The sequence below is a fragment of the Mizuhopecten yessoensis genome, unplaced genomic scaffold, assembly GCF_002113885.1.
Source record: "Mizuhopecten yessoensis strain PY_sf001 unplaced genomic scaffold, ASM211388v2 scaffold716025, whole genome shotgun sequence".
In the NCBI taxonomy this organism is placed as follows: domain Eukaryota; kingdom Metazoa; phylum Mollusca; class Bivalvia; order Pectinida; family Pectinidae; genus Mizuhopecten; species Mizuhopecten yessoensis.
The window spans coordinates 1-111,725 of record NW_018479910.1 but is presented as its reverse complement, the minus strand read 5'-3'; the positions used below and the strand labels follow the sequence as shown (position 1 = coordinate 111,725).

The following is a 111,725-nucleotide window of genomic DNA, read 5'->3' as shown; positions in this document are numbered from 1 at the left end:
ACTGGATAGTGACTTGATGAGGTATTTGAGGAGTGACTTTGTGAGCTATTAACTGAGAGACTAGGTGAGTATAATTGAGATAGGCTACATGAGTGACTCCGTGAGTGACTTGACATGAACATGGTACCCACGTGTTACCTCCCCGTAATGTTTATGTTTTTCTTTACTCCCAGAATGCCAAGCGCTAATCGAGGGAACAAGACTTCCTGTTGACAAACTTGACATTTTTCCTATTACGTTACCGTAACGTGTAATACCAATCCGATTAGCTGACTACCACTTGTATGAATATCACTTCAAGTCTATAATGTTTCACGGCGATTATCTACCCTTCTTATATTCATTACAGTAATCACCACCAGGTGGCGTAATCATGTTTATCTACGAAAATCACGTCATCTTTACACCTGGCACATATAATAGAATGTTCGAGTAAGTTGTTGTGAGCGACTTTGATGTTGTGTTTGTTTGTAGGGTGTTAAGTCAGTGCCCTGTATTATGTTATTCTGTCTCGCCACCTATAATAATTCCCCTCAGATCCTCTAACCTATTATCGCCCATTCCTAAGTCCCTATTACCACAAAACAGACACCTTCACACAAAAATGATGAGTTTTAACGATAATTTCGACGTTCGCGCCGATCCGTTATCTCATTGTTAGTGCTAACAACTGCAGGCGATTCCGTGATAAAACTGAATTTTTCAGTCATGAGTGCAAAGAAATTAGAAAAACGGACTCTCGTATCGACACGCGGATTAAAACGGCGACCATTACTACACAACGTGGCTCTCGCGAGAGCTGTTTTGTCCCTGACTAAGCCTACATATCGCTCGTGTTTCCCTAACGAAGACTTTATCGCTCTGAGCAAGGCTTCCTTTCTATATTAACTCTGAATTCTTGCAATATTAAGATAATACTGTATAAATAACCAAAGAAATGAATCCCTTTGGATATCGTTTAAAAACTGCGACCTGTCACTTGGTGTCCAATGGTGGCATTATAACAAGGTTTTACTGGTGAAAAATGGAGGCAGTATTACAAGGTTTTACTGACAAATGTATTAATGGTGGCAGTATAACAAGGTTTAACTGTTAATGGTGGCAGTATAACAAGGTTTTACTGACAAATGTATTAATGGTAGCAGTATAACAAGGTTTTACTGTATAATGGTGACATTATAACGAGGTTTTACTGACAATGGTGGCAGTATAACAAGGTTTTACTGTATAATGGTGGCAGTATAACAAGGTTTAACTGTTAATGGTGGAAGTATAACAAGGTTTTACCGTATAATGGTGACATTATAACGAGGTTTTACTGACTATGGTGGCAGTATAACAAGGTTTTACTGTATAATGGTGGCAGTATAACAATGTTTTACTAACAATGTTGGCAGTATAACAAGGTTTTACTGACAATAGTAGGTGTTTAACAAGGTTTTACTGACAATGGTGGCAGTATAAAAAGGTTTTACTGTATAATGGTGACAGTATAACAAGGTGTTACTGACAAATGGTGGCAGAATGACGATTTTTCTGTACATGAAATGTATGATACATCGTCATAGACGACAAATTGTATCGATCAGATGGTATTCCATACGGAGCATTAAACTAATTTATCAAACTGAGATAATAGTCGATGACGTGTTAGCGTAGCTTTTTTCATGGTTTTACTACTAACGTAATAGATACATTTTTGGAGCGCGCGGTTCGAAACAAACATACAACGATGTTATACAACGATGTTGGCATTTATTGAGGAAAAAGCTGTGAGCATTATACATGTTACACAGCTTGTTTATATTGTTTTGCTAAATATAAATTACTCAATAGTAAGACTTTCAGCCATATACATTCATGTTTTGCTAAAAATAAAACGTATCATATAGGTGTTTCTTTTCTTTTTCAGTCTCGCGATTGACCTGTGACCTCGTTATCGATTATAGGTTCTGAATAATGTTGATTTATTGAATCAGATTCTCAAGAGATTACCAATCAGAGTTACACGTGTAGTAATACATCTTGTTTGCACCTCAAAACGTACTTCCGGTAATAGCATTGTGTTTCCGGTTGAGGATTGCGCGGACTGATACAATTTCGTGTGATACACGTCGGGTTGTTGCTCGTGATCAAATATTCATAAAAGAATTCCACCAATATGTGCAAGGCTTCCAACGGCGTATTGACTGTTCGTGGCTATTTACTTAAAGAAACTAACGGGAATCAATACATCGCGAAAACCCACTTCCGTTTTCTTTTAGGCTGACTTCCTGTGTGGGGATTATTACGCCGTTCGTCGACAGTTGCCATGCGTGCGCTGATGACTGATGTCCTGTTTACTGCCATCGGGAGCGTCGATATAACTATAATGGCTGCGTGTTAAAGCAAAGAAGCGTTGCCGAGCTTTCAGTCTACCGGAAGTAAAGCCAGTTGGCATTTTAAGACTGCTCCGAACCAAGCTACGACGTTTCCATGGCTACATCGAAACGGATTTTTCGCAGACAATTGGTGAATTGTGTGCAGTGATTCGGTTGGCTGTGTCAGAATTAATCATTATAATCATTCATTGTATGCCTCATCAATTCCTTCGTTTTGTTATTATTGAATATGACATGCGGTATATCACAGTAAAGAACCATCTAGTCGCTGTAAAATTACTCGACCAGTGGCAATTCCTCTATTACGCAATCTTGGAACTCTTTACTAGTTACATGATGTACTTGTAGTTCCGGGTTTGACTCCTGGCGGAGGTACTCGAAAAATGTAAAAACAGTTTAGTAGGGGACGCCACAATGTGTCTTTCGATATCACATATAGCATGTACCAATATCTAGAAAATACTTTCACATGTAGAAATATCTTAATTGAACGACCACTACGCGTGCCACGCTCGGTTAAATGTTGACTAGCATACGCGGCAATCGGACTATATCAAAAAAATAAAGTTGATAGGGATTTTTTTTTTATCTTTTCAGCTAAATTATTCTGAGCAATATAATATACAATATACATATGAAGTAACAGTATCATTCTCAACAAAATTTTGAAATATTCACTTCTGCTTCGAATTAATAATAGAAGCAAGAAAAAATATTTTCACGAAAGAAAAAATTCGTGATAGATGTCACGATAATCTTAACATCAGAAGTAAATGATCAGTGTGATGTTCTTTGACACAAAACAAATAATAACTCTCACAGACATGCATTTTGGTTGTATTTTCTTTAATCCGAACTCTCTTCTTCCTGGTTTGACGATTTTTTTGCACAATAAAATCGATGAACAGCGGGTTTGTTTGCGCAGCATGGCGATTCTAAGCAGAGGATCTGTTTAGGTAACCGTTATGTAAACAGCTCACAGGTACATGTTGTGTATTATGCACTATATGCATGCATGGACACCCCATTATCTGTACATGTATGTGCCACAGGCCGACTCCATCGTAATTTATAAAGTTTGATAGCAATAACATTGTTATCATGATTTTAAAGGGACGCCGGTTTAGCAAACTGTAAAGTTTTTGTTCCTTTTTCTCGATTTTAAAGGGACGTCGGTAAAAAAAAATATATCAAATATTTCACTGATTTATTAGGTTAACGGGAATCGTAATGTCAAAATATATTTTTCTCTTTATCATGGAATATTTGCCAAATTCCTTTTCTATAGAAGTGTTTTATATAAATCACATCTACATGTACATTTAGCAAAAGCCTCGATACTCCAGGGTGGACACCCACTGACGCTCTCTGCAAAGATCGAAATTGACCGTAACCCCTAAAGTATCGAGGATGGTCTAGCGATTTATTTTACAAATAAACAGTTGTTTGAAATGTGTGTATTTTAAAAAAAATGAACTTGATAAAAAAACACTTACAATTTTCGAACTCGGGACCTACGGTATACGTTATTCCTCCTACACTTTACCAATACTGCTGCCTAGGAATGCGAACCATCAAAATAAAAAGACAAATACATCGACAATTATTTACATTCCGTTTGCCTGGACCCATTGACGAAAATTACACTTATTTTGTATAACACAGGCGACCACTGGCTCATCACCATTGTGTATTGACACAATGTCGGGTTTGCCTACCCTACCGTCCGGCGTGAAGCTGCTCGTAGTGTGTATTACGTCATTCATAGAATATGTCCAAGAACCTAATACAAGACTTCATAAATTTTGAAAAAAATAAATTCAATTCCTGAAGTGAGGTGACTCTAAGACATGAAAACTAGTTTTTGTAAGAATTCAAATCATGCATATGGCACCCTACTTCGCGATTGTACATATACTTTAAATTTCTACTTGTGGTCATTAAGGCCAAACAAACACCGACTACCAGTCTGATCAGTGTAACAAGGCCAAACAAACACCGACTACCAGTCTGATCAGTGTAACAAGGCCAAACAAACACCGACTATCAGTCATGATCAGTGTAACCCACTCGGTAATCCTAATGTGATCGAATCATAAATGGTACAACGACAGTGATCTCGCTGTCTGTTAAAAAGAAAACGTTTCCCGTCAATAACTTAGCATGTGTCTTGAACCCCAGAAGGCATGCTGCACTCCTTTGTTGCTAAAGTCCCTTTTATTTGACATCGTCATGGTCTAACGAGGGAGCAGACGCCCATCCAGTCAGTAAAGCCAGAGACCTGACGTTTCTGAACAACGTGAGCCCGACCCTTACATATTCCCTGAACAACGTGAGCGATTCCCTAACTGCTATAAAGGCACACAGATTTCAGGATTATTTGTAAAATTTGAGAGCCACGTGAGAATGTTACGTTTTTCACGTGTACCTTTGATCTTTTCACCAATCAGCATGATCGCTTTGATCTACCTGAAAGGAGAAACGCCCCGTCATTAGCAGATGATTGGAACATGTACAATGTAAAATGTTACTTGCAGTTACATGTAAAACATCAAAGACAAAAGACATTGTCAAAAATAATTATCGTACCTGTTGCGAGGACACAACACCCTGAACAAACCAATATGACAGTCCGCAAAACAGAGGTTTTCAGACTCCACAGTTTAAAAGGATCGAGTAGGAACTAGCTGAGGAGTCAGTTTATATCTAACTCTACTGCATCAGAAACCGTATGTAACGTATTTTGCGGTACAGTGCGATATAAAACGGCTGATATTAGGCGTTGCCAGGCTGTGTGATATTTAACAGCTTGCTATAAAACGGTGTCCGGTATGGTGATATAAAACAGCCTTACATTAAGCGTGGTCCGTTATTGTGATATAAAACAGCCTGATATTAAGCGTGGTCCGTTATTGTGATATAAAACAGCCTGATATTAAGCGTGGTTCGTTATTGTGATATATAACGGCCTGATATTAAGCGTGGTCCGTTATTGTGTTATATAACAGACTCACATTTAGTGTTTTCCGGTATTGTGATATAAAACAGCCTGACATTTAGTGTTGTCCGGTATTTTAATATATAACAGCCTGACATTTAGGGTTGTCCGGTATTGTAATATATAACAGCCTGACATTTCGTGTTGTCCGGTATTGTGATATATAACAGCCTGATATTAAGCGTGGTTCGTTATTGTGATATATAACAGCCTGATATTAAGCGTGGTCCGTTATTGTGACATATAACAGCCTGACATTTAGTGTTGTCCGGTATTGTGATATATAACAGCCTGATATTAAGCGTGGTCCGGTATTATGATATAAAACAGCCTGACATTTAGTGTTGTCCGGTATTGTGATATATAACAGCCTGACATTTAGTGTTGTCCGCTATTGTGATATATACATGTAACAGCCTGACATTTAGTGTTGTCCGCTATTGTGATATATAACAGCCTGACATTTAGTGTTGTCCGGTATTGTGATATAAAACAGCCTGATATTTAGCGTGGTCCGTTATTGTGATAAAAAACAGCCTTACATTAGGCGTTGCCTTGCAGTGTGATATTAAACAGTTTGATATGAAACATTGTCCGACATTGACATATATAGCAGACAACAATTATGTTTCGCCTGACAATTTATCTAACAGCCTAAATCAAACGTTGGTTGGCAGAATGATATAAAACGAATGTTGCCCTGTAGTGTGATATAAAACAGTCTGATATTAAGCGTTCCGTGACAGTGTGATATAAAACAGCCTGCTCGTAAGTGGTGTTTTGTGGACTGATGTAAGTAGTCTGATATAAAAAGTCGGTGTATATTGTAGATCGTTTTCTTGAAAATCATCTCCGTTGTATTTTATTCGTTATATCTATATGACGCTTCAAACCACTTGACAAGAAAAAATCCAGACATATTTATTGTCGGGACATTTAAGATTTTTGGCAATAAGGAAGAAGGATAAGTAATACTTATCGGTAATTTATGGGACTTTACTATCGGACAGCATGTTTTGTTTGACGTGGTCTGTCAGATAACGTTACGTCACTACTACCATGAAACATGGCTTGTCGAATGAGGCTTTTCCTCCGTCTGTCACAATTTAAATGATATTTATAACTTTTGAGAAAGATCAAAATCTAAAAAATAATTTATCTTTCTTGTATCTTTCTTTTTATTCTCTCGAAGTAAGTTTCTTTGTTTCGTTTCTAATCTATCTTTCCCCTTACTATGCTTACGAATATTGGTTATTTTAGTTATGGCTTAGTGGTACGTGCGCCCGTCATTACTGCGATGGTTTGTTGGTTTAATAATCCACAGTGAAGCAACATGAAAACATAGAAAAGTATTTTCAAGTAATTCTGTAATTTAAAAAAGTAACAAAGTCATTAAACGGTTCTAATACGTCGATTCTTCCTTTCTCTCGACGCGAGTTTGAAGACTCTGAACATTTATAACGTCGAATGAATCTCCTGAATCCGGAACTAAACTGGCCGGATTTATAGTTAATATTACCACTGTGAAAATCCACATCAAGGAACATAACTAAAGTAACAAGTCATCAAAGCTTGTTTTGAAACATACATGTAATAACGTAGCAGGTTCTGTTATACAAACCTGTTCACCTGTATAATTTCAATATTTCTATGTTAGATGAAAAAGGATTAAATTTAACAGTAGAATATCACAGGGACCTAAGAATTTGTTACAGTTGTATTCGGACCTAAACTAAGGTGTGTTTTTTTACTCGTTTTATGGGTTTAGATCGACCTTTTGTGAAAATGCCATCCCCAATACATGATCACCGGGGGTGTCATTTTTACCAAAAACCGATCTAAACCAATAAAACATGTAAAATGACTCTGAACACCATAGTTCATGTCCAAATATAGCTGTTACAAATTCTCAGGTCCCTGTGTAGAATATTACTGTCCTTACGAAGTAAATCTAGCGTTGAAAGTTTGAACTGGATAAAAAGTTACATTGCTTTTCCGTTGTTTATTCATTGAGGACCTGCGTGATCACGAAAATCTAAAATCTATTTGCTCAAAAAGACGACATCAGTTAAAATTTATTTCCTATAATTTATGACTAATACTGTCAATAGTATTCTGCCTCACGCGCAGCACTGTTGTACATATATACAGTATATTTTGTACGTATATTGCGTCATACTATAATAAAGATGTTTCTATATATAGCACGTACCTGTTACCTATACCTGTATTTTATACCTGCTGTATGCATGTACGTACCTGACGCATACTTCCTACCAGGTAACGCACACGTCTGCAATAGAAGTCGGTAGATCGATACGTGCTCCAGCGGGTGCAATATTTTTAGTCTGATCTTATGTCTGGAGGACGGAGGGACAGTGAGAAAGGTCAATAAATAGGTGAGTAAAACAGGCCAGGGGAAAACTAACTTTTCATATATTTCTTGTTTCAGTTCAAAACCATCAGTATGGTGCACGTGTATGCGAGATAGAAGTATACGTACTTATATGTACACATACTTGACAACTCTCCCTATTTTGTAAGGCAGACTCCCGATTTTGGGCCCTTAAATTGAGAATTTTCAACCTGTGAATTTGCTAAACTATTTCTATTGTCTAAGATCTGATAATTTAATCTGAATAAACAACTCAAAAGATGCCATTGAAAGTGATATATTCGCCCCTAGGGGGTATATAGACACAGTTATTTATGTTTTTAATTTAGAGAATGTATAATCTCCCCCATGGAAATTTCAAAACGTTGTCAAGTATTTGTACAACTAAATGTTAACAAAGCTAAAACGAAAGGTTTTAACGGAATGGCCATCTATAGGACACGTTTGGCCAGATACAGAGCTCATATTGAATGGTTCTTTGTGATCATGTGATGGCGGTGCATATATATGTGGGGAGGGGTTAAGGGTGAGCAGATTAGTGAGAGGAATAGGGGTAGAGGGGAGGGAACTACAATATACATGTAGAAACAACGAGGTTTAAGGAGAAAAGGTAGGGGTGGAAATTGTCGTCATAATTAAATTCAGCTGATTGCATATTACACTAAAGTAATATTTAATGAGTGGAACAGCGTATCACTTCAATACAAACAAACAAACATGTACACAACATATAAATACATGTAAATGTATACATGTATGTACAGTTGAACATTAGCACGTTACGTTACAAGCCTGACTTCCACTTTTCAAAAGATTTAATGAGGAGGCTAATATCGCGCAAAAGTTGAAGTTAATTTTATACTGAAAACATTTGTAGATTTTGAATGTCAATAAATGCTACATTTAAAAGGACACTTTCAAAAAATATCTTATGTCATAGTTATATGACGTATACAACCAATTTGGTGTATGCTTCGTCTACAGCTGTGCTACACTTCCTACAAGGACGGAGTTACCGGTAATCGTTTCAGCTGAACCGGTTTCTCTAGAATGGGTTATTTATTCTCATTCAAATTTACCTATATTACATTTCTTTTACTGCATAACTACCTTTGTTATCGATATCTCCCAATAGTAACCAGTCATCTGTAATAAATCTTACACACGGGATGAGGGGGTCCTTTCTCCTTCACAGTAAGCCTCACAGAAGTCGTATTACCGAGATTTCGGTAATAATGTACATTGTATATATCTATCTATCACACAGAGAATTTATTTGTTAGCTTACTCCAATAGCATCCCAAAATGTATCGACTTAAATGAAACAAAGAACTACCATTATTCAAATTTTAATAGTTAACTAGTTTACTTATATATGTACATGTCTTTCTCTGCCATTACGTGTAATTTTAACGATATATTTTAAAACATATTTGCAGAGTTGTAAAACTTTAGTCTAAAAAGAAAGCTAACCATACCGGATAAAAATAGCTTTGAGTAATACATCGACGGTACATGTACTTACTATAGCAGACTTTTAAATCTCTATACAATATCGTATATATACCTGACACACGCCTGTATACAGGTAGGAGTATCACACTGGATGTGTATCGAACACCCAATAGACTGTTTTAAAGTGTTCTGTCAGCTTTCCCATAAATACATGTAACTCAAATGTTGGAACGGTACTATATATTTTTTTTTCAAATTTAAGAATCAACCATATTTGTTGTTGATATATGCATATCAATGCTGTCCTTCATAAAATTCTTGTAAGTTTTGAATATTTAGATCGTGTTTTTATCCTAGTGAAATCAGAGTATTTTTTCTCTCAAGCTGACAACACGTGGTATGGTTGGCGGTGGTTAGGTTACTCGTTAGTGAGAAATTACCAAAAGGAATGTTTTTAAATTTAAAGTTCCCTTTGAATTATAACACAAAAAAACATTTCAATGATTGTAGGTTTTCAACTTTAACAAGTCCGAACAAATACCCGCGATTAAAAATATATAAGTAAAGTTATTACGTACGTACTCATAGCAACTATCAAAACATTTAAATTACAAATAAAAACAGGAAAAATAATCTTTTGAAATATCTTTTTAATTTAATTGGGATCGTGATGATTGAGGGGACGTTATGATTCAACTTTCAACTTGGAAAATATTGGTTTTTGTTAAAACAATTATTGCACATACACAGGTAGTTAATGTCTAATACACACCAGGTGTACAGCATATCTTGTCCCGGAGAAGAAGATCAGCCGAGAAACAAATCATCAGTAATGCTTTATCAATTATGACAGTAGCCGATGAAGATCGTAGTAATGTCAAACGCATGTGTTACACGCTCACTGATTGGATAACGGAAAATCACATGACGCTGCATGTTAGTTCCATATAGCACAACACACGAATACACACACGCTACAGTCGACAGTAGAGGTAATGCTATGTACACAACACTAACGGTAACTGGAATGTAATTCATATTCTTTTCTAATCCTCGACTTAAGACAGTCAGACAGTTGGAATATGTGCTTATAGGATTATCAATTTCTAATTTCAGTGAGGGGTATATAGTTTTCACGCTGGCAGTGTGTACATTGTGTATGCTGGCTAGCGTTACAATACAACACACATGCTCTAGATAGACGGGTCGTCTTTTACTCGCCTCATCAACCTAACGGCCATACGGGAAAAGAACGTGTGTGATTTCACGCCGGTTGTTGATTTCCTCCAGAGAGAAACAAACACCACTGCTTAATTTCTTCAATCTTAATGCACGATAACGAAACCATGTCTGACTCCGACCGCGATTTAGAGTCAAACGAAAATCTGTTGAATGGGAAAAAGCCAAATAATTTAAATTTGGCGAGATCTTCTGGTGAAAAATGTTACCCAGATATAAGGATTCTTCAAGATGAATGTGCTCGTCTTAAGAAATATCTATATGGATTATTTATCGTCGTGGCCGCTGGAACTTTGATTTTGATTATTATAATGGCAGTGCTATTCGTTAAGCTTAGCCATGATGTAGCGCATCACACTCATCAGCCGAAGGTTGGGGAAACCATATCCAAAATTCTGGAGCGGGAGGAGTTGTGTATTCCCTGTGATAATGTCCGACTTGGACCCTCCGTGGAGGAGGATCGCATGTTGAACGAGTTTACACGGAAACATGAACCGGAAGGGGAGCAGTGTTGTGTCGAAACACCGAAGGAATTACTCGCCATGCTGGAACTGGTAAGTTGTCAAAAAGTACCTCGAAATCAGTTAGAACATATTTACATAGAAAAGTATTCATCGAAATCAGTTTAGATATATTTACATAGAAAAGAATTCATCGAAATCAGTTGTATTCATCGAAATCAGTTAAAATAAATTTACATAGAAAAGTATTCATCGAAATCAGTTAAAATATATTTACATAGAAAAGTATTCATTGTTGTTTGAATACACACATATATTCAAGAACGATATGTATTCATTTCCAGTGGTCAGAATATAAACAGTATGTAGTTTCTGTGATAAAAAAATCTACATATTTCAGTTAATTTGTGAAAATCACGAAGTAGTATTGAACATCTCTACAAAACACATGGTATTTTTGACACAGGAACGACACATTCTGTTTTTAATTAACAATCCTTCTAAATAAAACTCATTCAGGTATTGAGTTACAAAGATGCATGCCAGGTTTCTGTACTTCAGTCAACACAGGAGAATTTAATCGCTCTGTGTATTCTCGAGTGCAAGACGGGCTAATTATGTAGAGACCATCCCATGCTCGTAAACCTTACTCCAGGGTCGGGCATCTAACATATAAATCCTGACCCCCACTTAATGCCCGTGCTCTTTCCCATAGCGTATAACCTTCACCACACGGGCTTGGAAGAGAAACAAAATAATACCCCTATAATGTAACCTCACCACAGGGCTGGGTGGGTTTTACCTCCCCCCATCAGCCCGGATATTGGTCGCCGAGATCAAATTAAGATTTCGTCTGGACGCTGTTTTAAAACCCCTTCCCCCGGGTAAGGGAGATGGGGGGTAAACTTGGCACTCCCAAACCACGCTAAGAATAATTTACTCCAGTGTGTAAGGGGGAGTTGTAGTCCCCTTTCTATTAGCACTGACTCAGTATGGCCTGTTCCTGACCCTTTATCGATGGTCAATAAAGAAAAAATGACCTCTTTGAGGGTCGACGAGGTAACCACTAAAAGTGAGCACACTAAAGTAATTAAATGTACTACAAAGCCGAAAGGAAACGGCGATATTGTATCCGTTCCCCTTACTTATCAGAAATACATCTTCCCCTCCTTCTGCTATACCTTGGGGTCAGGGAAGTGAGTGGTAGAAAAAAAAGAACCCACCTATATGGATATGTATAAAACTTACTCCGTGTTGGAGAAAGATGCAGGAATCTAGATGTTTTTAGGATTTATAATATACCTAGGGTCGGGGATAGATTTCGGAAAAAAACCAAAGGTTTCCCTTATAGTTACTCTCGGGTCGGGGAGATCACAACAGGTGTAAAACCGACCCCTTTCTGAAACCATTACTTTATAGGATTTACACCCACAAGGCCTCGAAAGATCATTGTAAACACTTTTTGATATTTCAGCATTACGAAAGAAGTAAAACATGTGCCCTATTTTACAGTGTTAATGCAGTTAACTAATGAGAAGATTATTTTACATAAAAAGTCACCTAATTCTCACAGCAAAGACTTCCATGTTAGAATTATCAATGGGTATAGATTATATTTCTACTTGATAGCCACGCCACTCAATTCAACGACTTTATAACGACCGCGATTTTCATGTGTATTCATGAATATTGAATTTACAGGGTAACTAAGAATGAAACAGATTGGCCAAGTCTTTGATTTCTGTATATGAATAGCGCGATCGATTTATCAGGTACGTTTCATTCCAACAATACGCACTCAGCATTCAGTTGTAGCAAAAATAGATTTCTACGGTTGTCAATAAGATCTCCGATTGGGATATCCCAGGTGGCGAGTTGTGATTTCATTTCAGGTTTTGCATATAATGTACATTTCTAGCCGTAATCGTCACATTGCGTCGAGAATAATCAATTTCATAATTCATGCGGTTTAAAAGTTTAAAAAGTACAACACGCCAGCATTTTATCACTACGGTCATGGACTGATCGAGTAACACAAGAATTTACATACGAATGAAAAGATTATATGTAAATTCGTATTTCTGTGTATTGACTTCTGCCGAACTGGTACGGTGTAAACATTCACCTCTGGTTAACGACATCAAGTCCTCACCTCAGTTTATACACACGTATATATATATATACCTATATTGTTGTGTCTATTGACGAAATACGCATTTACATTGTCGAGTTGAGTCATATTAGTAATTTAAGGTTACATTAAAAACGAACTTTACCATCCTCCATTAATGAACACAATTTCATAAAGAAATACTCTGTTTTAAATTGAAGGAGTTCTTTTTGTATCGATATATGACAGTCTGCACTGAAAATCTGACAAAAAATATCGCAAAGCATATCGTTTTGATAAACAAAAATCAGTACAAGTTCATATTTTTGTGTATTTGAAACGTGACTGAATTGCTCTCATCATAAAAGTACAAAATCATTCTAGACCCAGCAACAGTTAAAAGGTCATAACAGAAATAAAGGCGTCATTTTATTTGATTTAAAAGTCCATGACAAGTTCTGATAAAAAAAAACAACACCAACATACGTCCATGTATTTACCCTACAGCACAGTCATTGTTCTGTAAAAAAACGAGAGATTTTGTACAATCTCCCGGCTGTGAATCCTATCGTGTTTTTTCCGACTACCATCTTATTGTGTGACCCCTGGCTAATTCAAGTGCATGGCTGTCTAAAGGTTGTGATTGTGATACACATAACTGTATACGGCATGCCTACTTGCGTGCCGGTGAATCTGCCCTGGTACTCATCAAGATCTAGTAGATACCGTTCGTAGCACGTACCGGTACTGACAAGTACCGTGCCGAAGGAATAAGTATTGTACTGTACAGTTGTACTCGTACATGTAAGGTACACACACGCGCGCGCTCACTCGCATGCCTATATGACCGTTACACACTATCGAATACACGCGACCATGCTCAGAAAATACAAACACGTTTTTATCTTCTCCATATTCCTCTGATGTATCGACCGAGTATTGATTATTTAATACAAAAATCTTTAGGAAATGTAACGGATGAAATCAAGAAAGGATAACATTATTACGTGTCAGACTCCGGCTAATAATTCCCCGGGAACCTTTCCCTCATCAGTTCATCAAAAACCCAAACTAGTCAATCCCCTAAACCCACATTACCAAACGACTAATATATTGTACGCCACTACGATGTATTAGTGGGGAAGGATCGCTGGTGTGAGACAGGGAGACAAAGCATGAATATAAACGTTGATAATTGATTCTTCTTCACGAGCCGCCATTTACCAGGGGAGTCCATGTAAAGAGCGTTGTCTTTTCATCAGCCACTGATCAAAATCCTACGTGTTATCTGAAATGATGTATAAATATGTCTCTGGAGCTTTACAGCCGAGATAGCTTCTTCATTATCGTGCCAGAGTGTTAGTCCCCTGCAGCCGTTGTATGCGCCCAGAGGCAGAAGGGCTTGCAGAGATAAACTTTCCCTCGGGTTCACAAAAACCAACATCACGAGAACGCTCCGGAGTTGTGTATTTTTGGATTCAAAGGAACCATCTGCTGTTCTACGATGACAGACGGCAATAAAGATATGGGCATATATAATCAATGTGCATGTCAGATAAGCTAAATGTATATTTTATTTTGGATAATATTTTTATCGAGATTTGAGTACTATTTTTATGCAATACATAACATAAAAGATGTTTAACACCGATAGAGCTCGAACGCAATAAAATAAAACCAAGATACCTTTACAATTAAAATATTATACTGACTTAACAGTAAAAAGCAGGAACTGTAAATAGTAAAAAAATAAACTCGAACGGACAGTCGGTTATACAGTTAAAAAAAAGGTTGTATTTACACTCAAACTTGCAACATTCGGACGTGTGTTTTCTGGAAACTGTTTACTAACTTTTAAATGAGAACGATCCTTGACTTGTTTATTTCATCTCCGCGCGTGCAGCTTGAGTCGGTATCAACAGATCAGACGATTTCATCACTTATCGCTATTGGAGCAATTACTGAATTCCCGCGCTAAATTCGATGAGATATAGTATCAGTCTGCTCATCGACGCTTACCCTACATTCCACACCTGCATCGGAATTGTATTTCCATCCCCCTTTCGATTTCCTAGGAAATGGATTTTTTTCCAGATCAAGGAAATAATGTCTGTTTCGTGCTCCCTTGTGAAATCTAATTCCAGTTTTATCTGAATAACTTCGAAGGGAAATGCAATCGAATCGAGTTTCGTGAAATCTTATAAGTAAAATTAATCGCAATTTTGTTTCAACTGAAGTGCTCGTTTTTTTCCCGTTTTATGTTCCTTTAGAGAATTCAAGTTTCGTTGACAATTCCGAAATCTAATTATTTGAAATTACCCATGAGGATAACTTATTCGATTTCGACAAATTGAAAACAATATGCCATAGGCCATTCGAGTGTGTCTGTTTAAATTTCATCGTTGAAAATTGACAAGGGAAATTGAATCATTTGTTTCCCGTTATATGTCAATACATCCACGATACCCACGGGTTACGCTCTGTGTACAGAGAGCGAAAGTGAGCGTAACCCCTGGATATCTTGGATGTCGATGATAATGTGTTTCGGATATTTTTTTTCATGTCTAGATAAACGCACGTTATTGCCGCTGACTTTGTTTACGTCTGTACACACAAGGTAAACAGCTGTCTGTGGTAACACAGGGATAAGTATTAGACGATATGCCCGGGAGAGGAAGATATATACGTGATTTATAGCCCGGGGGTAATACACTATATACACGTGTGGACATCTACGCTGATTTCCACCTGTTGAAACATATATCATAAGCACCGGAAATCATAACATACCGTGTCTATAATATAGATATAAACATTAATGCTGGTTTGGGGTTTTGTGTGTCTATTTTGAAAAGAAAAGAAGAAAGACTAACATTTAAAATAATTTCAATATCTTAAATATCAACAGTCATTCTAAATGGGGAGTTTCGGGTCTTAGCCCTTCATCAGGGATTGTATAGTTGTAACCCTTACATTTATGCCGCACCCATATTAATAATTATCTTAATTTAATTATGATTAATACACTTATTTAAAACTAGTATTTAAAAGTGGCGTTATAGAGTTACTGTCAGAAAGAATTGATACCGTTTATAAATAGCGTGTTTGAGAATACGGTGTAATAATGCCGATGTGTACGTCACTTTTAGTATAGGGGCNGTGTATTGTGGAGGATGGGGTTACAGTTCTGTGATTTTAAACTCAACATCCACCATTCGACACTCTAGTCACCGATCCAATCCCTCATTGAGAAGTTTCTCATTAAAACGGACCAAGTTTTATTGTACCGTGAAATATGTGTTGACTTCCTCGTGGGGGAATGAATCACACAAACAATTAATCGGACAGACTTTTTAACCCATAAAGTGTCCATAACTTGGCCCTCGTCCAACGTAAGGTATTTTACACAGGAAATACAGCACATGACGTCACGGAGTACAATTTTAATCATAAAGCTGTACACATTGATTGCTTTCATCAATTATATATATTTTATATCAAAATGAAGATTTTTTTTGTCTGGTGAAAACCAGCGTGCTTAACGATACCTCACAGATCGTTTACACGGTCACGAACTTTCAAGTTCCCCACTTTATTCATCAAGTCTAAACTATGATACACTTCCACCTCTCGGCGCTCGCGAACATCTCGTGTTCCTAGTTTTCAAGTACTCGCGTTCTCCAAACGTTCGTTTTATAATATAATGTGTCAAGTCTCGCGATCTCAAGGATGTCGAAAAGAAGGCATGTATACATGTACGTGTACGTCCTACAATGGATACACAATTACCGGCGACCAGTTAAAGTACACAGTCCATAGACAAAGGGGTCCAACGGGGTCCATAGACAATGGGGTCCCATAGACAGGAGTCCATAGACAATGGGGAGGAAAATTGTATGGTATCGTTCGTTATAAAGTCTACACAGAAACTGATTTGTGATTAGGACGAGCTCAATCGACCGATAGACGAATGACCCGATCCGGTCAGTTAAAGTGAGCATTTAAATACGTATCGGACGTGCTGATTTGTTTGTGTTAACTTATAAGTTCAGTAAAGACAAAAAAAGAAAACCATCCTACGCCCGACTACATAATTTTTTTTTTAATAAAATGTTGTAAAAATATACTACAAGCACCATCTTTTGATACTGTACATGTATCATGCATACTGTTTTGTGTACTTGACATCCATTTTGTCTTAACACATGCGTATTATTGTACTCTGAAACCTATTGTTGTACATTAATTGTTGTATCTGAGGAAACCAATAGACTTGTTTCACAAACTTGTAATAAAACCCCAATAACTCTCTTCTAAAGATTAATAGTGACAACAGTCTACATCTATATATACAAAAATAAGTTATGTCTAACGAGCCGAGAAAAATAAATCCGAGCACACGATATCGTAGAAATATGACCGTCGTCGGCACGGGAAAATTCAATATCAAAAAAGGCCCTACGTGCACCATCGTAGTGAAAATATGGACAATACACGGAGATATTGTTTTGATAATAACGGGCCCATTGTACTAATACACACCCAACCCAATTTAAAGTTCTTTGGCCAAATCGGAGTCATAATGAAATCATTCAGGCTTTTGTCATGGAACTGTTATTGTAAATTATAAGAAAAGCTGAAATTTACTGAACCGCTAGCTTTATATTATTACATACTGGCGACAAACCTTAAATCTAAATAGACGTACACTTAAATGTTACTCAGAGCTTAAACAGGTAAATAAACACAGGTAGCCACGAAATGTATTCACCAAGATACATTTACCTACACCTACAGAGCTATATATTATATGTTTTCAACTTGAAACATGTTCAAGCACATTACAGTACTATTCAATACCAAACAGGATTTATTTGCGAATTCTATCGCGTCCACCGTCTTTTTATTTACGATCAGCTATTCAGTCATATCCGGTCTTTGTGAACTTTAAAGGTTCGGGTGTGTGTGTGATATTAAATTCGAATCGGCTTGTGTTTATAAAATGTGTGAGAATTTTAGAGGCAAATATCAAATTTCTTCACTGAGTAAAACAATCTGTCGCCGGCTTTAGTTATTGAAATCTAAATACAGCCTACTCTAGTTTTGTGCATTATTAAACTGGTATCTGATATTACACGTAGTAGAAAGGATTTGTAGAATTTTTTATTGGTAGATATCAATTTCTGTTTTCAGTTTCTGAAAGAAAACAAAAAAATAGGTGCCATTTTAAGGAATGGTTTAAAAAACTAGATATTAATAATCATATGATTAGCAAATAGTTCAGACGTAATAGTTTTAAGATCATCTCAATGTTTTTGTGGGTATGGAATGCCGTACCGGCCTAATAATGTCAAACTTCTATATGTTTCCCATTACTCACCGTTCGATTTGGTGCCGATTTGACGAAGACAAACGATACAATGGTCGGACTTCAGCAACGCAACAACATGGGAGATTGAGTAATTGATAAATATACATGTACACCAGTGTGTATATACCTACAGATATTATTTAACTGGAGGACTGGACAAAAGAATGCACCTGGCTCACCTAGTAGGCATTTTTATACATACACCTATATGTAACAATTTATATGTAGAGTATCTTGGTACAGTATACATGAGGGCTATGTACGATACAGTAAATATACGATACAATGCATATCGCGATATATCGACACAGAGGAAGGACTCATGTTCAAGTATAAATTCAATCTCTTTATTACCTTGAGTCTTTCGACCCATCGGTTTTAAAAGTGAGATATTTACAATAGTTACAGACAATACCATACACGTTTACGAATTGTGTAAATTATGTTTGATTACAAATAAATATAGTCTTGTTCAAAGTAGTCTCAAGACGTTTATGGAAATATTTACATTTCGTTTAATGATACTGTTCATAACCTCGCCTCCTAAATATTGTGATTTGCAATGTCTTCTGAGATATTTTGTAAACATGTATTGCATGTAAGCGGTATATTTGGTTATAGTTCTCTCATGATTTCTGTATGTATGCGGTATATTTTATAAAATTTGATTGTCCTCCTGTCATGATTTCTGTATGTATGCGGTATATTTTATAAAATTTGATTGTCCTCCTGTCATGATTTCTGTATGTAACCGGTTTATTTTATAATATTTGGTTGTCCTCCTCTCATGATTTTTGTGTATAAGCGGTATATTTCATAATATTTGGTTGTCCTCCTCTCACGATTTTTGTGTATAAGCGGTATATTTCATAATATTTGGTTGTCCTCCTCTCACGATTTTTGTGTATAAGCGGTATATTTCATAATATTTGGTTGTCCTCCTCTCACGATTTTTGTGTATAAGCGGTATATTTCATAATATTTGGTTGTCCTCCTCTCACGATTTTTGTGTATAAGCGGTATATTTCATAATATTTGGTTGTCCTCCTCTCACGATTTTTGTGTATAAGCGGTATATTTCATAATATTTGGTTGTCCTCCTCTCACGATTTTTGTGTATAAGCGGTATATTTCATAATATTTGGTTGTCCTCCTCTCACGATTTTTGTGTATAAGCGGTATATTTCATAATATTTGGTTGTCCTCCTCTCACGATTTTGTATGTTCAGAAATAATTCTAAGAAGTGGAGTCAGGATGTTGGACAATTTCCAAAACTGATCAATCGCTTTTCTCGAAATTTCGAGGATGATCCATTTCCACAAAATTCTGCAGTTAAAAATTGACAAAAATAAATACAAATAGATTCTCTTCAGCAAAGTAGTCGTTTTCTTAGCTAAATTCACAAATTATTGGAAATAATCATCCGAATTGACGGCGACAAGTGAAGTCTTAGGATGCATTTTATAAAGTCTCTTTGATACTTGCGAGGCTGAGATACATCAATACTGGACAATGTTTAATAGACATGATTTGTTTATTGTGACTTCGTTCCCCGACATAATGGGCGGCAGGCATTAAGGCCTAAGTCGGACAGACCGCTAAGCTGACCATTGACGTGTCGCTAATAGATTTATATTTAAGGGCTTTGGCTGACCGTTGAGATGTGTGCTGACCACACAAACAGACTCGATGTGTATTGTTGACGGATGATGGGTTACAGTCGTGTATCTTACCACCAGACTATTTATATTTCACTCACTTGTGGAACCACACCACCAGACCAGGCTGCTTTGTTTGTATCTTGTACAAAAGGCCCGAACAAATAACTAGTAACAGATATTGCCGTTGTACGCGTGTTTCGCGCCACCATCACTAGACTATATCTGTAATCCTTCGGTGTGACTGATTGAAGGGCGAAATAAATCGTTTTCCTGAAGCGGTCACATACCCCGAGGGCGAAGCCCGAGGGAAACACGCATGCCGAGGAAAAACAAAACGTATATCACCCTATAACCAGTACCAGCATGATCAACCGTTAATTATACCGAGATAAAATTAAATCACAAACACATTTTGATTATTTGTCATGTTTTAATGACCAAGAATCAACATATTTGTTTATCTAAATATGTTCACTGCATTCACACTGATATTCGTGCATCCTTTGGAAAAAGATTCATTGCGTGTTACACAGGCGGCGTCGGTCTCATAAACACCCTTCGCTCTTTGGTAGATTTATCACTCATTTCTTCTTTGATCATAATACCAATTAAGGTGATCCTTTTGATCTTCCTGAAAGATGAAAGGTTCCGTTTTGACCTGCTCATTTAAATTTGATTGTTTTCACTAACAAAAGTAACCAATAACAACAAAATTCACCAATAACAGCAACAGGAAGTGATAGTGGTACCAGTGGTTTGAGTGTACAGTACTTAACGCACAAGTACGTGACTTTCCGTGATTTCAGTAACCTTTTGAAATGTTGAATTAAAAAAAAGCAGGAGATAAAACAAACGTGATGTATGTAAACTTCGCTCATATCACAGGCTTTTATCGCCTTTGTGTCGTTCTTTTCGAACGCACACGACCTACTAAAAATAAGATTAACGATTAGCGTCCTTCATGAAGCATATACATGTGATAAAAATGTCTTAAAAACTGTCGAGCGTTACATTTCTTGTATGGCAAATCACTTTACGAGAAAAGATATGGACACTATAGTTCACATAGTTATTTAAATGGTACATTGTACTCCTACCTGTGAAATAAACTGCACGTCGGCGAGAAAAATAATTCGCACAGGGGCGAGAGATAATAAAATAGAGAAATTGTGAGCGAGATAAAATTTCAAACACATAAAGAAAACTGCAGAGGGTCAAGTATTGAAATAACAAGAGGGCGAGTTACAGTGAAATAAATACACAGGAGCGAGTGATAATGTTAAAATAATTTAGTGAATTAGATATCCATGTAGTAAAAGATAATGGGAAAATGAGCGGTTAGTGGGGGTTCTCAATTTCTTAAAGCACTCCTTAATCAATTTAGATAATATTTATTTTTATACTTGTTTACTTGGCTCAGCTTCGTAAAAAGGACCTCGATTTCGAAGATTCTGATATTTAAAATAGAAATCCCCTGGACGGGATTGGCAGTGTTGCTGTAGGACTTACAGAAGCTGCACGTTGGCACTTCCTCTGGTGTTGCACCCACTTAGCCGGCTGCAAGATACCGTTTTATGTGCTCCGCGTCTCAATTCCACCATCTGTTTTTTCTTGACACCTACTGAGGATACTCTGGCGCTTGTTTTGGCGTATGTCTTTTTGTACGTGTTGATGAGCCGTAAATACAAGTTTCATGCGTTTTATTTATGATATTTTTCTGAAAACTTAAAATCAGCCTCTGTCTGGACGATGTGCTAGCATGTCCCCAGCGTTGTCCAGCCACGAACGTGTATATTCAGCGCGTGGTGACCTTATCAGGTTTACAAACAATCTGACTGGTCACTCGCCAGATCGAATGTCCTTTGTGGACCAAATGACCATCATTGTGTATATTATCTACAGCTTGTCAACAGTCTGTAATTATTTGACAAATACTACTTCCAGTCTGATAAGTTTATAATGAGGGAACGACTTTGTAAATTCCCCACTATTGGAATTCCGGAAGCCTCCCCTTTGGTGGTGTCAGTTATATTCAAACGTGTTAAGTACCCGTACTGATAATACGTATGTACGCTGTATCCTATTTCAATCACAGACGACTTTATACAGATATCCAACATTTGTGAGTCGGCGACACACGACAAAGGCTTCGGAACCCCTTCTTAAGCACAGAATACAAGTGGAAATGGATAGTGTTATGCACAAAACTACAGAGGGTTTATCGATAGCAAGTGGTTAATTTCAAAACTTATGTTAGTTTCATTTACAAAGTTGCCTTATTCCACCAGACCCAGTATTGGCGAGTTACAGGATTACTTAACTCATTCACCCCTGAAATTTCATAATGAACTATTTAAACCTTTTAATTGGAAGAGTTAAAATGTGTATTGAGGGGTTAATATAGCTAAAAATATATACTTTACTGTGGCATTGACGGGATTAAAACTTGCATACAAATGTTTAGGAGAACGAGGAACCAAAATGTATAAACTCACTCTAGAACGAAATCTTCATACCCTTACTTCATTAAGATTTACTCGCATTACATAACATAGTTGAATAATTAATTATCATAAATTTGTAACAATGTATTTAATCAATTACGTCGTAATTCAGTTGTTACCCGTTTGCCAAACATGCAGGATCCCATCTTAAAACAATTAGTAAAACAGATTTGCGAGAACATTATAAATTCAGCGCTGTTAATGTTGTTAATATGTAGTGTTTGTTATAATTGAAAATTTGGAGTTTAGCGATGTGAACAAAAAATTGTTTGGTAATATTCAAAGACGCTTCTAACGATGGAACTCAAGTGAGCAGCAACGGAACGTAACGGAGTAACAGCGGAATGTGAACGAAGTAGCGATGTGGACCAATTGAGTAATACGTTCTCTTTTGAAATGCTGTGACGACAAGTAAATATAATCTGTACTAAACGATCGGCCTCCCAGCATTCTCAAAGTTTACGGATATTTTGGTTGACGCACGATATGTATTATTTCCACAGAGTATAGTGTATTCAAATTGACTTTGACAATTTCCCAAGACACATCTGGTAGCCTTACAACTAGTCAATTTCTGTTAGAAAAAAACATAAAATACATATCAGGAGAGCTAAACATTTAGGGATTTCAAAATCTGATTGATCACTGGGCACATTTGTGTGTTAAAATTGGAAACTGTCATTTCTGAAATACCTCGTCATCAAGAACGAGAAAAAGGGTAGTTTTCTTGTTGAAAATATCATATCTTACGTCTGCAACCAGAAACTCTGCAGAAGGCGAACCAAAGTCTTAAGCCTCAAACTCCATATACCAAAAACTACAGTGAGGTTAATGTTTATAACAAACATCTACAAAAAGCAACTCTTAACTCCTACAGCCGCAAAAAATCTACAAAAAGCAACTCTTAACTCCTACAGCCGCAAACAATCTACAAAAAGTAACCCTAACTCCTACAGCTTCAAACGAACATAACGTCTAAAGCATAACACTACAGCCGCAACAATCTACAAAAGGTGATCCTGACGCTTCCAACAAAAACGTAAAGAAAATGAACCCAACATGTTACATTAACATCTTCAAAAAATCTACAGAGAGCGAAAGTAGCGTCCACAGCCGTAACAATCGATATCGCCATACGACATGATCTAGTACGGACCCTGGTCGGAACACTGTAAGCATGCTTAGCTAGGATTTATATCTCTCTACAGGAATTCCCCATACGGGCTTCTCCTTGTAATCCAGTAAAGGGTAGGATGCATTTATCGGATAAGCAGAAAATGGCCTGTTGTGCTTTCCTAGTTGGAACACATACACGCCATCGACCCCCATGCCTGTATGTATAAATATGAATATTTAAAAATGAAGTTCAGCTCATACTGAAGTCCCTCATGTAACTGAGATTTAACGATGTTACACTGAGAAATGGGGGTGTGGAATCGAGGAAATGAGTCGGTGATAAGACTGAGGACGATGATATGATGGTCATTCTCGATCTTTTAAACGCAACAGTTTATATCATAGTTAATGACATATTTAAAGCCATCATTTTCTAATTGCCACCAATGATGTCGTGTATTATATTATCAGATGGGTGTGTAGTGATGATGTGTATGTACAATTATTAAGTACTGCACGAGACATACGCCCTTGCGTCCGCGTTGTCCCATGTATTTGTCATGTAGTCAAGTAACCAAAAAATAACCCTACCAACAAAACAAATTGCCACTATCTATTAATTTAACAATGGTGGATAACTATACTAAAACGAAGTAAACATTTTGTTTTTTTCCACCCTCTGTTGGATCAACAAAAACCCAGAAATGAGATTTGGTCAATTTTGAAGTGGAACACTTTAAATACTCAGGTGTAATATCGAGGATTGGGTTTGACAAGAACAAATACATTGCAATATGGATTTACTAAAAAATTGCATCGGATTCATTGAACCGAAAAAATATGGAACCATCAATGGCTTAAACATCTTCAAGTAGTATGTGCTTGTTTTTGTTGCCCTTCAAAGTTAGAATAAAAACCTCAGTACCAGTACTGGCTGATGTCATAATTATTTTTGTTTTATAACTGATTACAGTATGGTATCTGTATCTCATTTTTAAACGTGACCATGATTACAGTATGGTATCTGTATCTCATTTTTAAACGTGACCAGTGTTGCCTTCGCAACACAAATGACAAGCACACTTCATTTTGACCTAAGCATGTAAGCAACACTGATTTTAAGAAAACAAAATCTAGTTACAGTTGTACCATATTTCAATATGTTTATCAATTCGTCATAAACTACCATATCTATTGAGGTTAAATGATAGTATTTTCAATCTTCCAACGAGTTGGTCCTGTGATCGAACAATTCATGTTCAAGACGCGCTAACAGTTACGGGGACCGTTTTGTATGACATTTACGTACATTTAGGTGACAAACCTGTTAATTAGAAGTTTTGACTCTTAACAAAGGATTTGTTTCTGTCATCATGTACTCGTACACTTGTGAATGTGTTTTTGAAAATAAGTTACCATAAATTATTTTTCGCGTTAGGGCACGAGGAGGCTTATTCACGGATTCAATATTTTGCTAATAATTATTCCATATATATGTATTTACTATCAATATTGAAATAACATCATGTCAATCACGAATAAACCTTACAGGCATAAAACTCGAAACAAAATGTACGCGAAAATAAAGCGATTTACAGTACGTTTATATGATATAAATACCAGCGATATGACAATCGATCGACCAGTGTCACAGGTAAAATACACGAATCTCTGTCAACATTTATTAAAACAAAACTTTCCAATAAAACTGTATTTCAGAAATATCAATAAACAGCAGTTGAAAATAATCAGAGTAGCGTGGTTCGTACTTTTACACGTGTATTGTTGTAAGACAAGATCGTTAAAGTGGGGATCGTTAACCGGTAGTGTTACAGCTATCGTCAATTAGCCGAACTCTTGCCAGGTGGAACCAATATAAATCAACTTTTAACACAAAAACGATGATAGGCCTGCGCACGCATTCGCAGGCCGTTGATGTACCGCAGATGTAAGATGTGTTTTTAGGATCGCTTAAATTTGCGGAACGAACCTTTGACCCGTGTATGAAATGAACCGAAAATTCTTGGTGTGTCTTCATTCCGAATTCGTTTACAAGTCGAAAGTTACGTTTAGAAATTTCGTTTGTGTTAAATTTTGTCTGGGCAGTTCTTAAAAACCCCATTGCGGCACAATTTCTGTGGTGAAATGTGTTTTTTTATTAAAGATGCAAGTTAATTGAGCCTTCACATGGCCGTTCTGCGTTTATAAGTTTGACTGACACGTATTTGCGTGTTTGGCTAGGGATGCGCAGGCGGTTAAATTCTGCACTGATTATATGAGACGTGTGTGTGTTTTGTTGGTGAAACAACTGATTATATATTATTATACAGAAACCATTTATTGCCCAAGCTCAGTTTAATTAAATTTGAGTTTAAAAGCAAGGATGGGTTGGATATGAACACAAATCGCACACATGTGATTAGATTTTATTCCAAACTGGATAAAGTTCGATTTTTTTTTTCGCATGTTTATATTTAGATCGGAAGAACCGGTCTGCTTTTATCCTAAAAATGGCTAAAAGTAAGCGTTTTTGGACTGTTACCGGGATTTTCAATGACACTTTTTTGACAAGTCTAGCATAATTAAAAGAAAAATGAAGGACTTAAGAGAGATATAACGTCACAATGAAATTTTCCCCAGAATTTCAGGGGTTATACGCTATTACGATCAATAAATCACCCCTGTAATTTTAAGGATATGCATTAAAATTCGATCAGATGAGTTTTGTACCACTATTAATAAGAACATTTATCGTTTACTCGAGATGGCGATTTAAAGAACGCCCGACGACCATATTGCACCCAAGCTCGCATCAAAATATATTTAACAAACAATTATTTTCCTCCTGTAAAATACAAAGACAAAGTAATTTAATAGATGGTCATCAGTTTTGACCTTGTACACGCTAGCTGCATGCCGGTTTCTGTGAGCAGCATCCCACCGAAGTGTTATGTGGTGATGTAGGATGGCTGTGAAACGACGTCTGGCACTCGAAGCGTGCAGCAACACATGCGAGTTGAGCTAGGCATCCCTGTTAGATCATCGGGTCGCGAGATTTGTCCGTAATGAGGGGTTTTGAATACCATAATAGCACATGGCTCAGTGACAAAACAACTGACATTTATCAACGACCCCTCGTTTGTGGAAAATTGGCCCCTGTCTGACAAATCTGTTGTAATTATCTCCAATACGGGAAACTCTGGCGACAGTCGATGTGTGTGAAAGGCAAAAAGTGTTTCGAGGCTAACGAGCGATGTTAAAACAGTCGTGAAGAATGTCGAGATAAAACGAATCATGACGTGTAATGAACGAACATGGGTTCGACGTGTAATGAACGAACGTCATGTTATTCAGGTAATTTGCATACACTAATTATCTCATTTGCATATAGCATTGGCTCCAAAAACACGCGATTATATACAATTGAATGAATCGGAAAATGTTTTAACCATTTTACCAAGAATAAAAATAATGTACAGCAGCATATTTCCGCTGGAATGATATTTTCGCGATTTTGCGGGTAAATAACGTGATTTCGAAAATATGATCCGCAGAATAATATGGCAAGTGTAAAAATGAGCCGCGATAATAAACTTCATACATGGAACCGTAATATCGTCATGAAACGGCAAGTATGTGGTTGTGACGATCTAGTTACATCAAGAGTAATACAAAATGTTTGAAAATAGGTTATATCACACATATAATTGTGTTGTTGATTTGTTTAACAGCATCCACTTACTTATGTTTGCCCAATATGCTGTAATGAAGCGTATTCATTCGACTATTCGACACCTACTATGCCAGGTGTTCCGTTTCTATGCCAAAATACCCCGAATCAGGAAATCATAATATGTATAAATTTATTTCTCTAATTTTTGGTCGAAATAGCAAACATTTAAGACCGCGTAAATAACCAATTATACAGTGGTACACCTCGAGCTCATATGGAGCTTATCAGAAACAAAACGATCCATTGGAAACTTACGCAAATATTTCCAATAATAGATAAAGATAAGCCAGTGATTCTGAATTAAAGTACAGAGATACATTTATCTAGGTCACATACTAATGTGGTATTTTGTGATGGGTGATTAGCGTGCGGTGGCAATGTTTTCCAAGTCATCTCCAGGTTGTACTAGAGAACAGTTTTCGTTAGGTTGTTTTCTATCAAAGGTGCAATGCATAGCCTTTCATTCCCCAAAGACGTGTTTTTTCTTCAGTGTTACACTTTTTTTACAAAATAATTTACATCACTAGGTTTAATTAAGTTTAGCGCCTCCAGCGCGCGCAAAAGATTAACATACAATGTTCGATCATACGGATACTCTCGGGATTCATCAGGTGAATACTTTACCAGATACACTCGCGTTAATATACACCATCCGTTCGGAAGTCTGCGTTCTAGTGCAATCGCCCTCGGATCATGATAAATACCAAATTATGTTTTAACGGCTTTATCCGCAAAGGAACGTTTAAGCACAGTCACGCGAAAACGATTCTCCTTTTTCTCGTATACCAATAATGGTTCATGTTCTGGAGTCTATAATATAAAAACTAAAGACAGCACGGGTTTGTGTCTGGACGTGACAGCCTAGCATTATGCTGTCTCAGATGATTCATTAACTATAAAAACACAAAATTACACCAATAGCTTATGGTCATATTTCCTGGCGGACTATGGCGCCTTCAGACAAGTAAAAATACTTCTTTGACGGAAAATTCAATATTGAGCAATATTTCACATTTTCATCTCAGCCCATGCTAAACGTTCTATCCAGGAAGGATGGGAAATCCCGCAGCGAGAACCATATCTCAGAGCTATAAACATAACTCGAAAAAACGGCGTTCAGGCCTTCCATCATCTCAGTCGAATGTTCGCCAATAACCACTAGCGTGTTCAAACAGCCTCGAGTTGGTGGGTTGACACGCAGGTAATTACTCGCGAGGCGAAGTATTGCTGCTGGTTTTGGGGCCATATTTAAATGCATTCTTTTACTACTCTGCGAATAAACGTAAATATCACAAACGGGATCGGTACTATTTTATGACCTTGGAACGTCAGAAACTTTGTTTAGATGTAAGGAGGTGAGTAGACAAGATGGACCCCGTCTGTGTTGTGTGAATGGTTAATGGTTTAAAGAGTGAAATGGTTTGGGAGAAAAACGATTGAGAGATAAATCGTTTGGAAGAGAAAATGGTTTGGGAGAAAAACCACTGAGAGAGAAATGGTTTGGGAGAGAAAATGGTTTGGGATGGAAATTATTTGAAGGGAGAACAGGTATGGAAGAGAAATGGTTTGGTAGACAAATGGTTTGTAGGAAAATAGGTTGGAAGAATAAAAAAAATGGTTTGGGAGAGAAAATGGTTTTGGATGGATGTTATTTGAACAGAGAACAGGTTTGGAAGATAAATGGTTTAGGAGAGAGATGTTTGGTGGAGAAATCATTTAGGAGAAGAAAAAAACATCAAGAGAGAAATAGGTAGGGAGAGAGATGTAAGTGGAGAGAAAACAAGTATTTGCGGGGAAAATTGTTGAAGAAGGAGTATAGAGGTTGGGAAAATCAGTTTGCTTTTTAACTGACAGTTTTACCTATTATTTACACACTGGTGTTGATCCCACCCCTCCTACACCACCACCAACACACAACCACATGTGCAACCTGCAACTGGAACCAATTGCCCTTCCCCAATCTACATTCCATTGCCGCGATAAGAAACGACTGGAGTAAGTAATCTTTGTAATTAAACAACGACACAGTAGTTTAGACCAACCCATACGATATTATCACTTCTCCAACGACGACCACAGGTTTTGAACCATTTCTTGAGTTTTACCAATAAAACACAATAAACGCATTCATTTTGTAACGCACCGGCGTAGTCCAAAGCCTGTTACACAGATAGGTTTAAATACGTCTTGCAACCAAACTGCTGACATTAATATCCATGCGCTTTGAAATTGTGGAAGATGTTTCGCTAGTTCTTTCAAGTGATTTTATTTTAAGAGTCCTTATGTAAATATTAATGGCTAAAATATAAACAAACTTTACACAATCGTCGTTGTACTGATATTATAGGAACATCGTAACCATCAATCGTCGTAAGCCATCCTTTGAGATAAACCTGACGATTGACAATTTCTATGTTGACCTGGATGAGAATTGTACGTAAGAAATTACCAATACCATATATTGATACATTTACTCTCTGCACACACATGAACTACCCAAGGTAAATATTGACACAATTGAGTAGCTTGTAACTAAACCAGACACGTTTCAAATCGTCAGATACAAAATCAATATCCTAGTTTTCAAAAGAGAACTGATAATTCTCGAACGAAGACGACACATACACAGCAGGTACTCGGAACGATACACATGAGTACATCGGTGCACGTCAGATGTTTATGTCACCACCTGTGGAGAAACTGATTACACAGAATCAATTTCTTCGATTGCGGCATTGTTCCAGCACGTGGAATTGATAACTCCCGCGTCACGGCAGGTTCTGTCATTGACTAGAAGGCTGGGTTGATTAGATAGGTTGTAGTTCACGGCAAAGAGAATAGAGGAAGAAAGGAGAAGAGAAAGGGAGGGGGAGAGGAATGGGAGGGGAGGCTGATTTCTAATTAAATGAGAAATCGGATATGGCAGAGACGACAATTAAACGATTTCACGACAGGAAATAATTAGTTTGATGTGAATTGTATGTCTTAAAAGTCTGAAATAAAAAATACAATTCTCACTAATTAGTCTGAATAGGTTTAAAAGGGTAGAGGTATAAAAGGGTAGGTCTAAAAGGGTAGAGGTCTTAAAGGGTAGATGACTTGTCTGTGATAATATTGTACATAATCTAATCTGAATAGGTCTAAAAGGGTAGATGACTTGGCTGTGCTAATATTGTACATAATCTAGTCGGAATAGGTCTAAAAGGGTAGATGACTTGGCTCTGCTAATATTGTACATACGTTAAGCCAGCTCCAGAAAGCTTGCGCACAAATGAAATTTCTCCGAGTCGTTTTTAGAGCAACTTAAATCTCTGTTTCTGTGCTTTTGTTTTGTTTTAAGGAACCATTTTGCTGATATTTTCTGTTATAATCCGTAAATGGAACAGATATTATAGGTGTAGTGTTATAAATGACCATAATGGGTCTGTTTTAATTGCAATGAGATGATCATTGGTGCCATTAAGTAAAAGTAGAGAATACGGCAGATTTACATGTATCTTCATACAGCCATATAGAAAGTGCTTGGATAACCAAATCCTGTCTGGTAACGCTAGTACATATACATGTATAATCTTTACCGACCCATCGGAGCATTACGCGAATGATAAATCTCTTTATACGATGCGACTTGTCCTTTTGAGGAGCCACAATAAAGTCAATTATTATCGTTTCCGTATCAGCTCAAATTAGTTGTGTGTACAAATACCGAAAACAAGTCGGTGTCCGCGTTAGCGCCCTAAACTGTCTCCCGGGTAATTAAAGGCACTAGGTCAGATGCCCCGAAGGATCTCGGGAAATAGTACCTCCCGCGGAGGAATACAATGACAATTGGTGGACCCATTTGTTGAGATTTCATTGTTTGTTAGCATCCTGTTTTTCTAACGAGTGACAGGCGTTACATGTGTTACATTTCACCTGGTCGTGTCCAATTAGACTTACCTGTTCATGAGGGGTCAGGAGTTCAGGTTAAACCGCAGACAGTTGGGTTCAAGTCTCGCGTGGTTTTATCTGCTGCCCGCCATTGTGCTAATGAATTCGGCACATCTTCTCTTTTATTATTTGTTTGGTATCTATTGGACTTGATTGACACGTTGTGAGTCCGAGAGGTCAGCTAATCAATTTCATTGTAGGCAATCGGAACTCCCAGCTAGCTAATGTACAGGGTCAAAAGACCACACTTTCTCTCATATGTCTAACGTGACAGCAGGAGTGAATGGAAAGCAGACGGAACCATACTATAAATTTATTTACTATTCTTATATAAAAATCAATATCATACATATACACATACAATATCATTTGTTTATATTATATATATATAGGATCTTACATGAGTTTCCATTTCATATGAGATTTATGAAACGAGTCTTCAGAATTTTTCAATTTAGCGAGCCTCTGGCGAGCTAAAATGAAACATTCGTGATGAGTTCATTAATTTTATATGAAATGAAAACAATCAAGATTTGTGGCATTTATCCGTGTACAACGACAATTTTCATGCAACCTTGGGCCGATAGGTCATATTCCATGGGTTAGTTAATACGCAAAAAAGTATGACATGGGTATATTCACAGGCTAGCCCTAAATCTTTTGAAAACCGTAACAAACCTAAGATCTCACCAATTGCTTCCTGTTGTTTATATCATGTTCATTGTTGTAATCCCGGTTTTGAAAACAAAAAGAATACATGTATGTTGGTACGGTTTTCTTTTAAGTTGTGGTTTTTAAATAACTGATATGTTAACATTTCGCTAAAAAATACGAACCTTTTTTTTGTAATTCAATACTTATGCCTAAATCATTCTGGATTCAAACTTGTATAAAAAAAACCCGGTAAATTTGAGAATCCCTTGTGTCATCTAATAACATAGTACAGAGAATTAATAATTTTTGTGGTAGGGTGATATAAAAGTTTGTTTACCAGGAGCATATATATTCCTCAAGAGCAAAGCCAGCGTAGAATGTGGCTGTTAAAAATAAACAAACAGTCATATCACCCTACCACCAGGGTATGTTTTGTTTATTATACCCAACAAACATCAATCACAGACAAATACATTATGACTCATTATCATGTTTTTATAACTTAAAATAAACAAGTAAACGTAATTTCAACAATATAGTCTTACAGTTTTGAATGAGAGGACGTCTGCCATTGCAGATGAAATTATGGGCGAAAACTCTCTTCCGAATTGAAAAACAAATCGCTTCCGGGAAACAGGATGTTTTGTCAACTTTGAGCAAACGGTACTGTGAGACACAATGATCTGTCCCCAGTTCATTTGATGTGTCAGATCAATACAATGTCAATGAGTAGCTCTAAGTGTTAGTAACAAGTGTTACCTTATGTTTCAAACGTGTCCCTTATATTTGCATACATAGCGAGATCAGAAATAATATTTTTTATTACATTACAATTATTTCACAAGGAAACCCATGTAAGTTTGTATTCTGTTGAATGTATTCATAAATCGCTCATAGGGTGTAAGCCGACAAGTTTTATTTTCCCATTAGGAATTTCCGCCATGTGGCTAACATCAACAATTCTCCATGAGTCCTGTTTTCTTTTGTTAAAAAGAAATGTGCGTTCCGCCACGAAGCTCAATTAGGTGGACGTAGGGACAGTGGCTGATACAACGTTACTTACAAACTAACCTAAGTTTATATAAAATCATGTTTAAAAAGAGGAGGCAACACTGCTACACTAATTATACTGTTCGAACAAGAAACCAGCAGACTAAAGTGACCAACCATATTCAAGATATTTTCATAAATTGTATATTTATTGACTTCGCTTTAAAGTATTTTTTTAGACAACATGAGTTTTGAAATGGTGGTATCTATGTATCGTTTTAGGTTTCGTGACTATTTGGTGAGTTTGGCGAACTATTTTTGTTATGATATGTTTGAGCTGTGATTGTCTATCAGACGTTATGTAATTAGGACCGGCGCGTGCTGCGAAACGCTGCCATGCCGTCCAAAGTAGCCCTCGGTTCGATCCAAACGGACACATTTTTAGGTATAATTTGTGTTAATTCTCCCATAAAGACCACCCAATAGTTGATTTTCATCACCAGGGTGCATTACTGAGATAAACACAGTCATCGTTCCTACCAGCTAACGGTCAAGCTAGCACGCGAGCACGAGTAACGACTGTCCATGTATGACCAGAGTCTGGTTCAGACGCTGTACGCTACGGCCGACTGTCAACCGTTTAGCCCTGAATAAAGACGCCGTGATTTCGCTCTGAAGCAGAATCGATTTTATTGATGCAGCCGTAACAGACTCTTTCTATTCGGAAGCTTAATATAAAGGCCAGGCATCGATTCTAGGATTTGGCGAAATGCTCACAAATGAGCACCAAGTATAGGCCTAATGAAACTAGAGCGAGTTCCAACAATTAGCTTAGCAAATCCATGTATATAAAGCGATCTCCACGGAATCAAGGGGATGCTTCAGAGAGCTCTTTTGGTTCATCAAATGGCTTTACGGACATAAAAGAAACGGATAAATCAAGAGAGCAAATGTTGAAAGCACATAAAGGCACTGTGATAACTATTGGAGTCTCATTTGCGTTTATATGGAAGACGCAACGGTTTTTAAACCCTTTGAAATAAAAATAAACCATATTTGAAATAACAGTGGGTCGCGGGTTGACGTGAGTAAATTACATTTTGCTGTTTGTTGCATTTAATAGTTTAGTCGATGGCTGGTGTTGACAGTGAGACTTAAACTGGAGCGATCCCGAAGCCCTCGTGACCTCATTATAGCGTGTTTTAGCGGTGCTTCAACTAGCTATTGGGGATTTTAATTGAATTAAGTACCGTTACTCAACAGGGGAAACTGAACACAACAACGGTATTAAAACAGAGGCTAGGGAGGAGAAAAACCCTCTCACGCACAGCGGCGCCTCTCCCTCCCGCTATTTCTGCCAGTGTATACGCCCTTTGCAATGACAGCGATGCATTTTTATATTACCACCCTTGCTGTACCCTATTTTAACTGAATATGAATGATGCTTATTCAGGTCCTAATTTGAGTTTTGGTCTTTGAAAAACATTTTAATGCAAGAGTACGTTTGGTATTCCCGATTGTTTGTTAAACAAGATGATTGGGGTTTAACTTTGTCCTTCAGCCCACACACAAAATCTCACAGACATTCTCAAATCAAACCGCATCACTGCAGCATTTTACATATACCTGAATGTACATGCATTTTGCAAGACCACACACTTGTGTTTTTCTAACGAATCAGAAAGCACTCATTTATTGCGCGGACGTATAAAGTACGCGCACTCGTGAATATATACGTCCGCGCAATAAATGAGTGCTTTCTGATTCGTTAGAAAAACACAAGTGTGTGGTCCTGCTTTTATCACATACCTTCTGTATTTGGTAGAGATCGATACAAAGATTTTATAAACTTTGATATTTTTTGCAAATACCGGGAACTTTTCAGTTTGCTATGACAAGGGGATTCCCATAAAAAGTAGTTCTGGCTAGTAGGTAATACAACATTCCGTATTGCACTGTGCAATACAGAACGTTGTATTTCATAGTCTGAAAATTGCTTGTATTACTATAACAAGATTCAACAGGTATGTGATAAAATGTAGTATATTCTGTAATTCTTCAGTATGGATGATAATTGTTGTAATAATGGCGAACGCTGCTGTGCTAATCTAAACATTCACGGACATTTTTGTTTGTATTTTTCAGTTTGTGGAAAAGAGAATACGAGAGGAGGTGGCGGAAGGTAAGCATAACACTGAATTGACAATAGAACATTCTCGTCTCACCAGCGCGTTATAGAGTAAGATTGTGGTTTTAAGGAACTAGACATCACTGTTGATGCTCTTTGTGTCCGCATATGTTGTACAGGCTTTGCAGTTCTTGAACGAGAGTAAGCTTTAATCTAGCCAAACGCAACAGATTATTAACTTACGTTATACAGGGACGAATCAAAACAATTCATATCTGTACACAGTTCGGTAAGCCAAAAAGTATAAAAACCAGGTACATCTCTGAGAGAGTATGATAGTACAGTAACATCCGCCAAATTCCAGGATTCCACACCAGATACACATTCGATCAAAGACAGTTAGAATAGGGGATATTATGTTACATTTTAAGTACCAACTTGTTGAATGGATAGGAATAGCTATAATTTAGGCTAACTTGTCATTCTTGGAAAGGACGCTTCGATCAACCAACCGCTTTCGTTACCGTTGTGCCATAAAGCGGAAGGACTACAAGTATCTGGATATGTTACCAGCTGTTCAGGTGGGGGGCAATCTCAGTTTTGACGATGCTGATAAAAGAGTCAGTTTTAAATACATACAGTATCATAATTGAATTGTTCAATGTGACGATTCGATGATATAGCGAACAAAATCCTCTACAGAAGAGCAGAATAAACACCTTCTGTAGAACTAGCTCTTTCGGTACCTATTAGAGGGGAGAACCATCTTACGTCGCTTGTTAATGTATAACAAGAGGGATTGTGCCATTTGCCAAAACATCTCGGTAGAACTCTGAACTAATAATATGTAGTCCAGGGATCGACTCACTTGTAATGTGACCCCAGTTTCTTCGGGCCATTGTTTAGACAATGGTACTGCAAGTATGACCTTTTCCTTGCGTTAACAAGCATGATTTTATTCCTCGAGATTCGAATCTCCATGGAGGTTGGGTATATGTATGTCACCCTGATAGACTATCTAGTCACGTGTTACGTGTAGTGGTTTATACGTTCGGTGACCTACTATAGTAGTAAAAAACAAGCTAATCAAAGGACAATATACCGAACTATATCCCCTGAAGGTTAACATCGACCCGAGGGTCCAAAACAGTGAAGATTAAACGTACCAGTTGTTGTACTGTATGTCCTGGCAGTTAACTTCAACACGAACAGGTCTATAACTATAATATAGATATACCAAAGATCTACCCATATATCTCAAATACATCAGCGTGCTACATAAACAAGCCAGAATTTGTCTTGATATGACAAAACACGTCTTGAGGATAAGCAGAGAACGGGCGTTGTGGCGTTGGCGCGTGTATTGTTAAGCACCATCGTGAGAGATCAGATAAAGCGCAGTCAGGACCCAGATGATTGCACAATGGGGTCTCGTCTTGGCGTGTTTTTTCGAGCTGTAAAACGCAATACATGACTGATTTGTCAGGATGGAAGCATGTAATAATATTAGCTGTGAGAGGTGTAGATAACAGACGCCCGCTTTGCCCCGTAAGAGATAATCATAATCCCGGGCGTTTTGTTCGAACAGCGGTGTACGCTAAACTTACAACATAAATTCTAACACCCATGGATATATTTACATGTGCTAGGTTTTGGATTTTTACATTTCCGTCTTGTTTTTGCGAAATATTACATAATTTACGACAATTTAATGTAGATTTTACCATCATGCTGTCTGTTATTTCTCTTACGTCATTCCTGATGCCTGTTGTGTCATTATGATTGAGGATTTAAGTGTGTCCGATATGGTTTGTCTTACGTTTGTTTCCGATCATGTTGTCAGAATGAGTAAAGCAAATAAAAAATAAACAAATATATTTATGTAAAAAGTAATGACGCATCATAACATTATACGATTCTGTCAAATAATGAAGTTTGAATCGCGGATGAATATTCTGCAGATGATATTTACTCGTTTCTTATAGTTCTGTAATAAACAGATTTTATAGACCTGCTATGTAAAATGAACACAACTACAGCCAATATCAGGACAAAAAACGCTTGATTAAATTCATCCACGTCAAAGTATAGTTCATTGCACGCTCGCGTTTCATGGGAAAAAACTAGAAAACAATCACTATTGTAGCTTGTGATATATCGCAGATCTCGGAATATTCGCTAAAAGATATTAAACTGTCTTAAATGATGACGATTATACCGGAAACGTTTTTGCAATTTTATTTCATATTTTGCATATTCGGAAGTGCAAGCTTAAATTAATGGTGTATCTGGCATCACGCCAAGAGGGACATAGAAATGAAGTTGACTTGTGGCGGAGCGATACATTGTGATCCGTGAAGAGAATTTATGGCAGGGTTGTGGCAGTTTAAGCCGTTCTTTGTAATAGTTACCAATAGCTAACGCCATGTCTAAGTGTAGCGGATATTTGCGTGAAGTTTGACACCGTCAATTTTCATTTAGTTACATATTAATGCATTTATTTCCCGAAATTCAATACCCTACTGTCACGAAACTGGTTTGGTAATGTTGATTAAAATTCCTCATTTAAGTGGCACTGGGTGGTTTAGCGCTCGTTCTATTGGGATCGAGTGTTTGTATGAAATGTACATGCCCCTTGTAACACACATCATTACGTTTCTGAGTGACTTCAAAGTTAACATTACACTATAAATGCTGTCGTCCAGTTCTTCGGTACCGGCGATCATTTTGCTCCGTAAGTGAATTAGAATGTTTAGAAAAGTTCGAAATAACCAAGCTTCTAATAGCAATAATGCCCACATATTACATTCTTCGGGTTCTCAATGACTAAATGAAAAAACTCTTTTCTGCGCTTCTTTGTATTCCTGTTCACAAAAAAAATCAAACATGGGTTTCTACGCGCTTACACATCCTCTTAATTCTCCGTTGAACTCATTGAATGTCGAGGATGCTTTGACACTGCAAAAAGATGTACACAATTTATTTATGTATACTTTTAGATACGGTTTAGATCCGACGTAACATGCCCAGAGATCAGGGTTCGAATCTACATACTTGCACACAGCGGTTCCAATAGTGTTAGATTGTAGAACTGACGGCCAACCAGAGTCCAATACTTTAACTGACGGCCGAACAGGGTCTGATTCTAGAACTGGCGGTCTTAAAGGGCCCGGTTCTAGATCACACGGCCAACAAGGGTCCAGTTCTAGAATACACGGCCGACTAGAGTCCAATACTAGAACTGACGGCCAACCAGAGTCCAATGCTATAACTGACGGCCGAACAGGGCCCGGTTCTAGATCACACGACCAACAAGGGTCCAGTTCTAGAATAGACGGCCGACTGGAGTCCAATACTAGAACTGACGGCCAACAAGGGTCCGGTCCTAGTACTGACAGTCGACAAGTGTCTGGTTCTAGACTTGACAAACGACCAGAGTCTGGTTATAGAACTGACGGTCGACAAGGACCATGATCTAAAACTAATGGTCGACCAGAGTCTGGTTATAGAACTGACGGTCGACAAGAGTCTGGTTCTAATCTTGACAAACGACCAGGGTCTGGTTATAGAACTGACGGCCGACCGGAGTCTGGTTCTAGTCTTGACAAACGACCAGGGTCTGGTTATAGAACTGACGGTCGACAAGAGTCTGGTTCTAGACTCGACAAACGACCAGGGTCCGGTCCTAGAACTGACGGCCGACCAGAGTCTGGTTCATCAACGCTTCAGAACTGACCGATCGAAACGTCTTAACGAATGTTTCATTGCAATGTTGCTTTTGTTTAAAACCTGTACATGACCGGAACCTATCATCAGAAACGTCCTGTATCTTAGTTTCGATCCGCTGCAGGAATGTTTGGGTTGAGTAGAGTTAGACGCGTTACACGTGTCTGATAATGAGAACTGTGCTGTATAATTATTTACACAAGAACCGTGCTTTACTTATCAAAACAAAGATTCTGACGATCCTCCAACAGAACAAAAACAAACAAAATGTAACTCAGAAATAGAACAGTAGCCTTGTGTTACATATCGATAGAGAATGTTTAACGTATAGTCTCACTTTTGTCTTCTATCACGCCGACTGTCTTCCTTTCACGTGCCTTTCTGCTCACGTGCTTCAAACAACAATGTGTGTTTCAAAGCACCATGTGTGTGAAACAATTCAGAACACACGTGCACAATACACAACACGTGTTTCAATTCAAAACACACACTTGTATCAATAAGCAACGTACGTGAAACAAATCACAACATACGTGCAGCAATTAATAAAAACATGTGTACAACACGTGCGCTAATTCAGAACACACACGTGCCGATACACATCACAAGTATAACAATACACACCACACATGTACCAATATATACATAACACGCATACCACTTCTACGTGTATCGATACGCGTGGAACACATTATTGAAAGTCTTAATCCACAAGATGTAAATCCAATTTCAAGACAAACATGTGCTTAGATTAAAACACCTCACACGTGTTTCTTTACAAAATTATAACAAAATACATGTACTGCACATAGAACACAACACATATGTATTAATACTAAGCACACGTGTAACCAACCTCCAAACACGTGTTACAATTAGACAAAACATACACAAGTATTTAATTAGCGTCCTCACTGACTATCGCTTTTGGAATCATTTTGTTCAATAGACAGAGTGAAAAGTGCCGAACAACAATACGGCCTGAGCCATTTTGACAGAATTTATGCCACTATGACAGATGAAAAATGGTAGTGAGTAAGATCAGAAGAGTAAAAAGAAGGCAATTAAAACAAAGAGATTGTAATTGATAACAAAGGAGATGACCAGGACGCACTTGGTGGTAGGAACTCAAAGGGAATAGAGTGTGTGGAAATGTCTATGTGAAGGGTCGGAGGACAATGGTGTGTGGATGTAAGGTCCATTTAGTATAATGCATTGATAAGTTTAATCGTGGTCCTTACACAGGGAAATGGTTATCAAAAGACCTCTAAAAGAGAAATGTAGCCCCGCCTCCTAGGGATGGAATTAGCCACTAGAATTAGAAGATTTAGTTAAGTAGAAGTAGTGTTAGATTGTCTTTATAATGGGTAGAGATCTAAGGTTGAGAGAGTAGAAGGAGAGAGCTGAAGGAGACAGTCCAAGGACAGAATCCGAGATAGACAGAGATAGAATTAGGTTGAGAGAGATATTGGGAAGGGAGATTGAAGAGAACTAAATGAGAAAGAATGGAGTTGGAAACAGAAGGGAATGGATTGAGCAATTAAGTTTCCATGTATAAGATATGAAGTTGGACTTAAATAAAGGAAGTGGAACTGACATAATGTGTCATCATTTGTAACTTAAATTCCCAAGTTACCTAGGGTCCCGGGTGTTAACAAGTCGGACCGGTGATACTACCAAAACACCAGTAAAGTCTACGTATAACCTGCTAGGGTTGTTGTTTATGTGGTGGGGTCAGAGGACGCTTATACTTATGAGTTACCTTGTTCTTTAGAAATAATTCATTCCTCGAAAACCTTATATCCTACCAGCAGCAAATGCAATTTTAAAATTTCTTTCCTACAAAATACCGCTACCGTTTCGGCTACCTAAATGCAGCGTTTTGTTGACATTCGAACAGACGGCCCGGATGAATATTGCATTAGAAGTCGGCTCCTTCATCTAGGTTTTATGAGGCCATTTTAGGATGGGAGGGCCGTCTTTAAATAACAGCATGTCGTAAACTGGCCCGCGGTAACCAGCAGCGGACAAAGGCCTCCAGCCGTTTTCATCATCCGAAATGTTACAGACGTGGCAGAATTGACTTTCTACCACCTAAATGTTACCCAGTCTTTTATATTCTTAATTTACCAAACTTTGTAATGAAAAGCTTAAATGACCAAACGGGTTTGTCAGTTGCAGGTGTATATATATCGGTCGACAAATATGGACAATAAGGTAAAGGCAAGACTTAAAGATTATAATTAATAATAGTTAATGATAATAATAATAATAATTCGCGGTTTTTATATACCGCTTTATCACAACCTAGTTTGTATGTCGTCTCAAACCGGTTCACTAATTATTATCCGTGGTTGTAGGGCCTTTGCAATCTACCAATATCTTTCTCAACTCCCTGGGGAGCATACATCCGTGCTGCCATTTCGGCGCTCAAAGCTAGCATTCAACATTTCTAGCACTACCCAACCACGTACTCATTTACAGCTGTGTAGACTGGAACAAGCGGAGTAAAGTATCTTGCTAAAGGATACAACACAGTGCCATGACGTGACTCGAAACCGCAACCCTTTGGTCACGAGCCCGGCGTCCTACCACTAGACTACCGTGCCTTATAAAGGACTGTTTTCACGGTCTCCACTTGTAAAACTAGCATAATTGTAATATAATTGTCAGTTCTTCGTAAACGAAAGCATACATTTAATGACAGTAAAGCAAAAAAGGGTTGCTTTCTGAAATGAGTGGCATTGTCCCGAGGGCGAATCCGAGGGAAATACGATTAATTTTGGGAACACACTGCATGTTACATCTCAAACTACCAGAGCAATGGGTTTTGCTTAATTCACCAAAAAGAAACAAAAGTCGATGAGAAAATCAACCATTCACCACATTGCTAGTATTTCTGGGGAAAAATAACAGCGTTTCAGATTTCTTCAAAGAGAGAAAATGCTATACTGTAATAACACGATGTGAGACTCCGCACGGCTGACGCTTTGTCGAGAGATATGATGTTGTGTAATGTGTTTAAACGAATCATACAGATTGTCATATAGAAAAGAATATATACTTTTTACATCTCTCCAGTCTTAATGTTTTGAATTTTTTTAATACGTAGTACGTGTACGGCAAATACCTGTTGTAGGAATACGTAGTACGTGTAGGGCAAATACCTGTTGTAGGAATACGTAGTACGTGTACGGCAAATACCTATTGTAGGAATACGTAGTACGTGTACGGCAAATACCTGTTGTAGGAATACGTAGTACGTGTACGGCAAATACCTATTGTAGGAATACGTAGTACGTGTACGGCAAATACCTGTTGTAGGAATACGTAGTACGTGTACGGCAAATACCTATTGTAGGAATACGTAGTACGTGTACGGCAAATACCTATTGTAGGAATACGTAGTACGTGTACGGCAAATACCTATTGTAGGAATACGTAGTACGTGTACGGCAAATACCTATTGTAGGAATACGTAGTACGTGTACGGCAAATACCTATTGTAGGAATACGTAGTACGTGTACGGCAAATACCTATTGTAGGAATACGTAGTACGTGTACGGCAAATACCTATTGTAGGAATACGTAGTACGTGTACGGCAAATACCTATTGTAGGAATACGTAGTACGTGTACGGCAAATACCTATTGTAGGAATACGTAGTACGTGTACGGCAAATACCTATTGTAGGAATACGTAGTACGTGTACGGCAAATACCTATTGTAGGAATACGTAGTACGTGTACGGCAAATACCTATTGTAGGAATACGTAGTACGTGTACGGCAAATACCTATTGTAGGAATACGTAGTACGTGTACGGCAAATACCTATTGTAGGAATACGTAGTACGTGTACGGCAAATACCTATTGTAGGAATACGTAGTACGTGTACGGCAAATACCTATTGTAGGAATACGTAGTACGTGTACGGCAAATACCTATTGTAGGAATACGTAGTACGTGTACGGCAAATACCTATTGTAGGAATACGTAGTACGTGTACGGCAAATACCTATTGTAGGAATACGTAGTACGTGTACGGCAAATACCTATTGTAGGAATACGTAGTACGTGTACGGCAAATACCTATTGTAGGAATACGTAGTACGTGTACGGCAAATACCTATTGTAGGAATACGTAGTACGTGTACGGCAAATACCTATTGTAGGAATACGTAGTACGTGTACGGCAAATACCTATTGTAGGAATACGTAGTACGTGTACGGCAAATACCTATTGTAGGAATACGTAGTACGTGTACGGCAAATACCTATTGTAGGAATACGTAGTACGTGTACGGCAAATACCTATTGTAGGAATACGTAGTACGTGTACGGCAAATACCTATTGTAGGAATACGTAGTACGTGTACGGCAAATACCTATTGTAGGAATACGTAGTACGTGTACGGCAAATACCTATTGTAGGAATACGTAGTACGTGTACGGCAAATACCTATTGTAGGAATACGTAGTACGTGTACGGCAAATACCTATTGTAGGAATACGTAGTACGTGTACGGCAAATACCTATTGTAGGAATACGTAGTACGTGTACGGCAAATACCTATTGTAGGAATACGTAGTACGTGTACGGCAAATACCTATTGTAGGAATACGTAGTACGTGTACGGCAAATACCTATTGTAGGAATACGTAGTGAATACGTAGTACGTGTACGGCAAATACATATTGTAGGAATACGTAGTGCGTGTACGGCAAATACCTATTGTAGGAATACGTAGTATGTGTACGGCACATACCTATTGTAGGAATACGTAGTGAATACGTAGTACGTGTACGGCAAATACCCATTGTAGGAATACGTAGTGCGTGTACGGCAATACCTATTGTAGGAATACGTAGTACGTGTACGGCAAATACCTATTGTAGGAATACGTAGTGAATACGTGTTGCAGGAACAAGTAGAACGGGAAATGGGATTGTCGTTATGTTGAGGAAGTTACAAAGTACGTGTTCATCGTGTACTGTGTCGGGAACAAATCATGCCTGCACTACACGAAGCCGAACAATTGTTTTACAGATATATTGAAAGTGGTTGATGCGTTTGGAGAGCGATCAAATTAAACCATTCAACTAAATCATGCGTCTCCTCGTATAGACACAGACCACTCTCGCGAGTGTAAACAATCAGGTTGTTTACACAATGCTGCCGGAATCCTGTCAAGACCGAAGCAATTATTTGTAGCTTGGATGTTGTACACACGTTCTCTCAATCAGTAAATATGCTCGGCAAACACACCATTGTCCGCATCAATGTACAATATGGCGACACCACCACTTCCGGTACATTTCCGTTTTGAAGATTTCGTCGAAAGAATTATTGGAAAGCATTACTAAATTGCCTATTTCTATCATGTGACAGAAATAGGCAATTTAAGAACGCCAAAAGTAAGAATATTAGTTAATATGCTTTAAAAAACAACTCGAATATGACGTAAGTAATAATCAAATGTCAGAAACCCGACGTTCATTCATCCCTACAATATGGTTTTCAAACACATATCGCCCTTTAAAAAACGTCAAATAGGAAAATAGATTACCACTAACATTACTGTGTTTACAGTATCCTCCCCATGTAAATACAAACACCCTAAACAAATCCAACATTTTGATTACGTTTGCCGGTTTGAGAGACACCGATGTTTTAAACAAACCTCGACAGATCGATAAACATTACTTGTGAATGATAAGCAGTCTGTCTCTGAGCACTTGACTGCCGTAATGAGTTTTTTTGGGAGGTTGTCCAGACGCTGCCCCGGGCTAGTTTTTCCCCCCGACCAGATAGAAGTGTACTTCACTTTCAAATTAACTATAAGTCATCCCTGACACCATGTAGGAGTGCTTGCTAATTGTGAAAAGTGACGGGAGATGGTTCAGATTTGTTCATCTGTGTGATAGACAGTTTACTGAAAGGGTAACACTGAAATGTATTACTCGCCTAAATATGTTTACTGAAAGGGTAACACTGAAATGTATTACCCGCCTAAATATGTTTACTGAAAGGGTAACACTAAAATGTATTACTCGCCTAAATATGTTTACTGAAAGGGTAACACTGAAATGTATTACCCGCCTAAATATGTAAATGGTAACCCAGGTCGTGTTCATATAACATTCATGACGTAGTACAGAAGTATACATAACTAGAAATTAACCATATTTCTAAACATTTTCTTCAGGTTGGTAAGTATGGATAAGGAAAAAAATAATAATGGCGTTTCGATGACTAGTACGATATGTATACTGTCACCTTCATCAGACAAATGACCAGTGGAGCGTATGCACACAAAGGTGTAATATGTGTACGAGTTGTCCACAAAATCGATGTCGATTTTTGCGATTTCGGTAGCTGAATTGATTCATTCGGTACATATATAACATGTTTTGTACAAACGCTTACAGCGTAGCCGAAATAGACATCGATTTGGTGGAGAACTCGTACACATTTACACCTTTGTGTAGATACGCTTCACTGTTCATTTGTCTGACGAAGGTGACAATGTACATATCGATCAAGTTATCAAAACGTCACGTAGAAAACTGTATTGGTTGTGTAAAAATAACTTTTCATCATAGAAGTTAACCAAGATACACGTACCATGAGGTAGCGCGATTCTCTACAGTTTTAACCTTATCGTTAAACAAGGCGTCGCGAGAAAAACTGGTTTACATTATTGAACGTATTGCATATAGTTTGATAAGAAACAGAATCTTCAACATTTTAAATATATAACACGGTACATTGATTGATGGGAAACATAAACTACATCAAAGATGATATGAACATATTGTTGTTTATGAAATAATCTGGAAATGAAGAAGTTCCAACTGATGTACGTGCACAAACGTATCTGACCTTTCACGGTTCACTAAATGAGGCTTTGGTGTACAGCTATATGCCTGCGCGCGTTTCAAGGTTACATAGCTGGGACACATTTACGGGCACACTTTGCTGCAAGGTTTACGTAAATCTTTATTAAACGTATTGATGCATACATTTTGTTAAGAATTCGAAAAAAGTCCCGATTGAATTCAGAAAAAAATCGATTCCTTGTGCCGTATTCAGTGAGACTTTACGTCAAAGAAGAAGCCCCACAGTACTAAACACTATAGAAGTTATTACTTATTCATAAACTTATCTTTTTCAATATTGATTTTGCGGTAGTAATGCATCTAAAGTTTATGACTTTCCATTTTAATCAATGTCCCTCGACAGGGAAGGACTTATATATTGCAATACCTATCCCAGTATGGGGATTACTGCTGGGCTCGTTAGGCGGATGACGGGGAGGGGCGGGGGCTGAAATTAAAGTTATGTATGCTTGAATTAAAAGTACAAGTTCATTACGTTCAAGCGCGATATATAAACAATGTTGCTTAATTTAACAGACAGTATACCTACAGAGCTGAATGATAATAAATTATTAATCATAATTAAAACTACAGACCGATGCACGCGGCATTTCTTGTTAATAATTTAAAGCGTTATTTTCACGGACATTTTAACATCGTCCCTGTGGTAGGCATCACAACAACGCGGGTACTGCTGTGTTTGTATACAGCTAATACTACCGGGGATTCATCAAACATAAACGTGATTGGTTAGTACCAGACAAATTCTACCCGATTTTAACATGAACCATACAAAACGTGTTGGGTTTGTATTAGATAAATAGTACCGGTTTTTCATCAAACAAATAGTGTTTGGTTTATATCAAACAAATAACGATGGAATACTAACAGTTTATATCAAACAAATACGTTTGTATCAAACAAATATAAAACAAATATTGCTGGCGTTAATAAAACAAATTATGCCGACAAATATTGCTGATTTTAAGCGATCATTCGTCACGGTAGGAACCATATAAAAATACTGCTTTTCTAAATGTAATTGTTATGGTGCTCTACCTTAGAACTAAAGGAAACCTTTTGATCGAATACAAATTTAATTAATGAACTGACAAATTTAGCAAATTATTTTGATCTTTGTACATAAAACTAGCAAATGTTACCGAGGATTTTGTTCCTATCCTTGTACATGCAGTCTTAAATAGACTCTCAAATCGTATCAACATTTCTAAACAGTGTTGTACTGGGCGTTCTGATTATCAGAATGTTTGACGTGTGTGTAAGTGATTTCGTGATGTATGTTATGTAAAGTCGAGACGTACAAGGATCACAGACAAAGCGTGTCGGGTGACAAGTGAATCTGAAGTCCATTGAAATGTTGCCTGTTTTGATTTATAGATATGGTGTTGACCCGAATGTCAGTGGAATTCGCTTACGAAATTAAAATCTGGCGTTTTATTGTGAAATGTGTTTGTATGAAGACAAAACTCCTTCAGGATTTTATTTCCAACTTCTATCAGTCGCGCAGCGGGTTCCTTCATTGCACCGCCCGGTAGAGGGAGTGACGTCAACTTTGCTGACCCGCCATCTTTGTAATCAAGCTTACACACTTAACCCGTTAAAATGAATGATGAGAAGTTCTCCAGTTAACAACTGTTGAGCTAGATTAGACAAAAATATTGAAAGAAAAGAGGCCCTATGATATCAGTCTCGTATTTCGTTTGAAATTCAATGTACTGGTATTTCGTAATTTCGAGTTACTCAAATGTCAGATGCTCCATTGGTGTTCCTGTGGTTTTTCGTTTACAGAATTCGCTAAGTCACTTTGCCACGAAGACATTGTACATGCCTGAAGATCGCATGTTTACAGAATCATGATCGCAATCGCCACTTACAAGATACGCATCGAACCAACCACGTGCCCGGCTTCTATTAAAAGTACAAAGTTGCAATGGAGGCAATCTTCATAGGAGATGCTACGTTTACTTATATCCGGTTTGACACGTGATTACAAAAATAGTAATTTGATTATCACAAAATATGGTGTTTGATTTATTGTGAAGATTTTATTTTGTTGGCATGCTCAAGATTCAAAGTAAGACTGTTTATAAGGATAATTTAGCTGAGACAGCATTATAATTCACGTGTTGGTTCCTTGTGATGTTGTAGTTTAGTAGTATTGTACTGTGCTGAAATTGTCATGGCATTTCGTGAAGCCAGAATGATTGAATAGGTGACATATAGTATTTCATTGAACTAGAACCTTATATTATACCTACGTACATGTACAATGTAGCTAGACAGAAAAAAGTATACAAATAAGGTATTTCAGGAAAGGTTTTACTTTTTTCTTTCTTCATATTAACAGTTAGTTCACTTTGGTATATTTTTGTAACAGAAACACGTATCTTATGTCTTTTCTTTGCATTAGGAGGGTAGCGCCACGTTGTTTCTTATTAAATTCCTGTTCTTGCGTTTTCGGTCTCTTAGTCATTGGGCATGGCAAGGAAATACAGGTTCCAGAAAATCAAATTAAATCGAATTATGTACACACGTATGTCCTGTAGGACGAAGCCGGTCCTTGCGTGAGGTTGGACAATTTATTTACGAACCAGACTTAAACGAACAGACATACACGTTTCCTTAGTACCGTAGGGAAACACTCGGCATGCGAACATATATACCAAATGTCGTGTTTCGATTCATAAATGTAGGTCGGCCGCCACTGTATTTTCTTATTTTTGCTTTTGACGTATCGTTGTTTACACGATATGGAGTCAATGTTTATGTTTATTCATGAGAAAACATAAAGGTGTTGTATTTTACTTTAAAAAAGTACATGTTGAAAACTTCAAGGGCAAACACAGTGAAAACAGTGAGGGCATACACAAAATGAACATTGAGGCAGGCATACAATGTGAAAACTGTGGGCATACAATGTGAAAACTAGGGCATACAATGTGAAAACTAAGGGCATGTAAAATGAAAATGGGGGCATATTATGTGATAACTGAGGGCATACAGAGTGAAAACTGAGACAAACAGTGAAAACTGAGGCAAACAGTGAAAACTGATGTAGCACAATGTGAAAACTAAGGGCATGTCATGTAAAATCAGAGGCATACAATGTGAAAGTTTGGGGCATACACAGTGAAAACTGAGGCATACACCGTGAAAACTGAGACATACGCCGTGAAAAGCGAGACATACACTGTGAAAACTAAGGGCATGCATAGTTAAAACGGAGGCCAAATACAATGATAGCCACGAGGACATACATGTACATCTATACAAAGTGAAGTCTGTGGGGCTTTAAGCAGTTTATACTGCGTAAAATTGTCAATTTCATGATACATGTTAAAATATGCATTCAGAAGACGGTAGTGGGCAGGTTAGTCATAAATATGAAGCGTCTTATCTACTTTAGATAAACGTCGACGTCGCGGGTGTTGTCATCAATAATTCATTAACGATTCAAAATTCCCTCGGAAACCGGAACATCAAACGAACGGGTATATCTGGTAAGGTATGCTTCGATGCCCGATCGTGTGTACAACTGTTGTCATTACGGGGCTGATCACTGGTTATGGGATCGCATTCAGTGTCTCTATCCATTACCCTAAAACGAAACAGTGTTTGAAAAGAGATTCATTCAAAATTCCACATGTTAGTGAACTGCTCTCCGTAAATGGGGATTACCATTTTGGGAAAACGTTGAATATAAAAAGGAAATGGCAAGGCAATACAAATTATTTCTAAATATGTAAGTGTACGTTTATTAATAAGACCCGGATTTGAGGTAATGAGAAACCCCAATTGCCATCCCTCTAAACTCCACTGAACACTCATCCACGATTTTATATTGTTTGTTATCCATGTCGTGAACTCGGATGACCTCACTCATCATACGGAACATCTCTGTTGTTTACATAGGGCGTATGGTGTAGACACGTAATTAAATAGCCGTTCATCGTGTGGTCGGATAACAATAAACATAATCAAATAACAGTCTATCATTTAACAGCGCTCGACAAAACACAAGACATCGACCTATCCTCGTCTGAGTGGATTTGTGTTCACCAATTATATGTAATTAGCCCAGGTTTAGTTAACCCGCCATCTGCCATGAACCACTCCGAATGTGGTTTACACGACGTCGCAATCACTGTTGTGCTTGTCAGAATTGATTTACGATTCTGGAACACAAATGTTGACTTTAATTTTCTGGTGATGTTTTTCATCATAATTGATGTTGATACAAGTGTGTTGTAATCAGAAATAACTTTCAGTTTTCCGGACTTTTCGATCGAGAATGGTTTTTAAATTTTTAAATTGTCTGTACATCACGTGACTTCGTCGATTGTTTATTTTGCCAATGATGTAGTAGATATAGGTTTCAGTAGATTATACATAGACAATAGAGCCGTGTACTTAGAACAATTGAGTCGAAGCCAGGCTTTCGGACAATCATATGTATGTCCTGAATTTACTGGACAGTTCCTGATCAGTTTGGACAGTGCGCTCGCTATGTCAAAGGTCATGGTGGCGTTTACGGAACCGAGCAGGTTACCGGTTTGTGGTCAGAGAGTTGGTCCCGCAATTTCGGAAATAGACAACGCCAGACAGTAATTTGGCTGTGAGCTATAAAGATACCCTGTAATGATACTAAAACTATACGGTAGTTTAACTTGTCTGTGCGAGGATGATAATTACTGCTATGGAATGTTATCAATAAAAAATTCAGAATGACAAGAACCAATTTTCTGGCGTACACCACAGCCTCATTCTTGTATAAGACAGACTGTAGTACATGTACGTACATTGTATAAGCCAGACTGTAGTACATGTACGTACATTGTATAAGCCAGACTGTAGTACATGTACGTACATTGTCTAAGCCAGACTGTAGTACATGTACGTACATTGTCTAAGCCAGACTGTAGTACATGTACGTACATTGTATAAGCCAGACTGTAGTACATGTACGTACATTGTATAAGCCAGACTGTAGTACATGTACGTACATTGTATAAGCCAGACTGTAGTACATGTACGTACATTGTATAAGCCAGACTGTAGTACATGTACGTACATTGTATAAGCCAGACTGTAGTACATGTACGTACATTGTATAAGCCAGACTGTAGTACATGTACGTACATTGTATAAGCCAGACTGTAGTACATGTACGTACATTGTATAAGCCAGACTGTAGTACATGTACGTACATTGTATAAGCCAGACTGTAGTACATGTACGTACATTGTATAAGCCAGACTGTAGTACATGTACGTACATTGTATAAGCCAGACTGTAGTACATGTACGTACATTGTATAAGCCAGACTGTAGTACATGTACGTACATTGTATAAGCCAGACTGTAGTACATGTACGTACATTGTATAAGCCAGACTGTAGTACATGTACGTACATTGTATAAGCCAGACTGTAGTACATGTACGTACATTGTATAAGCCAGACTGTAGTACATGTACGTACATTGTATAAGCCAGACTGTAGTACATGTACGTACATTGTATAAGCCAGACTGTAGTACATGTACGTACATTGTATAAGCCAGACTGTAGTACATGTACGTACATTGTATAAGCCAGACTGTAGTACATGTACGTACATTGTCTAAGCCAGTACGTACATTGTCTAAGCCAGACTGTAGTACATGTACGTACATTGTCTAAGTCAGTACGTACATTGTCTAAGCCAGACTGTAGTACATGTACGTACTTGTTCGATTCCCCGATCGGACGTGAAAAGGTTGGGGTCACCTGCCCGATCACGTGTGTTTTTTCTGGGATACTCCGGTTTCCTCCCACACTTAGACATCTACACGCTAACATCCGGGTCAACAAGAGTAATTAATATCAGTTGAAATAGCTTGTTTCATAATTGTTGTAAAATAAATAAAGTTTATATATATCCCCTTTCTCACTTTTCTACTCTAGGACCTCGTTTTCGTATGACCCTAGACGTTGTAAGGACGTTAAACCACAAACAAACTACTGCTGTTGTCGTACACGGACCCGCTCGTATTTGAATTTGAATTTTTGGTGAACCATCTATTCCTTTATCTATATTTGTTATATTCTAAGGAATCTCCCTTTGTTTGTCTTTTTCATTAGTTATAGCATAACGTCAAAAGGTGCTACATGTATCCTTTCTTAACATAGACTCTGAAAATTTCCCCCTGTATAGACTTTTCAGTAAAAATGTATGGAGTCCGTACATTGTAAAATGTATGGAACTATAACTGATTATTTATCGAGCAATATCAGTTACGCAAATCACAGCGGTGATCTACAATGTATATAATGGCAAATATACAGTAGTGAGACAGGAGCATGCAGAGAACCTGAATTGTCTCTCCTTACGACCCGATAAGGAAGTACTTCCCCGAGACTCAATTAATATTTTCTAAATCGAAAAAATCCGTTTGACGTCCGGAAAAGGTTGGAGGTTAAAATACATTGTGCGCTTTCTACCCTAGCCCATGCTTCAAAACCGAGAAAAACCATTAGCTCGTCGCCATGTCGACTAACCACGCGCTGAAATGGTCCGACATTTTTACGTCGGTAATGGAATGATGGTCCCTCGCGTCGTCTGCTGTTGGCTGGGTGTTCCAATACCAAAAATCTCTTTCGATATAAATGATGATGAATATTAGGTGCCATTTAGAAATGGTAAAATCTGGCGGTGAATGAATCGTGGACTCGTCATGGGGACTTGAGAGGGCGGAGAAATCAAAATTGCAGACTGTTATCTTTTATATTTTCTTGGAAATACACAAATGCGTTTTATCCACATCTGTTAGCTTACCGCCAAATCGTCTGCTAGACATTTTCATCTTTCGACGACGTAGAACCATCTCCAGAGAACACTTCTTAATGGACGCCGCTTGACCACCGTATATATTTTAGTGTTTAACCGTTTCCATCGTGAAATTTGATATCTATATAGATCTGTATATATTCATTTTGCAAGCACTTCCGGTCGAGGATTAGACTTGGTAACGTTCTATGTCTGAAACTAATTGGTATGTTGGTATTTTTAATGGTTGTTTAGCTGTCATATTTGTCTGTTTGAATCTCCCATCTTTATTATATTCAGCCTCCCGTTGCCTACATTTAATTAAATCAGACTATCCACGTACTTGCCTTTAAATGATAGATAAGGATTAAGCAATGTCTTTCCTGTTGTCTTTTTTTTATTATACCTTGTCAATTAATATTCTATCTGCGGTTCCCGGGTCGAACTTGCACTGGTGACCCGTTCCTACTGCATCCACCAATGATCAATTACTCATACTCCGGATGACGTGTAACGTTTCTTCAAACTTAATTAATCCTCTACGGGGTGTTTCGGTTTTTGCAGTCACGTAATTAACTGCAATCAAGTTAAAAGTGGGTTGCAGTGACTACCTGCCTTAGAAGTTTAAGTATCACAAAACTATGGGGTCGGACATCTCTGTTTAATTCTAGTCTGTTTCTCCACTTTAACACGTGACTACACTTCCGGTACAGGAGAATTTCGGTGAAATTTGTCTCGGAAGTCTACCTGTCGCAGCGGTTGGTATAGATCAAGGTGTCTATGAGAAACACCCGTAATGAAATATGATATGCAGCTGTGATTCACTGAAAATAAAATTAGTTTCAGACGTAGGTTCAAACGTGAACAAGGGAAGCACTAGAAAAACCTTACATCACAAGAGTTGCTAACACATGAAACACAATGGAGTGTGAAATGCGCATCGGGGAGATTCGTGGTCAGTTCGTACATTTTTACCTCGAGTAAATTCCAAATTTCATTGATTTTCATTAAATGAAAATGAATAAATATATGCATGTAGCTAATTTACTAGAATTCTCTGGATTACCGATATTTCGCATGATTGTGTTTTTCGTGGTATTCCTCGTAAAGAATCAATCGCGAAATCAAATATTTCCTGCGAACGATTTTCATACTTTAGGTTATATTCCAGGCCTTGCGACTGAGTTCAGAAATAACATTTACGAAAATAGACATGTGCTAGGTAGGTACAATAAATCAGGTTCCTGTTTTGTTTATACATGCAATCCTATGTAGACATCGGAACATAACTGTTGTTATATTTGTTTATCGCAGTTTAGAGGTATGTTTTATACCAGAGGTCAAAACGAAACAGGTGAACACAAGATGTTCCTCTTGTTTCCTGTTAAACCACTTCCACATCTTGCCCCAGAAAGTACAATCCCCATTGAACGTAATCCTGACGTCATCGTGTTTGTTTTCCCGTTTTTTTTCCTGGTATTGGCATGAAGTTCTATTACAGAGCGTTGATCGCAATTCTGTTTACATCATTAGCCATGTGTAATATTATATAATGATATTATTTCTGTGGTTTTTTCGTCTCTCGCTGTGCCAGGAAATCCATTAAGAATTAATCACTATCCCACACAACCTCTTTCCGTAGCACCACTCAAAAACACAATGCTTTACACGTTGTCATGTCCAATTGGTAGAGCTAGCTGAAAGGTTTTACTGGTGATTCTATTTACAGCAACAAATACTTCAGTTACATCTTACTACCTACATTGTACATAAGTGTTTGTATCTTTTAATTATTCTTTATATGATAACTAAATTGTACATAAGTGTTTGAATCTTTATATAATACCTACATTGTTTTGGTTCATTCGTTGGCCACATGTTGTAAAAGGGAGAGTTTTCAGTATCCATGGTATTACCAGGTATTGTTATTGTTACCAGGTATTGTTATTACCAGGCATTGTTATTGCTATTACAAGATATTGTTATTACCAGATATTATTATTACCAGATATTATTATTACCAGATATTGTTATTACCAGGTATTGTTATTGTTACCAGGTATTGTTATTGTTACCAGGTATTGTTATTGTTACCAGGTATTGTTATTGTTACCAGGTATTGTTATTACCAGATATTATTATTACCAGGTATTGTTATTGTTACCAGGTATTGTTATTGTTACCAGGTATTGTTATTGTTACCAGGTATTGTTATTACCAGGTATACATAAGTGTTTGTATCTTTATATAATTCCTACATTGTTTTTGTTCATTCGTTTGCCACATGTTGTAAAAGGGAGAGTTTTCAGTATCCATGGTATTACCAGGTATTGTTATTGTTACCAGGTATTGTTATTGTTACCAGGTATTGTTATTACCAGGCATTGTTATTGCTATTACAAGATATTGTTATTACCAGGTATTGTTATTACCAGATATTGCTATTACCAGATAGTGTTATTGCTATTACCAAATATTGTTATTCCCAGATATTGTTATTGCTGTTACCAGATATTGTTATTGATATTACCAGATATTGTTTGTATCTTTATATAATTCCTACATTGTTTTTGTTCATTTGTTGGCCACATGTTGTAAAAGAGAGAGTTGTCAGTATCCGTGGTATTACCAGGTATTGTTATTGTTACCAGGTATTGTTATGATTACCACGTATTGTTATTATTACCTACATAAGTGTTTGTATCTTTATAAAATACCTACATTGTTTTTGTTCATTCGTTTGCCACATGTTGTAAAAGAGAGAGTTGTCAGTATGCATGGTATTACCAGGTATTGTTATTGTTACCAGGTATTGTTATTACCAGGCATTGTTATTGCTATTACCAAATATTGTTATTACCAGATATTGCTTTTGCTATTACCAGATATTGCTATTACCAGATCTTGCTATTGCTATTACCAAATATCGTTATTACCAGATATTGCTATTACCAGATCTTGCTATTGCTATTACCAAATATTGTTATTACCAGATATTATTATTACCAGGTATTGTTATTATTACCACGTATTGTTATTATTGCCACGTATTGTTATTATTGCCACGTATTGTTATTATTGCCACGTATTGTTATTATTGCCACGTATTGTTATTATTACCATGTATTGTTATTATTACCAGGGATTGTTATTATTACCAGGTATTGTTATTGTTACCAGGTATTGTTATTGTTACCAGGTATTGTTATTACCAGGCATTGTTATTGCTATTACTGATAACTACATTGTACATAAGTGTTTGTATCTTTATATAATACCTACATTGTTTTTGTTCATTCGTTGGCCACATGTTGTAAAAGAGAGAGTTGTCAGTATCCATGGTATTACCAGGTATTGTTATTATTACCAGGTATTGTTATTATTACCACGTATTGTTATTATTACCACGTATTGTTATTATTACCAGGTATTGTTATTGTTACCAGGTATTGTTATTGTTACCAGGTATTGTTATTACCAGATATTGTTATTACCACGTATTGTTATTACCAGATATTGTTATTACCAGATATTGTTATTACCAGGTATTGTTATTACCAGGTATTGTTATTGCTATTACCAGATAGTGTTATTACAGATATTGTTATTACCAGGTATTGTTATTATTACCAGGTATTGTTATTATTACCAGGTATTGTTATTACCAGATATTGTTATTACAGATATTGTTATTATTACCACGTATTGGTATTACCAGATATTGTTATTACAGATATTGTTATTATTACCAGGTATTGTTATTATTACCAGGTATTGTTATTACCAGGTATTGTATAACTACATTGTACATAAGTGTTTGTATCTTTATATAATACCTACATTGTTTTTGTTCATTCGTTGGCCACATGTTGTAAAAGAGAGAGTTGTCAGTATCCATGGTATTACCAGGTATTGTTATTATTCCCAGGTATTGTTATTATTACCTGGTAATAATAACAATATCTGGAATAACAATATCTGGTAATAGAAAAAGCAATATCTGGTTATAACAATATCTGGTAATAGCAAAAGCAATAGCTGGTAATAACAATATCTGGTTATTGCTATAACCAGATATTGTTATTACCAGATATTATTATTGCTATTACCAGATATTGTTATTACCTGATATTGTTATTGCTATAACCAGAAATTGTTATTGCTATTACTAAATATTGTTATTACCTGATATTGTTATTGCTATAACCAGATATTGGTATTGCTATAACCAGATATTGCTATTCCTATTACCAAATATTGTTATTTCCAGATATTGCTATTGCTATTACCAGAGATTGTTATTGCTATAACCAGATATTGCTATTCCTATTACCAAATATTGTTATTACTAGATATTGCTTTTTCTATTACCTAATCTTGTTATTACCAGATATTGCTATTGCTATAACTAGATATTGTTATTGCTATTACCAGATATATTATTCTTTATATGATACCTACATTGTACATAAGTGTTTGTATCTTTATATAATACCTACATTGTTTTTGTTCATTCGTTGGCCACATGTTGTAAAAGAGAGAGTTGTCAGTATCCATGGTATTACCAGGTATTGTTATTATTCCCAGGTATTGTTATTATTACCTGGTAATAATAACAATACCAGGTATTGTTATTATTACCAGTTATTGTTATTACCAGATATTGGTATTGCTATAACCAGATATTGATATTTTTATTACCAAATATTGTTATTACTAGATATTGCTTTTGCTATTAACAGATATTGTTATTACCAGATATTGGTATTGCTATAACCAGATATTGCTATTCCTATTACCAAATATTGTTATTACTAGATATTGCTTTTTCTATTACCAGATATTGTTATTGATATTACCAGAGATTGTTATTGCTATTACCAAATATCGTTATTCCCAGATATAATTAGTACTATTACCAGATATTGTTATTGATATTACCAGGTATTGTTATAACCAGATATTGTTATTACCTGATATTGCTTTTGCTATTACCAGAGATTGTTATTGCTATAACCAGATATTTCTATTGCTATTACCAAATATTTTTATTACCCGATATTGCTTTTGCTATTACCAGGTATTGTTATTATTACCAGGAATTGTTATTATTACCAGGTATTGGTATTACCAGATGTTGTTATTATTACCAGGTCTTGTTATTACCAGGTATTGTTATTGCTAGTACCAGATAGTGTTATTACAGATATTGTTATTACCAGGTATTGCTTTTGCTATTACCAGAGATTGTTATTGCTATAACCAGATATTGTTATTGCTATTTGTTATTACCAGGTATTGTTATTATTACCAGTTATTGTTATTACCAGATATTGTTATTGCTATAACCAGATATTGCTATTACCAGATATTGCTATTGCTATTACCAGATATTGTTATTGCTATTACCAAATATTGTTATTACCAGATATTGCTTTTGCTATTACCAGATATTGTTATTACCAGATATTATTATTACCAGATATTGTTATTGCTATTACCAGATATTATTATTACCAGATATTGTTATTGCTATTACAAGATATTGTTATTACCAGATATTGTTATTACCAGATATTGTTATTGCTATTACCAGATATTGCTATTGCTATAACTAGATATTGTTATTGCTATTACCAGATATTGTTATTGCTATTACCAGATATTGTATACCAGATATTGTTATTGCTATTACCAGATATTGTTATTACCAGATATTGTTATTACTATTACAAGATATTGCTATTACCAGATATTGTTATTGTTATTACCAGATATTGTTCTATTACCAGATATTGTTATTACCAGATGATATTGTTATTCAAACCATACACGGTCAGACAATCACTACCAATCAAGTTCAAGTGTTGTTTTATGTCGTTTGTCATTGATGTGGTACAACATGCTGACGTCACATTTTGATTGCTACGTGAATGGTGACGTCGCCATGCTGTTCTCATCTATTGCCCCAGCGGATGCAGTTAAATCACCTCCAATTCAAAGAGTTCCACTGATCGCGATCAATGTATCAAGAATTAATGAAAGTCTCGGTATTCGTGTCTGTAAAATCTCATCGTCCCACAGTATTTTTTTTATGTATAAATTACGACAATATAGTTGGAATATTATAAACACTTCTTGGTTGTACCAAAGAAACCGAGGAGTACCGTGGTTAAACGCCAAAAGTCCCACTTTCGGACATCCTCAAATTCCATGAGTTCGTTCTCAATATTCATACAAATGTAAATATATCTTTTTTGCACAGAAGGCATGTGAATCAAGAGGAAAAACTCCCGTATCTCGAGGATAACATTTTAATTTCCTGTAGAATCAACGAGAATTAAATATTTTATAGAACACTTGTATTTATTACGTCATCTGAGTGTTTTGATTTACGTTTGGTGCAAATTACCAGATTCACAGTTGAGAATTAATGAGTGGGTTTTATAATGGTTATTCAGCGTCGTTTAGTCTGTTGCTTTGTGTTGAATTAAAACACGTTCATTTTTAATTCGAGATGGCGTTCGTCTCGGTCAATACTGATTTTTCCAGGAGCGATAATAATCTAATATCGCCCCCTCATGAACGTTTATTATTCTACTATATCGAGTGCATTTACTTTCTCATCAACAGTGCCAAACCTGTCTCTTGTTAAACAATCAACGTAAAATAGACACTTCAAAATGTTCAACAGAGAAAACTTGTCACTAGTAGCCAACAAACGTTTCGTTGATCAGAAAAATGATTACTGAGACAGACACTGTGCATACTTTTGCGGGCACATGTGACATTTTGTCATGTTACCAAGGGATGCACACTCCCTCTTTATCCTTGTACATATTAAGTCAGTAATGAGAATTGTTCACATATTTTTCAGCCAATTAGAGTGTTTTTTTTAAACTAAACTTCACTTTATATGAAATTTGTTACAAAGTCTGATGATCGTCGACTAAACACTTAATAACAAGTAGACAAAATTAAGAATTGTTTTTGCATTTCACACAAACATTAAATGTGTGCGTTCGAAGATGAACCCGTATTATTTTGTATGGAATGGAAAACACAACGTTGACGAAACTTCCGTTATTTTTTTGTAGCAGCTCGCGTTAAAAACTCCTTTGGCTCACTCTGAATATCAAGAAACCGTAATGGCGGTTATTTAACGATCCTTATGTTCCGCTCTTTAGCCGACTAATGATAGTTTTTAGTTAATTACTGAAATCGATTCAGACCCCCCTTAATGACATCGTTACGTCTCTTTAATCGATTCCTTCACCTGTAAAAATGAATAACATGCAACCTTTCCCATAGTCAGATATCAAAGACGCCTACTCCCTTTGATCTCGCCGCTCGAAGACAGAATATCGGTAATTATGCACATGCGCGACCGTTACTAGTTTAAACGATGTATTTCCTATTAAAACGGAATTCTTGATGGTGGCTGGATACATATTAAACCGTTTCGTGCATACGTTTGAATAAAATCGATAAATTGTTAGAAAAGAACGCCACATACGCAAGGTATGGATTTTTTATCCGACATTAAATGAGACTTTGGCTGTAGAACGAATGGCTATCGTGTGGCACGGCCGAATAACATGGCTATATCCTGTTTGTTTGTTGATCGCGGGCCGTGTAAAGTGTCTATTAGGGTGGCATCGTCTGGGTGGCAGACACGCGTTTATTTTAAAGCAAACTCGGTCAGCCAAAATTCCCCTTTGAAAATCCAATATCCCCTAAAATTTGATTGTCAATGAAACCCGTAATATGAAGACGTTAATCCGAAAGTGGATTGTATGGAGACTTCCAATTAATCCGGAAAATTTAGAATACAATTTGCTGGTGTCGACATTGCGCAGATTACATCGTACTACTGTAGTGTACTGACAGTGTTGAGGCCTATTTGTTCTGCATCTTAACATTTATTTGAGAACATGAAATTCGGTTTCTGCCCATTGTTGTGACCGGGTTCCTTTAGAACTGTAAAGTAAATGTCACTTTTGTACCGCCGAACTGCTTCATTAGTTGTGTATAATAAACTACACAAGTCTCTGATACGAATGATACAACAGGCAAGACCAAACAGCGGTAATGAAACACTTCCTTCGCTGATTAAATAGAAGGAGAGGAAATTCGGTTGTCCCTGTCAAATCGGGATAATTAGTGTATGTTATACACAATGGAATGGCGGGTATTCCTTCAGAGACCCCATAACCAAGTTATAGCTTCACGTGACACCATGCCAACGGTCACAGCGCACGCGCAGTAAAGACTACTTTGATCATCAAACACTAAGAAAGATAACACAGTCTAATGTTGTGTTTTCGTGTTGATAATGAAGGTTCTTCCTTTTTATAAAGTTAACGATGTGTGCGAGGCTCGGATAGACTTTGTTTATATCTACGGCCAGGAGAACCATTATTTATTAGACGTTTTGCCAACAATCAATTAAAACGAAGGCCCAAGTAACCGATAACGTTGGATTCATTGTGCAAGTGCTTTTGGTCGGTATTAGCACATGCCCACTACATGACATTTCCACAAGATATGGAGGTATATGTTGCACGTGAATTGCCTGGTTTGAAACATACATCGTTACGTGACGCCAAGCGCATGCGTAGATGATCTCCTGGAAAACGTTTCTGTTGGAAAATGATAAGGAATCTTCCGCTTTATGTAGGCTTTCTTGTGTGTTTTATCATCTTTGTTACACGTTTATGTCGACTCTGGGGCAATTGTCTGGTAGAAAACAAGCAATGCCTGCATGTTCCGATAAGAAGGTTTTCTGCCAGTATATAGCATGGCAGTTTATGGCATTTTGATGTCGGCACTTTATTGAATTTTGAACCGCCTCATTGAATTTTATGTAAAAATAACAAGATCGTTAAACGAAGAATTCTTCATCCGCGGTTTTATGAGTGTATTTAATCCACTTCCGGTCTGCGATTGTGTCCATAGCAACTGATACAAGTACTTTGCTTGATTATTTTGTCTTCAAAATTATGTAAGGGTTCGTGGAAACTGATGACTGTTGTCAATTTCTTTGTACAATTCCAACTTGACAGCATTGCAAAAGACTACCTCTAGTGTCATCGTCTAGAAGTTACGCTTTCTCCCGGTCTCTGCACAGAACGTAAGGGAGCGTTACCCCAGGAATTTAGTAGATGCACTAGAATATACTTACACAAAAAAAAGAGATCTGAAGCGCGTGGCCTTAACTAGATACAGTGACATAATATGTGCGCTGTATGTCAGTGGCCGATAAGGCCGATAAACAACAATTTAGGGACAAATTATGCCAATTTCGGTCGATTACCAGTCGTGCAACAATACTTCAGCAAATCGTCCCCCATTCAATCTTTTTGTGAAAAATCTTAATCTCGTAAACAATTTCTACATTGCTGTTGGGTCGCCTTTGTTTTTTCGTGATTGTTTGCTAGGCAATACAAGGCATATTGTTTGTAAAAAAGTTGGCTCTGCGGGAACTCCGGCTTTCCTCCACCACCGAATCCTGGCACGTCCTTAAAAACCCAAACAAGCAAACACAAACGGCTCTGCACCTTTTCAGAAGCAATGTCTAGGTACTTTTACGGAACCATCTGTATGTTACTGGATGTGTGGCTTTATCAATATAACAAAGGTGTGAAATGACTGTTTTATCTTTGTTCTCGCTTTCATACTTATACATGTATATCACCTGTCTGACATACCTTGATGTTCATATCGTTCTCGTCTTTGTCATTACAGGTAGCATCAACCTGCCCAAGACTGACGGACAGAGCGGTATGGAGCAGACTCCGGCCGCTCACCTGATGGGGTCAGTCAACCGGCTTGACCAATCACCAGGTTCGTATTGTAATTTCCAGTTTCACGCCATTGTACTTGCAACCAACATTGATAACGTATTTAACAGTTTTCCCCAAAAAAAACATTAAGTCGTATTTAAAACACATTTAATGTAATTGTATATACATGTATAATAGATTGTGTGAGCTTCACATATTAAATTCTTAATTTAATCAACAACTGACAGAAAATGAATAACAGAAAAACTGTTCATGATATTTTGGAGGAAATAACGAATGTTCATGTTAAGAATCTTAACAATGTTATGTGCCCCACCTCGATATCAGGAATTGGTCCGGGGGATCTGGGGGTGTTGGTGCGGGAGTTAGTTAGATGACATTTATTATTACATTTGTTCAATTTACATAAATACTTCTTACCATGGAATTAAAATAGTCACGTGAAAAAGACAAGAGACACAAGAATACATATAAAACAAGACATAATGTACACAAAGACACAAAACAATTTTCATCAGAAACGAGACGCAAAAGCGTCGAGAAAAAAAATAACACATTAAGACTAGAAACAAGAAATGTGAAGAGGCTAGAAATGTGAAGGGGCAAGAAATATGAAGAGGCTAGAAATGAGGCTTAGAAACGTGTGAGGGCAAGAAATGTGAAGAGGCTAGAAATGTGAAGGGGCAAGAAATGTGAAGAGGCTAGAAATGTGAAGAGGCAAGAAATGTGAAAACTATAGACAGAAAATGTGAAAAACCCCGAAAGAAATATAAAGACGTGAGAAACAAATCGAAACGAGTTATAAAACAGACATGAAAACCAAAAAGAAATAAACATAATTAAAAAATCCTGTGAAAACTGTCTAGCACCGAACATAACCAGGACCGGTATTCTCATTTAGGATTAGAAGCGTTTTGTGCGCTGTAGTGCCCGTTATGATATGTCCCTCGAAAACCCAGGACAACACACGAGTCATTAGCAATTAAATATTATATACAAGGGTCGGAATAAAAAGAAATTTCGTAATAAGTAGACTACCCAGAACTAATATAGTTTACAGTGGAAGGGAGGTAACTACTGTATGATTTGGAAAACGATACCGCAGACTAATGATCCCAGTAGGACTTTATATAAATAATTATGATTTTGTATCGATACAACAGAATCCCTCTCAGCAGGAGTAAGCAATAATTATATAGATTATACTAACACCTGGAGAGACAGAGTCTTTTCATATTATGCGCACAGGGTTCGAGGCTATATAGAAAACATGTTCCGTAAAGACGGAAAATGGTTTTCTTTCCACTTTTATTTTTCCACTTAATCGTTGTGGTACCGACGACATTGCTACATTCTCTGAGTAACGTATCTAAAATTACCAGCAACCGAAATTAAATTGTCTAAATGGTATTTCTTTAGTGTTACCAGCGAGATTTAAAATGTGTCCCATTGAAATCACGCAAGAATATCACATCGATATATCAAACTGCTCAGTGCCCTAAAACGCACTGCGCGCTAACATTCGGGCCAACAGGAGTGATTAATAACTTGTTTCCTAATTGTTGTAAAATAAATATGTCAAATTCAACAGGTTGGTGTATCTGGTTGTTATTTTTTTTTATTCGATTTTGAATTGGGGTTATTGCAATTTAATAACGTAAAAATAAGATTATTTTCACTTTTTACGCTACACTATTATCCACAATCAGTGGGGGGCCGCGTTTGTCGAATTATTATGGCGTCCGACCGTCTACGATCACTAACCCTCCACCACTGGGTCACGGGTCCGAGACTGACGTGGAGCAGTCGCAAAGTACTGGCCGCAGGTCGGTGGTTTTTCTCCGAGTTTTTCTATTTTTATCCACCACCAAAAGCCAGCACGTCCTTAAATGACCATAGATGTAAATAAAAATTAAAACACAAACCAACAAAGCAAATAGTTAGAGTATGAGACCTGACCAAATATCTTGTGAGTTTCATTCTCTGACTTATCTTTTCAATCTCTGTTCTTCTTTACAGTACCAGCGACACAGTTTCCCATCTCTTCCTGGATCCATGACGCTGATCTTGCCTTTACCACAAACGAGGTTCGATACCGCCATGGGAGATTAGTAGTGCCCTCTACCGGGCTGTATTACGTGTACAGCCAAGTCTCGTTCCTGGAACTCTTCGACGACGGGAATTTCCGAGACCAGGGATCACCTAACAGTCTGTCGCACTATATCTATCGATACAACATCATCTACCCCCACGGCGGGGAGGAGAAGCTTATTCAGAACTCTATCACCAAGTGTATCGGACAGAACAAACAGTTCGGAGAGTTCACCAGTTATCTGGGAGCTTTGTTCCATCTGAGGAAAAGTGATGAAATCTACGTGAAAGTCTCGAACATAACTCTGATAGTACGGGAACCAAAATTAAATTATTTCGGCCTTTTTAAAGTTTCTGGATCATCTTGATTTGCTTAAAATTGACTTTTCGTTTTGAAAGTTTAATTTTTCCCTCGAGGAATATTCATCATCTTCAGCTACAAAGAAACAAAAATATGCTTCAAAATATTTAGTTCGCGATACCGTGAAGGAACAGGAATATACACCAGTGAACAGCAGTAGAACAAAATTTACGATTCCATTCGACTTTATTTATATTTAAGTTATTTTGAGAATTATAACTACGGGAGCTTCACTTCACCTTTGAGCTTGTCGGTGTAACACACTGGCCGAGCTGTGACGATTTAAAAATGATCATTAAAATCCATGTTTCCTCAGTACAAGTCCCTTTCTATGCTTTACGTTGGATTACTGACGTCACAAGTCCCGTACGTAACGTTGCTGTAATACCTTTCTTCGTGGATGATGGATAATGAGGTCACATTGTAATGTATTTTACATCAGAAATTAGCTTTATACAATGAAGGGAAAATTCGGATATACAAAAACGCTGACCTCTGTCATTAGGGTCGAAATATATGTCTCGCGTGTTCTACATTCATTGTAAACATTGGTTTCCGGACTGTCGTGCATCTCATCAAAACCCTTATGTTCAGCTGACAGTTTGGTTCCTTGTTCGGATGACGTCATCCTTAATACGTACAGATACTTACTCTGGAGTTATTATATCAGTGCTAATAGAACGGCCAGAAAACTGAGAGATTTATAAATGTGTTTGAATGGATATCTGACTTTTACAGCAGTTGCCAATTTGTTACATTACATAACATTGTTTAAACTTACCATAATTACGCCTATAGATTAAGTATACATGTATATGTGTCTAAATGATTACTTCATCTCGTATTACTCCATTGGTACGCTGCTTTTGATCTTTTATTCACTATTATAACAGACCTTCATTTTCTCCATTTATTTTGAAAACAAATGGGTGACATATACATGCTTAATCTTCATTAAAACTCATACATGCGTGTTTTTGATTGGATTGCTTGCCTTTAACCATATACAATGTACCCATGATTCCATTAAACATAAAAAATAACGTGATCTCGTGACGTCATTGACGAATGTTATAACGCGACCAGCTCAGATGATTTTTTATATTTCGTTTGTGTTTTCAGTTTGTTAACAGACAGGAAATGTCAGCAATCATAAAACGTGGCTTTTTATTGTGAAAAGGGATCTTTGAGAAAAAAATCACATCGCAATCCCCAATGTCACATAGTTCATTCACATACTGTATAGTGCTTAAAACTGGCGAGCTACAATGTGCACCATTTTCGAGGGGATTAAGTTCCGGTCTGTCTCATGAATATTTATGATCTGATGTTAAATAGAAATAATTCCTGGTGCTTAGAAATCCCGTATTTTAATGAAAATGCGAATAAAAAAAGCCTAAACGACACGGAATTTAAGCACTGTACTGTAAATATAGATTAATAACAAAATGGGTTGGAGTTGATGGATTTTGTTTTGTATTATATGTTGTTCATGGAAAGAAATTGTCTAAACAGTAGATACATGTGCATATTCAAATGCAATCATCAAAAATAATGTGTTCCTTTAACGTTGTATATGAAAACTAACAATCTTCCCTCCCTAGAATAGCTAGCTAAATTAATCATTTGCGTTTGTTTTTATAACTGATTGTTCTGCATGTCAAATCGTCCGGGTTTAATTCATCCGGAACAAACATTCCATTTTGCTGCTTAGTATACGACATTTACTTCCGGTATTTCGTGTTAGACTCATTTAAATGCAATCGGGAACCTCGGTCCTTTCCGTAAACGAGAAAATATTTTAGAAAAGTATTTTCTCGTTTACGGAAAGTATCGACGGTTCCCGATTGATTTAAATGATGTCTGATTGTTTTGATAGAAATGATTATGATGTTTATTTTGAAATATTGTGTGAATCGATGTACTAACATGCTATGTGAAGTTATTAGGAGATTAGGAACTAGTTGGCGTTACTAATTAGCCATCTCACTGATAGTCTCGTTCAACCAGACTCTTGTTGTCTGCACAAGCTTCAAGTGATCAAGCGTCTGGTTGAACGAGACTATGTCACTGAAAGCTTAACGGTCAAATTCAATAAGAGGTGAAACAATTTATGTAATAGGTTTGCGAAGTAAAAAATGGCAATGTTAAGCGCTTGACTGTCATTATACTAGACATAGCTACTCCGTGGTAGAAAGAGTGAAATTTGTTCTGATAATACATATTGTACAATTTAATTTCTAACGTAACAAATATTTAATTTTAATAGCTTGGGTCTCATAATGCACATCATGTAAATGTGTTGATATGGAAATGTTCATATTTCTGTTTTGATGTTCCGATAATGAGTTTATCTTATTAAAAATCCTTATTTCATTCTAAGGTTTAAGTATATTAGCTGCGTGTGAGAAACACTGAAATGCGCTTAAGCATTGTTTTAATATTAGTGGTATACTTTATATATTTGAAACTTTAATCCTTTGTCCAAATGTTGAAATTAACTGTACCGAGCACACAGCTAAATTTTCTACAGTAGTCTAAACCGAATTCTGTATGATCCAGTATAATTATGCAGTCTGTAAAATCCTGGCTTCTTTCAGTTTTTATAGATATCCTTTCCAAAAGGTTTTTCAAGATTGCCAACTCGTCAAAAATATTTTGGGAATAGTAATTTTGACTCAGAAAGTTGAAAAATTACAATAATATATTTATATATATCACTCCTATCTGGCAATTCAAATTAGTACACGGTCAAAATTTAAAAGGGAGATAACTCTAATATTAAAGTCGCACGTTATAATGTGAAAAATATAGGGTATAGCTTTAAACTTGTTCTGTATGAAACAGGGTCCATTATAAACAGGTGAGATTTTACACACTTTTGTAACTGAAATGCTTCATTTTATAAACATCTTTGTCGAAGATCATATTTTGAATTAATCTCGATGCAGCAAAGCTCGTACCGAGTGTACGATGTTTTCGTTACAATGTGTGAATTATGTTGACTTAATCTGATGTTTATATTCTGATGTTTATATTTTGGTTTCTATGATTTCATTTTTCTCCACATACATGTTTTTTTCACTGTCCATGTTACACACATTTCTTTACTAGATAGCACTGCTATTTGATAATAAAAAAATGGTAAATGATTGGCGAGACGCTCCAGAGCGATTCCAAAGCACATACCCTGTATCAACAGCACTGGTACCGTCATCACTGTGTCCCGGTACGCCGACCATGGCACAGTAATTAGGAAGGAATTACCGCCATACTTTATCTATTAGCCAGAACAAAAAATGCGGAGACGTAATTTGAAGTAAGACCGGGTTCTTCTTTTGTTAAAGGAATCTCGAATAGCAAATACTTATAAATAGATCGAAAATAAAAATCAAATCAATCATGCTATTCCTAAAAATAATTGACTTTTTATGCGTTGACAGCTGAAATTAGTTGAGAAATCCTTACAATGAGATTTTTCCGAGATGGATATGAACGTTCGTTGTTAAGTTCTGTTCCTCGCGATCGGTGGGCGCAGTATAATTAGCATCCCTGTACTTTAGGCTACCGTGTTAACGTGTCGGTAGCTGATTAATGTTGGCGGCTAAGACAAATGTAACAATCTATTTTGCACACTCTGTGACTTGTTAACGTGAGAAAAGTATGTACAAATTGTTTTTTCGCTTCCTAGCTGTGAAATACAATCTTACCAAACATATTTCCCACAACATGATGTTTAGACTGTTGACTCGTTTGTCAGTGCGATGCCATTATGATAAAAGTATAACAGTACCATACCAGTTTGATAACAGCACGATACCATACCAGTTTGATAACAGTATGATAACAGTACGATATCAAGTACGATGTCAGTATGATAACAGTATGATACCAGTATGATAACAGTACAATACAAGTATGATACTAGTTTGATAATAATTTGAGACCAATATGATACAAGTTTGATACATAGTACGATACCAGTATGACACCAATTTGATAACAGTATAATACAAGTATGATAACAGTACTATACCAGTATAATAGAGTTTGATAACAGTACGATACCAGTATGATATAATTATAACAACTGTGTATGGTATTACTCTAACCTATTCCTATCCATTATACTTCTATTCCCATTTTGTGTCAGAGTTCACTTACGTGTGTCATTTTATTTTCTGTGACTTCACAGGCTACAGAAGTCAATAATAGCATTGCTACATTTTGTGTTCTTAAGTTTCTAAATGCCGAAATGCGTTTTTCTTTATTTAACCGTTTGTATACTGTAAACAGAAAATTGTGTTCTTCAAAGTTTTTCCGTTTTGATTATTTGATGACATATTTTAGAAATTTTCGTAACGATTTGATTTTTTTAATATAGATAATTTGCATATTACTACACATCTCATGAATATTCATTCAGAGACATCGATATGTAAATTTGATAGAAGGGACGGGCGTTTCCCTCTTGATAACATAATTCATATATTTGACTTTTAAAGTCGCCAATCGTAACTACAAATCCCCGTTTTGAAATACATGTGATATTTTTGTAATAAAAATTGTGATATTTTGAAAAATAAAACAATTGATTTAATGGCTTTCGTTTTGATTGTATTGTTTATCCGTTTTCAACCAAAACACACATTTTATACGACTGTCAAATATGACGGTAGTATTATGGTATGGCGTTGTCCGTCCGTCCGTTCGTCCGGTGTAAACTTTGTTTGTCCGGCAATCTCTTCCTACATTTTTCGACCGACCAATTTGAAACTTGGTATACATTATAATCATGATATGGAGTTGTTTCTCCCTTAAAAGAATTGTGATTCGACAATTTTTCCTAAAGTAATTACTTTGTTCATTTTTGTCCGAAGATTTTCTCCTGCATTTTTTATAGCATATCAGCTAACTAATCTTAGAATGATGCAGATCTTATTTCAATGTAAGTGTATATAACACGATATGGCATTGAGCGGGCGTATTTTGTTCCGCCCTAGAACGGCTATTTTATTTTATCGTATTTTGTAGAATATTGAGATCGATGGTCCAGGGTTCGATTCCCGTCGTAACTTTGGAGAAGCAAATATTTAGGTGACGTAAGGGTTACCCCGGAAGATCGTTTGCATAGACCATACTAGACTGGATTTCCTGGACTCTCACCTATCTTGGGTTGGTGTGAGCTTCGGAATGCCCTCTTGTTTCCAGTGGAAATATTGATAAGCTGATACATCTGTGTTGATTTATAAGCAATAAATATGGTAAACGTATTGAAGTCAGCTTGAACATATCTTATTCCAAAATCAATAGGTTGTTAAAATACCCTGTCAACTAATAAGTCCCTGATCTCATCTTTTATTATTTCTTTATTTCCTCCAATTTGAAGAGTTACAAGAACGTTTATACAAGTGAATACATGGTCAATTCATAATTAGATATACTTATGTACAAAAATAACATGAAACATAAATTATCAAGATATTGATCTTCTGTGATCAAATATAAGCACATTCTGAATAGGGTAATTGATTCTCAGATACATTACATTTTTATCGATGATACAAATTCATCATTTAATCAACAGAAATAGCACAAATTAATACAAAATTGTCATAATCTAATTTACATAACTTGTAATGGAATATATCTCCAAGTAGTATGTGAATTAAATTTTAGTCCGACATGGAGTGCAAGTAAGCAAGAAGTTCTATATCAAACACAGTATTTATAAGGCACCAACGGTCGTCTCTAAGTGTGTTTTTTTATATAATGAAGGACAATGTGAAGTAATGTCAGTGTGTAAAATACCACAAAAATGACACAATACAATTACATTGGTGATTCTTATTTCTACGCACAACCTTACTACATTATTTATCCTATTCAAGAGCCCAGGAACTTCAAAGCTAATTTCCATAAAGTATGTGGACAAATTGTATCATGAATTTGCACAAATCTTGTAAAATCAGAATCGCTAATAATTCTACCATGCATCATCAGTTCTTCCCGATGCAAGGTAAAAGGTAGCAGACATGCCAAGCGCCAGTTTTTAAACAAGCAACCGGCACGATGTAGAATTATGTTCCATGGGCGTTAAAAAAGAGTGTTATGTAAAAGAAACCAATCAAAGGTGAACTGGTTAGGACCTATCGGAAGAAAAAGATACTTTTTTTCGCGAAATACCAGGCGCCATTTTGGAAAGGAACATTCCCATTTGCGATAATGTGTAATAGAATAAGAACGATGATAAGTAATAGAAAGCGATCCCATCGAAATGCCAAAAACGCTATGAAAGAAGAACATTGGGCAAAATTAAGACATTTACGTAACATGTGTGCTAATGATATTCGCCCGTCAAAAATCATTTTTTAACAAAATATGTAATAACCTCCATAAAAGTAATGAACCAAGTGCTAGAGATTGGTAGAAAACTGTAAATCGTTTTATGTGTAATTCTGATACAAAGCTCAATATTCCTCCCATACATCACAACAATCATTTATTTATTGATGACAGGCCTAAGGCCAATGTTTTTAATAACTGTTTTTGTTTACAGTCAAGTATTGATGATCTCGGTATCGAAGTTCCCGATCTTCAACCGAATCATGCTTTTAAGGAACGAGTACATTTCCTCTGGAGAACATTCATCCGCGATGCAAAATTGATTATTTGACAGAATCGTATAATGTTGTGATGTGTCACTGTTATTTACATTAACATATTTGTTAACTGTGACAACGTGTTAATTCTGTACTTGCTTTACTCATCTGACAACATAATCGGAACCAAACTAATACACCGCATATTGGACACACTTAAATCCTCAATCCTAATGACACAACAGGCATCAGGAATGGCGTAAGAGAAATAGCAGACAGCATGGTGGTATACTCTACATTAAACTGTCGTAAATTATGCAATATTCGCCAAAACAAGACATTATAACACATATGCAAAGCATAATATAGCTAACACATCGCTGAGAGGCACTGGATAACTCGTCAATCGGTTTCGGCGATGTAACGATACTGTCTGAATCTGACAATATACGGGGAATTTCATCAGTCCAGAATCGTATCCGGTCTCCCAATAAATCTGTTCCGGTAGTGATGTCCGTGTCTAGGTTAATAAATCGTCTTGTGTTTTCGTCAAATTCAGGCCAGTCTGGAACTGGAAGTCCAATGTTTGGGTTCCTAAAACAGAACAAATAGAAGGGGCAAATAAAATAAATTAGAATATAGAACAGTTACAATTCTCAAAAAAAAATTTATTTTCTTGAAGATTGAAAAATAGAACGGTCAGAGTTGACAACTTAAAGCTTTGATCTGATTTTTTTAAATAGCATTGTGTCTTTACGGTAACAGTAATGATATTGAATTACGTGTGATTTGAAAAGTTATAAAAATTGAGGACGATTATTAAAGAATATAGTATAATTTTATCAAAAGAAAACCAGCATGATCACTTTTTACTAAAACAAAAACTATAAAACCTACCCGTAATGTGCAAAGTTTGTCCAGTAAGACATTATTTCCGTTGAAAGGTGTTTGTCGTCACCTTGGAGATAACCCCAGTTATCAAAAAGAAATTTGATCTCGGCAAAATGACCCGCTCCTTGGAACCATTTGGGGGGAACTCCAATTATAGGATCGACTACTGGTTGATTCGAAAAGAAATATTGGAAAGTGTTGGCTTTTGAATTTCCTCCTCTGTCATGCGCCAGCAGGGATTCAAACATGGGGATATAAAATAAAATATCACCCACAAGATTTACCAGACGTCGCCCTTGTTCTTCTTCGTTCGTGGAAATGTATTTGTCATATATAGGTTGTAGAATTCTCGTATCGTTGTTGTAGTATACCTCGGTCACGACTTGGGCGAACAACTTTAGAACCCAGCTTGGAATTCCATCCGAAATATTGACAGCAGGGGCAGAAAGACTTGGAAACAGCTGAAAAAGCAATAGATGTACAGATGCTTCAGCTGAATTACAACCGGAAATGACGTCAAGTGATTGGTAGAATGCAAACTGTTCCGATGATTGATTTTGAAGTAGGGAGAGTGGATGACTTGAAATCAATTCCCCGTCTATAACAGGTGATAAAGCCAATTCTAATACATTTCCTAGAGAAGTAATCGACCCATATATTACGTCCGCTCCACTTTGCAAAACTGACGAGTCGATTCCACGTAAACAAGAAATCAGTGACGTGGTATTATCAGTGTTTTCACATGTTAAATGGCTTCCCAATGCTCGTGATTTCGTGAGAGGATCCTTCGTGACGGATCCTAAGGAACTTAACGAGCCACTTTGCATAATAACTCGATGAAAAAGACCCTTGTTTTCTGGAATCATAGCCAAGTGTGAAATGCTGAATGCACCAGCCGATTCACCAAACAACGTTATTGACTCTGGATTTCCACCGAAATATTTGATGTTGGATTTAATCCATTTCAGAGCTTCGATCTGATCCCAGAGTCCGTAGTTGCCTAGTGCGCTGGAATCACTCGTACTGAGGAATCCAAACACACCTAGTCTGTAGTTTAAAGTCACCACAATGACGTCACCATGAATTGCTAGTGACGTTCCATCGTACGTCATCCCTGAACCACTTGTGTAACCCCCGCCATGAATCCAAACCATCACCGACTTGTTTGCTGTCATTGGCATTTCATGCGGAACATAAACGTTCAAAAAGAGACAATCTTCTGATATATCTAGATTGGGAAAATACGTGTCCGCGCCCGGCTCCATCGTTTGGATACAAGAGGGTCCGAAACGTGTAGCATCAAGCGTGTCAGTCCAATTTGAAATAGAAACAGGTTTTGCAAACCTTAAAGGACCTGTTGGTGGCTTAGCAAACGGAATCTTTCGGAATTGGTTGATAGTTGCACCTTTCACAATTTGTACAAATCCCTTGATTGGTCCCATTGCTGTGTCAATCACCATTTCGGTTTCTGACATGATACGGGGTATTTCATCAGTCCAGAATCGTATCCGGTCTCCCAATAAATCAGATCCGGTAGTGATGTCCGTGTCTAGGTTAATAAATCGTCTTGTGTTTTCGTCAAATTCAGGCCAGTCCAAGACTGGAAGTCCAATGTTTGGGTTCCTGTAAAGAAATTTTTATCATTTTAACAGGTATGATGTTTCCACTTTATTAAAATGTGTTAAACTGTTATTTGGATGATGTATAATCATATTGACAGTGATTTAGACGTTCGTCATCTTTTACAAAAAAAACCTGTAAATATATCGTATGCTATATTGCAAGGTTATGGTGGCATATTTCTGAAATCGACTTTCGACTTTAGAGTTACCTATGTCAACATATCTTTTTAAAGTTGTCGACATAATCTGAGAAGAAGTCGACATTATCTATTAAAATGTCGCAATAACCTTTTAATTATGTTGACATATTTTGAACTTTTCCGACATACATTTGACAAGATAATTATCACGTCAGTAAGTACCTCGGCCTTTCATTGTGTTAAGTTTCTGATTTGACATCGATTTACCACCTAATTATGCCAAACAAAGAGAGAAGTTAACCCATCATTTCCCAAAAAAATCAGCCCGATTTTTTGGCATATTTCTGACATCGAGGTGCCGACCTACGACTTAATGATGTGTTATATGGTGGCATATTTCTGACATCGAGTTGCCGACTTACAACTTAATGATGTGGTATATGGTGACATATTTCTGACATCGAGTTGCCGACTTACAACTTAATGATGTGGTATATGATGGCATATATCTGCCATCAAGTTGCCGACCTACGACTTAATGATGAGGTATATGGTGGCATATTTCTGCCATCGAGTTGCCGACCAATGACTTATTGATGTGTTATATGGTGGCATATTTCTGAAATCGACTTTCGACTTTAGAGTTACCTATGTCAACATATCTTTTTAAAGTTGTCGACATAATCTGAGAAGAAGTCGACATTATCTATTAAAATGTCGCAATAACCTTTTAATTATGTCGACATATTTTGAACTTTTCCGACATACATTTGACAAGATAATTATCACGTCAGTAAGTACCTCGGCCTTTCATTGTGTTAAGTTTCTGATTTGACATCGATTTACCACCTGATTATGCCAAACAAAGCGAGAAGTTAACCCATCATTTCCCAAAAAAATCAGCCCGATTTTTTGGCATATTTCTGACATCGAGGTGCCGTCCTACGACTTAATGATGAGGTATATGGTGGCATATTTCTGTCATCGAGTTCCTGACTTACAACTAAATGATGTGGTCTATGGCGCCATATTTCTGACATCGAGGTGCCGTCCTACGACTTAATGATGTGGAATATGATGGCATATATCTGCCATCAAGTTGTCAACCTACGACTTAATGATGTGGGATATGGGGGCATATTTCTGCCATCGAGTTGCCGACCCAGGACTTATTGAAGTGTTATATGGATGGTGGCATATTTCTGACACCGAGTTGCCGACTTCCAACTTAATGATGTGGTCTATAGCGACATATTTCTGACATCGAGTTACCGACCAACGAATTAATGATGTGGTCTATGGTGACATATATCTGCCATCAAGTTGTCAACCTACGACTTAATGATGTGGAATATGGGGGCATATTTCTGCCATCGAGTTGCCGACCCTCAAGTTGCCAACCTACGACTTAATGATGTGGAATATGGGGGCATATTTCTGCCATCGAGTTGCCGACCCACGACTTATTGAAGTGTTATATGGATGGTGGCATATTTCTGGCATCGAGTTGCCGACATACAACTTAATGATGTGGTATATGATGGCATATATCTGCCATCAAGTTGCCAACCTACGACTTAATGATGTGGTATATGGTGGCATATTTCTGACATCGAGTTGCCGACTTACAACTTAATGATGTGGTATATGATGGCATAAATCTGCCATCAAGTTGCCGACCTACGACTTAATGATGTGGTATATGGTGGCATATTTCTGAAATCGAGTTGCCGACTTAAAACTTAATGATGTGGTATATTGTGACATATTTCTGATATCGAGTTGCCGACATACAACTTAATGATGGGGTATATGATGGCATAGTTCTGCCATCAAGTTGCCGACCTCCGACTTAATGATGTGTTGTATGGTGGCATATTTCTTACATCGAGTTGCCGAGGTACAACTTAATGATGAGGTATATGATGGCATATTTCTGCCATCGAGTTGCCGACCCAGGACTTATTGAAGTGTTATATGACATATTTCTGACATAGAGTTGCCGACTTACAACTAAATGATGTGGTATATTGTGACATATTTCTGATATCGAGTTGCCGACTTCCAACTTAATGATGTGTTGTATGGTGGCATATTTCTTACATCGAGTTGCCGAGGTACAACTTAATGATGGGGTATATGGTGACATATATCTGCCATCGAGATGCCGACTTACAACTAAATGATGTGGTATATGGGGACATATTTCTGATATCGAGTTGCCGACTTAGAACTTAATGATATGGGCTGTGGGGACATATTTCTGATATCGAGTTGCCGACTTAGAACTTAATGATATGGGCTGTGGGGACATATTTCTGATATCGAGTTGCCGACTTACAACCTAATGATGTGGTCTATGGGGACATATTTCTGATATCGAGTTGCCGACTTAAAACTTAATGATGTGGGCTATGGTGACATATTCCTGACATCGAGTTGCTGACTTACAACTTAATGATGTGGTATATGATGGCATATTTCTGCCATCAAGTTGCCGACCTACGACTTAATGATGTGTTATATGGTGGCATATTTCTGAAATCGACTTTCGACATTAGAGTTACCTATGTCAACATATCTTTTTAAAGTTGTCGACATAATCTGAGAAGAAGTCGACATTATCTCTGAATATGTTGCAATAACCTTTTAATTATGTCGACATATTTTGTACTTTACCGACATACATTTGACAAGATAATTATCACGTCAGTAAATATTTCGGCCTTTCATTGTGTTAATGTTCTGATTTGACATCGATTTACCACCTAATTATGCCAAACAAAGCGAGAAGTTAACCTATCATTTTCCAAAAAATCAGCCCGATTTTTTGGCATATTTCTGACATCGAGGTGCCGACCTACGAATTAATGATGTGGTATATGGTGACATATTTCTGACATCGAGTGACCGACCAACGAATTAATGATGTGGTATATGGTGGCATATATCTGACATCGAGTTGCCGACCAATGAATTAATGATGTGGTATATGGTGACATACTTCTGACATCGAGTTGCCGACCAACGAATTAATGATGTGGTATATGGTGGCATATATCTGACATCGAGTTGCCGACCAACGAATTAATGATGTGGGATAAGGCGACATATTTCTGACATCGAGTTGCCGACCAACGAATTAATGATGTGGTCTATGGTGACATACTTCTGACATCGATGTGCCGAGGAACGACTTAATGATGTGTTATATGGTGGCATATTTCTGACATCGAGTTGTTGCCGATTTACAACTTAATGATGTGGTATATGGCGACATACTTCTGACATCAAGTTGCCGACCAACGAATTAATGATGTGGTATATGGTGACATATTTCTGACATCGAGTTGCCGATTTACAACTTAATGATGTGGTATATGGTGACATACTTCTGACATCAAGTTGCCGACCAACGAATTAATGATGTGGTATATGGTGGCATATTTCTTACATCGAGTTGCCGACTTACAACTTAATGATGTGGTATATGGTGGCATATTTCTGCCATCGAGTTGCCGACCCAGGACTTATTGAAGTGTTATATGGTGGCATATTTCTGACATCGAGTTGCCGACTTACAACTTTATGAGGTGGTATACGGTGACATATTTCTGACATCGAGTTACCGACCTACAACTTAATGATGTGTTATGTGGTAGCATATTTATGACATCAAGTTGTCCACATACGACTTAATATCTTAATATATTTGCTGTATGGTGGCATATTTGCATACGATCTGCCGATTCACGACAATGATGCAAAATCAGTAATAAGCCAACATCGTTGAAGTGTAAAATGGTCTGTTTTTTACGAGAATGGCTAAAGTATCACATCCTTCGTAAAAGAGATTGACTGACTGGTATCTACTCTTTAGACATCCAGTTGTTTACTACCCTTCGGCGTTTTACTTGTTCTTGGAACAGTTGTGACATCATCGGTGTTTACCAGAAGTATGCATGTCCCTCTATAACATGACTTACAAATCTTAAGCCCGGTCGAATCAGTAGAGAATCCGTATTCTGAATACGACGTATTTAATTGTTTTCAATTGGTTACATGAACAGTATGAATGTCAAATGGAAACGATAAATCCAAAACTTAGAGATCGCAAACAATTAGCATGCTTCGTGAAATTTGTTTATTATATTTGGCACTCATGCTGACTAAGAACATCAGCCAAAGTTGATTTAAAGACTGATCGTGCAACAAGGATTTATTCACTTTATAAATACCGTTCTTTAGGATATTTATAATGAGGTTTTAAGTTAGTATATATTTAACACTTGGAGGGAATGAGCTCAATTCAAACTCACCAAACCATCATGAAGGACATAAATATGTCATTACAACATCCAGCTTTTGGCACACGTTCTGCCTATTTAGTTGTTTAGCACCAATTACTGACCACTGTGAGCTACTTATTTTCATATTTAGTTGTTAAGCACCAATTACTGACCCCTGTGAGCTACTTATTTTCATATTTAGTAAAACTTGAATACAACAAATAATGCCGAAATACGAAATATGTGGTCTGTATTGCTACCTGTATAAAAATTCCTGAGGACGCGTCATAACAGTGCACGTTTGGTGCGCACACTAGCGTAACATAGCTTTGGGGAAATAGGCATAGCAACCCGCGATATCTCTTTGTACACCCCCCCCCCCTTTTTTTTAAAGATAAGTGAAAAGTTGAAAATCAAAGATATCTGAGATACCATTTATCTCTTCCCTGAATTAAATACATGTAAGTATACCCCTAAAGCTGATGCCTACATGTACGTTATTCATTGTGTAGATAAACAACCTGTATAAAAACAATTCTAATTCTAATTATGTACATATATTTACATATGCCCCTCCCATTCTTCATTAACTCTATAGAAAGTCAGCCTGCAGTTACTGGACAGTAACTGCAGTCTGCATTATCTGGTCACATGTCCTAACGGACGTCATTCTATTTATCTGTCACCCAGATTGCATTCATATTGTCTTTATGACAGACGTTCAATCCTAAAGGGAACAGTAACATAACCATATTGCACATCGTTGACTACAACCCGCGGCCTGTCGCATTCTGCACGTGTTTTGAAACTAAAGCGTCTTAAAGACGAATACTAAGAGTTCATAATAACGCAACCGTGTGTGGGTTCGGTTCTAGGCACGTTAAAGTTGTGTTTGATTGATGAGAATATGTTAAGTGACATGTCTTTTATTTTGGATACATAGCTTCCGAGAATGTGTCATAAGTAACAACCAGCTTCGCGGTGTTTCAAAGAATTCATCTGAGTGCGTTTGATGTTTGATATCGGTTGCTGATCAAGGTGCGCGGTGATTTTTGATATCGGTTGCCGATCAGGGTCAGTGGTGCATTGAGTCGCAAGACGGTCAGTTGTAGAATGATACAATGTAACTGATTTGAAATGTAATGCACTTTTTATACCCAGCGAGACCTATACTCCTTACAAAGTAGGTACAGACTAAAATGTCGGTGCTTCCTTAGAAACGATTACTAGAGGAGATAGTCTTCGAGAAATATATCAAAACTGTTTGTTTTAGATCTTGCATTGTCCGCTGAAACACCAGTATAACAGTTATAAAGACGGTGTTAGTAAATGTAACAGTAAGATAGATAATGTTATGTTCATATAACGGATATATATATGGTAAAGGATTAGTGAAACAGATATATAAATAATGTAAGACCAGCTTAACTGATATATCAATAATGTAAGATAAAAAAACAGATATATAAATAATGTAAGGTCAAACAACAGATATATAAATAATGTAAGATCAAACAACAGATATATAGATAATGTAAGATCAAACAACAGATATATAAATAATGTAAGATCAAACAACAGATATATAAATAATGTAAGATCAAAAACATATATATATAAATAATGTAAGGTCAAACAACAGATATATAAATAATGTAAGATCAAACAACAGATATATAAATAATGTAAGATCAAAAACATAGATATATAAATAATGTAAGGTCAAACAACAGATATATAAATAATGTAAGATCAAACAACAGATATATAAATAATGTAAGATCAAAAACATATATAGATAAATAATGTAAGGTCAAACAACAGATATATAAATAATGTAAGATCAAACAACAGATATATAGATAATGTAAGATCAAACAACAGATATATCAATAATGTAAGCTCAAAAACATATATATAATGTTAGATCAAACACAGATATATAAATAATGTAAGCTCAAAAACATATATAGATAAATAATGTAAGGTCAAACAACAGATGTTTAGATAATGTAAGATATACATATATGTAAGATCAAACAACAGATATATAAATAATATCTGATCAGCTCAACTGATATATCAGTAATGTAAGATCAAACAACAGATATATAAATAATATCAGATCAAACAACAGATATATAGATAATGTAAGACCAAACAACAGATATATAGATAATGTTAGATCAAACAACAGATATAAAGGTAATGTAAGATCAAACAACCGATATATAAATGATGTAAGATCAAACAACAGATATATAAACACTGTCAGATCAGCTTAACTGATATATCAATAATTTAAAATCAGCTTAACTGATATATGATATAAACTTTATTTATTTTACAACAATTATGAAACAAGTTAATATAACTCACATTAATCACTCTTGTTGGCCTGAATGTTAGCGGGGAGAGTGTGCGTGTGTGTTTGTGTGAGAAGAAACCGAGGTACTCGGAGAAAACCCACGTGGTCGGGCAGGTGACACCATACCTTTCCACGTCCGATCGGGGTATCGAACCCCGGCCGCCTTGGTGAAAGGCAAGTGCACTATCCACTGCACCACCCGGCAATATAATTTAGACGGATATATAGAATGTGTAAGATCAATTTAAGGGATATAGCTATGATGAAAGTGTAAGATCGAATTAATGGATAAATTGATAATGTTAGATAAATTTAACAGACGTTTGTGCACAACGTTAAATCAATTTAGCAACTTAAGCGATAATGTAAAAATCAATATTTGCGCAAAAGATGCAAACGATAAAATAACTTGGCGACTAAAGGATGAACGATATACGATAGCAAGTGTCGTTGTTGAAAGTTTAAAATAGGCTGAAAAATAAAATAACGCTTTCGCTTTTTAAACCAATATAAACTTCATTAAAAATATATTACATGTAGCATCATTTTGATTGATATACAGGTTTGTGTATGCGTACATTTTTTCAATTAAGATATTGTTTTTTTTTCTTTTCTTGAACAACCTTTTTCAATTAAAACAAAATAGTATTTGACACAAGTCGGGCACCGATCCGAAACACAGGTAAACACAGCCGCCCGATTCATCTACCTGGACGTTTGCTCGTGGCCCAGGGCACATGTACCTGATTCTAGTACCCTGTACCCTGTTACCCGGTCCTATTTATACTATCACCTACACATGTAATAATTTCTGTGTCCGGCACTGGCCAGGCAAAATTCCCAGTCTTTTATCCAAGTGTCATTTACCAGATCTGTTACAAAGGAGTTAGACCGCATTCGTTACACTTTTTAGTGTCTGTAATATTTTGTTACACGACATTGTAAAACTGCGCAAAATATAATATGAAAGCATACAACTACAGTTATCGCCAATGCACGTGCGTACGAGTCTTCTAGATTCGTTGTTCGTTGTACAGTATCAAAACTGTTTACATCTTATACTATAAACGTTATTTAACATAAATTATCAAATCTTTCACTTACCCATGTTTTGCAAAATTTGTCCAGTATGACGCCATTTGTGTTGAAAGAACGTTGTCAGGACCGTACATATCATACCCAGAATTAAAAAGGTATGGAAGTTCAGCGCCGTGTCCTGCTCCAACGAACCATTTCGGCGGAACACCGATCAAAACATCAACCAGGGAGGTCTTTGAGAAGAAATATTGAAATGTATTTGCTTTGGAATTTCCGCCTCTGTCATGAACTAACAGTGATTCCAACATGGGCACATTAAATCTCGAGTCACTAAAAAAATTCACAAGAAGTCGCCCTTGTTCTTCTATATCTGTCGAGATGTATTTGTTATAGATATGTGGCAGAATTCTAGTGTCATTGTTGAAATAAACTTCGGTCGCCGCCTCAGCCAACAGTTTGAGAACCCAGCTTGGAACTCCTTCAGATACATTAACAGGCGGCAAGGACAGACTCGGAAACAACGGAAAGAAGCCCAGAAATAAAGATCCTTCGGCTGAGGTGCAACCACAAATGACGTCAAGCGACTGGTAAAATTTGAACTGTTCGGAAGATCGATTTTGAAGAAGAGAGAAAGGATGGCTTGTTGTCATTTCTCCGTCGATGACCGGGGCATATGACATTGCATATCCAAAATATTTCCCAATTAACGGAAAAGACTGTGAATTTGAGACGCTATTCAAAACGGACGCCTCTTTTCCACGCAAACAGGAGACAAGCGATTCGGTACTTTGAATATCACTACATTGCAACAGGCCTCCCAAAGCTCGTGCGAGTTTCACAGAATCATTTGTTATAGGTCTATTCGAACTCAATGAACCACTCTGCATAATAACTCGATGGAAAAGTCCTTCGTTTTCTGGGAATATGGCTAAATGGGAAATACTGAGAGCACCAGCTGATTCACCAAACAATGTGATTGACTCTGGATTTCCACCAAAGTACTTGATGTTGGTTTTAATCCATTTCAGAGCTTCGATCTGATCCCAAAGTCCGTAGTTGCCTCTCGCGCTTGAATCTCCTGTACTGAAGAATCCAAACACACCTAGTCTGTAGTTCAGCGTCACCACGATGACGTCACCTTGGAGTGATAGGAATGATCCGTCGTACGACATCCCTGTACCAAATCTGAAAACCCCACCATGAATCCAAATCATCACCGATTTATTTGCTGTCGTCGAAATCTCATTTGGAACAAAAACATTCAGAAAGAGGCAGTCCTCCGACACAGGAAAGAAATCAGAACCCCGTTCCATTGCTTGAATGCATGCTGGTCCGTACTTCGTAGCGTTAAGCGTGTTATTCCACGGAGGTATCTTCATGGGTTTTCTAAACCGGAAGAGACCGATAGGTGGTTTGGCGTAAGGTATCTTTCTGAATTGATAAACGTCTCCATTCTGTGACGGAACAATAACGCCTTCCATAGCTCCACTTTCTGTGGAAACAAGCGTCCCGGATACATTATCAATACCTAACGCAACCAAACTAAACACAAACGTTAAACAAACCCGCTTAACGTACCCCATGTTCTGTGAATAGGCTAGACGAGACGGTTAAAATCGTTTGAAATGTAAAATTTCACAATTCGTCGCTTTGGCAGGTCAAATTTTGTTCGTGTGTAGCTTTTACACCACGACCACTCAGCATGTCCTCTGTACACACATACCTGTGCCCATACTGTCGGTATACTGTTCAGTTTGTTAAGTTTCAACACGTTCTCTTTACATTGTGAGAGTTTTATTGAGGGTATTTAAATGCAATCGAGCGGAGAAAGTTTAAATTTAGAATACACGTCTCCATTCTGTGACGGAACAATAACGCCTTCCATAGCTCCACTTTCTGTGGAAACAAGCGTCCCAGATACATTATCAATACCTAACGCAACCAAACTAAACACAAACGTTACACAAACCCGCTTAACGCACCCCATGTTCTGTGAATATGCTAGACAGGACGGTTAAAATCACTCCCCAAAAGCAAAATAAGTAGCATTGCGATCACGGAGGAAAAAGATAGTCAAAACTATTTTGGCAAATTGAAAGCAAACAAAGCTACTGGTCTTAACAACAAACATCCCGAATTCCTAAAGGAGACTGCAGACCAATTAAAGGGCCCTTTAAAATACATGTTTGAATCCTGGAAACAAACAAATGTCACATCAATTTTTAAAAAAGGGGAACAAGAAAGATACAGGAAACTATAGACCCATAAGCATAACCTCAATTGTGGGTAAACTGCTCCAGCGATTATGAGAGACGAAATAGTGGAACACATGGACAACAACAACCTTTTCACCATGAAGCAACACGGTTTTAGAAGTTGCAAGTCTTGCACCACGCAACTATTAAAATCTTTTGACGACTGGATAGAAGCTATTTACTAAAACAAGCAAGTGGATGTCATTTATTTGGATAACAAAAAAGCCTTTGACAAAGTACCCCATACTATTACAAAAAGTAAGCGGCGGATGGGCATCAACGGGGACATATTGGGTTAGATTAAAGACTTCTTGAATGATATGGAGCAAAAGTTGTTATCAACGGATGTGAATCAAGCACATGTCAAGTCATAAGTGGAGTCCCCCAGAGTAGTGTGCTGGGGTCAGTCTTTTTTCTCCTCTACGCAACCTGACCAAAATGTTTGCAGTAAATACAAAGATATATCGTGCAATGGATCCAGGAGAACAGGGGCAATATCTAAAAGATGATCTACATCGTTTAAACAACTTGACGAGAACGTGAATGATGGAGGTAAACGCTGATAAGTGTAAGCATCTAAAATTACATCAAGGAAATATGATACTTCATACAACATCATCAAACAGGGGGAAGTACACAAACTATAATCTGTTAATAGTGAAAGGGATGTAGGTATGACTATAGACACATAACCCTACATTGTGTATAAGTCTCTTGTAAGACTATATCTAGATACCTCTGTTGTAGTCTGGGCACCCATGCTTAAAAAGGATAAAAGATCCATTGAAAGTCACTAAACTGGTCCCTGGTATCAAAGACCTTTCCTATCCTGAAAGACTTAAGGCTCTTGGATTACCCACTATGGAGTACAGGAGGTAATACATGGTGAAAGCTTTCACGTTAATAAATACGATAGAAAACATCAAAGATGACTTTGTAAAAATAAAGAAATAAAGAATAAAAACAAGAACAACTAGAAACTAGAAAATAAGGTGTAGAAGTAATCTGCGTGGCCACTCGTTCAAGTCAAGAATTGTAAATAACCGGAATGACCTATCTGATCAAGTGGTAAATGCCCCATCCCTGTTTCTTTTATGACCAGGTTAAACAAACACTGGGAAAATCACCCCAATAAGTTTGAATCAAGCTTCTACTTGTTAGCTGGGGAAATACATAGAGGCTTCCCTAATTCCAATTTAAAGGTAAAGTCAACGCCTATGGAGATTTAACATGAGCGTTTGCCCCAGCTTGGAATTTTAAAACAAGATAAATCAAAAAAGGTATGGGTATAGGGAGCTTATATCAGGAACAGTTAGTTTCAGAATTCATTCTATGACAAATGGGATCTCATTGACTAACACCTGTGTGAGTACTAAAGGTGCGGTATTACAAATCCTCCTAGAGCATTTACATGGCACAATTACTATAGAATTATATCATCATCGTGTGCAATGTTTGACATAATCCAACTGCTATTTTGATACCGAATATTACACTATTTCAAGAAAGAATTGCTCTTTTTTATTAAAGATTTAAGCAAAAAAGTATATTAAATTTCATTACTAATGAAAAAAATCTCCATTTTGACACGTTTATTTACATGGTTTCTAAAACGACTCTATTTTTCATACCTGCTTAAAATTTGGCTACCAATACTATCTTTCAACTTTAGGAATTTCGAAAAAAAAGACAACCGGTAAATTTGTCATATAACACTTTTGATCCAAAAAAAGATAACATATTTTTCTTTTCTCTTTTCCGTTAACTTGTGTTTCTTCTTAAACAAAGGTCCTTTGGTCTTGATATTTGGCAAGTAGGTTGTGCATGTTAATGGATTTAAGTTTTGTAAACGTTGATGACCTTGACGTTCGTTCAAAGTCACACAAGTCAAATTTGCTAAAATAAATTATGTGTATAGGGAGCAGACAAGGATATCTTTCCTTGATTTATTTGTTTAGAGTTAGCGTTTTGAAATGATGTAATAGTTCTTCATATTTTGTTTAATGAAAATGCAATAGGCAAAATAAAATAATAACTAGAACTGCAAGCCAACGGTTAACTAATTACGCCCGCTCCTATATAATCCAGAACCGTAAGCTGAAGGCTAACTAAGACAAAGCACTGCAAAACAATACACAATCTCCCAGCAGTAGTTATTTAAGCATATAGGTAAGTGACATACTTCCTGTACTCCTCCCCTTATTAAAACGTTATTGCATACCAAATCTGGTTAGCCCAGATGAAACCGTTTTGCTTTAATCGTCCAAGTAGTTAATGCAGAGTTGTCAAGGCAAAAAGTTTTAATAAAGGGTCATAACTCCTTTAAATGGTTAAATGAAAACATACTTCCCTGATGCACAACATCAGGGGTGTAATGACCATATCTGTAGAGTTTAATTGAAATTGGCCAAGTGGTTTATGAAGCAGACAAAGGTTTATTTCAACAAAGGGCCATATCTTCTTTTAAAAGGGTCGGAATGAAAACACACTACTAGGATGCACAATACCAGGGGGCAGTTACCATATCTGTAAACCTCTCTTGAAATTTGCCCCATAGTTTTGGAGGAGTCAATGTCAAATGCTGTATATTACATTATTATTATTAATCCGTAAAATAAGGGCCAGATTGACAAACAAATACCTGGACATATATGAAAATTCGTTGAAATTGACTCCTTAATTTTGGAGGACATGTCCGGACAGGGATTTCTTAACAAAGGGCCATAACTTTGTATGAACAACTTCAGGTGGTATTCTGATTCCAGTATACCCCCCCCCCCCCTAACTTCGTTGCGGAGAAATAATTAAATGTATAATAGATTTACTATTCAGATTATTTTATTGTTTTTACAAATTTGCATATATCTATCTATAACACAATCTCAACCTTAAGAAGTTCTCTAGAGGAAACATTACTTTTGCAGAAAACATATTTACGAGTTATTTCTGATGCACATTACTTTAATAATTGCGTAATATAATAAGGTGTTCGGTATGATACGAAAACAGACAAAGTATCGGTATTTACCATAACAAATATTGATAATCAAATCTCAATGCTTTATTCGCCTGGGCCAAACTACAAGCTAATATGCCAAATCTCACACTGTCACAAATTCTTAACCAGAAATTACTTGGCAATATTAACATACAGTTTAACAGAAAACCCCTTACTTTACTGTCTTTTGCAAAAAGTGGAATATACAAAATTAAGGACATATGGAACAGTACACATAATACATTCATAGATAGTATTTCATTGTTAATTAAACTGACCCACAAACAACACGGGATAGCTAAATTCACTAAAATAAAAAAAGCAATCCCTCAGAGATTTCTCTTAATAATTAAACACCAAATACAAACAGCCAAAAAATCAAAACAGATTTAATCAAACGAGGATTTAAGTTTAGGATATTTAAAAGATAGTACATTTTCCACAACAAAACTCAGGCAATTGAAAGAGTACACATTCCAAAGAATATTGACACCAAATGCAAAACCTAAATCAGAAGAAAAATGGGAAATTCATTTTCAAAAAGGAATTTGAAAGAAGAGTTCCAATAGAAATGCTTACACAGAATTATATACACAGAACAAAACTCCAACAAATAAACCGGTCTAATGGTAAGTGTCATTTGTATTTTATCCCTGTGACTTTACAAAATAATTGATACATCTGACCCTGTAGATGTCTTACGTACAATTATCAACACATTAATAATCAGAATCAAATGGACAATATGGAAAGAACGTAACATAATTAAGTATCAGCAAAAAACCACAGATCGTTTATTCAGCATTTTAGATAATCAAGAACACACTACATAATACTTTCCAAATGCAGACTAGCAGCAGCAAAAATAAATCTGATACATTACAAGCGTAAAATTAGTGTCAAAATGGTGCAGTGAAAACGAAATGTGTGTAAACACAGAAAAAACAAAAGTCATGCTTGTTACTACTTCACAAAAAAAAAGTAAATTAACAGAAGAATTGTCTGTTGTTGTTAACAATGTAAACATTGAAAATGCAAAATGTGAAAAACTTTTGGGATTGTCCATAGATGATTGTCTCTCTTGGAACATTCAGTTTACAAATGTCTGTTAAAAGATATCATGTCAAATTTTTCAGATGAAAAAGTTGAGACCCTTTTAAAGCCAGTCATCTGGTATGACTTCTTTTAATAGCTTTGTTAACCCACATCTGAATTATTGCTCAACTGTTTGGGGTAACAGTTCAAAAAATAATATTGTAAAATTAGAACGCCTACAAAAGAGAGCATCAAGAATTATTCTAAAATGTGATTTTTCCACACCTTACTGTGATATGTTCAAAAACTAAATTGGTTACCTTTTCACAAAAGAATCTTATACAATCAAGTAGATTTTATGTACAAGATACTTAATAATTTAGCTCCACAAAATTTGAATGATTTTACGTATATGTTCAGGGTTCAGGGTAGAACTACAAGATCATCATCTACCAATGTGTTTTACTTGCCATGTCATGAGACAAACATTTTTAGAAAATCGTTTAGATATCAGGGACCTCTTGCATGGAATCTTTTACCAAGTCATATTAGAAATTGTTCTTCATTTTTGGAATTTAAGAGATCTGCAAAGCAATTTTACTTGAAATGATTTATGATTTCCTCCCTTGTCCTGTATTTTATACATGTATATTTCTTAAAGCTGTAAATATTGTACATTTTATCATACATTGTATCTTGATCATATGTAAGATGAGCTTCATGCTCAATATGTTATCAAGAATAAATAAAGCCTTTATTTAATTATTATTTATTAATAGGAAACTCTTTGAGGAACATCCCATGTGTACATTTTATTTTAAGTATCTACGTAGCACTAATAAACGCAAAAGACACATTCATAACGCCAAGTAATACTAATCGACCACGATTGTGTATAGATGCGATGATGAGCGAAATGATGATGCTGCTACTGCTACTGCTGCTGCTGCTGATGATGATGATGCAAATAATTTATAAGAGAGTATTAATTAATGAAAATAAATATACATGTCGGAAAAAGAGAGAGGTGTGAATGATCGTATTTATGTAATTTAATAACATCGACTTGGTCCATACATCGGTCTTCACTCTTGACCCGTCCCTGTACCTTTAAGGTTCCCGGCCGGTCTAAGCTCCTTAAATACCTGAAACCACACAACAGGCGAACCAAACAAAAACCTCTGAGTAAGGGGGGTGGGGGGGGGGCACAAGTGTATACACTGGCTGCCACAGCTCGAATGACACTACACCTGTACACCTTGTACAGCTCACCTGAAACCTCAGGTAAATCACGTGGTACGCGGGCCACTCCGGCCACTGTGTATTACCATACTACGCCCCGCCCCTTTACACACGACCACACACACACACATCTGTGTGTCGCAACAACCATCAGTGATATCTCGTAACATTGATAAATATAAACATATGGATGTCAGGACCACAAACAGTTTTTATATGTATATTTCTTGTCACTTTATGGAATAAAATAGTCAGAACAACGCCACAGAGGTCAGACACGTGGGCGCTTATCTGCACACCTTTAGACGAAAATATACATGATATAGTTTTGAAGATTGCATAAAAATATACTTGTCTTCCAGGCGTGTTGCTGTACTCAAATGTACTTAATTAACTTGATGGATTTCAATACCAAATCGTTACAGGTATTTTTGACAATTTTGTAATTCTTGCTAATGCTGCTCAACAATAAACTGTGTTTGTGAATGTACTCTTAAGTACTTTTTATTTCTATTATACCACTGAATCTATTTAGAAAACAAATTGAGTAAAATAATAAGTGAGTATCAACATTCCACTGAGGTTATAAAACACCACAAAATAACATCACAGAACTTTTAGATATCATGTTTCCGGGACAGGGCATCATTTACAGTCAAGCTACTCGCCTGTTTTCTTCCTAGTTTAGATTGGGAAAACACGTAAACTAATTGAAGGGGCAATCTGCGCAGAGTGTAGTTACACTAATAAGATAAAATTATTTAAATTGATATAACAAATTGTTAAAATTCAATAATTCTGACTTAAAACAAAATTAGATTCAATTTTGTCTACATATGTACATGAACAGAGCAATGAAATAATAGGCACTCAATATCATTGACGCACCCTTATCGGTGTGGGCGTCTATTGTATACGAACGTCGAGTTTATTACAGAAATCACGCAACAAAAACAGTGTGAGTTAGTATCAATTGAATTCTCATGGATTTCAAAACAATAGAAAACGCTCCGTAAGCTATTTTATAGTGACAATGCAATACGTCTCATTTCATTTTTCTTATATCTTATTTTGGAAAATATAGAGCACTTTTGTGGAAGAAAACAGGCATTATTGATGTAAAAATAATAGAATTTATCAAAGCCTGTGTGATGTAAAAAAAAATACTATAAACTCGAGGGTAAGACTTTTAGAGGTTCAGAACGAGGTTCTTATGAGTGAGTAAGATTTTTAGAGGTTCAGAACGAGGCTCTTTTGAGTGCTAATCCTCAAAATAATTCCTGTTGTTTGATGTTTCTTTATATCTCTTTATCACACAGGAGTGATTGATTATTTTGATATCTTGCACTTCCCTACCCTAATGGTTATATATGCAAAAAATAAATACCTTTTGAACAAATCATTTGGCTCGAAAATATATATAAAAAAAATGAAATAGATATGGAAGTAAACAACAACAAGTCGCAAACCTTATACACAGTGGAATATTATACCGTGGTATATACGTGTTATCGAAAAATCTTATCTTTTACATGACCCATATTAAACTAAAGTACAAATGTGGTTTCAAATTTTATAATTTGAAAGGAACGCTCGGTGTATAATCCTACAGTTTTAAGTTCCATATCTTCCAATACTGAGCTAGACCGTGATGTGAGTATCATACATATATGTGTCATGGTGTGCTGTGTAGACTATGATACACACGCAAATGTTAGGACCACGCGCAGCTTAGTATATGGGTACCTTAACTGCACTTATTATGATACATATAAAATGTATATAAGGTGACAACATACCGTTTGTATAACTACCTGTTTTCTAAATCTGACACACAACAAAACAAAAACAAAAACACAATCGGGGCTTCTACCTATACATCAACTCCCGGAAAAAAATCGATTGTCCTTTATTTTTGAACAATTATACACATATTTCATGGCCGGTTTTCATGAAACCGTTCTCATGTTATAACTCATGTACTTTGCAACAGCTCAATTCCTTGTTCTGATAATAAATGAATAAAATAAATAATACAATGTAAAAGAAATATATAAAAAAATTGGCCTTTGATCATGTTTGGCATTTGACATGCTGAAAAAGCCCTTTACCGGTTCTGATATTACATAAAAATGATTTTGTAGACAGAATATACATATATGGCAATTTTTTATAGAAGTGTAAAATATAGGCTACCATTGTAAGTTGACAATGTTGGTTATATTTTAAATTTTGTGAAAATATTGCATGTTGTTCTAATTAAAAGTATCACTCGGCTTACTTCATGTATATCAATATGCCATACTTAGTATCAAAATAACAATAATTTTATACAATGTACACTATCATAATTCATTTTCAAAATACCCTTTGCCTGTGATATTTATCTGTCATTTTGTTAGGATACCCCCGTCACTCAACCTGGTGTTATGCAAGGAGGTCCACTACGGTTATCAGTAGTTATTATGAATAATCATTTATGCAGTTATTGATCATTTTTATGTATCTACATATGGCAAAAGAATAAAAGAAATTAAAGTGGGGGCCAAATGTTGACCCCACCTTTAGCATTTTTAACCCATGAAACCTTTTAATATCTATACTTTCAAGCATAGTTCATTGACAGGTCTAAAACTAATTAATCTCAATGTGAGTATACTTAGTAAATTGTAGAATAACCTCTTTTTCGGAGACTTGTGATTTATACAGGCCTGTAAGTCCTCTTTTTATAACTGAATACCCATATTTTAAATGAAATTAGGATGCAACATGTTTAACACCTACTGCACATGTACATAAATTTCACTAGTAATGAGAAATAATGTCTACTCTAATGCCTCAGAATGCAACCGGAAGTGGAGTGGATTTTATCGAGAAGCACCTTAAGAGGCGACCAGACGCTTACAACGGTGTCAACTGCAATGAACCAATGAACCAATAACATAAATAATCATAATGAAAAAGATTACATAAATAGTCATGGTTAAATCTACATAGATATTCGTGGTTAAATCTATAGAAATATTCGTGGTAACGATTACACAAATAGCCACGGTACAGATGCATGTTTAACCATGTTTGCTATTGTATAAATAGATATAGTAATGATTGCATAAATAACCAGCATGCTGTTGTATACAACTGTCGGAGCTTTGGCGTAAATCGGAAGTACGCATGTCCCTTTGCACTTAACATGCGTACATGAACCTCCGGTTGAACCCGGAGAAAAAAGGTTTTTCTAAAAATATGTAATTACCTTCATATCGGAAGTGTTTGTTTAAATGCCCCCATCCCGCCATACTACGTGACCGCCAAACCACGTGACTTTTTTCTCCGGAATACTACGCATTAAACTCAAGGTTGACGACGACTAGACCCGCAGTACAACATTTGTACTTAGAACGAGTTTGAGTTCAGCAAACAAACACAATTCACATCTTCACTTACATCTTTTTACCATCAGTGTCATTTTACATGTACAATTATCTAAATTACCATGTAGATTTTAAAATACTTAAGTAATTTGAATATTTTAAGACATATCGCTATAAGGGAAAACGAGTCTTGACACACAAACAGCGAGTAATTGTCAATCAAAGTATCGTCGGTTTGAGTTCGTTGAATGCGGAGACTGAAATAATTTATCAAAAAATCTAATAAAACAAACAAACCTTCATGTCTTCATTATCGTGCTGATCATATGTAGATAGGAAACAAAACGATATTATTAAAATTGTTAAAAAAATAAATTACACAAAACTGTTCAGTAAACAACTCATGAAGTTAATCAATATTTGAACATTTTCGGTACGGATATTCATTTATATCGAGGTCACGCCCTGCGGGGCACACCTTGAGAAGTGTAATATCGAGGACAACCTTGGGTTCCTGGAGAGGAACCAATGTTAACTTCAGATCTAGCCATCCTTTAATTAGGTCATCCCTGTACATAGTGAGCTCAACGAAACGTTAACAGACATTCTGTCCGCAATATTTTCAGAACTAATTACATTGCACATCAGAAACATATTGAAAACGATGATAAGTGCAGAGGTATCGCGTTATACATATATAATTTAATTTTGCCTAGCTCCCCCATAATAATTTGTTTGGTATATATCGTATATACCTAAAAAGAAAAACAACTGATGACGGAACTACGTTTTACACTTCAGAATGTGACTTTGAGATTATTTTTGGTAAATAAAAACATTTAAAAAATATTTGAAGAATGTTGTTAGCTGTTTTTTTTTAAAATTTACAACAAAGTTACTATGTATTAGGACCAAAACATTTACAATCTTGCTGAGATTAATTGTTTCCGAGAGTACCAAGCTGCATTACTGTCGTCTGCAACATGACTTTCAACATAAGTGAACCTGTCGATATTCTAGATTTAAATGCAGAAAACGTACTTATCGTTATTTTCTGACTCAGGCTCCCTAAGGATCATCTACGTCAGACTCTTCGGATTTTACGCGCCTTCCGGTGATGTCAATATTGGCCTTAAAATCCTCGTATATAATGTCTTGACCCTCCATATGTCTGTCAAAGCGATTTTTAAACAGGTTCATATTTTCCGCACATACAATTTTGTCTGGTAGGCTATTCCATAGACTTACTGAGCGTGCTGTGAAAGAGTTTTTCCGTAAGTCATATTTGGATCTTTGTGGATAAAGTTTTTGTGAATTTCCTCTTGTCGTTTCTCTTGCCGAAATGTCTTTCCAGAATTTTAGGTCCAGACAAGCTACACTGTCATATTTCCCACTGGTCATCTTGTATAGTTCTATCATATCGCCTCGGATCCTTCTGTAGCTTAGAGTTGGTAGCTTTACTTTCTTTAGTCTCTAGGGCATGTTAGATTTGACATTCCTGGTAATTGCTTTGTGGCTCTCCTCTGTATTCCCTCAATTAACTCCACATGTTTTATTTTGTACGGTGCCCAAACTGAGCTGGCAAAGTCTAGGTGTGTTCTAACGAGGGATTTATATAGCGGTACAAACGTTTCTGGGTCCACGTGTCTAAAAATTTCTTCACTTTTTCTGCAATATGCTTCTCAAAGTTCAATTCTCTGTCAACGATTACCCCAATGTCTTTTTCCTCATTTGCCCTTTCTGATATGTTGTGTCCTAGTTTGTGACGGTGTGCATCTTCCCTTGTGCATGTGTTTACACTTTTGTGGATGAAAACGAAGTAGCCACTTCTGAAAGTCCATGTAGACACAGTCGACCCCCGCTCCTTGATCGATCGCTTCCGTCCATTCGTCTAGAACTTTAATAAGTTGACGAGAGGTTGATCTTCCTGCCATGAGCCCATATTGCCTTGTGGTGAATAGATTGTTTAATGTCATATGTTTTATGATGTGGTCTCTTACCAATCTTTCCATAGTTTTACCAACTATTGATGTTAAGCTCACTGGTCTGTAGTTCCCGGCTAGTGCTTTGTTGCCTTTCTTGAATATGGCGCTTATCCTAGCCTTCTTCCAGTCACACGGCACCTTACACGAATCCACTGATTGCTTATCTATCAGGGAGATTGGTTTAGCCAAATTAACTGCCAACTGTTGGAGGAAGTTTGGGTGTAGGTTAACTAGTCCCGGTGATTTATCCACTTTCAGGTTTTTTAAGACCTTTTCTACCGCCACTAATGTTATTTCGATTGTCACATGATGTTTTCTCTGATTTATCGTTGAATGGGTCCACACACAAGTCCCCTATTCCCTGTCTGGTATTACTCTTTCCGTTGATGTATTGCCATACTTTCTTAGGGTTGCTCTTTGATTCTCTCGATAAGTTCTTTTCGAATTGTTTCCGTGCTTTCTTGGTAAGTTTACTTACTTTATTCCTCACTTAATTCTTTCCTCACTTCTTCTGATTTGGTTCTCAGAAACTTCCTGGCTAATGCATTTTTTTCCTTCTGATCTCCATAACTATTTCCTTATCTACTGGAATTTCCCTCTTCCGTTTGTTTGTCCCTTTCATGGAAAAAATGTGCACATGTTTCTCTTCAGGTTCAAGGAGTTTGTTGTGTAGTTTGTCCCGGTTAGCATTTATGTCCTTAGCCGGATTTAAGTCACTTTCCCAGTCAGTTCCATCTAGTTCATTCATTATAGCCTTAAAGTTTACTTTCCTATAGCAAAACCGTTTCTTTTGAGTGGTCTGTAGATTTGCCTGGCACACAAAGTTAAAAGTAATGATGCAGTGGTCACTTTTACCTAGTGGGCTCTGGTATTCTATGTCACTGATATAATTCTCATTGTTGGTCAGTAGCAGATCTAGTATGTTTGGGTTGTCTGACCCACTCCATCTCGTAGGTTTTGTAGTTGCCTGGAAGAAGTAGTTGTCCTGTATGCACTCAAGCAGGTTGTAGTCTCCCATTATTAGTAGATGTGTTGTGTTCATGGAAGTTGCTTCTGATGTTAGTTTGTTCAAATTGTCATTGTTCTCCTGTGTTCCACTTTCTGACCTGTAGATTAGGCCCAACAAAAGTTCGTCGTTCCCTTCCCGTTTCGCAAAAAAAAAGGACAAATTTGTTAATTGAAGTCGTGAATTACAGTAATTTTCAACATTACGGAGGTTATAGGTGTGTGTTTTCTGAAATTGTAAGGGGAAGTAAAGAGGTGAGATGGTTAGGTGTAAGATTTTTATGGATTTTGTAAAACAGTTGTAATTTCCGCCGAGTTCTACGTTCAGATAAGTTTCTAGACCAGTTTCAAAATACTATGATTCTCTACTTGAGTAAGATGGTAACCCGGTGATAATCATTACAGCCTCAAGCTGAAGTTTTTCTAATTTGTCTGCATCACCGAGAGTGCACCCATCCCATACCTCACAACAGTATTCTAATAGAGGAAGAATGTACGATCTATAAATTTTGATTAAAGTTCTTCTACTCAAATTAAATTTCAAAAAACGCTTAACTGTTTCGATACCTTTATACAAAAAAAAATCAATATGGGTACTCCACTTACAATTTTCATCCAAAATTACTCCAAGGTGCCTATGATTGTCAACAAAATCAACACTAACGTTATTAAATTTTAAATCGATAAAACACTCAAGTTCAAAGTTAGAGATCAGTAAAGCTTTCGTTTTTGCAGGGTTGAATTTAACCAGCCAAATTTCAGTCCAATTTTGATTTTTTTCCAAATCATTATTTATCTCAGTTTCGATAATCTGGGGAGATGCATCAGAACATAATAAAGACGTATTGTCAGCAAATAATTTAGACAAGCTTTCAAGATTATCATATATAATTAATATATATAATAAATAGTAAAGGGCCTAGTACTGAGCCTTGAGGTACTCCAGCATTAGTAGTTTTAATAGAAGACTGATCATTACTATTAAAAACTTGCTGTCGTCTATTACTTACATAAATACTTAACCAGGCTAATAACTTTCCCGATATACCATAACTAGCTAGTTTCACTTTCAGTCCCTCGTGCCACACACGATCGAATGCTTTAGATATATCACAAAAAACTAAACAGGTAGGATGTATTTTTTTTCTATATTTTCACATAAAGTGTGATAAATTTCTATCATTTGATGAACAGTAGAGTGACCAGGTTGAAATCCAGATTGGAATTTATATATTAATAAATTATCTACCAAATAGTTGTTTACATATTTTATAATCAATCGTTCAAAAACTTTACCAACAGTGCTAAGTAATGATATTGGTCTATAATTAGCAGCTTCATGTTTATCCCCCTTTTTAAATAAAGGCATCACTACAGCTTGTTTCCACTGGTTTGGAAAGATACCGGTATCCAAAGAAGATCTAAATATAAGGGATAGAGGGAGAGCTACTGAACTTGTTGTATTTTTCAACATATTGTAGCTAATGGTGTCGCTACCCACAGCTTTATTAATATTTAAAGATTCTAAAATGTCTATAATGTCATTCATGTGGAACGGTATGTCAGATAAAGTTGAGTCTGTCCGAAGTTCTACTGTCGGTACGTCAATGTTAGTATCATCGATTGTCGAGATGGAAACAAAGTAACCATTTAGAATATTAGCTTTGGTAACGTTTGCCATTTCTAATTTTCCGGTTTTGTTTCTGAGGGGAGGTATACTATTGGAATTATCTGAAGTTTTTATTAATCTGCGGACAATTTTCCAATTCGTTCATATAACTGGGAGCGCTCCACCACACAGAAAAAGAATATGAGCGAAACCCTGTCTTCTATCAGTGTGACCAACGTTAACACACACGCGGTAGGCCTAATGGCGGCTCCATGCTCGTCGATTGCAGTCGGTGATGAACACAAACACAACCCGATCTTCAACGTCTCACGGCCTCAACAGGCTATTCCAAGCTCGGGCAATATCATGGCTACATCCAACACTATGTCTTCAGGTTATATTTCCAACTCATCCTTCCAAAACTGTGTCTTCCAGTTCGGCAAATAGACTGACGCCATGTCGCGGCCATTATCTCGACCAAATTTGTTGTTGTGAAATGCTGACTTTTGATTGGTTAACGGGGTCGGCGCAAAAATACAACGCAGCTTTTTTTTAGCGCAATTGTTTAGTTTACGTAAAAATTAAATAAATCTTTAACTGTGCATTTACAACGTGTTTGTCTTCTTTGTTGCTTTGACTAGCCTCACTTTGTTTAAACCAACGATTTTTCTGTATAGCTGCTGGTCGTATGTGTAGTTCGCGAGTTTTGGCTCGGTAAGGTTTGGCTCGGTTTGGTTTGGTAAGGTTTGGTTTGGTTAAAATTTGTTTAACGTCCTATTTACAGCGAAGGCCATTTAAGGACGTGCCTACATGTGTGTAGTGTATGCGTACTGCGTATGTGTATGCAGGAGACAGGGTATGCTGGTGTGCTTGCCTCCTTGTGATAGCGCGGATCTGATGCCGACTTTATAGTGCTATCTCACTGAAATCCCATATCGAAGGCACTAAGCACAGCATTCCGCCCGGTCACTTACTGACAACGGGTGAACCAGTTGTTACAATTTCCTTCAATGCTGAAGTTAAGCAGGGAATAACAACTACCATTTTTAAGGACTTCGGTATGTCCCGGGCTGGGGACAGATCCCATTCGGTAAGGATTTGATGCGCGGGTGCGCATGTACATGTACCTATCGTTGTAACTGCCATATATCTTTTCATCCTCCTTTCATGTTGAATATCTGGAAAAATAAATAATGTGTAATACAAAGTATACAATTAATATAAAAACATGGAATATTGAGATTTTTAATCTATATGTAAGCAGTATGAATTGAGTGCTTTTGTACACAACCATAACATACATATTGTTCTATTACAAGAAACTCACGTGTCTAATTTAACTTTTGGTGTGAGGATCGAACGGTTTTGAAAATGTAAAGCAATTTGGAATTTTGGCGCTCTAAATAGTAGAGGTGCAGCTGTGTTGTTGTTTTTACCGATATGGATATTCAAAAATTTGATTTAGACAGAGATGGTAGAGTCATGTTTGTTGATTTTAAATATTTCGATTGTGAGTACAGAATAATCAACGCATATTCTCAAAACAATGATGTGAAAATATAATAGCCGATTTTTCCTGCAGGAGACCAATTATTTTCACTGGCGATTTTAATTGTGTTGAAAATACTTCTCTTGATAAGGTTGGCGGTAATCCGCAGAGGGATTCGGCGATAGTAGATTGTTACGAAATATTTGGCACGATTTTAAATTATTTGATACTTTTCAGTTCCCTTCCCTTATCACTGTCTCTACTACTTGGCACGGTAATGGTGTATCGTGTAGACTAGATCGTTGTTATATTTTTTTTTTATTTTGAAAGAGAATGTTTTACAGAAAACTTTTTTCCATCTGGTGATTCAGACCACGTTTTTATGTTTCCAACGATTAGATTGTTACAGAAGCTAAGTTTTGTCTTTCTTATTGGAAATTTAACAAAAGTGTGTTAGAAGATAGAGCTTTTCAGATTTCTTTCAGAAAAAGATTGGCTTGATTTCGTTGATGACCAACCTGTTTTGTTAGATAATTGGGATGGTTGCAAGTCTGTCGTCCAATGTGTTACTGTTCAGTATTGCAAGAAAAAAAGGTTAAGTTAAGCGAAAATTTCCCTTTATGCGGATGATAGCCCTGGTATTTACTGCATTTATTCTTCTATTCAAAAACTGTTTTACTGATGTAATTTGTACGCCAGAGCGTCGGAGGCTAAATTGAATATTTGTATAGTTTGGTGACATGGTTCCACACTCGTGTTATTTTCAGTTGTACTGAGAGTTTTTGCTTGTACAGTAGCGCCATATTAAACAATATTGTACTTTTGCCAATTTTCATAATGATTCTGTTCTTGTCGCAGCATTTGTTATGCCATTTATCTGTAACCGTTAAATTATTTTATTTTTGTAAATAATTACATGTCAAATTGTCCTTTTTGTTGTAGGGTAAAGGCACTTAACGGGTGCTACTTGCGTCATTGGGGTGTACACTGTGAGGGCAAATAATCATATGTAGGATATTTACCTTACTGTGGATACTCGGTGACTGCCCCTTGCACTTTGGCACATCAGCAATATACTTGGTGTATAACCGTTGTATGGCGTTTCTACAATGTCTGTGTTATATGTGTTGTGTAAATAAAATTTTATGAAGCAAAAAAACAAACAAACCGGGTTGTCACGTGAACAAAGTTAACATAAAATAATTCCTGATCTCCGACCCTTTACATCGTGTGGTAGAATACAAGTAGTTCGCTGCTTAGCCGTGGAGTTGTAATCCCTTCAGCAGACCATATATAAATAACGTGATATTTGAACATATATAAAAGTTACAGAGTACCAGCATAATGTGTTATATCTTCGACAGGGAAGAGATGCAGTGTGTTGGATATATTTTCTGACCCCATCTAGCATGCACAAACAGTATAGCAATGAATTAAATTCAACACAATTTTAATACAAAAGAGGTAAAACAAATCCACAGTAAATTATATTTTTGCGCTGAAACGAGCATCTCTGTCAAGGAGATTCGATCCCCGCACATCGAAGAGCAAACAATCTAGAGTATAGTAACAAAATAATTGTACAAGACCAGCATGCACCATCGAGTATGGCCCCTCTTTCCTTCAATGCATAATTAAAATAGATTATCAAAACGTTTTCAAATAAGATAACCACATTAAAATATCGCTCACATACTTGTACAGTATATATTTGGTATTTTGAAGAAGACCCTTTGTAAAATATGTAGAGAACATGATAAAATAGTGTTTAGTTTATATATTTGGAAATGTACGTGCACGGAATAGACCTCAATTGAGTGTAACCTGGTTATAAGTTACAAGGTTTTTAATGTACGATAATGTTCTAAATATTACATGACGCTATGCAATCAAAACTAAAAAAATCATCAAAAATCACATATTATGTTTAATTAGCTTGTTAGACAAATCATACCAAAAAAACGAACACACGGACATATGATTTTTTTTGCATAATCTACTTACTATACCATCAACTTCTTTTTCAAAAAATGCTTAAAAGAAAAAAAATTAATACAGGATATTTTTGACTTCTCAGAGTAGCAGTCATCTCATCCTCGATACTAGAGGTATCGCTCACTTCATCCTCGATACACCAGGGGTTAAACTCACATCATCCTCGATACTAGAGGTATCGCTCACTTCATCCTCGATAATCTAGGGGTTACGCTCACATCATCCTCGATACTAGAGGTATCGCTCACTTCATCCTCGATACTAGAGGTATCTCTCACTTCATCCTCGATACTCTAGGGGTTACGCTCACTTCATCCTCGATATTAGAGGTATCGTTCACTTCATCCTCGATACTCCAGGGGTTACGCTCACATCATCCTCGATACTCTAGGTGTTACGCTCACTTCATCCTCGATACTAGAGGTATCGCTCACTTCATCCTCGATACTCTAGGGGTTACTCTCACCCCATCCTCGATACTCCAGGGGTTACGCTCACTTCATCCTCGATACTCTAGGGGTTACTCTCACCCCATCCTCGATACTCCAGGGGTTACGCTCACTTCATCCTCGTTAATCCAGGGGTTAACTGACTGCATCTATTTATAGCGACAACCTATATACGAGGGGGTACCGATCGATGATGTCATAGGGGATTCTCATGTATTTGGGTTTTCCCCGATTGCATCACGTTTAGAAATATCGAAACCGGTTTCAACCGGATCGGTGATGTTCTCGAATCTTGTATAACATTTTTAGCCCACCATCATGATGGTGGGCTATTTAAATCACCCTGCGTCCGTGGTCCGTGGTCCGTCCGTCGTCCGTCGTCCGTCCGTAAACAATTCTTGTTATCGCTATTTCTCAAGAAGTACCAGAGGGATCTTTCTCAAATTTTATATGCAGGTTCCCCTTGGTCCTAAGCTGTGCAGGGCAACGTTTGAGACTGATCGGATAAACAACTTGGCCGACAGGCAGCCATCTTGGATTTTAATATTGAAAGTTTGTTATCGCTATTTCTCAAGAAGTACCAGAGGGATCTTTCTCGATTTTTATATGTAGGTTCCCCTTGGTCCTGAGCTGTGCAGGGCAATTTTTGAGACTGATTGGATAAACAACGTGGCCGACAGGCAGCCATCTTGGATTTTGATAGTGAAAATTTGTTATCGCTATTTCTCGGGAAGTATCAGAGGGATCTTTCTCAAATTTTATATGAAGGTTCCCCTTGGTCCTTAGCTGTGCAGGGCAACTTTTGAGACTGATCAGATAAACAATATGGCCGACAGGCAGCCATCTTGGATTTTGATAGTGAAAGTTTNTCCCTCGTTGTGTATGTTATATTTTGAGACTGATCATAAAAACAAAATGGATTAAAAGAAGAACTAAACAGATCTTTCTCATATTGCAATGATCGATTCTATTTCTTTCACATTAAGTACTGTACTAGTAAATATGTGAAATGACAAACTCACTTTGAAGGTTGGCTTTCATACACATCAGTATTAAGTTTAGATCAAAAGTTACCTCAAGGTGCATTTACTGTTTACATGTCTCGATCAAACAGATTAGAGGAAAAAGGAGAAAAGATCGAACTGACAAAGAACTAATGAAGATGGTACAAAGGTGGGCGCCAAGATCCCTCTGGTATCTCTTGTATTGTCTCTATTAATAAAACAGACACGGATCAGTGAGCCACCCCACGTCCATTCATACAACGAACGGATAGCTCTCGCTATCTGTTTATGTCTGACTGCGTCGTATAAAAACCATACAGACTAGGTCACACACTTGTATGTTAACCGAACATTTTCCACGCATACAGAACTGAACTGTAATAAAGCATTTCCAATAACGTATAGCCTACGTTCTTTATGCGTATGTCAATAGTACTCTCACTGTTTGTGTGAATCAATCCCATATGTACATACGCTACAAACGGACAGACATTTTTTAAAACAAATATCGTGTTGTATACATTACAGCTTACAAAATTTCTCTTATGAGTTGTAATAGTTTACCGTTTTACTATCCCAGTATGTTTCCCTATCACGACGATAAATACATCGTGTGTGTCACCATTGCAAATGGCAGAGGTATATGTATACAAACATCTATATGTGTATCGTATGCCGTTCGATCTAAATCTAACCTCCCTGTGTTTATAACATTGAACCTTACGGCTCATCAGTTCAAAATAAACATATCTACCAGGATAAACAATACAATCACTCACACCCACATCGACACCCACCCACAAATACACATTTCGCATATTCATTAATAGTTGTTGGTCCTACTATTCCCTGGACTTGTAGGCCACAGCTATATGTTTAGAGAAGTGACATGTGTCCTACTATCCCCTCGACTTGTAGGCCAAAACTATGTGTTTAGAGAAGTGACATGGGCCCTACTATCCCATGGACTTGTAGGCCACAGCTATATGTTTAGAGAAGTGACATGGGTCCTACTATCCCCTCGACTTGTAAGCCACAGCTATATGTTTAGAGAAGTGCCATGGGTCCTTCCATCCCCTGGACTTGTAGGCCACAGCTATGTGTTTAGAGAAGTGACATGGGCCCTACTATCCCCTCGACTTGTAGGCCACAGTTATATGTTTAGAGAAGTGACATGGGCCCTACTATCCCCTCGACTTGTAGGCCACAGCTATATGTTTAGAGAAGTGACATGGTCCGACTATCCCCTGGACTTGTAGGCCACAGCTATGTGTGTAGAGAAGTGACATGGGTCCTACTATCCCCTCGACTTGTAAGCCACGGCTATATGTTTAGAGAAGTGACATGGGTCCTACTCTCCCCTCGACTTGTAGGCCACAGCTATGTGTTTAGAGAAGTGACATGGGTCCTACTATCCCCTCGACTTGTAAGCCACAGCTATATGTTTAGAGAAGTGACATGTACCCTGTAGGCCACAGTTATATGTTTAGAGAAGTGACATGGGCCTACTATCCCCCGGACTTGTAGGCCACAGCTATGTGTTTAGAGAAGTGACATGGGCCCTACTATCCCCTGCACTTGCAGGCCACAGCTATATGTTTAGAGAAGTGACATGGTCCTACTATCCCCTGGACTTGTAGGCCACAGCTATATGTTTAGAGAAGTGACATGGGTCCTACTATCCCCTGGACGTGTAGGCCACAGCTATATGTTTAGAGAAGTGACATGGGTCTTACTATTTCCTGGACTTGTGGGCCACAGCTATATGTTTAGAGAAGTGACATGGTCCTACTATCCCCTGGACTTGTAGGCCACAGCTATATGTTTAGAGATGTGTCATGGTCCTACTATCCCCTGGACTTGTAGGCCACAGCTATGTGTTTAGAGAAGTGGTATGGTCCTACTATCCCCTGGACTTCTAGGCCACAGCTATATGTTTAGAGAAGTGACATGGGTCTTACTATTCCCTGGACTTGTGTGCCACAGCTATATGTTTAGAGAAGTGACATGGTCCCACTATCCCCTGGACTTGTAGGCCACAGCTATGTGTTTAGAGATGTGACATGTTCCCTACTATCCCCTGGTCTTGTAGGCCACAGCTATATTTTCAGAGAAGTGACATGGGCCCTACTATCCCCTGGACTTGTAGGCCACAGCTATATGTTAAGACAAGTGACATGGGCCCTACTATCCCCTGGACTTGTAGGCCACCACAGCTTTATGTTGACATGTGTCCTACTATCCCCTGGACTTGTGGACCACAGCTATATGTTTAGAGAAGTGACATGGTCCTACTATCCCCTGGACTTGTAGACCACAGCTATGTGTTTAGAGATGTGACATGTGCCTTACTATCCCCTACACTTGTAGGCCACAGCTATATGTTTAGAGAAGTGACATGGGTCCTACTATCCCCTGGACTTGTAGGCCACAGCTATGTGTTTAGAGAAGTGACATGGGCCCTACTATCCCCTGGACTTGTAGGTCACCACAGCTATATCTTTAGAGAAGTGACATGGTCCTACTATCCCCTGGACTTGTAGGCCACAGCTATATGTTTAGAGAAGTGACATGGGCCCTACTATCCCCTGGACTTGTAGGCCACAGCTATATGTTTAGAGAACTGACATGGGCCCTACTATCCCATGGACTTGTAGGCCACCACAGCTATATGTTTAGAGAAGTGACATGGTCCTACTATCCCCTGGACTTGTAGGCCACAGCTATGTGTTTAGAGATGTGACATGTACCCTACTATCCCCTGAACTTGTAGGCCACAGCTATATGTTTAGAGAAGTGACATAGTCCTACTATCCCCTTGACTTGTAGGCCACAGCTATATGTTTAGAGAAGTGACATGGGTCCTACTATCCCCTGTACTTGTAGGCCACAGCTATATGTTTAGAGAAGTGACATAGTCCTACTATCCCCTTGACTTGTAGGCCACAGCTATATGGTTAGAGAAGTGACATGGGTCCTACTATCCCCTGGACTTGTAGGCCACAGCTATGTGTTTAGAGAAGTGACATGTACCCTACTATCCTCTGGACTTGTAGGCCACCACAGCTGTATGTTTAGAGAAGTGACATGGTCCTACTATCCCATGGACTTGTAGGCCACAGCTATATGTTTAGAGAAGTGACATGTACCCTACTATTCCCTGGACTTGTAGGCCACAGCTATATGTTTAGAGAAGTGATATGGGCCCTACTATACCCTGGACTTGTAGGTCACAGCTATATGTTTAGAGAAGTGACATGGTCCTACTATCCCCTGGACTTGTAGGCCACAGCTATGTGTTTAGAGAAGTCACGTGGTCCTACTTTCCCCTGGACTTGTAGGTCACAGCTATATGTTTAGAGAAGTGACATGGTCCTACTATCCCATGGACTTGTAGGTCACAGCTATATGTCTAGAGAAGTGATATGGGCCCTACTATCCCCTGGACTTATAGGCCACAGCTATATGTTTAGAGAAGTGACATGGTGCTACTATCCCCTGGACTTGTAGGCCAGAGCTATGTGTTTAGAGAAGTAACATGGTCCTACTATCCCTGGACTTTTAGGTCCCAGCTATATGTTTAGAGAAGTGACATTGTCCTACTATCCCCTGGACTTGTAGTCCACCACAGCTATATGTTGACATGGGTCCAACTATCCCTGGACTTGTAGGCCACAGCTAAGTGTTTAGAGAAGTGACATGGGTCCTACTAACCCCTGGACTTGTAGGCCACAGGTATGTGTTTAGAGAAGTGACATGGGTCCTTCTATCCCTGGACTTGTAGGCCAAAGCTAAGTGCTTAGAGAAGTGACATGGTCCTACTCTTCCCTGGACTTGTAGGCCACAGCTATGTGTATAGAGAAGTGACATGGTCCTACTATCCCTGGGCCTGTAGGCCACAGCTATATTTTTAGAGAAGTGACATTGTCCTACTATCCCTGGACTTGTAGGCCAAAGCTAAGTGCTTAGAGAAGTGACATGGTCCTCCTATCCCCTGGACTTGTAGGCCACCACAGCTATATCTTTAGAGAAGTGACATGGTCCTACTTAGAGAAGTGACATGGGTCTTACTATTCCCTGGACTTGTGTGCCACAGCTATATGTTTAGAGAAGTTACATGGTCCTACTATCTCCTGGACTTGTAGGCCTGGACTTGTGTGCCACTGCTATATGTTTAGAGAAGTGACATGGGTCCTTCTATCCCTGGACTTGTAGGCCACAGCTATGTGTGTAGAGAAGTGACATGGTCCTACTATCTCCTGGACTTGTAGGCCACAGCTATATGTTGACATGGGTCCTCCTATCCCTGGACTTGTAGGCCACAGCTATGTGTATAGAGAAGTGACATGGTCCTACTATCCCTTGGACTTGTAGGCCCAAGCTATATGTTTAGAGAAGTGACATTGTCCTACTATCCCCTGGACTTGTAGTCCACCACAGCTATATGTTGACATGGTTCCTACTATCCCTGGACTTGTAGGCCATAGCTATATGTTTAGAGAAGTGATATGGGCCCTACTATCCGCTGGACTTATAGGCCACAGCTATATGTTTAGAGAAATGACATGGTCCTACTATCCCCTGGACATGAAGGCCACCACAGCTATATGTTGACATGGATCCTACTATCCCTGGACTTGTAGGCCAAAGCTAAGTGCTTAGAGAAGTGACATGGTCCTCCTATCCCCTGGACTTGAAGGCCCCCACAGCTATATGTTGACATGGGTCTTACTATCCCTGGACTTGTAGGGCACAGCTATTAGTTTAGAGAAGTGACATGGTCCTACTCTTCCCTGGACTTGTAGGCCACAGCTATGTGTATAGAGAAGTGACATGGTCCTACTATCTCCTGGACTTGTAGGCCACAGCTATACGTTTAGAGAAGTGACATGTACCCTACTATATATGTTTAGAGAAGTGACATGGTGCTACTATCCCCTGGACTTGTAGGCCACAGCTATGTGTATAGAGAAGTGACATGGTCCTACTATCTCCTGGACTTGTAGGCCACAGCTATATAATGACATGGGTCCTACTATCCCTGGAATTGTAGGCCACAGCTATGTGTTTAGTGAAGTCACGTGGTCCTACTTTCCCCTGGACTTGTAGGTCACAGCTATGTGTTTAGAGAAGTGATATGGTCCTACTATCCCCTGGACTTGCTACTATCCCCTGGACTTGTAGGCCACCACAGCTATATATATGGGCCCTACTATACCCTGGACTTGTAGGTCACAGCTATGTGTTTAGAGAAGTGATATGGTCCTACTATCCCCTGGACTTGAAGGCCACCACAGCTATATGTTGACATGGGTTCTACTATCCCTGGACTTGTAGGGCACAGCTATTAGTTTAGAGAAGTGACATGGTCCTACAGAAGTGACATGGGTCTTACTATTCCCTGGACTTGTGTGCCACAGCTATATGTTTAGAGAAGGGACATGGTCCTACTATCCCCTGGACATGAAGGCCACCACAGCTATATGTTGACATGCGTCCTACTATCCCTGGACTTGGAGGCCACAGCTATGTGTTTAGAGAGGTGACATGGTCCTACTATCCCTGGACTTGAAGGTCACAGCTATATGTTTAGAGAAGTGACATTGTCCTACTATCCCCTGGACTTGTAGTCCACCACAGCTATATGTTGACATGGATCCTACTATCCCTGGACTTGTAGGCCGCAGCTATTTGTTTAGAGAAGTGACATGGTCCTCCTATCCCCTGGACTTGTAGGCCACCACAGCTATATGTTGACATGTGTCCTACTATCCCTGAACTTGTAGGGAACCGCTATATGTTTAGAGAAGTGACATGGGTCTTACTATTCCCTGGACTTGTGGGCCACAGCTATATGTTTAGAGAAGTTACATGGTCCTACTATCTCCTGGACTTGTAGGCCACAGCTATATGTTGACATGGGTCCTCCTATCCCTGGACTTGTAGGCCACAGCTATGTGTGTAGAGAAGTGACATGGTCCTACTATCTCCTTGACTTGTAGGCCACAGCTATACGTTTAGAGAAGTGACATGTACCCTACTATCCCCTGGACTTGTAGGCCACCACAGCTATATGTTTAGAGAAGTGATATGGGCCCTACTATCCGCTGGACTTATAGGCCACAGCTATATGTGTAGAGAAGTGACATGGTCCTACTATCCCGAGAAGTGACATGGGTCCTACTATCCCTGGACTTGGAGGCCACAGCTATGTGTTTAGAGAAATGACATGGGCCCTACTATCACCTGCACTTGCAGGCCACAGCTATATGTTTAGAGAAATGACATGGTCCTACTATCCCTGGACTTGTAGGCCAAAGCTATGTGCTTAGAGAAGTGACATGGTCCTACTATTCCCTGGACTTGTAGGCCACAGCTATGTGTTTAGAGAAGTGACATGGGTCCTACTATCCCCTGGACTTGTAGGCCACAGCTATATGTTGACATGGGTCCTACTATCCCTGGACTTGGAGGCAACAGCTATGTGTTTAGAGAAGTGACATGGTCCTACTATCCCATGGACTTAGAGTAGGCATGATATTGATGGTCGACTTCGTTGTGAAAGTTGGAAAGAAAGACTTTACTCTGATCGTGTTTTTTGAGCGACATTTCATTTTAAACGAAACGGGAAACAGACGTCCCGGACAGTGAGCTAGTGAGAATTTGTTTCGTACACAACAGCATTGACATACGCATGGCTGAGGACAAGATACATTGTGATTTAGGAAATCTTACTTCACTTCCGTCTAAAAGTAAAAATGTTGTATTCCAATATGATTAGATACTGTTGCCTTCGTTTCCTGGTGGAAAAGTCAAATTCTCGTCGCAAAATTCGAACGGGAGTCGAACGTGACTTCCATCTTGTTTGTCTACTTTGTTGTTACGTCCATAGTACTATTTTCGGTTCATAGCCTGATGTCACGAAACGATGTTTACTTGGTTTAAATAGTGAAATAGCAGTGCAAATATAAATTTATGTTGACGCACTCAAATTGACCTTAAACTTATCACTCGTACCGATACAAAAAAACTCGTAAGACGGGTGGGAATGAGGAAAAACTCGAGCTAGATTATATAGCAGTGAATGTGAGGGATCGGTATATTACAGAATTAAGTATGGGTCAAAGAGGTAATATAGACGGTAAAATCCCATATAACACTGGATCCTAATGGAGGTATGTCCGTAGGATACGAATTACAACTAAACTTATCCACACTGTTGGAATTACTTCTTTGCCCCATATAGAATTAAGTTGGTACATTATGAAATCATGTAACAGCCATCAATCCCATGTTCACCTGATAGGCTGTGAGCAGACAGTTGAGACATTTCTATTTCCGTGTGATTTCGGATTTACTGATCCGTGACTAAAATTGAAGTATCCCCGTCTCCTTCGGTTTATCCTATATACAGTTAGCTCCCCTTAATTTCATTTTTGATAAGACTGTAGCACATTTCGGCCCAGAAAACTTCTATTGACAAGGTAGATCAGTTGGTTTGAGCGATAATATAACAATCTGTAGTCCAGGTACAAATTCCCGGTCTGGCCCTGCAGAATTTTTACACTCAGAACACTATTGAGGAATATTTTAAACTCATTCAATCTGTTCTATTTTTATTTTCAATTATTTTTTTTTCATTAAGTCTCGCATTTTCTTTTCATGATTTCTATAGCCAAATCGGAATAAAAAAGTTTCCAATGCGAAGTTACCGGCAGTGGTACAAGGATCCCTAATTACACATGTCTGTATCTTGCCGCCAAAGTACGAGTTTTCTCCATTGTATATATATACACACACATATACATAAGCAATCACTTTGCGACTTTTCTACCTTTTTACTTTTGTAACTTGTAGTTACAAATGTGCAAATACATTTTTGAATTTTTATTTTTTTATCTACGTGATACAACACAAGGTCTTTGTACATATTTATTTGCAGGTAATGTTATGGATTATCTTGTTATTCCATCTGTTTACGTGATAAGAATGATAGAAATGAGACTTTTATGACCTGAGTGCGTCAATTCTGTTTTATTGTTACACATGTGGGGATCGGATTTGATATCGAGAATTTTGAATACCTTGTAAATTTATTTGTGAGGCACATTTATAACTCCTCTGCTCACTAACACTTGGAAGTGTACTTCGCATCACCCAACCAAATAAACAATAAATCAATATGAAACAAGAAAAATGTCTGTAAGATATGAATACCTCCGTCACCGTGTGAAATTAGCTTCAGTGTTTGATGTTTGACAGGACGGGACGCGACGGGACAGGACGGGACGGGACGGACATGAGTAACAATATATGCCCCCCCCCCCTCCCCCATTTTATGGCGGATGCATACAAAATCGTCGCAGAACGTAAGAGGGTAACCCCTGGATTAGGCGACTGTTAAAAGTCACGTGGTTCATCCTCAACTCCGTGGGCGGGTCTATTTATGGAGTTGTAAAGAGGACTAATTAGTTGCCATCATCATACCTCCCCCCTCAAACTGTGATAGAAAAGTCTTACCGGTTGGGCGAGTTTAAATACCTGTTAAAGCTTGTCTAGTGACTCAGATTTTAACACAGTTTTAAGATTGTTACTGATCGGGTTAATAAAAAGACTCGGAAACATGGCGAAAAAACAAAATGTGTATTTAAAACGTCAACTAATTGTTTTCGAACAAGTTCTCGTGTTCGTCACATATTCTACCATTAAATAGAACGATCTATTTTTAGATGTATTCAGTATGTTTGTTCTGTTGAAATTTTCACATGAAATACGACCAGCCATCCTGACTGACCAATGGTTTAAAATGGCTAACAATACAATGTATACACACGTGCGCTATTTGACAAATATAATGTTTGTTTACAATTATAATTGTAAATTTGAGCGGTAATACACACATGCCGGATTACAATATGTACACCTTCGAGTAAATGCTTATACAAATAGCTCGAGGAAGTGGTACACCAACAAGTTTTTTTTTAATTTTAACAAAATCTTTTATAGTTGTAGGATACCTGTTCCGCTGCATAGAAAAGACATCCTCGATACTCAAGGGGTTACGCTCGCTTTTTCTCTCTGCACCCCTGGAATATGTCGCGCCACTTAGTTGATGAGTTCAATATATTGATGTACATCAAAAGGACCTCGCGGTCACATAACGATAATTACTAACAGGCTTTAAAAATGGGGCGTCTCTCCTTTGTAATAATCAAAGGACAGGTATCAGCGTAGCGATTGATCAGGTTTGTGTTCGTGCCTTTTTTCTTTTTTTTTTTGCATATATGTAACGAAACGTTACCTACACACTCGGGTTCGACTGCCGCTTTCGCTTGCAGGTTCCATGGATTGTAAATAAAGTATGAAATAGTATTTAGGAAGCAGAGATCGGTGACACAAACAACTTAGGCAGATATAGATTTCGCACGTTTATTGTACATTCAAACTTAACAGTATACCAAGACACGTGGTGGCAGGTGGGTTTCTAAGTTTCACCACAATTTAGTGAAATATTCA

At 37.3% G+C, this 111,725-nt stretch overlaps 2 protein-coding genes across 3 annotated transcripts; one reads left to right on the top strand and one right to left on the bottom strand.

Annotated features, from left to right (window-relative positions):
- The first annotated feature begins 7,625 nt into the window (after positions 1–7,625).
- LOC110441554 (tumor necrosis factor ligand superfamily member 10-like) lies at positions 7,626–69,423 on the top strand. 2 transcript variants are annotated; one of them, XM_021484733.1, is made up of 5 exons: positions 7,626–7,778; positions 10,346–11,022; positions 35,145–35,181; positions 62,309–62,407; positions 64,387–69,423. In XM_021484733.1, the coding sequence occupies exons 2-5, from the start codon at positions 10,558–10,560 to the stop codon at positions 64,824–64,826; spliced, it is 1,041 nt and encodes a 346-aa protein (XP_021340408.1). In that variant the 5' UTR covers positions 7,626–7,778; positions 10,346–10,557; the 3' UTR covers positions 64,827–69,423. The 2 variants fall into 2 exon arrangements, with proteins under 2 accessions (XP_021340408.1, XP_021340409.1); XM_021484734.1 differs by lacking the exon at positions 7,626–7,778 and adding an exon at positions 10,169–10,221.
- Positions 69,424–70,168: 745 nt separating this feature from the next.
- On the bottom strand, positions 70,169–83,531 carry LOC110441555. The gene is made up of 3 exons (XM_021484736.1): positions 81,836–83,531; positions 72,319–73,935; positions 70,169–72,015 (listed from the first exon to the last, which is right to left on the bottom strand). Exons 1-3 carry the CDS (start codon positions 83,350–83,352, stop codon positions 71,715–71,717), a joined length of 3,435 nt encoding a protein of 1,144 aa, XP_021340411.1. The 5' UTR covers positions 83,353–83,531; the 3' UTR covers positions 70,169–71,714.
- Between the last annotated feature and the right edge of the window lie 28,194 nt (positions 83,532–111,725).

What these genes read in the sequence shown, in the direction of transcription:
- LOC110441554 (XM_021484733.1), top strand. Translation starts at nt 10,558, where the DNA reads ATGCACGATAACGAAACCATGTCTGACTCCGACCGCGATTTAGAGTCA. An exon ending in TACTCGCCATGCTGGAACTG is followed by an intron (nt 11,023 to 35,144) that starts GTAAGTTGTCAA and finishes TGTATTTTTCAG; the next exon opens with TTTGTGGAAAAGAGAATACG. An exon ending in ACGAGAGGAGGTGGCGGAAG is followed by an intron (nt 35,182 to 62,308) that starts GTAAGCATAACA and finishes TTGTCATTACAG; the next exon opens with GTAGCATCAACCTGCCCAAG.
- LOC110441555 (XM_021484736.1), bottom strand. Translation starts at nt 83,352, where the DNA reads ATGGGGTACGTTAAGCGGGTTTGTTTAACGTTTGTGTTTAGTTTGGTT. An exon ending in ACAAATTTTGCAAAACATGG is followed by an intron (nt 73,936 to 81,835) that starts GTAAGTGAAAGA and finishes ATTTCTTTACAG; the next exon opens with GAACCCAAACATTGGACTTC. An exon ending in ACAAACTTTGCACATTACGG is followed by an intron (nt 72,016 to 72,318) that starts GTAGGTTTTATA and finishes GTTCTGTTTTAG; the next exon opens with GAACCCAAACATTGGACTTC.